Source organism: Gopherus flavomarginatus, chromosome 2 (genome assembly GCF_025201925.1).
Source record: "Gopherus flavomarginatus isolate rGopFla2 chromosome 2, rGopFla2.mat.asm, whole genome shotgun sequence".
Lineage (NCBI taxonomy): Eukaryota > Metazoa > Chordata > Testudines > Testudinidae > Gopherus > Gopherus flavomarginatus.
The window spans coordinates 229599327-229733023 of NC_066618.1; the positions used below are offsets into that span (position 1 = coordinate 229599327).

General features: G+C 41.2%; 1 protein-coding gene across 3 annotated transcripts; it reads right to left on the bottom strand.

The window, feature by feature from the left end:
• Window positions 1-39778: 39778 nt before the first annotated feature.
• ATP6V1H (ATPase H+ transporting V1 subunit H) lies at window positions 39779-119899 on the bottom strand. 3 transcript variants are annotated; one of them, XM_050938895.1, is made up of 15 exons: window positions 119785-119899; window positions 117098-117232; window positions 116319-116441; window positions 105536-105638; window positions 104274-104363; window positions 98485-98598; window positions 97224-97328; window positions 94608-94661; window positions 85058-85155; window positions 83172-83364; window positions 77899-78077; window positions 76458-76583; window positions 73137-73238; window positions 58233-58346; window positions 39779-40159 (listed from the first exon to the last, which is right to left on the bottom strand). In XM_050938895.1, the coding sequence occupies exons 3-15, from the start codon at window positions 116420-116422 to the stop codon at window positions 40099-40101; spliced, it is 1443 nt and encodes a 480-aa protein (XP_050794852.1). In that variant the 5' UTR covers window positions 116423-116441; window positions 117098-117232; window positions 119785-119899; the 3' UTR covers window positions 39779-40098. The 3 variants fall into 3 exon arrangements, with proteins under 3 accessions (XP_050794852.1, XP_050794853.1, XP_050794851.1); XM_050938896.1 differs by lacking the exon at window positions 117098-117232 and having other exon boundaries at window positions 39779-39944; window positions 40062-40159; window positions 119785-119897; XM_050938894.1 differs by lacking the exon at window positions 117098-117232 and having other exon boundaries at window positions 119785-119897.
• Between the last annotated feature and the right edge of the window lie 13798 nt (window positions 119900-133697).

The window sequence follows — 133697 nt, forward strand, 5'->3', positions numbered from 1 at the left end:
AGATCAAGAGCAGGGCAGATCAACAGCCTCTGCTGTTCCTTCCCTACTAAGAACCAAAAGATGATCCGAAGCAGAAGGGAAGGAGGGCCAGTAGTGGAATGGAAACTGGGACCACACATCTCGAAAAACCTTCAGTTCCTGTAAGGTGCGTAACTTTCTCTTTGTCAAGTGCTGGTCCCTATGTGTTTGCCACTGTGGGTGATTGACAAGCAATACTTAAATAGGAAGAGGGTGCAAGGACGCAGATGGCAGAGCCGAACAAAGGTCTGCCATTCCAAAAGATGCATCAGCCAAAGAGTCCTGTACCAAAGCCTAATGTCTCACAAATGACTAGAACTCCAATCGTTGCTTTGCAGATATCAAGTAGAAGCACTTCTTGAAGCGATGCCTTAGACGTTGCTTGCACTCTTCTGAAATGAGCCCTTACCCACAAAGGAGGGAGAAAATTAGACAGCTGATAGATAAGCAAAACACAGCTACAGATCCATTTTGAGAATCATTGAGAGTTTATAGCCTGACCCATGACCCTTTCTGCTATGGAGACAAATAGTCTGGGATACTTCCTGGTTGGCTTTGTTCTCTGCAGGTAAAAGGCTAAAGTTCACTGAACATCCGGGGAATGGAGCGTCCTTTCTTCTGAGATGTATGTGGTTTTGGGAAGAACACAGTTAACTAGGTAGACTGGTTCAGGAGAAAGTCTGAAAGTACTTTGGGGGTGAATTTAGGATGTAAATGTAATGAAACTTTGTCCCTATGGAATAAGGATTGGCCACCAGTGCTCCAAGCTCACCAACACACCTGGCTGAGGTGATGGCTACCAGGAATGCAACTTTCATGGATAGGATAGACATGGAGCAAGAAGCTAGTGGTTTGAAGAGAGGCTTAGTAAGTACAGAGAGAACAAGGTTCAATTCCCATTGAGGAGTCAGCTTTTTTAGGTGGAAAGATTCTGATTAGGCCTTTCCAGAATTTGCTAATCAGCAGGTGCGCAAAAGGTCAAGTAGCCCTAAGAAGGTGGATAGCACGCATTGATTGCTGCCAGGTGAACCCGAAAGGAGCTGATGGACAAACTTGCTGTCATTAAGGAAAGAACATAACCCAGAATGAGAGGAATATTCACAAAATCTGGGGATATACATCTTTGAGTCACCCGGTTAGAAAAAAGTTTCCACTTGGCTAAAAAATATTTTCTATTGGAATCCTTCCTACTATTAGAAAGGATGATCTCTACAGCTTCAGAACATGATCGTTCTAAGGAGATGCCCATGCAAAAACCAAGCCCTGTGATAAAGTGGACAGGGCATGGATGCTTGATCTTGCCATTTCCTGGGGTCAGGCGATCACAAAATGTTGGAATAATGGTGCCCAAGATGACACGCATAGAAGGCTCAGAAACTAAATCTCTCTGGGACAGTTGGGGGAAATGCAGATGACTAGTGCCCTGTCCCACTGAATCTTTCATAAGATTCAAAATTACCGAAGCAGGAGTGATAGTAGAAAGAAGGCATAGTTCAGGTGGTCTGACAGTGGAAAAAGTAGACCATTGCCCCGCAAATTGCAAAACAGTGCACCTTTGAGCAGTATATGCCACACTTCCTGTTCATTTGGGAGGTGGGGGATCTATCATACAGCAGATATACTGTTCACCACAGAGTCGCGTAGCTCTCACTCAGGGTGACAGCAAAATGTCTGTTGAGAGTGTCCGCTAGCACATTCTGGTTCCATTGGCACTGGGTTTTGATTGGGCAGCAGTAGTGCTTCCAATACCTCCCAAACCCAAACCCTGTAATCTGCAAGCACCGAAAGTCCAATTACCAAAAGCATCGGTTACCTGTGGTATGCATTGTGTCTTCCAGAGCTGGGGCATAGACTCTCTCTACTGCAGCTCTTGTGGAGGACATCTTCTGATAGAAGACATCTTTGCTTTCCCAGATCAAGTGTCTCCCATTCCATTGTGTCCCTTCCTCAAGAGTGGTCCTCACCAGGAGAGCCAACTTTTGGAAGGATTCTGTTTCCTATTCCATCTTCAGGTTATGACTTCCCTCCATCTGCACTGTGAGTACCACCGTTGGATCCGGAATTGGCTCTATCTTCCTTGGGAGATTCTGTGCCACTCAATGAACCATTATTTCCTCCTTTAAGATATGCCTTCATGTACAGGAGGCCTGGACCAACCTCCATCTTGTCACTTGCTTCAGACCCACTGGTACCCCATGCTATAGGAACCTCAGCAAACCCCATTTGATCTATCCTATTGGCCATACTGGGGACCATGGGATCTGTTTCTTCCCTCAGATCTAGTCCAGTCTGCTAGGGAGTCATCCCATCCCTCCTCTTCAAGAAGGCAACTGGAGCTTTCTTTTGATCCAGTTGAGGAGGAGGAATATGAGTAGGATCTGGTAGTTCCTCCGTAACCAACGAGATTGTCTTAATCCCAGCTGAGGTGGTAGCTCCAGTGTCTCCAACAACTTTGAATACAAGTCTTTTCCCTCCCACATGAGAGCCTTAACCATAAGGCTACAGGTGAGGTTCTCTCAATCTCTCCTGTTGAAGTTGCTCCACTTTGTATAAAATACTTAAATAGTCATTGTGTCAGACAAAAAGCAAGACTGATGCTATGGCTCAGTAGTTAGGCCATTCACTTTAGACAGAAGACAACCCTGGTCCAGAACCCCTGCTCCAATATATATTTAAGTAGTTATACAAAATGGAACAGCTTCAACAGGACAGATCTAGAAAGACCCTATGCCAGAATGCTTATTGGTTGGTGGTTACCATCATCTTCTCCTCCTCTGGACATTTTGTGAATCTAGCCCTTTAAAATGCTTAAAAACAACTCCAGCTCTAACTGGGAGTCTCGAGTCCTGGGTTCCAGACCAGGCTTTGTCACTGACTTTGATGTGTGATCCTTGCCTCTGTTACCTGTGGTCTGTCTTGTCTACTTAGATCTTTGACACAGGGGCTGTCTCTTACTCTGTGCTTGTAGTGTGTTTGAATGGGGCTTTGATCTCAGTTGTGACTTTGAGGCACCACAAATGAAAGTCACACTATAAGAAGACAACAATAAATGTTTAGACCTCATAGAACATTTTACATTTGCAGAACCTTGTAAAATATGAATTAACCTAATTTTCAATTAAAAATGGTCAGTGTGTGCATACACTTATGTAAATATGTGTAGATAATCAAGAATACTGTTTATAAACTCAGACTCCTGGCTCACTGCCCTTGGATATATTATAAACTGATCCATCAGTCCTTATTTAGGCAAAATGTTACCCAGTGTTCTTGCAACCCAAAGCTCTACGTAACTTTTACTCTGTGCAGGGAGGTGTCAAGAAATAAATCAGGGGAGACACAGCCACCCGACCAATAGATGACTGGCACAAACAGGATAACACGAGAGTGCTTTCACTTAAAGCTAAACCTTTACTTAGTCTCAAGCACTTACACACGTCCACAACAAGATTAGTAAAAGACCCCCAACCCTTGATAATTACCAAAGCTGAGTGTGGCTCTCAAGTGGCACAGTGGCAGCTCATCTGCCGATGAGGAACATCCAGAGGGAGAGACCAGTCCGGAAGAGTCCCCAAACGAGTCCCCCATCTCAAGTTTTTTCCCCTTATTTATACGTTAGTAATAGAAGGATATGTCCCTTAAAGAAACCTTGTTAAGTAAGCATTTCAATAATCAAACAAGAAGTTCCTTCTGATTACTGATTAACCAGGTGTGGGTTTTTCCAGAGTCTGCAGCCTTGAGACCCCAATAGACATTCCTGTGGCATATCAGCAACTTCAACACAATTCTTATCAGGAAGGATGCAGGGTCAAGCTGCCCTTTCTGTGGCACCCCAAAACTCCCTCCCCTCCTGCCTTGGTCAAGCTGAGAGTGCTGAATGGCCAATTTACAGCTTGCTGACTAGGCCGCCTTTAACAATAACCATAGTGGTTTCAAGCACTGGTTTGCCAACTTCTCCCCATACAAAACTCCCACTGACTTCAGAACTAAAGGATCAGGTCTTATAATGATAAATCATCAAGGCTTTGGGTAAAATTTCAAAAGGACTTAAGTCTCATTGACTTTCAAGGTGACTTGGGCTCCTTAATTATTTCTGATACTGGTATTTAGGATCCCAAATCACTTTGATGCTTTTGAAATGCTTACTCTTTATGTCTCTCATTGGATCTTCCATTATAAACTGGACTGTGCTCTGCCCTTTGGTTGCCACGTAGTGGTTTTTAAGGTCACCACAAAGTGGAAAAAATTTAACAGCATGCAAGCATCATTGCTTTTTCAGTTAGCTCATAAAAAAGTATTTATTGTGACAGGAAATGCTGGGAATCTGGTGAATACCCTAATCTTTCTGCCTACTCATTTCTCCCTTTAAAATTCTGACAAAATAATCACACCTGAGTTTGATAAAATAATTTCAATGCTCAGCAAAATCCATTCACTCTGTTTATCCTCTTATACATTTATTCACCAAATCATCATCTCTTCTCTATTGGGCTTGTAAAGCCATGAGACAATGCATACATCTGCTCAGATTCAGGTTTGTTTAAACAAGAGAAGGAGTCCAACTTTTAGATGGGACTCCCATTTTAGATAACTCCACATTTCTCTCTGCCACTGCCATGGTATCTTTGGGAATGATGCCACAGTGCAGCAAGCTGGTGCCCTCAGAATAGGGTCACAATAGATTGGAGTAATGACAGCCAGTTGTGTGATGGAAATAAATGAGATAAGCAGCTACCTAAATGAAATGAAGGTATGTAAAGAACAGAATCGAGACTGCCTATATCAACTGTTTGAAAGTAAAGGTAAGCCTCATCAAAGACATGGGACAGGGAGCACTGGAAATTGAAGTCTTCAGTTTAATTACAGAACACACACAGTAGGTGCTATAAGAGCATAAGCCTTAATAATAATAAATGGAGATATGCCTATCTCATAGAACTGGAAGGGACCCTGAAAGGTCATTGTGTCTAGCCCCCTGCCTTCACTAGCAGGACCAAGTACTGATTTTGCCCCAGATCCCTAAGTGGTCCCCTCAAGGATTGAATTTACAATCCTGGGTTTAGCAGGCCAATGCTCAAACCACTGAGCTATTCCTCCCCCATCTCATTTGTTTTATTCCTAGGGCATGAAGGAGGCCCAAAAATTCCTTGGTCTCTCTGTTGAGACTGACGACAAAGCTGCAAAGTAATTTTCATTATGCTAGGTTGTGCAGTATGGATATATTTCTATTTGGAATTGAATCTAGACCATGAGCTTATCTCAGCAGCTCCAATCAGCCATTCAACAGGAAAATCTTCACATTAAAAGTACTTCCTAGAAGCCCTAGTTTTCTAAAGCTATGGCTACACTAGAGAGCTTACAGTGGCACAGCTGTACCGATGCAGCAGCATTGCTGTAAGACCTCTAGTATAGCCGCCCTAAGCCAATGGGAGAGAGCTCTCCCTTCGACTTAATTTGCCCACCCCCACTGAGAGGCAGCAACAGCTATGGCTGTGGGAGAAGCTCTCTCCCGCTGACAGAGCACTGTCTGCACTGGTGTAGACATAGCCTAAGACATTCTGTGGTTTCTTCTTCAGTCTAAGCCACTCGGCCTTCACAATATTCAACTTTTAAAGATGGCTCAGCTCAGCCAAAGCCACTGCAAAGAGAGAGATCCACCCTCATCACATTCAGCCTTACATTAATGGTCCCATTAAACCACAGTTGCATTACTGCTGTGTGAAAGACAAGTGGGTTTGCCCCGTGCCTTGAAGAAAAAAGTTACAAGCTGATAATATCCAACACATAGCAAATATGAATTTTAAGTGCGCGCTTCATTTGCTCCAAAGGCAGGATAGTTTCTGCTGACTTTTTATCTTCTACTTTTCCCTACCTTTTTCTTTTTTGTCCTTGTGCTTCATTGATGTAAAGTCCTTGCTTGCTCTGCCCGGGGTGTGCCACACCCCTCCTGTTCCTTTGCAGCGGAGGGTCTGCTGCCTAGCAGTGGTGTTTCCAATCTTTTATGAACATCCAGGAGGAAGAGTGGTTACCTGATTCCTGTTGCCCTTTGCAGTGTATAGACATTTACACTAGTGCCAAATTGGTGTAAAATGCTACCGATCGGATTGAGCAGCATTTTTCACCCACTTTGCCCGCTTATTGTTCTCTTATCAATCACTCTCCAAGGTGCAGGACAACAGAGAATCAGGCTTTTTGCATCTGTCCACCAAGGTAACTCTCTGAAGTGGATTGTTCAGAATACAAATGTTGACTCTGTGGATCGAGTGTTGTCATAACCACACTCTGGCTTTGGTTTTTGTGATTTCATGGGAGCAGAGTTCTAACTATCCAGTAAAGCTGGTCAAAAATGGGGATTAATTTTCACACCAAAAAAATCTGAAAATAACTTTTTGTTTCCTTCTAAATATATTGTGGATTTTTCTGATGTTCAATTAAATGATTTGAAATGAAGCGTTTCAAATTATTTTATTGAAAAATAAATCAAAATTAAACAGCTCTACCTTTCAGCCTTCTCTAACTCACTCCATCCCTAAAACATGCACATCCCCCATTTTCTATTTCCTATCTAACCTACTACCTATACAGCTACAAATCTTAGACATTATTTAAGGATTCAAGGAGGCATTTGTATTTGTATAAATTAACATATCATTTCACTATTTCCAGGTAATGTAAACATGTCAATGAATTAACTTCATAACTGTAGAAACTGTTTTTTTCCTCCAATGCCTTTGTGGTCCCCCGTTATCCTAGGGAAAACATAATTATCTTGTTCTTTGAATTATTGAAACTTTCTGCATGTGCAAATGTATACATATTGATGTTCTATTTTCAGTGGGTGCTTACGTCAAAGAACTTCTAATTATAATGTTGGACATTTCCCAGATGATGATCATCTGTCAAGTTCATGAGTTCTAACACAATTATTTCTGGTATACCACAAAGCCCAATTTGATTATTAATTAATTATTATTGAATTTTGATTTAAAGCAGAGGAAAGTTTATAACTTCCTGAAAGAAGCAAAGTTAATATCACTCTGGAAGTGGACTTAACTGAATATATATTTACAATACTCATCCAGGGACCAGTAAGAAAAGGATACCTCTTGTAGTTGGGTTTAAGTCCTAGAAGTTGCAGCCCATGTGCCACTAGTTTTCAGAAACTTGTTACACTGACACCTAATACTTCCCCACTCACCCAGGAGAATTAGCATCAAAATAGTATTCAACTCTGGTGGTTAACCTGCTAAATGCATGGGGAGGGATTCTCCTGCCACCAGTGGTCCCTATATGCTTCTTGAGTGGTGTAGAGAGACCATAGGACTCCCCTGGTGCAGGCACTGCTTAGAGTTTCTGCAGAAAGGCTTATATCGGCGCTCTTGCAAGCTTCAGTGTAGGGGCTGTGCTAGGAATGAGGGGAATCCCTGTAGTGCATACTACTGTGGGCATTTGGAGTATCTGTGGGTTGTGAAGCTGCATCTAAGCTGCCCAAACTGGGCCATTGGAGTTCAGAGCAGCCGCTGTGGCTGCTCTCAATTACACTAGGAGTCATACCAGCCCCCAAACAGTTCAGAATCCAGAATCCTGAAGGTGCAAAGGTGGATTAAACCCCTCCACCTGGCCTGTCCCTGGGTGGGTTGTGCTTCCTAGAGACATAGCATAGTCTCACCCATAGCTTTAGGACATTTCCTTTACCACTTTAGGTTCACCCTCACCTCCATTTCCACCCCCCACTCCCATAACTCTAACAACCAATTCAGTTATATACTCAACAGCAAGTATCAACCCTACTCCTGAAAATGCAAAAATGCTTAATATTAAGCACATCTCATTGGAGGCAACTGGACTACTAATACGGTTCACATTAAGCACGTGTTTGTAGGTTTGGAGCCACATGACTGCATTAACTGTTTCAGCAGAGAATCCATAATAATTTAATCACAGTCTTCAGAGTACATAGCCAACAACTAACACCACCACTGCTATGTTAGCCCAATGATCCCTAATAATTACGAAAGCCCTCAGCATTGAATGAAATCCCATTTTTAAACGAAAACTTGCACCTGTTGTCACTGTCTGGCAGATGGAGTTTGTGAGGGTGAGTGGATGGCTGACCACTAGCATTTGTTATGACAGGGAGAGCAAAGCATTTCTCTGTATGGTGACAGCTGCCAAGCAGACACAAACCAAGGTTCAAGGGGGTTCAAAGTCTGGTGAAGTCCCTTGTTCCACACATTTTGGTGGTTTGTTCTCCCACATGGCCTAATTACAACTGACTACTTTGAGCCAGAAACATATCTAGATATTCTGAGCAGTTCAGAGCTCAGAAAAGGAAGGATCTTGCAGGAGAACGAGCAATGTGAAAGAAGTGATAGGGAGAAGGAAGTCCTCCTTTAATTCTGAAGGCAGACAACAAAATCCAGTGCAGTTAAGGACTGCAAGCCAACTCCCAGTGAGAGTTTGGCTAATAAATTCAATGGAGCATGGTATTTGCCCCACTTAGACCCACTTCCAGAAAAGGAGCAGATAATGAATAGTAAGCAGATAATCCTTGTTGGAGCAAGGAAATACAAACAACAAAAGTCTCCAGTTCAGACCTGGAAAGGCTTTAATTTCCTGAACCTTTCCTGAGCAAGTGCATTTACTTTAAAACAGCTGGTGCTGTTACATATTCTATTGCATATTCTGCTCATTGTACAGCCTTGTTGTGCAAGGTGCTATTGCCCTCAACTCCTGTTCATTTTAATAGGAATTAAGGGTGCTCCTCACCTTTCAGCATCAGGGGCTCTGTCATTAAGATCCTTGATGCTGATGAGAGCAGCACACAGGAAGAATCGAAAATAGCTGGAAGCTCAAGCAGGAATGAGTGGGTAGTGGGAAGGTATCACAGAAAGGCTGTTTTTTTCTAGCCTCACTACCTCCGTGCCCAGGATGAGTGGAAAAGGAAGCCACAGATCCAGCATTTACCCTTTCTGTGTCCCTTCTGCCAAATCTGAATTTCCTGCTCTCAAATTAAGAGAGGGAGACAGTCAGTCCCTAAACCTTCATTGTTCTGATGATCTAATCTGCAAGGCAGCAGGCACCACTTGAAGTGGGAGTGGAGGAGGAAGCGGAACATGCTGGAGGAGATACTCAGCATTTTGCAGGATTAAACCTGACACATGTTTTCCTTTAATCTAGCAGTAGCGATTGACGTAAACTTTGCTGAACATCAGTTGAGCATGTGTTACTGCTTGTTGATTATTAGGGCCCTACCAAATTCACAGCCATGTAAAACATGTCATGGACTGTGAAATTTGGTCTTCCCCAGTGAAATCTGGTCTTTTGTGTGCTTTTACCCTACACTATACAGATTTCATGGGGAAGACCAGCATTTCTCAAATAGGAGGCGCTGACCCGAAAGGGATTTGCATGGGGTTGCTAGATTATTTTAAGCGGGGCCCCCGGTATTGCCACCCTTACTTCTGTGTTGCCTTCAGAGGCATGTGGCAGGAGAGTGGCAGCTGCTGACTTAGGGCCCAGCTCTGCAGGCATCAGTGCAGAAATAAAACTGGCAATACCATACCATACCATGCCATCCTTACTTCTGCACTGCTGCTGTTGATGGCTCTGCCTTCAAAGCTGGGCTCCCAGCCAGCAGCCACCACTCTCCAACTGCCCAGCTCTGAAGGCAGCACTGTCACCAACAGCAGCACAGAAGTACGAGTAACAGTACCAGAAACCCCACTATGGTAACTTTGTGACTCCACCAGAACCCTTTTTGGGTCAGGATCCCTACAATTACAACACTGTGAAATTTCAGATTTAAATAGCTGAAATCATCAAGTTTACGATTGTTAAAATCCTATGACCGTGAAATTGACCAAAATGGACCGTGAATTTGGTAGAGCCCTATTGATGATGATGTTTTTATGAACATAAAGAAAGTAGATGCTTTTCAGATCCTCAGACTATCTGGGGTTCTGCTATTTTTGCATTGTCATGTAGAGCCATGTAAACAACCGCACTCCTTTTCTTGAGTCTGTGTGTAGAAACTCTACTGGCTTTTAACTGTATTGAGAACAGGAAAAATGTAATAAATGCCCTGTATTAAATGCAAGTATAAATCAATCACCATGAAGGAAACAATTTCAGCTTTCTCTTCATCTGATTTATATTGGCAAATGGGAATGGAAGAGGAAAAAAGCAAAGCAATATAATAGACACAGGATGGATGGACTGGTTTTAAAATTAAGGAGCTGAGAGCAAACAATCATTAACTGTAATCACAAATAATCCTCCTCCACTTCTGCTATGAAACCTTGTGTATCAGTCAACTGAAACTTTAAAAGTGTATGCATGAGTTTTCACTCCTAACAGGGCTAAAAGCCCCTGCGGTGCTCTAAGTGAAAGTAACAGGTGACTTAAAATCTGTAATCCCCTTCTGGCCTTTGTATTTTATCGTTTGAGATGACAGTAATGTCAGGAAAATTACATTTTTATTTGACAAATTAATACTAGGTGAATTTTTGGTTTTGGAGTTTAATAGTTCATCCTGTATTTACAAGAGCATATTTCACAAGGAATGTGGACAAGATTCTATCCTCAGTTATATCTTTGGTAATCCACTGACTAAATATTTTATAAATCTCTCTCTCTCTCTCCAGTTACTGTGACATTCTTGAAAACAACTATATTCAAAAGCTAGAAGTGGGGTCCAACTCTCAGACCTAGGGGAATATATTACAAAGAATTATATGTACGTATTAACTCCGGATGACATGACTATAATTGAAGGCAGAAATGGATCCACTATGTTTTATGCAGTACACATTGCATATTTCAAAAACCTACCTGCCTGCCTATCATTTTTATCTTGGTATGTCTGCCAGGAGTATTGCTGTAGTATCTGAAGCACTGTTTCAAAGCCCCCTGGACTCCTTGACTCCACAGTCACCGAATTTGCTGCAATATTCACACCTTACTGCAAAATTGTGCTCTAAAACCTCAGCTCTCTCTCTTTTAAATCCACATTTCTAGCTCTCATAGTTGTGAAGAAATTTGGACCATTTCTGACCTTTTTGTGTGCATGTGTGTGAAATCAGGTTGATTTTTAAGGGTTTTTTTAATTTCAATTTGAGGTGGGTTTTTTATTAATAAGAAACAAAAAAATTCCTCTACTAAAAATATAGATTTGTCTTTTTACATTTCAGCCACAGGATTGTTCGTGGATTCATGCTGAAGAACACCACAATGCCAAACACATGTGCTGTGTGTTTTACTTCAGTGACTATGACCTTTGAAAAAGATACAGGCTGGTTTTCAATTTAATAACATTTCAACAGCAAATATATTTTAATGCACAAAGGACCATTCTCAAAGCTCACAAAATTGTGTTTGGGTAGGTGGAGGAAGGGGCTAATGGTTTATAAAAAAAATAGTTGCATTTTCTTCTCAGAGGCTTCAAATCTTTACTTGAGCTTTCAAGTGTACTCAAAGGCCTGACCCTGAAAAATGCTGAGCATCCTCAGCTCCCATTCGGAACCTCTTAACTACAGCTTGATCCACACCCCACTGAAGTCAATGGGAGTCTCTTCACTAAATTAAACAGGATTTGGATCAGAGCCTTAATGTTCACATATTCAGATAGTTTCCTCTGATAGTATAACTGATTTGAAGTACATCTTTAAAAAGTCATCTCTCCCAGAGTTTTTAGTGTATAAACATATCACCTGTATTACCATCTTGGAATTCTGGAATTATTAATACATGCTAGATTACATCATCGCCAGAGCACAGCAATTTCACTGATGCCACACCATGCCGGAGTCAAGGGATATGTTTTAGTGACTCAATGCCAAAATAACACACAAGAAATGCAAGTTGGACCTATCCCATCAATAGCATAGAAGAGTATCAGCAGTGACTTGTAACTAAAGGTGATCAACACTTTTGGTGTAAATATTTTCTTGTGAACACCAGAAAATCTTTCACAAAACTATCCTAATTGCTGTGAATTTATTTGTTATTCAAAAATTCGCTGAATAGTCTTGAGGGTATGGCTACATTTGGAATTTCAGAGCGCTGCCGCGGCAGCACTTTGAAGTGTGAGTGTAGTCAGAGCGGCAGCGCTGGGAGAGAGCTCTCCCAGCGCTGCATGTAAACCTCATCCCTTACAGGTGTAGCGTGCAGCGCTGGGAGCTGCGCTCCCAGTGCTGCTGCCCTGATTACACTGACACTTTACAGCGCTGTATCTTGCAGCGCTCAGGGGGGTGTTTTTTCACACCCGAGTTGCAGCGCTGTAAAGTGTGAGTGTAGCCAAGCCCCCATGGTTGTTCACAAACTACTTTGTTTATGACCTATTTGTTGTTTATTCACTTATGTTGCATAGTATTATTGCTTCTGCCTCACTGATAACAAAACTTTTAAATAAAATAATGATCAATAAACACTGTAGAATAGACAATGGACAACACACAACCAGTGCACATTTTCAGACAAGCCTTTGGCATTTGTGAAGCTTTCCACTAACATCTGAAGATTATGTAAATATTCATGTATAATTTGATGCCCAATTAAACTTTCTGCTATTCTTTTCCTGTGTCAGTGATTTTCTGGTTTCCCTTAGCATCTGTATATGGGTTTGAAATTCATTACTTAGTGTATCATCTAGTATTACAAAATTCCTACCTCCCTTTTAAACAGATCTATGTGCATCTTTCCTTACTCTCTCATTAGACTTCTTTGAAGGCAAAGCTCCCAATGGATGCCATTAGGGCTCAGCTTCAGAGTAAGGGTCCCTGCTTGCAGTTCTGTTAGTGGGTATGACTCTAAGCCATGAATTCACTTTTCTGGATCCAGCTGCCAGTGGGAATACTCAAGGTCTGTTTTCAGCAATAAACACATCTCCCTGGCAACTCAAGCTAATGTTCATTGCCACAGCTACTTGCTAAGCAATGCATTGTGCAAGAGCACACAACACTGGTGCTTTGGGTTCAGTGTTGGTGGCTGATTGGTGTCCAGGTGATGTTTCAAGCATTGGTTGCAATCTGTGAAAAACTTAAATAACTCAGGACCTTCCCACCCAAGGAACCACATCTCATCTGGCTGCAGTCAGTCTATGGAGGCACATGACATTCCAAACAAGAGTGGGATCTCTTGGGAGGATAGTCTCTATTCCTCAGCTTTGGAATTCACACTTCCCACCATCCCCATTGTCTGAAAGTGGCCCAATATATTATTGAGTTCCCAGGTACATAAGACCCATCTTTTTATTCAGCCTTTTGGGGAGTCCCACTGGGGACTTATATTTACAGATCTGGTGAAGTAGTGTTGATTTGATCTCTCAGGCTGGGCAAGTGCGGTTTCTGTGGAAGTTAATCTTTTTCTGACCGCCTAGTATTTTGCATTATGTCAAAGGCACTCAGGACGGATACTTCTCTCTCTCTCTCATATAGATCGAGAGAGAGAGATTAGGAAAAACTTTCTAACTCTACAGGTAGTTAAGCATCACAGCATGCTTACAAAGGAAGCTGTGGAATCCCTGTCATTAAAGACCCTCCCTCTCCACCACGTCCTTGTGGAAAGCAACTGCAGGGAGGAACCTGCTGGTACAAGTTCACTTCCCTGGGCTATTTATATATATTAAAAGAACAGTAACAAAAATTCTTTCAAATACCACTTGAAAAGAAAAAAAGGTTTTATTGTGATTTCTCCCCATTCACTTCCTTATGAGTGGTTGGCCTTGTCAGTATTCCATACATACAGTCATTTGCGGTTCCTTCATTAGTTCTTTTCCCCAAAATTCAGTTGCTAATGTTAGCTGAGATCTTTCCTCAAGTTAACCTCAGAGAACTTTAAAATGCACTACTCTGTTCCTTTTTTAACTTCCCCAATGCCTCAGCAACACAAAGCATTTTCCAAGTCACAATCCAACATGGTTACCTATCTCATAGAACTGGAAGGGACCCTGAAAGGTCATTGAGTCCAGCCCCCTGCCTTCACTAGCAGGGTCAAGTACTGATTTTACTGCAGATCCCTAAGTGCCCCCCTCAAGGACTGAACTCACAATGCTGGGTTTAGCAGGCCAATGCTCAAACCACTGAGCTAATCCTCCCCACAAAAATGATTGACAAAATGGGCCTGATTCTTATTTATCATAAGACTCCTTTATTATTTTCTGGCAGTGTGAAAGGGCCTTAAAGTGAATGGAATATAAGTCCCTTTTACACAGCCAGAGTGATGTAAAGGGCCTTAATGTAAATAAGAATCAGGCCTACAGTCTCTTTATGAAACCCTGGCTTCATCAATCAGAGTTTTGCCATTGACTTCAATGAAGTCAAGATGTCACCCTCTTTCTCATCTCTTTTGGCTCTCTTATGAGTTACGAGTCAAGGATTTGCCCTTCTGTATTTTCCAGGGCCCAGTACAAGCAGCTGATGTTCCTGCTTTGGGGAATGATATGTTCAAAGCTTTGCACAAAAGCTGCCTCTCAATCAGCAACAAATACAGCTAGGGCTTTCATTTATTCCTAGAATAGGTGTTTCTTGAACAGAAAAATGTATGCATCTTTGTATTTCTCATGACTTAGGGCAGCAATAGCAAGTGCACAGATGCTTTCCAACCAATAACACTGACAGATCAAAAGTAAAACAGAAAAGTCATACATTTGAAAAGCTGGGTCATAAGACCATTGCATGATGCAAAGTGTGGAGTATAACATTTTGTCTCCAGGTCATGTATTTATTTATATTGTAGATATTATCTGCAGGCAGCAGCTCTGGACCTAAAAAATACATCAATCCTACAGAGACTAAAGCAAAACAAACTTCACTGTCAAAATGCTATACTTCCTAGAAGAAAGGTATCACAGCAGACAATAGGCATTTCACCAAGATCTATTACAGATGCATTCAGATTAAAAGAATCATCTATACTAGCACCATCTGCCTTTTGTCAGCTGCTTCTCCAGCCAGTGGGAGTAGTCACATGCCTTTAGGGTCTTTACAACATATACTCTTTAAAATAATGGATCCCCTTCCTCTGTCCACCAGACATGCTCAGGCTGCCACCTTCCACAATAGCATATATAGGACTAGCACACAGGCACCCTTCTCAGTGCACAGGGTATGTGAGGGACATTTGCCCCAGGCTTTCCGTCACTACCTCTCCCCAATGTCAAGGGTGTAGAGACCCACACATTGGCTCTCTGCACCAGGATCAGTTTCACCAAATGTTCTGTCACACACCAGCGTGTAATTTATTTGACAGCCATCTTTTTGATGATGTCACTTCCCTACGGGTATGTTGGGAGATGAGCAACCCTTCTCCTTTCTTGCTCTGCTTCTAACTAAAATACATACAACTTGAATATTTTTCCTGTGCATTAGACACTTTACATATTTGTATGGGAGAAACTGACAGCGATAATGACAAGTACAACCTCTTGATGGCAGTCTGAGTGCTTCAAATAATTATTAGTTATAATTATTCATCTCATTAGCCGTTTAGCAGAGGAATTGCAGTCACTTGGGAGAGCATAAATAGAAGTGAGAGAGGTCTCCAGTACAAGCCTCACAAACACTAAATTATTATCTATACATATAGGGATAATTACCAGATTGATCCTTGTGGAAAAGATCTTGCCACCCACAATTTATTGTCTGCTTAAACACACATGGCTGAAAATATGTTTTTACCCTGTTCAATAAGAAGTTTGTGTTTTCTCTTAAATGATTAAATAGCCACTTATTCTTGTTGTATGGAATGAAAACTAAGTCAAATGTGTATAAACACACTCTCACTCGATCTCACACACACACTTACTCTCTCTCTCCATGTAGTATATTTGGGGTAGTTCCCCAGCTGATTTAAAATGTCATCGCTCACTTGACGTCAATGAAGCTATCACAATTTACACCAGCCGAGGATCTGTCTCTACGTATTTGCAACACACAACTTTGTTACAGTTGCTCAAATACTTCAAATTCTGCTTTACGTTTTAAATCATCCATAATAGTAGTTTATAGTACAAATGCTTCCATATCATGGATCCTTGATGATTTGTGGTGGCCTGTAGCTGTTCCCACTTAAATTTAGACATCATACTAATTTTGGATCATAGCAATATTGGTTGTATAGAAAGAATTATAAGGTAACTTCCTTACTTGTAAATATCTTATTATTTGTATTATCACAGTGCCTTGGAAGCACAGTCATGGACCAAGACTTCATTGCGTTAGACACTATCTTTTTTAACTAGCCCATTTGTTTATTCTGTGATAAAATGGGCTGGAAAATAAAACCCCAACCATAACTATCTGTCCTACTAGTCTGTTACTGAACATAAATTAAGCTGAAATATCTTTGTTGTCATAATTTATCTATTGTTTTAATTCTCACTTTTTATTTATACACCTTGCTAAACAAATGACTATTCAATTCCTGATCATACCTTTCCTAGGAAAAATAAAGTCTTGTTGCATTGAACTTCCCGTCTAACGTACTTGTGATAAACAGGCAGGGAGTTGCTCATAGAATCTCCTTTTTGAAGTGTCAGTGTTCTGCTGTGATAAAAACATGTATTGAATTGACCTTGTTGAACAGATGCTGTAGTTTTCACTTAATCTGCAATTTGCATTTAATTTAATGTCTATGAAAACAAGAAAACTGAAAATGTTAAAATTTCAATACATACAATGCTTACATAGACACACAATCGTTCAGGCAGTTTTTAGTAGGGCAGACCAGAAAACAACAATTCCATCTCACTGAAGTTTCAAAAAATTCCTGTCCAGCTCTAACTTTCAATCCACGTGATGGTATTCCCTTTCAGACCAATTTCAACTAATTTTGATATTAAGATCAAAAGTCACTGTTACTAAATTCTCTCCAAAATCCAAGTGCCATATTTACCACTTCAAATACTCATTTAATCTCTCTCTCTCTTAAAAAAGAAGCCACATCACACACAGAGCAGGCAAAATCTGTTCTTTAAAAACTCCACATTGCATATTCACCATGGTTCCTTTATCCTCCAGATCTATCAGCATATTTCCTCTTAGCATTCCTCTATTACTTTACTCCACCACTTTAGGTCACAAAGTTGACTTTACAAGGAGGTAATTGCCACCATCACTCTTCTTTCTTTCATTTGAAGATCAATTCTACATTAGTTTTCACCAAACTTCTGGTGCCTAGCCAGACTTTTCAAAGACAAATAAATTGTAGTGAAGTTTTCTGATTTCCTCAGTATCCTAAATGCACATAATCCAGACTGGCTCTATTCAAACTACTGTGCCTATTTGTTCTTACAAAGATTAAACCATAGGAAACCCAGATTGATTCAAGAAATATACAAATTGAAGAGTCTATGTGAACCAGTTCTTACAGTAAAATTCATTATACTTTTTGAATGCCAGTTAAACAACTGATCCACTTTCTGCTCTTATTTCAACCGCTCTCCATAACCATATATGTATTTTAATCTTCACAGAACTCACTTTTCTTTTGACAAAGGATATAAGGAAAGCAGATTTGTTGTGGGTTTTGTTTATTTTTTTTTTCAACACAGACACTGCTGGAACAGTAGGAAGCTGCAGTGCAGAATCACCTCCATGGCAAACAAAAGGCTGCGTGTTCTTAGACCTCTGATGATGCAGCCAAGTGGAAGGAGTATTGTTGGAAAGAGCATTTTCCCATATCCGCATGAAAGAGTGTCATGAAATGCCATCTGCTAAGTTGGTATTAAAAATGCAATAGGTAGCAATTAAATATTAAGACAGCATAGAAGATTGAGGGGTGAGGTTTTTTTTTAGTGGCTTAAACTGAGTTTCTATAAGACTCTGCACTTGTGGATTCTTTAAGGTGAAGAAGTGTTTAGTCTCAGTCCATCCTCCCTCAGTTTGCATTGCCTTGTCTTTTTCAAGATTCCCTGCAAAGTTACACAGTCTGGCATAGTAGTTTTCTTATTAAAAACTAAATAAAAATCACATTCAGAATAAGGCCATGATACAGCAATGTCACTCCCTAAGTTATTTTGTAGTTCAGCAGCTACAGATTCCTACATGCTGGAGAATTTGCATCTCCAGTCCTTTCACTGAAGTAACGTGTGAACTATTTTTGAACAACTTCTTCATGAAATTATTGGCAGCCATTCACAAAGAAAAAGGTATACCTGCCAGGTGAATGGCAGAAAACTTTCAAACTTGCACTTGGTTGTCTGATGAAGAGTTCAGTATGTTTATCAATTTTGCTCTTCAGATCAACCTCTCTCTATCTGGTTTTATTTTCAGTTGGATCTTACAATCCTTCACACAGTGATTGCTTGCTCTTTTCAGTGTTATTGAGTGAGTAACGTTTGCCCATCAGGATAAAGTCAGTGCCGATAATATACAGTCTGCCAGTCAGAAAAAAATTAATTACATACTTGATTCCCCAGGTAAGCTTCTCCATGGTGATCTTTGTTCATTATTTTTTGTTGTGATCACTATTTAAAGGAGGCCTGGCAACCGTCTTTAAATATGGACACACAATGTGCTTGGCACTGTGCAAAACATAACAAGAATAATCTATGCTCAAAAAAGGATGAATTCTATTATTTATTTGTATTACTGTCAGGTCTAGGAGTCCTAATCATGGATCACACCTTACTGAGCGAGGCGTTGCGCAAACACTATGATCTTTTAGTGTGATTAATTAAATCAAAGTAGTGTGTTTTTGTGGATAGGTGAATGAATTTCAATCTCATGAATTAAGGCCTAAATTCAACAAGGTACTAAGCACGTGCCTGAATTGGGGCCTAATTTTTCTGGACTGCCATTCCACTTTGCATTGTGCAGTAATATGCAAGGTATATCCTGACTGCCAAGGCATGTATTACTTCCATTAATTATATTATGGAGTTTTAAATTAACATTGTTTTCTTTGCAAAGAAGAGGGTGATATAGCTCTGATAGCATATCCTCAGCATCATGCCTTTTTAGAATATCCTGAATAAACAACATCTTCACCTTTTTGTACACAACTCTGTCTCTTTCTTAAACAAGTAACCTAGAAGTTTGTTTCCTTGAGATAAAAACCCACATCTATACCAAGCTGATGAATTGTACAAGCGGGATGCATCCTGTTCTTTGAGAAGACACTGCTGCTGGTTATTTCTGTTGTGTTTACAGCATACAAACAGAGAGGTTAGAGAAACACTAAATACTCTTTCTGGAAGTTTTCAAGAATAAAGGTTTCTCCTTTATTTCCTTTAATCCAGTACCTTAACACACAAGAATCAAAAACACACAGAGAGAAAGCAGAGTATTCCTCAAGGCAGAGAGGCTCAACTCAATCCACCCGTCTCATTGCAGACTGACTGCATCAGACCCAACTTGTATCCTTACCTACAGAGAACCTAGGGTATGTTTACACAGCCCACAGCAGCGAGCCTCCTAGGCTAGTTGACAGATTCAGGCTAGCGAGGCTCACACTAGCACTCTAAAAACAGCAGTTTAGACAGTGCTTTTAAGTTGCAACCCAGGCTGGAGCTCAAACTCTGAAGCCTAGGGAGGGGTGTGGGCTTCAGAGCCTGAACTTCAACTGACCTGCAACTAGGGTGACCAGATGTCCCAATTTTATAGAGACAGTCCCAATATTTGGGGCTTTGACTTATGTAGGTGCCTATTACCCCCCTACCCCCTGTCCTGATATTTCACACTTGCTGTCTGGTCACCCTACCTGCAACTTGAAAGCAGGATCTCCCACTAGCTGAATCTCTCAAACACCATAACCCAAACTGGCAATATCAGCTACTCATCTTAAACTGGTTGTGATGAAGCAGTAAATAATAATACAAGAGGTAGTGGAAAAAATTAAAACAAATATGTTTGACAAAATCACAGTTTGCAGGCTTTTCATGAGCCAAACTGGACTAACCTGATTCAGTAAATTATTCTCTGCAATTTACTCACTCAACTCCACGTATGTCCAAGCTAACTTGAATTGATGTTGTAAGTAATATTTCAAGAGAAATTATATAAAATGCTTCACTAAAATCAAGATGCATTATATCTTTTGTTCCTTCTCTCTATGTATGTTTGCATCTGCATCCTATTACTTCTGGGGGAATTCTGTGCCACTGTGTAATGCAGAATTTTGCAGAAACAGACTCCAAAGAGAGACTGCTGAACTCGAATTAATATGCAAATTAGATACAATTAACTTAGGTTTAAACAGAGACTGGGAATAATTGGGTCATTACACTAATTGATTCTATTTCTCTATGTTAAGTTCTCCTCACACCTTCTGTGGGTCATCTCAATTATCACTTCAAAGGTTTTTTTTCTCCTCCTGGTGATAGCTCATCTCAATTGATTGGACTCTTCCAGTTGGTATGCATACTTTCATCTTTTCATGTTCTCTGTATGTATAACTATCTCCTGTCTGTGTGTTCCATTCTGTGCATCTGAAGAAGTGAGCTGTAGCCCACGAAAGCTTATGCTGAAATAAATTTGTTAGTCTCTAAGGTGCCATAAGTACTCCTGTTCTTTTTGCGGCTACAGACTAACACGGCTGCTACTCTGAAACCTAGCAGAAATTAATGTTGTGTATGCAGAATTTCCTTTCCCTCACAGAAATAGGTTGTAGTCCTGCTAGCCACCACTAGGGATCACTGGATCTGGCAGAGCCCAGTTAGGACACTGCCAGGGGGAAAAGGAGAGGGAGGAGGAGCTGGAGGGTTCCCGGCGCTGCAGTTCCCCACAAGCCCTGAGGGAAAGAGAGGGTGGCATGCAAGAAACTCCCTGCAAGCCTGAGACCAAGCATCAGGCTGCTTCTCCCTCTGGATCCCTGGACTTTGAGGGGTGGGGAGTGGATGTCTGGGCTGGGGGTGAGCCACGGCTGGGCTCTGGGGGGAGAGGGAGTTCAGGTGTCTGGGCTAAGAAGAGCCTCTGGCTGGGCTATGGGGGGGGGGCCCACACAGCTGGGCTTGAGGGGGGAGGAGTGTGGGTATCTGGGATGGGGGAACATGGCTGGGCTCTGGGGGAGAGGGCTTGTGGGTGTCTGGCCCCCTAGCAGGGCTCTGCAGGAAAGAGGGGGAAGAGAAACAGGAACTGGGTTGTCATAGGGGTTTCTTTAATGCTCTGCTTCTGGGGGGAAAGTGTGTGTGTGTCTGTATTGTTACAGACATACTTGCTGACAAGTATTTTGAAATAAATGACCAAAATAATAGAAACTGGCATGATTATGTAGTGTTATTTTGACAAATAAAATTTGCAGAATTTTGCTATATTTTTAAATACTGCACACAGAATTTTAATTTTTTTAGCACAAAATTCCCCCAGGAGTATTGTATGTAGACATTGGTGGGTTGTCTGTAAAGTGTACAGAAATTTGCCTGTCTGGATTTAGTCTTTATTCTGCTTATCATTCATGGGTCCATTAGCATTTACAAGTAAAATTTTCAAAGGCAAAGTGATTTAGGAACCTAAATCACATTGAAAGTCAATAGGACTTAGGTTCCGAAGTCACTTAGGATCAGATTTTTGAAGGTATTTAGGCATCTAGCTCCTGGAACCTAAATATCTTCTAAAACCTGGCCTCTAGCCTCTAAGCATGTAGATAACATTTTTAAAGCATCTATCAGTATTTGCAACAAAGAGTCCTGTGGCACCTTATAGACTAACAGATGTATTGGAGCATGAGCTTTCGTTGGTGAATACCTACCCAAGCTTTTTCAAGTCATTGGGAGTGAGCTCGAAAGCTGAGTGGCCCTGAGGAAAAGGTCCTTTTACAGCTGCAACTGTAGCAGAACCACATAGAGATCAACTCTCTCCCTAATATAGGCAGGTCCCAAACCACAGAGCCTTAAGGGTCTTTTACGTTGGATAAGAACTTGGACTTTGTAGATGGCAATTGTCACTGAAAGATCAACCCATTTCCAGTCCTCTGATTCATTCCCCATGAATCTTCAAAAATAATCATCAGCTCAGTGGATTATCAGACCAATACGAAATATCTTACCCACTACCTGTGTTTACAGAGTACATAGATAAGAATTCTGAAATAACTTCCTTTCAATATCCATGGGTATGCATCATTAGGCCCTGATGACTTGTATACTGTATGTTGCCGCAAATACTGTGTAGTCACTGTTACCACTTACTTGGTTGACATGAGAGTTCTACAAACATTTCATGGTCTGAGGGTTTTATGGGACAGTTGTACATGCTACCCAAGCAGACAGCAGTCATTTCACACTTTATTCACAGCCAGCTGCCCTAAACCTTACAAATATTTAAAATCATAAAAAAACCTCTTTGGCTGAAGACAGACCTTCAGTCTGGAGTTTACCAGTTGTGTGAGCGCAAATTAAGTCTGCATTGCAAGAAGTTATTTCAGCATCTACATACTCTGCAAACACAGGCAGTGGGTAAGATATTTCTTATTGGCTCAATAACTACGGAATGCATAGAAGCTGGCAAAGCCCATCCTTTCTGCTGGTGAAATTGGCAAAACAAACTATCAATCACTAGATCCAACCTTAAATTCAATATCAGTAATTTTCCCAGAGGCCTTACAGCTTTTCCAGATAAACATTCCAGTCATCTTCATCAATAACACAGCTGGTGTTCACTTGCAGCAGTCTGAAATTAAATTAAGCTGGTTTGTGTTTGGATGTAATGGCCGTTACAAATCAAATGCAGTTAGCACAAGACACAGAATGGTCTGTTAACACTTGATCAATTGAAAACAGAGTATCTGGATCCCAAAAACTGTGGCTTGTAATGGAATTCATGGCTTTAATCCCTGAATTGACATTTCTATCCAAAATGAGAAAATGAAAGGAAAAATGAGACTGACTTCACGGACTGTATAACACTGGTCTACAATTTTTGAGAAGTCGTCTGCTTCAGAGATGTGCTGAATTCAAATATGACAATTAAAACAACTGATTGGCTACTGTTTCTAAGATATTTAAGTTTTTACATTTTATGTCTATGTATATTGTGTAGATAGTAGAGTTTTAATCAAATTGTAAACCTAGGTCTTTTCATGTGTTTATGGTTGCATTACATGATAATATTTCACCTGTCCTATTTATGTAACACTTTAAAAATCAGCAAAAGGGTTATATAAATAAAATTTATTATGAAACAAAAGGCAAAAAACTATTATGTACATAGTTTAGTCCTATTCAGTGTCTACTCGGAGCTTCTTGGCTTGTCTCTTGTATTCATTAAATGGAGCATCTCTTGTCACTGTCCAGCAATAGTCTGCAAGCATTGATGGGCTCCATTTGCCCTGATAGCCTGCCAGGAGATTCCACTGCTGTAGTCTGGAGCCCAACAGCTCTGCCTTACTCTTGGGTAGTTCCAAATCCCTGACAAGGTCATTCAGTTCACCTTATGTTATGAGGTGTGGTTCAGAGGAGGAGGATGGGAGAAAATGTGGGTCCTGTGACATTGATGGTTCAGGACCAGAAGTTTCATCCTCTTCCTCGTCTGACTCAAGTGAGAATGATTCTGGTGCATCAGGAACCGGCAGTCCTTCTCCATGGGGTACTGGGCGTATAGCTGATGGAATGTTTGGATAATGCACCGTCCACTTTTTCTTCTTTGACACACCTTTCTCAACTGGAGGCACCATGCAGAAGTAACAATTGCTGGTATGATCTGTTGGCTCTCTCCAAATCATTGGCACTGCAAAAGGCATAGATTTCCTTTTCCTGTTCCACCACTGGCAAAGATTTGTTGCACAAGTGTTGCAGCTTATGTGTGGGGCTCACCTCTTGTCCTGATCTCCAATTTTGCAGCCAAAAGAAAGGTGATGGGCTTTCTTAACCATAGTGGTTAGACTGCGCTTTTGTGATGCAAAAGTCACTTCACCACAAACATAGCAGAAGTTATCTGCACTCTTCACACAAGTACGAGGCATCTCTGCTCACTTTGGCTAAACAGAAATGTGCCCCTTTGCAAAATCAAACACTGACAAAGAAGAGAGCACGACACTGTATGATTTCTAAAGCTGATATAGGGCAATTTGTTCAGTAGAGTGATGTAAGCTTCGTTATGATTACATAATCCATGACTCCTAGGAATAACATGACGCAATTCATATCATGTATGACGCAATACCAGCTTCAGATTGCATCATTCATTGTTTTGCCTAAAAAGCAAGTACTGTCCAAACCCAGTCATAGATTTATTCATAGATCCAGTCAAAGATGCATTTTAGTCATTTCTGGTTTAAATTGAGATCCCTTCCCTTTATAACTCACTTATCCTCCACCATTCCCAAGTCAAGGGTCGTATATACTGACCCAATAGCATATCTTGAAAACTAGAGCCAATCAACAATTTTAAGCATCATTTTTGTTCTCAGTGACCCAGAATTAGTAAAGTTGGACTACATTTAATTCAGAAGCATTTTGGCTGTAGAGCAGTGTATTAACCAAACAATGTGGCATGGCAATGTCAAACTCTTTCTGAATCAAGGCCACATTATTGCTACAGGGGAAGAATGAGACTTCGATTGACGCATTGAGTTCCAAGTATCCCCTAATATCCTTCTGTTGATACAAGTCAAAATAAATTGCTATAGCACTGCAGGGGGATCATTGGAACTCAGGGTATTGTGCACAATTTGATGTGGCAGGAAAGTATAGCAGTTATTGTGACTCTGGGAAACCAAGTGCCAGCTCTTGCCAAGGTTGCAGGCATTCGCTAAGAACTGAAACTCAGAGCTGGAGAGTTCACCTATATGTTAGGGTTGCTCAAAATAGGTACTTATCTTATAAAAAGGCATTTGGTGTTCAGACTGTACAGAATGTTTATAAGTTGCTGAATGTGTTAATCTTATTTGTTAGATCTGCATTCTATGCTATAAAGGAAATATACACGTTTTGCTTTATAACTTAAAAAAAATATTTGCTCTAAACTTGTGAACTCAGATGGGAAGAACTATCAAAGACACATGAGCTATCAAGCAACATCGCAATACAAAGGACTGGTGAATGGTCGTATTGTATCTTGGAAATGCTACATGCAGGCAAGCTCATCTATGGACTTGGAGGCTGAATGAAGGAAATAAAACAGACACAAGAAATTTTTCCGTCTCTTGGCTGTTTGAACTCTTGCAGGGCTAGAGTCACTAAAATGAAGCCAGAAGTACCCCTGGGTGGGTCACCCTGAAAGACATTTTGAATTGACAGAGCTCTACAACCGTCATTCGTAGGATTTAGATTGCACTGCATTTGTGTGTATATGTTGCTTGCTTTAATCTGTCAATAACTCTAATTTATTCTTCTTCCTGGTTCATAAACCTTTAGTTAGTTTATTACAGGATTGGCTACAGGATCAGAAAGGTCTGGATCATATTCTGGTTCTGAAAGAACTCAAATGTGAAATCGCAGGACTATTAACAATGAATGGTTTGTAACCTATCCTTTAAATCAGTTTCTGTACCCAATGACTGGAAGATAGCTAACGTAACACCAATATTTAAAAAGGTCTCTAGAGGTGATCCCGGCAATTACAGACCAGTAAGTCTAATGTCAGTACCGGGTAAATTAGTTGAAACAATAGTAAAGAATAAAATTGTCAGACACATCATAAAACAAATTGCTGGGCAAAAGTCAGCATGGTTTCTGTAAGGGGAAATCCTGTCTTACTAATCTATAAGTTCTTTGAGGGGGTCAACAAACATATGGACAAGGGGAATCCACTGGACAAAGTGTACTTAGATTTCCAGAAAATCTTTGACAAGGTCTCTCACCAAAGGCTTTTACATAAATTAAGTTATCATGAGATAAGAGGGAAGATCCTTTCAGGGACTGAGAATTGGTTAAAAGACAGGGTAGGAATAAATGGTAAATTCTCAGTCCTAGGACCAATCCTATTCAACTTATTCATAAATGATCTGGAGAAAGGGGTAAAAAGTGAGGTGGTAAAGTTTGCAAATGATACTAAACTGCTCAAGATAGTTAAGACCAAAGCAGATTGAAGAACTTCAAAAAGATCTGACAAAACTAAATGTTTGGGCAACAAAATGGTAAATGAAATTTAGTGTGGATAAACGTAAAGTAATGCACATTGGAAAAAATAACCCCAACTATACATAAAATATGATGGGGGCTAATGTAGCTACAAATAATCAGGAAAGAGATCTTGGGGTCATTGTGGCTAGTTCTCTGAAGACATCCACCCAGTGTGCAGCAGCAGCAGCCAAAAAAGCAAACAAGATGTTAGGAATCATTTAAAAAGTGATAGAGAATAAGATGGAGAATATCTTATTGCCCTTATATAAATCCATGGTATGCCCACATCTTGAATACTGCGTACAGCTGTGGTCTCATCACAAAAAAGATATAATGGCATTAGAAAAGGCTCAGAGAAGGGCAACTAAAATGATTAGCGGTTTGCAACCAGGGGCAGCCCTAGGCTCCAGCAAAGTAAGCACCTGCTTGGGGCAGCCCATTTGCAGGGGCAGCAGAACCAACAGGGGGCTCTGGGAGCTGTAGTTCCTTGGTTAGTTCCCTACCTATAGAGCCAGCCCTGGCGCAGGGAAAGAACTATATTTCCCAGCATTCCCTTGGCCACTAACAACTGGAAAGGAAGGAGGGGGACCTCATGCAGCAGCCTGCTGTGAATGAAAAGTTGCACTGTGGATGGTAGGGATACCATATTTTAACATTCAAAAACCAGGACACTCCACGGGGAGAGAGGGTAGCCCCACCCTGCCACCATCCACTCCCTCTGACTGCTCCCCACAGAAACCCCAACCCATCCAACTCCCCCTGCTCTCTGTCCTTTGATCACCCCCTCCTAGGATCCCTGCCCCTAACTGCCCCCCAGGACCCCACCCCCTATCTACGCACCGCTGCTCCTTGTCCCCTGATTTCCCCCTCCCAGGACCCCTGCCCCTAATTAAACCTCCCTTCTCCTTGTCCCCAACTGCCCCCTCCTAAGACTCCCCCAACTTCCCCCCTAGAACCCCACCCCCTACCTGTCCCCTGACAAACCCCTGGGACTCCCATGCCTATCCAACCGCTGCCTGTCCCCTGACTGCCCACCCAAACCCCTGACCCATCCAACCCCCCCTGCTCCCTGTCCCTTGACTGCCCCCCCAGAACCGCCTACCCTTCTCCAACTCCCAGCCCCCTTACCATGCCACTCATACCTGCGTGTCTGGCTCCACACACACCACCAGCCTTCCAGATTTGAACATCTCAAAATTCAGGAGTGCTCAAGCTCAGTTTGGGCAGCTGTTACTTCATTTCTCCCAAATCAAATATACTGATCCACTGTAACATGCTGTAGAAAAAGTAGGATAAAATTGAGCAAGAAATGCTTCCCAGTGGTTATTAGGACTGGAATTGCTATTTTCAACAGCCATTGCCTTTGTTTGTTTAAAAGGAAGACAGTGATATCGCATTGGCAAATTCTCCATAGAGACAGTCTTATAATATGCATCCAGATATCTAGGCTAGGACTATAACAGGGTTTAAAAGAGAACTAGATAAATTCATGGAAGTTAAGTCCATTAATGGCTATTAGCCAGGATGGGTAAGGAATGGTGCCCCTAGCCTGTTTGTCAGAGGGTGGAGACAGATCACAGGAGAGAGATCACTTGATCACACCCTCTGGGGCACCTAGCATCGGCAGACAGCATACTGGGCTGGATGGATCTTTGGTCTGACCCAGTATGCCATTCTTGTTCTTATGTTATGTTCTTATGGTCAGGGACTAAACCCTATGCTCTCTGTCCCCTAAGTCTGTGACTGCCAGATGCTGGGACTGAATGACAGAGGATGGATCACTTGATAATTGCCCTGATCTGTTCATTCCCTTTGAAACAGTTGGTACAGCCATTGTCAGAAGACAAGAGACTGGGCTAGATGGACCATTGGTCTGACACAGTATGGTCATTCCTGCGTTCAATAAAGAGAGATTCTATCCACACTTAAAATGCTATAGTGGCACAACTGTAGCACTTCAGTGTTGACACTTGCCACAGCAACAGAAATGGGTTCCTCGGTCACTGCAGTTAATCCACCTCCCCGAGAGGCAGATGCTAGATTGACAGAAGAATTCCTCCATCGATCTACACCAGTCATTAGATCAGTTTAACAGTTTGTATTCCAGGGGTGGAATACATAAAACATTCCTTTACTTCTAGCAACACTTCTGAACTTCTATGCACTTCTGTTAATTCAGTTTTTTTGCTCATATTGTACACTGTAAAGAGACCGTTCAATTTCATATTCTGATTCTCCTTTACTAGTCCTATACCAATCAAGCTGGTATTCCTGCAACTGTGCTGGAAAATGCTTAAATTTCATTTTTAAAACTTTCATTGAAAATATGCATGGGGCAGTCAGTGATGTTGTTCCGTACCTTCACATCCTAAAGGGAATTCATCGGATCCTTATCGTATGTCCATTACTAATACAGTGTATCAAGCTATAGCTTCCTCTGGAGATAGTCATCAATATATCAATTTTTTCTATACTTGACTTATTTAATATTTCATTGCAAATGATAGAGAACAATATTGCTTCATACAAACAAGGTTTAAATCCCTCCTGCCCTCACCTTGATTCATCTTGACAAACACAAATTAGTCAGCAAAAATTATGTTGAAATTTTTATTACACATATTAGGCCACAAATTGCATAACTCTGTCCAGTCACATTTCTGAGGGCCAAGAGACCATAAATATTTTAGTGACTGATCAAGCAAAAATATTTTTAGAATCCAGATTGGTTCCAACAAATGCAACAGTTGGACAAGAATCTGCTTCTAGGAAAAGGAGATTGCAGAATCCATTTAAGCAGATTTTTTTCTTAATAGTTTGGTTTTGATAAGGGTTTACATGTATTCCATCTGTGAAACTAAATGTCATAGTTGATTGTTTTCAGGGAGATTCTTTTTCTTTGAGTAATTTTTCTGTCATCTCTCAGTGAACAGAAATATGTATGTAAAGAATTAATCTGTATACATACTGTATTTATATTCCTAGACACACAATTATGCAAAACTAAACTAAAGTTCACAATATTCTGCCAGTGGTTTTTATTTCTAATTGTCTCAAAAACAAGCATCATAAACATTGGAATTAAGATTAGCAATCCAAACCTTTTAGGGTATGTCTACACTCAAATGAAAAACCTTCGGCTGGCCAGTGCTAACTGACTTGGGCTTGGGCTGGAGGTGGGAGGTCCCAGAGCTCAGGCTGCAGCCTCAGCCCAGAAGTCTACACTGCAGTGAAACAGCTCTGCAGCCTGAGTCTCATGAGCACGAGTCAGCTGGCATGGACCAGTTGCGGGTATCTAATTGCAGTGTAGATACCCTATCATATGTTCAAACTTGGAAATAATGGATTCTTGTTTGTGCAAAGTTACTGAAGAAGTTATTGCCAATATTCATAAATAAAGTAAAACCAGTATAGCAATGCAAAATATTATGTTCACTTTTGCACAGGAAAGTAGGCAAAATATTAAAAGTTTTCTTAGCTCTAGTTCAAATACCTGCCCCAACAAAACAAACACACACAAAAAACCTGAACAAGTGACTGGAAGTACAGTGCTCTGTCTATTGTGTTTTGAGCAGATGGAAAATACTTCCTCATTCAGTTCTTTCTGCAGCAGGAGTTGGGTACACATTATTCATGATGGCGGCAAGGCTATAACCTAAAGTTAGTGCACTGGTTTAGCGCACTTGCAATACTGAGCGTTGTAGGCAGACTTGATAAATCGTGACTTGATATCAGCAAAATAGGACAGTCTATAGTAAGGATATTCCTAAATCATAAGGCACAAGAAATAAAACATTTAAAAATCAAGCCATATCTATTGCTGTGTTGAGTAGTGTATATGGAATAGAAATATCTTGTATTCAGTACAGCTGTTGACCCCGTCCCAGTTCTACACTTTCTTGTTGCATCTCCATATACAGATTGTGAGAGCCTAGGGCTAAGGACTGTCATTTATGTTGTGTCTACAGTGTCTGTCATTACAACGCCCTGATCCTGGGTGCTACAAATCAGAACTTGCTTAGGGTGACTTCCAATAAGTGGATTCTAGAAACATTCCCCAGGAAGGATGAATTAAGAATGCCTCAGTTGTAGAGGCACCCATCAATGTTGTAAAGAAACCGTGCCTGTGGCTTCTGTTCTTTATGTCAACAGAAGATAGAGGGCCTCTCCAGCTACCTTTTTGAAAACCTCGGGGGCCCTAGTTGATCTTAGTTTTAAATGGAGTTTTACTGAAATGTTTTTGTGGCAGCTGTCTTGCTATTCTACTGAATGCTACGGTACCACCCTACCTTTTAAATACAAATACTGTTGCCTGAGGTGGTGGAGGGATGACAGTTTGTTCCACTTTGTCCTGCCAAGTCCTAGTTTTTAGGCGAGGGTGGGGGAATTGGATGCCCAGCTTCCCTACTTTATAATGACACCACTTTCCTAGTTTGTTTCCTGCTGGAGTGGTTACTGCTGCTTCATGCGCCTCTCCTTTCCCATTGTTGTGGTTGCAGAAAAAATGTTCTGAGGCATAAATAGCAGCTAAGCCCCAGAGAGCGTGGGCGAGTCTGAATGGAGCTGTGGGGCAAGGCCCGGCCCAGGTAATATTGTATCCTGCTGCCAAGAGATGGACAACCCCTCTCCACCCACCTACTCTGAGAGCTAGAAGTCATTTATTCCCCACACAAGAATTTCTCTTCCCCAAGCCTGTTTCTTCACCTTGATTTTTTTTTTTCATATTTCATGAAATGGTTAGAAATGGCAGGTAAAATCTCCCTCCTAGGTCTGCAAAGGACAATAGAGGAAACAAGAGGTGGACAATACCTCATCCTCCAGGGCCTGGGGAAGAGGATTAAACAAAATTAGATCCAAAACAAAACAGCACTTGTGGGGACTGGATGGCTCAAGGGATGACGACAGATTCTGGGCCTTCTGCCTCTAGGCTCAAGGGTAAGCCAGGTCTGCACGGAAACTGGCGTTATCACGAGTAGAGCCTTTGTGGGTATGTCTACACTGCAATTAAAAAACCACGCTGGCCTGTGCCAGCTGACTCAGGCTTGTGGGGCTTGGACTAAGAGGCTGTTTAATTGCAGTGTAGATGTTCGGGCTGGGGCTGGAGCCTGGGATCTAGGGCCCTGTAAGGTGGGAGGGTCTCAGAGCTCAGATTGTAGCCAAGGCTCAAATGTCTACAAAGCAATTAAACAGACTGAGCCCCATAAGCCTGAGGCAGCTGGCATGGGCCAGCCCTGGGTGTCCGATTGCAGCATAGACATACCCAGTGAAATGAGTCAGTTGTGTTTGGAAGTGGATAGGGGTCCCCATAACTAATACACACCCCTACTGGCATTCTCAGCGGAGAGGTCCATGGCTGAATGGGAATGGGGCGTAAACTGCTTCCTCAGCTCCTGGGCTTGAGGTTGAGTCTCAGTGGCATGGCAGGGAAGTTTATATAGCCACTGCAGCTGCCTGTGCTTTCTGTCTTCTGGTCTCAGTCCATCACGTTTCATAAGCACAAAATTCACATAACACGTAGTACAAAATGGAGTCCTGGTATCACAGCAGCAAGTTCAACCCTAATTAAATTGGCCTTCTGATTTTGTGTGCCTCAAACAATAGACCTGTCTTCATAACCTGCTTTGTTCCTGGAGGAGGAGCTGTTCAAAGCACTCATCAATGGCCGAAAGTCAAAGGTAAGATTCCCTGTGCACTTTGTAATAAAAGAGTTAAGCCAATGCTGAGTGCTTTTGAAAATGCCATTCTAAATCTTTTATCCACACAGCCAGCTGCACCAGCTAATATTCCCTAGATCTGTTCTAGTGCACAGTTTTGCCCATAGCATTCTGAACACAGACAGAGGCTCTTGTCCTTTTATAAGCTTTACCTTTGTCTGTTGACATGAGGAGGTGTGTGTGCATTTAATACGTCTACATAAATGTTAGAGACTTGTTTAACATGGTGCATTAACTTAAATGGCTAAACATTTCTGAAAAAAAAAAACTAAGCCAAACCAAGTATTCATTTTTTTCCCAATGCTTTTTAAAGGGGCAGCATGGAAAATAGTACCTCTGATTATGTTACTGACCAAAGCACAAGAACATAAGAATGGCCATACTGAGTTAGACCAAAGGTCCATCTAGCCCAGTATCCTGTCTTCCGCCAGTGGCCAATGCCAGATACCCCAGAGAGAATGAACAGAACAGGTAATCCATTAAGTGATCCATCCCGTCACCCACTTTGTTTTTTTTACCATAGTTTCAACCAGTTTGCCCGCTCCTGAAGTCAGGGTTACCAGCCTGTAATTGCCGGGATCACTTGTGGAATCCTTTTTTAAAATTAGCATCACATTAGCTATCCTCTAGTCATTTGGTACAGAAGCTGATTTAAATGATAGGTTACAGACTACAGTTAGTAATTTCACATCTGAGTTCCTTCAGAACTCCTAGGTGAATACTATGTGGTCCTGGTGACTTATTACTGTTGAGTTTATCAGTTTGTTCCAAAACCACCTCTAATGACACCTCAATCTGGGACAGTTCCTCAGATTTGTCACCTAAAAAGAATGGCTCAGGTTTGAGAAATTCGCTCAAATCCTCAGCCATGAAGACCGATGCAAAGAATTCATTTAGTTTCTCCGAATGGCCTTATCGTCCTCGAGTGCTCCTGTAGCATCTTGATCATCCAATGGCCCCACTGGTGGTTTAGCAGACTTTCTGCTTCTGATGTACTAAAAAAAAATTTTATCCGTTTTTGAGTCTTTGAATATCGGTTCTTCAAATTCTTTTTTGGCCTTCCTAATTATATTCTCACACTTAATTCAGTTTATGCTCCTTTCTATTTTCTTCACTAGAATTTAACATCCACTTTTTAAAGGATGCCTTTTTGCCTCTCACTGCTTCTTTTACTTTGTTGTTTAGCCACAGTGCCACTTTTTTTGGTTCTTTTACTATGTTTTTTTAATTTGGGGTATACATTTAAGTTGAGCCTCCATTATGGTGTCTTTAAAAGTTTTCCATGCAAAGCGGAAGATAGATAGTGTTTTTTCCTACACCATTAGCAGTAAAAGGAAGAAAAAGTAATGGCTGCAACATTACTAGGAACTGCTATACTTATCCACCTGTAATAACTCTCTCTGGCACTGTGTTTAACTAGATCAGTGGCTGAAAAATAATACTCAATCATCACTGTTACAGCACAGAATGCATAAGTAGTGAGGGAGACTAAACATAACACGTTGTGAAGGCCAAGACTGTAACAGAATTCAAAAAAGAATTCATGGAGGATAGGTTCATCAATGTCTATTAGCCACAGTGGGCAGGGATGGTGCCCCTGGCCTCTGTTTGCCAAAAGCTGGGAATAGACAGCAGGGGATGGATCACTTGATGATTACCTGTTCTGTTCATTTCCTGTGGAGCACCTGGCATTGGCCTCTGTCAGAAGGCAGGATACTGGGTTAGATGGAACTTTGTTCTCACCCAGTTTGGCTATTCTTATATTCTTATGTTTTATGTTATACCCCGTTGCATCATGGAAACAGAGATTTTCACCTTTTTAAAAGAACAATCAGCAATACTCCATCCAGAAAAGAGCAAATTCTGTAGAGCCTGCCAGAGGTACTATGCCCCCTTTTCAGAGGTGCAGGATGAAGAAATGATACTTTTCACTATATAAAAAGGTTTTTCATGAGTTGGGTTCAGTCTTCTAACAGAGTCAATGAGTAGTGCATCAGGTTGCTTGGTAACGCCATATCTGCTAGACCTTTATGTCAGTGTAAGCGGATTGCAGAGAGAAACCATAGTTTAGATTCACTGCAGTAATGGGCTATACGGAACACCTACTACATGAAAGAGAGATGAAATGAAGAACTCATAAGCAACGATCCAGCAACCTGACCTCCATAGGCAGGCTCTTGTGGAGCCCACTGACTTAATGGGGGCTTTGTGTAGGCAGAAGCATTTACCCCTCACCTCGATCAGATTGCTGGTGCAGGGCCTTACTTAGGAATTGTTACAGCCAATGGAGAAAAATTGCATACAGATAGGGATACGTTTGAGGAAGGGATCTAAAACAGAAACACAATAGGAAATTAGGGCCTGATCCTCCTGGGTCGTGAGTAGCTCCTGTGAAGGAAAGACTGAACTTCAGTGGACTTTGGGAATCCAGAGCTCTCAGATCTTTAAAGAAATGTTCAGCATGTTGCAGGGGCATAAATGAAAAGTGGAGCTGAGGTGGTTGTGAATGTTTCCAAGTTCTGGGATAGAGTAATGCTAATGGAGCCCTGGGTCCTTTAAATTGCTGACCAAGCCCCACTGCTAGAGTCCCGGGGTTGTGGTGGCAGCCAGGACCCCCCGGATTCCGCTGCAGTAGTGGTGGTTGAGAGCTCCTGGTCCTTTAAATCACTGCTGGAGCCCCTGGCTGCTGCTGCTACCACGGGGCTCCAGCAGCAGGGCTCAGGCGATTTAAAGGGCCTGGGGCTCTGCTGTGGTAGTGGCAGCTAGAGCACCAGGACCTTTAAATGGCCCCCAAGCCCCAAGGCTCCAAGCTGCCTCTGCGGCTGGTAGCTCTGGCAGTGATTTAAAGGGTCCTGGGCTCCTAGCCGTCACTACTTGCGCTGGAGCCCAGGGCCCTAAGGCCACACCCCTTCCAGCTGAGGCCCCATCCTCTGCTCAGGACTCCAGAGTTCCAGTAAGTCCTTTATGTTACTTTCACCCCTGACTGTAACAGTCTTACCATGGAGTCACAGACAGCCCCCATTTATCTTGCTGTGGAGTCACAGACAGTCTACCATTTATCTTGCCACCTAAGCAAGGTGGACTTAGTGATAAATGGTCACTTACACAAAGAATCACAACATATTCTGGTTGCTTCCAGTCCCAAGAGACCATTTTCTCGACTCCTTTCTGATCCAAACCTATATCACATTCTGTCTTTCATTCCTTTCCTCCACAGTCTGATCCAAAACCCCATGCTGACTGGGTGGCTAATGGCTGTGCCAACCTCAGTCATCACAATTTTTGATTCATTAGAGCCCAGCTACCGGGGCTTGCTTTGTGAGTAAATTTACCTAACACTTCCTGTGCTATTGCACCCACCATATCAACCTCTGTCATAAGCTCTGCAGTTTGTGCCAATGTAGGCAGCGAATATTACACTGAACAGACCAATTGTCAAAACTGCCCAGATAAATCCATGCAATAGTTGTATTGCATTATTCCCCCTCCGTGTTATAATTTAACTAATACCCCTCCCCTTCAGACCATCTTCCCTAAACTTGTAATCGCTAATTCAAACACTCCTTTGGGCTCCTTCTGTAGAGTGATAAGGAAAATCTAGACTCCCTGTGCTGGCTATGTTATTTATGTAACTACAGGTCAACAGGTGGAAGTTTGCATGGGTCCCAATCCTCCCATTTAAGTAAATTGTAAGACTGTCAATTTCCATAAGCCATTTTACAGCCCTCCGTTTGCACCTACTTTAATTCTTGTCTAGCCCAGCTTTCAGCAGGCGGACGGAATGAATGTAGTGAATATTATCAGCGCAGGAAGATCCATGGTTATGTGTCTTTATATTAACATCAGTTTATCACTACCCCCAAATTTTCAACATGCCACACAGTTCTAAATAGACAACACATAACTGCTCTGTAGAAACTGCCAATAGGCAAGCTAGAGGTTTTGCAAGCTGGGCAGAGGTCAGGTACTTGTGTCCCATTATGTAGTCTTTTTCTGATTCCCAACTGAACTGATATATCATCACATTTCTCACAGAGAACGTTGGCCTATCAGTCCTGAACGGCAACGGGCCTGATCCTTCCAAATCACTGACAGTCACCATTTGTTCAACCAGGCATGCAAATTATACTTTTGCAATTTTCATGAGCTGTTAAAAGATCAACACTGCCAGACTCCAACATAGCTAAAATCTTGGCAGTAGTGACATTTCACACATTGTAACAGGGACACAAACTGAAAAAGTTTTACTTTTCATTCCGCTAGATAAACCTCTTACTTTTTTGCATTTGGAACTTAAACATTCAGGTAAAAGAGCTCACTACCTACAGGTCAGCAAGGTATTTTATTCTGAGACTTATGTTGGTTGCATTCATTCCATAATTAAAGGTAGACTTTTAAGGTGCACTGATCACTCTATGAAAAGCCACACAATACACAAATGTTCAAAATAATATGATTCATCCTCACTTGAGCTAGTGCATTTCTGGGTTAGGCCCCAACTTAATTGTTTGAATTAAGGTAGCACTTTGAGTGTCCAGTCATGAATCAGGGCTTCTTTGTGCTATGCAGCAAACAAAGACATTCCTACTCCTGAAGATCTTATAATCCAAGTAGACTTCAATGAGCTAGATGGACCTTTGGTCTGACCCAGGATGGCCATTCTTATGCACTTTGCTAGATCAGAGCTTCAGTTGCTAACATTGCAGTTTTCTTACATTCAAATGTGTCTGTTTTCAGTGTCTTCACTTCCCTTCCTATGCCCTTGAATTCTAGTTTAAACTCTCTTCACACATTCATTGTGAATTCAAAATCTGCTCAGAGGTGTTTCCATTTAATTTTCAGAGACTGGTCATTTAAGAAGCAGTATTATAAAAGCAGAAGTTATCCTCAAATGATGGAACTGTGCAGTGTGCTGATAAAGATTTTAAAAATTCATTATAGGGTAATTAAACCGCATTTTCATTAAATTTGTGTCAAGATAAAACAAAATTGTGTTAAACTACAAAATTTTGCCAACAGGAAATTTCTGTGTTAATATGGATTGAGACAATTATAATTCCCTCCGTCAAACCATGTTTCAGAAGCCAGTTAGACACCCCCAATGTTACTTTTCAGTAATCTTTAAACCCTTACTTATCAGCACCCAAGGAAGCTGCTAGCATATGCTTTCACTCACAGAAATTTCAACTTTTCCCACATCCCTCTGTCACAGTATACTGAAGTGTTCAATCTGCTTGACATTTCATCTGCCTGTTTTCTATTTACTTGATGTAATGAGAATGAAATGTGACTACCTTAGATGAGCTTCAAATACAGCTGGGTATATACTGAAAAAGCAGTAACTCAGGATCATTGTATTCAAGACCTTTTATTTGTTATAGTAATCAGATAGTTGCTTGAGTTATCTTGCCAACAAAAGCTATGTATTTGCAAGATTATTGGCACCAGAAGATGCAACCTGATGCAGACATCTGAACGCCACCTGTGACTTGAAGCTCTCTCTCCTGTTTCTGAAAGTTCCGTTCATCAAATGGGGGAAGCAAAATCAATACTATGCAACTTCAGACAACAGAGCAGACTGAATTAAGAATAGCAGGTCTAGTGGCTTGAGCACTTGAGACTAGAATTTGGCATAACACATTTGAACAAAAATAAATTCATAAAAAAGTGAAGACCGCTCCAAATGCGGAAGGGGGCTAAATTCAAACAAGTTCTGTGCTGCCGACAGGTAAGTCAGTTCTAGTTTAAAATAAACTGCAGTTGTTCCTGCCATAGACAGTCACTGCCCCCCTCGCCCCTTGGCTTTCACAACTAAGTCCCAATTCTGCCTCCTTCCTAACCCATCTCCAGCATATTCATTAGACAGGGAAGTATGAGGAGCCATCACTAACCATCTGTTTATCCCCTCAAGGTTCCATCTACAGTTCCCTCCTCTTTGGAGTGAGTCTGCCAAATAGTTTCTCCCCCTACTGTGCACAGATGTGATCACAGGACCTACCTGTAGATTTTGTGGTATGTCTTAGGATTCTTGGCATCCCACCAGATCTTCAGACCAGCCTCCACTGCTTCAGGAGAAGTAGAGCCCGCAATGAGTCCATCTGGCTGACTCGTGCATCTGCACTAACTCTTCACAGGCCCAAGCATCTGCCCACGTGGAGCCTGTTCAAGTGTTAGGGCCTCAGTCTACATGCTGAGTGTAGCACCAAATTAAAATCCAGATTGAGGAAAGAAAGTTTCTCCATATCCATTTCCATTGAAGGTAAATTATTCTGGGTTAAAATAGCATCTGCCGGATCTTTCAGGGTATGAGCTGATCATTGGCTGGGGCTAGGAATAATTCTGCCACTATATCTCCCATGTTTTAGTATTACATGGTGGCAGGGGGGAGAGGAAACAGGGGAAGAAAACAAGTTGCACCTAGCTCATTAGCATATAATACTGGCAACCCTTAGGCATCTTGATTCCAAGCCCCTTGTGTAGGGACTATGAATATTATTGTCTGTCAATCTTGATATTCATAGCTATCCATATTGGGCTTAAATTTTGAATAGTAATACTTATTAACATGTTAAAATGGAAATAAGGTTTTTATAGCCAAGTAATTTAAACTTTGCAAGCCAAATGCAGTAGGTTACAGAATGGCATCAGAACTCTATTAGTGAGAGTCGACACTCATGTCCGTAATACCAGAGAGCAGATATTTTCGTATTCAGTAACCACGAAAAAAAAAAAAAAAAGACACTGCAATGAAATTCACTCTATGGCACTTATTGTACTTGGTAGGTCAAAATTACTTGGATGCTTTAAACACAAAGCCTATGATGCACTTTTAATGCCTGGCCTTCCTATAATCTGTTAACATTGTAGTGACAGGAGGCGCTCACTGCTTTATGTCTTGCCAGACCAGTCTCCTCCTCTTAAAAAAAAACACAACAAACAAACAGACTAGTTTCTGAATGTTTCATCTTATGAGAGCAAAGCCCTTTACTGAAAAAAAAAAACAAAATCATGTTTACTTTTTATTTATTTATTTATACTATTTATTTATTATTTTATTGACATGTGTTGTCAGATGCTACCAGTGTGGTGCTCTGCTCTTGTTCAATAATGATAAAAGTTGGCTGCATGTGTGCGGGTTCCCTCTGTTTGCTGCCCTGGCTCTGCAGATCGCTGGCACAGCAGACCCCGAGAGAACCCCCAATGACCACACACTCTAATAAGGTACGAAGGAACTCGGGCCAGGTTTATTGTCAAACAAAGCACAGTAAGTTTCCTATAGACTCTACAGGATGTACTACAAATTTGTGCCCCCTGACAATGGACACAGCTCAGTCAGTGCGGGACACTCCACTGCCCCCTAGGCCGGACAAAGACGTCCACTCAGGGATGCATTCTTATACACTTTTGCTAACAGATTACTCATTACTCCTGATGCATTGAGGTACAGCCCCTCTATTAGGGGGTTGCCTTCTCCTGGCACAGGGTGGTTCGAACAAACTATCCATCATGCTATCCATTGTATTGTCCTTTCATATCATATTGTCTCCACCGTATTGTCCTTTCATATTGTCTATCCATCATATTGTTCTTTTATACTGTCTTTAGGCTAGGTCTACCTGTTCCTTATTATCTGTGTGGGATACGTCTGTACCCAGCTGTTCTGGTGCCATCTTGGCACATGTTCATTTTATTAGTGACTTCTAGCAGCCGCCTTCTTGCCAACTTCTGTGAGTGGGACCTGTCTCTGCCTCACAGCCCAGCTTTACTTAACAATGTCTTGACTGTTACTCTAGTTCAGGCATCATACCGGGCCCTGATACCAAGAGTTTGTGTCTCATGGACTCATTTTACTATAATATGGTAATATTGTTTTAAATAAAGACTTTATTGAAACTGATCAGCAGTGTTTTCCAGATTACTGAATTGCATACAGCACAATGTCTTAGAAGAATTTTATGAATTACTTTGTACACAGAAACAGGAATTTATTCTTGTTTTCAGAAATGGACAATAACACTGAAAGAAAATATCAAGGGAGTCAAGATAGTGCACTGGAATGAATATCCTTTAATAAGGTTCTTGTTATGAGACAATAATAAATACATAAAATAAAGGCAATATACATCAGCCATGTTTCTTCAGATACGTTGGTAACATAGCAGGATGTCAACTGGCAGATTCGTCAGAAGTAGTTGAACACACACTAACTTTTACTAGGTGACAGCACCAGAGGAAAACAGGAAAGAAATCAACACATTAGCAGGAAGCTAATATTGCAACCAAGAATGTTTGCTTATTATCAATTTAAGATATATATACTCCAGCTATACCCGGGAAGGAAGAGTTGTAACATACAGTTTGAAATGTTTAGCTTCGTGCCGTGACTGTTGGAGGTTGTTCTGACTGTAACTGCTTCCCAAGATATTCCCTGAAAGACACAACATAAGAAAGGTTGTGAAAAATTCCCCTGCAAAATGTCTCAAGCAGAGTAAAGGGAGGGAAGCAATGCTCTTATATTTAAACCTTTTCATAGAAGAACAGTGACTAGCGATGTTGGGTGCCCAATTTGAGATACATTGAACGGACAGAGCTTCATTTTCAGAGGGTGGTTGTTCAGCAGTTCTTGAAGCTCCGGAGAGAGGTTTCAATTTGAGCATCTCCCCCCACCACATCCCAAAAAAGTAATCTAAAGTCACTAGTCACTTTTGAAAATCTTAACCAGTGTTCTAGCTCATCCATAACTACTGTAACTTTGCTGATGGACAACTGTCACGTGCTGCTGGTAAAATTATTTAAAGGATTATTCATCCTATAATGTACATGTATAACTCCTGATAACGTTAGCATGCATACAGACAGTACAGACTTCTCAGATAGCAAAACCTCATACAAAATTACAGGTGGAAAATACCTATAAGATCCAATCAGGTTCATTTCCTACCTCTCTTGTATTAAGAATGCTTTCTCCAGGCCAGTGCAAAAATGTATTCACTTTTTTTTCCTTTTTAAAAAACACACACCAGTCCTATCTAAACCTCAAACTAAATAAATACCCAGAATCTTGAGTATTCCTAAGATTTTTTAATCTTTGGTAGAGTCCATCCTTCCCACAACTAATGAACTATTTATCTGTTACAAAATTCCTCTGTCAAATTAATCAGATTTCTAAGAAGTTTTCAGGTCATCACTGCAATGCAATGCCATGCCAATAAAAGATGAGTGTAAATTGTACAAAAATGACAACAAGGGCCTAATCCTACAAGGTGCTGCTAAGCGCTTTCATGTCCCATTGGTTTTCATGGGAAGCTGAGGGAGCTCAGTACCTCATAGGATAAGGTCAGAGAGTGTGGGAAGAAAGACTTTTAAAAGCAGCCTGTTGCACGCTATTGAAAATACGCCAGCACAATTCTTTCAATTCATCAGTTGGAGCAGGATGTATCAAAAGTTGTGAAGTAGAGGAGCACCATTTCCCCCGCTTATGGCACACTTACGACAACACTGTTATTTTTGTATTTGCATTTTGGCTACAGGAGCACAATAGTCTACATTAGGTAGACAAAGGCATCTAGCCACAGCAAGCCACCTTGGGAAAAGACACAAAACCAAATTAATGTGACGCATTTCAGATTACAAGTTTACCTGCAGTATTTCAGATCACCATTGGCAGCTCATTTTATTACCGACCTCTCTGGCCTAAATTCACAAGTGCTGAAGAAAAACGTATTTTCAAAATCTTTGAAAACGAAGTTAAAAAGGGAACAAGTGAGAAACTTGCGTTTTTCAATATTACAAGACATCCTGTTAAATGTGAGTATGAAAAACTTACATAACTGTCTTATAGTATGGATCTCCTGTTTAAGTGGCACAAAATCTCCAAAAGGAAGACCAATGACAATCTCCTATACCCCACGTTATGACTAAAATTCCATTTAATTCTAGCATCTTAGAGAGAATGATATTTAGCTTCACATGCCCTCATTTTCTACAGCATAGATAAAGCTCAGCATCAATGCTGCATTCCACTCATAACCAAGTACTTTCCCACACCTAAAGTGTTACAAAATGTAATTTTAAACCTTGCACTCTGCTAGCAGTAAAAATTTAATCTTTAATATAATTTGAATGCTTTAAAAATGTAACACTGTTCCTGCATATTAACTTTCCTATGTAGTTAAATGGTTACATGTATGTGTTTAAAAAACACAGCTAGAGGAACCTAGAACCTGCAGAAACAATTGTAAAATGTTGCCATAGGATCGTAGTACTATAGTGCATACTCTAAACAGATACCAGCCCTGAGACCTGCTAACAATACATAGCTCCTCTCTTCAAGATACTAACTGCACTGGTCCTGGGAATGAAATTAAACAGAGCCTCTGATGGTACAGAGGTGTGTGCCACAAGGTCATGTAGGCTCTACACTACCATGCTTTGAATTAGGAGAAGTCCCTTCTTCTGCAGGGACTTGGAATAAGACAAGCAACTCGCTGGAGTGCAGGAGCATTCATTTTCCTCTAACCTACTCCTTAGGTCTAGTTGGGATGGCACTTACAGGCTCTGGAAGGAGCTGTACCAGGCTACAGGACAGTGAGCTAATGATGCTGATAGGTTAAACTGCATAGAAGTTTATGTGGTTAAGTAAACCTTCTCTCAGCATGCAAGTTTCATGTGAAAACTGTTCACTGCTGCTAAGAGGAGAGAGACCGCATTATCGGGTTATTCTGAGAGGCTTTATATATTTAATCAGTTCTTCTCACCTCCTCCCCACAAGATTATGAAAGCAGCTCTTAATAGACAGAGTACAGTCGGGTACTAATTCTTAATGTACATGTTAAAGGATGATGAGATGAGTAAGTGTTTATATGATGGCACTTCAGCATGTTGGAGATAAATAGCAACTGTGAACAGTTATGACAGTCTTCACAAGCACAGGAAGATATTATTGCTATGCCTTACTAACTTCTGCAAATCAGAGGTTCTTGGGTTAGGCAGCAGACTTTAGTGCGACTCTTTCAAGTCAACATTTTAGACATGCTGCTTGCCCTACGTAATTAATGCTGTGTTGAAAAAGAAAGCTAGCACTCAACACACAGTATTGCTGGAGTTTTGGATGGAGGGAGGGGGCAGGAAGTAAGGCTAGTAAACTGGAGAACCACCAAGCCTTTTTTTGGGAGGGGGGACACCACACAGCTCTCTCAGTAAAGTACATTTATTTTAAGGACAAAAAAAGCAGAGAAAACGTGAAAACCAATAAAAAGTTCCTATAAGCATGCTAGAACCTTGCCAGAGGAGATCACCTAGCAGCATTATGGGGCCCTAGTAAGCCAAAATCTTTCCAACCGTTCCACAAGAGCTGGGACACCCCTTAGATGTTCCTGTTCATTTACTGAATCAAAATGAAGGCTCTGTTAGTTGAAGCTCAGGTTCTTATACCAAAAGCCTCTTCTCTGTTGAGGTCTCTGGAAAACCCCGTTTGGGCCCAGTATATGCAAACATCCTAAGGGATGATGCATCTCCGGAGTTGTTTACGGTCCCCCAGGGTATGTATGTACACACACACACACACACACACACACACACACACACACACACACACACTCTTACACTTTTAGTTCCTGGAGGAGCTGTGGTAACCCTCCACCATGGAAAACACAATCATACATAAACCATTCATAAATTTTAGACAATAATCTCCAAAGATACTGCATGGGATTACAATATCTGTCACACTATTTATGACCATATACAATAATACCAAGTAAATCATGTCAGAGGACTATCGTGATGGAAATATTTTTTCACACAGGAAAAATACAAATAGGTGCCAAGCCAAAGTGTTTAGTCATATTACCTTCAAAAAGGATCCTGCAATGTTTCCTTTCACTATTTAAAGGAGGGTGGGGAGGATGAATTCCTGCAAGCCAGAGCTCTGATATCATGGAATGTGTCTGCATGAAGTGCTTCATTGAGTAACAGAAAATGTAAGGCAGCAAGTTGTGCTAGCAAGCACACATGGTAGACTGAACTCCTGAGAGGCCTACAACCTTCCAAGTATCTGCTTTAACAGTTTCTTAATGTTGCAATTTCAGTGCCTAGCCTATATTGGACTTGTAAAGCTAAGCACTTTATATGGTTAGTAGTCTAACTAGCTCTAAAACATCACTTGTGATAACCCTAGACGTTGACATGAGATTTACAGTACAAAGGCCCAACTAGGGTCAAAGTGTTGTAATTTTAGTTCTTTTGAGATTGGGAAACTGATTTTGGTAGCAAAATCCATCTACCTTTGAGCATAGCGTACCCACCAGCCGTCACATTAGATACTTTAGCAGATGTGTTCGAGCAGACCTGAAGAAGAGCTCTGTTTATGCTCAATGCTTGTGGGCCTCATCAACAGAAGTTGGTCCAATAAAAGATATTACCTCACCCACCTTGTCTGTCTCCTGATTCAGACATCTAATTTTCACATCTGATTTTAATTCAGCTACAAGTAATTAGTGAATTATGCACTAGCAATTTTTTCTTCTTTCAGGCTAAGTCTTATTTCTAGAATAAAAATGTATAGGTTTCTGGGAGATATCCAAAAGCTGACACTTCCTCCAAGAAGTTCAGAAAATTAAATATAGATTTCTAACTGCTGCATCTTCCATACGTTCCTCCTTTCAGTATTGTCCTTTTCATTTAATGTTTTCACTTGAAGGGGCGGGGGCATCAAGCTGAATCCAGAGCTCAGGTAGATTCTTTGTTGTGTTAATGGCAGTAAATGTTTTATGGCCATTTGCGGAAGAATTCATGGCCCTGATCCAATGCTCACTAATTCAATGGGAGTATTTCCACTGAATTCCTTGGGTGCTGTATCAGGAACTATTTACAAACTGACAGTCTGAATTGAAAATTTGAGCTACTGGCCTTTTGCTTGTGAAGTTGAACAGTGTCAGCAGCAAATAACCCAAGACAGACAACAGCCTGGTCAAGGCCAGCTGCAGCATTTTTAGCCTGGTCTGGGCCAGCTGCAGCATTTTTGGCACGGGGGGGGGGGGGGGGGGGAGAGGCTCGATTGGCGGTACTTCAGCGGCGGCTTCATTCTTCATCGGCAATTCGGCGGCAGGTCCTTCCCAAGAGGGACTGAGGGACCCGCTGCCAAATTCCCGGATGTGCCGCCCCTTTCCATTAGCTGCCCCAAGCACCTGCTTGCTGCACTGGTGCCTGGAGCCAGCCCTGAGCCTGCTAACTTTAAAACAAACAACTGAATCCCAACGTCATTGTGTTTAACTCTGAATTAGGAGATGGATTCCAGAGGCTGAGGAGAAAAGATGGCAGAGAGTTTAATAGAGTAGGCTTAGGCGTTTAACCCTAAACACTCAAACCCACTTTAGTCTGTTTTGTTTCTCTACAAGGAATCAGAAAGATAATTTCAGTCCTGATGCTGTTTAAACTTTTGGTTGGTTGGGTTTCTCCCCCCCCCGTATATACTGTGTGTTGACTTTAAAGATTATCTATGTAGAGCTTTTTCAAATAGTATCCAAAAGACACTCACGTATGAAAATTTTTGACACAGACATAATGGGTAATTCCTAACATTTTAGAAGACTGGGGTTTTGTTAGAGTAAAAGGCAGAGCTGTTTCCTTTGACAGAAAGCACTATGAAATGAAGATATATTGATGTTTTTGTACTTGACTGTGTGTCTAATGGGTAAATCCAATCCAAAGTTTGATCTTGCCAGAGAAGTAAGAGTATGAATTTGAAAAGCTGGTTCAAACGCAACTCTTCATGTACTGAACAAATAAAGTCTGATCCCACAAAACAAGTAACTACAAAAGATAAGTAGTAACCACTAGGTGACCTTTAAAAAGGTAAGAAATCAGAAAAGATTAGCAGGAAGCACATTTTGAAGGTTATTACTGGATATACATCAGTTCATATGACTCATCCTACTAATTTAAAAATTTGTTACTAGTTACAATGCAAAATTAATTTTATTAAATGTACTCAAAAATATAACACATAGCTGTGGCTGTATCAGCAGTTTAACTACATCGAACAATCTCTAGACAGCCGATAAGGGCTGCATTGCGAAGAACAATTGTATGACCATAAATGAATCTCTAGAATGTTCTGAGCAGCAGTCATCAACTTCAGCAAAGTAAAGTTAGAAAAACGGAGTTCGGTAAAGTAGGAAAGAAAAAACATGCTCAGATCAATTACAGCTACACTAAATGTCTCAGATGCTTTTCTTAGCCATGGGAACATAATGCTTATGCTACAATATGTGCTTAGAAGCTACCCCATTGAATACACACCATATTGCATACATTGCGATTTACAAAATCAGGCAATATAACACTGCTGTTGTTAAATGGGAATAAACAGAAAAAGGAAGAGACATCTTTGCTTGAGCCCCAGAACTGAAAGGAAGAATGGTCCAGTGGTTAGGACACAAGACTGCCAGTTGAGAGAGCCAGGTTCCATTCCATGCTCTGCCACAGGCCTCCTGTATGACCTTGGGCACGTCACTCAGCATACATCTACACTGCATATATCCACACTGCAATCAGGAGGTGTGATTGCAGCATGAGTAGACATACTCAAGATAGCTTTGATCCAATAGCAATGAAGTTGCAGCAGCACAGGAAGCTGCATGAGCTAGTCCTGCCCACCCAAGACTCTGGGTACATACTCGAGTTACTGCCACTCATGGTGCCACAGCTTCACTGATATTATTACTCAAGCTAGCATTTGCAATCACACCTCCTGACTGCAGTGTAGACTTATCCTATTAGTCTGTGCCTCAATTCCCCATGTCACTTCAGAGTTATTTGCAAGGACAAATACACTGAGGCATTCATATATTACAATAAGGGGGGGCCATTTGAGTACCTAAGATAGATACGACTGACAAACAAAAGTGGCAATGAATCTTTGCAAGAGAAACAAAACTGGAATGCACTTACAATTAGATGATGTATCCTAAAAGATACAAAGCTGCAGATGAACCTGGACTGAGTTATAAAAAATAAACACCAAACAAGACTGAATTGTTAATCGTAACACTACTTATACCATTTTGCACCTTTGAAATAAGTGACAATCAAGAAACAGGACATATATCACCATATTTTATGTACATAAGAAGAAACATAGTAGTGGATGGCTGATTAAATGGGATGCATGTCAGACCAAAGAGGACAAAACTCTAGGTCAAAAGTTATTTGTTCAAATGCACTTTAAGTATTAAATTAACATTTGTCTTTGGCTGCACCCAACAGCATTAAGCAGGCACTCTATAGATTTATAGAATATCAGGGTTGGAAAGGACCTCAGGAGGTCATCTAGTCCAACCCCCTGCTCAACGCAGGACCAATCCCCAGACAGATTTTTGCCCCAGATCCCTAAATGGTCCCCTCAAGGATTGAACTCACAACCCTGGGTTTAGCGGGTCAATGCTCAAACCACTGCTGAATGATTTAAAAAAATCACTGATGGTATGGATTGTGTTATCATTTTGTAACGTGCAAGCTGCATGCTGAATCCAATAATTTGCCTTTTAGAACACTGTAATACAAGCTATAAACTACATGGTGGGAAACCTCACTTTTCACTAATAATTTTCCATCAAGGACACATTGTCTAAGATAGCCTTTTCTTCAACAGATACATTTTATGACACTTTTAAAAATTAGATTTTCCACAAAAACCTCCACAAATTAGGTTTTGATCTAACCACATGCCTGTTTAGTAAGAACAGAGCAATATCAGCACAAATCATTTTTCACTTGTTTCTATATTATTATTATAATAATAATAAAAATAATAATAATAATAATAATAATAATAATAATAGGAGATTACCAATCTCCTAGAACTGGAAGGGACCTTGAAAAGTCATTGAGTCCAGCCCCCTGCCTTCACTAGCAGGACCAAGTACTGATTTTTGCCCCAGATCCCTAAGTGGCCTCCTCAAGGATTGAACTCACAACCCTGAGTTTAGCAGGCCAGTGCTCAAACCACTGAGCTATCCCCCCCCCCCCCCCGTATTGTGTATGACTGCAAAGTTTATAAATACATTAAGGATAAAGTCTCAGAGTTAGTATTCATCTAAACCGATTCATGTCTTCCCAGTAATTTTAAAAATTCAACTTTAAACTTCATTAAAATCAGGCAATTTAGTTTACGTTTGTGCTTTACAGATCAAGAAGCCTTTATTTACCATGCTGAATAGAACAGAAAATACTTCCAACATTTAAAAGCTTTAAGTTTATACAGATGGCAGAATAATTCAGGAAGGTTGAAATAAATTAGGTCTGACTGACAATTTTAATCAGACCTTTTAACATCAAGGAAAGCTTTAATTTAAAGTGCCACTTATCAGAAGTGAAATTCCATCAGAAAAATGCTACTTTGCTGTCAGCCAGCAAATGGCTTTTTGCAATTACTGTGCATGGCGTTTTAAAATGAGACATTATTTTGAAAAATAAAAATGTAAAACTAAGCATGATATGGAACACACACTGCAAATAAGGAATGCAAACTAGACCGCTAGAAACATAAAAAAGTGTTGTACAAGAGGCCTAGCTTTCAAGAAAAAAAATCTGATCATGCACTGTGAAATCCTGGGGAACACATGCAGAATACAAATTCCAGTCACCCAAATATACAAAATGCAGCCTTGTAAAATACACATTTATGTCCAAACAACAAAATGGAGACCTTAAGCATTAGTTAGTGCGGAGCAAGTATCCTGGTAATCAATTATTTCTTTGCTTAATTTGTCACCTATCCAGATGTATGCTCTTTAAACAAATTTTATCAAAGATACCTATTGATCATCTTGAACTTTTCAAATAGAAACACACTGTTAACTACATATTTTGTGTTTTCTATTACTGAGAAATAGGACAGCATTCAAAATGAAAATTGTGTGAAGCTGGCTAAATTAATATAGTTAAATTTTTATTAATATGTATGGTTGCATTATTATTCACTGAAGCAGCATCTACTAGAATTAAGCCTATAGTTTCTGGCAGCTTTAAATGATTAAGCTGTTTACTATCGCAAACAGATGCAAGCCAGCATAAGGGATAATTTCTAGATGGCTGGCTAACAATATAAGATCCTGCAGTTCATATTACAAAGAGCAAGCAAGATACAGAATCTCTCAGGTGGGTGGGATTTGAAGGACAAAGTTCATAATGGGGTCAGTAAGAGTAGTGACTAAAATACTGTATAATGCCATTAACTCTACAAAACAGCAGTTTATTATGTAGCATATTGCAAATTCTAGGAACAGAGTTTCAGGTCTATCAATATTTCTATGAATAGATAGATATTTTAAAAGGTGGCAGGCAAGAAATTTTTACCTGAGTGTTCATGAAGAAAACTAAGGCAGCCATTTCCACTTTCAACAGTGGTGAGGGGGATTTTCCACCTCCACTTATCTCTTTGGGACATATGAAGAAAAAAAGTAAGTGGAGCCAGGAGGCTAACTGAGCTTGCATGATTCAACCACCGTCAGAACTACAGATTAGCTTCCAGGAAAATTCAGAGTTAATGCTACCTCAAGAAACACCAGCTGTTGGGTGCTCTGTGGCTTCTTTCTGCAGAACCAAAGACCATAGCTGGGAACACTGATGCTGGCTGCATAGACGGGAAGTGTTGGGAAGTTCCTTTACAGAACAACTTGACATCTGTGGGATTGGGTGCTGTGATTCCTGAGAATCCCTGGTCTCTGCTGCTTTTTTGAAGCTTAGGGCATCAGCACTTCTGCTGACTCTGAGTGATGGCAGAGAATGTGTCAACTCCACAGTGACAATGAAGTCTCTGATCTGGGTACTATTGGGTGTCTGGGAAGTGGGCGGGCAAAGCCCGCACACTGCTAAAGGATCCCCCCCAACCTAAGGGGAGGATCCACAGGACCACAGAACCCCACTGATTACGGGGGACAACTAATAAAAAAACAGGGACAGGAGTGCGGTCAAAGGGTCATAAGAAGGGAACCTGATGGGGACACCGAGCAGAGAACCCTGGACAGCGCCCACTGCTCCTCGAAGGCATCAAGGGAGCCAGTGGATGCCTTCCTTCTGCACACCTGAGCAGAAGGAAAGCATTTGAGCTGTACTTTAGCTAAGACACTTCATTGTGGGTGACTGATAGGAATATGGAGCATGTATTCCAAGCATAACATTTAGAACAGAGTCTTCATTCCATGCAAGGAACAGAATGATGGTGATAGCTCAGTAAGTTAGTTAATGGGAAGCTACTTTCACAGATTCCAAGACCAGAAGGGACCAGAGTGACCTCCCGTACAACACAGGCCATAGAACAGGCCCAAAATAGTTCCTACAGCACATTTTAGAAAAACTCCCAATCTTTATTTTAAAATTGCAAGTAATGGAGAATCCATCACGAACCTTGGTAAATTGTTCCAATGGTTAATTACCCTCTCAGTTAAAAATTTACACCTTAACTGCAGTCTGAAATTGTCCAGCTTCAACTTCCAGCCATTGGATCACATTATATCTTCCTCTGCTAGACTGAAGAGCCCAAATCAAACATTTGTTCCCCATGTAGCTACTTATATACTAATCAAGTCATCCCTTAACCTTCTCTTTCTTAAGCTAAATAGATTGAGCTCCTTGAGTCTAACACTATATGGCATGTTTTCTAAAACTTTATTTATTCTCATGGCTCTTCTCTTAACCCTCTCCAATTTTTCAACATCTTCCTTGAATTATGGACACCAGAACTGGATACAATATTCCAGCACGTAGTGAGTGTTCTATTCCTGCTCAAGAGATTCCCTTTTTATGCGTCCAAGGACTGCACTAGTCTTTTCAGCCACAGCATTGCACTGAGAGCTCATGTTCAGCTGATTATCCACCACAAGCCCCAATTCTTTTGCAGTCATAGAGCTCCCATCCCCTAAATATGACTTAGATTCTTTATTCCCAGATGTTCACATTTAGCCATATTAAAAACACATTGTTGACTTGTGCTCAGTTTACCAAGCAATCTGGATCGCTCTGAATCAGTGACTTGTATTCTTCACTATTTACCACTCCCCCAATTTTTGGGTAACCTGCAAAACTTTAACAGTGACGATTTTATGTTTTCTTTCATGTCATTGATAAAAATGTTAAATAGCATAGGACCCCAAATAGATCCCTGGGGGACCCCACTATAAATGCTCAATGAAGATTCCCCACTTACAATTACAGTTACATTGAGACCTTTTAGCCAGCCAGTTTTTAGTCCATTTCATGTGTGACGTGTTGATTTTATATCATTCTAGTTTTTTTTAATCAAAATGTCATGGGATACCAACTCAAATTGATAAAGGATAATACCTTTATAATACAGTAGTTGATAATACCATAGTCAAGGTTCTTTTTGTCTCTAATACATTTTTAAAAACTACGTATTGTCCTTAACTCTGATGGCCATATATTTCTCTTTGTGTCCCTTGCTTCCTTTATCAACGTTAGAGAAGTCTATTACCATCAACACTATTGCCTTTATCAGCTGAACTTCTAATCTCATCCAAAAGCATGACAGGATCTATTTTCCATAAACCCTTGTTGATTAAACCCCAGAATTAACAGAGGGTAATATAGTAATGCTAATTAAGTCCCACATCAGCCGCTCCATTATCTTGCCAAGATTGATGTCAGACTGACAGACCTATAATTACCTGGGTCATCCCATTTACCCTTTTAAATATTGGAACATTAGCTTTCTCCCAGTCTTCTGGAACATCCCCAGTGTTCCCAGACCTACTGAAAGTCAGCATTAACACCCCAGCAAGCTCCTCCCTCAGTGAGCTCTTTTAAAGTTATTGGATGCAAATCAGGACCTGTTGATATAAAAATGTCTATCCTCAGCAGCTGATGTTTAATACTCTCCCAAGATACTAGAGGAATAGCAAGTGTTATTATATATGACATGACTACTTCTGTTTTTCTCCCAAATACAGAAGAGAAATATGTATTGAACTGTGATGCAGTAGGGAGCAGGGTGGATTGATTTGGGAATGTCATTTAGTTTTACTGGGGCTGTCTGCATGGGGGATGGGAGAGCAGGGGATGACTTTACGTGAGGGACAGTACCTGAGCCAGGAAGGGGGGTGGGGTGAGTCGACACCTTTGCCTGGGAAACTGGACAAAGGGAGATGGGGAGAGAGAGAGCCTGCTGGAGTGGTTTTTGGTTTTCAGTTTTGGGCTGTCTGGGAAGAGGCAGGGAAGCCCCAAGTCTGGTGTCTAAGAGCCTTGCCCTCTGAGGGACCTGGCTGAGGAGTCCTGGTCGTACGTACAAGCCTTGCTTGGGACTGTGTTCCTGTCATTTAATAAACCTTCTGTTTTACTGGCAGACTGAGAGTCATGGTGAATCGCAGGAAGTGGAGGGTGCAGGGCCCTGACTCCCCCAAACTCTGTGACATGAACACTTCTACCTCTTCTGCATTATTACTGATAATTCTATCATCTCCATACAGTAATGGATAATACCACTGTCAAGGTTCTTTTTATCCCTAATACATTTTTTAAAACTATTTATTGTCCTTAACTCTGATGGCCATATATTTCTTCTTGTGTCCCTTGCTTCCTTTTCAACTTTCTACATTTCCTAGCTTCTGATTACTAACAACTTCCCTTCAAGCCATTTGTTAGGACATTCAAGATAGTTTTCTTCTGGGTATCGTTACTCTTGAACAGGTAATGCCAGTGCCACTCCCACTCAATCCATCCTAATTAGGTTATAAGCAGTGATTTTAACATTCCAGTTATGCCAATCAGGGTTTCAGTATACCAACTAGAGCTAATTTTTGCTCACAAATGAGCAATTTCAATTCCTCTTGTTTGTTACCCAGGCTCCAAGCACTGGCGTATGGGCAATTAAAGAATTTCTCCTCTTCATGTCCTTCGGATTCTCAATTAATTTTGTTCTCAACATTTCAATTTTGTGCTAACAAGTGCTCTTATCTTCCCTCCTTTTACCCTTCCCTTTTTGTTATTAGTTTAATGCTCTCCTGACTACTGGAGCCAGCATGTTCCCAAACACATTAGTTCCCCTTCTACTGAGATGGAGACTATCCAAACTGCACAGCCCCCTTTTCCCAGGGAAAGTGAACCAACGTTCCACAAAACCAAAACTCTGCACCCTATACCAATTTACCTGGTCAGCAGTACACTTCTATGAGTGAAAGAAGGCAGAAGAATCTGGGACAAGGTGGCTCTTCAAGAAGATCCCGTGGACTTTCTTCTTCTTCAGCATGCGTCCAAGTTCCCTGAAGTCATCTATTTTCTGAGATATCCTGTCATGCAGTGTCATTAATGTCGATATAAACCATCACCAATGGATCCTTGTCCATCAACTTCAGAAGCCTATCCAATTTCAGAGCAACTTCTCATGTCAGGGCTCCAGACAAACAGCACACCATCCTGTTGTCCACCTCTCCCTTGCAGAATGTTTTCAACTCTTCTGAATATTGATTCCCTAATAAGGATCGTCTGTCTTCCTTGGACAGTTGGAGAACTCTTTGTGGGCAAGCTTGGTTTTCTTACATGTTGGGTCAAGCTGCCATCCATAGGTGCGTCCCATACATGTGTCTATTCCTTTTGATCTTGACACACATTTTCCACAGTTTCCACATCAAGTACCTGGTATTGATTGGAAACTTCTAGCAATTCTTCCTGATCCTCTTCTCTCTCATGGCCACAGCCTGCCTATCCTCATCTGTCTCCAGCCATGTAGAATGCAGCTGTAACCTCTTGCCTCTGATGGTTACAAACTACCAAGCCTCTTTTCTTACCTCCTCTCTGTCTATCAAACTCCTTGGACCTGCTTGTCTGTAGTCTCCTTATAGTTCACAGATCTTCAAGTATGGTATTATGCCTTGAGCTACAGGAAAGGCATGCTGTTGCATCAAGCAAACAAATGAACATGCTTACTGGTTCTTTCTGAGCTAGTATCTGAAAATTGCTGTAATTTAGGAAGTTAATACTCTGAATTTTTTTAAAATACAAGTCTACATCATAAAAACACCGTTGAAACTGACAGATTCCTGGTGCTAGTCCTTGGCCTCAGTAAATGGACAGAGCATCCTGTCAGAACACAGGCACAGAAATGGGAAAAGAGAGATGGGTCCCTCTCTAGAGCATAGTTAAGGCATAGACTGAAAGGGCAGTATGGAAGAATATGCACTGTCACTTCCCGTGCTACACTTTATTCCCCCCTGAGGACGGCAGACTTCCATCTCCAGTGCTGTGAGCCTGGCACCTTTCACGAACACTAATTCACTTTCAAAAAAAGTTAGCTCATCCTTGCTTTCATCTCTCATTTTACACACATTAAGTGATGCTAAGATTAGAATTCTAAAGAGATAAGTTGGCTGATACATCACTGCACGATTCTTTTATAATGCAAATTCAACTCAAATCTATTTAGCTAACATGAATCGCCTGAAAAATGACAGCAAGTAGCCACTTCTGACCAAGACTAACTTTTGTCTTTCTTTAACTAGAACACGTGTGAGTTCCCATGCTTCCCTTAAAATCCTTTAGTAACCAAAAAATAACCAAGTTGTAAATAAGCTATTCAATTGTTTAGAAATTAAGTGAATTTGAAGAGTGATTATTTAGAAGTTTTATACAGGAAATACAACTTTATTTTAAGCAGGAAGTCAACTGCTACCATACCTCTTCCTCATTAAAATTCCTTCTTCAGTGATAGTAACCTGTCCTACCAGATCACCTAAAATACAGTCGAACCTTGTAACACTCAAGTAGGTAACTCACTTGAGTAATTCCAAAAAGCATTTCACCTACTACTCTGATTTACTAGTCTTCTGCATACTGGACATTTTGTAAGCATTAGCACCAAGCTTCTGCCCAGGGCTGCAAACCTTTTTCCTGTTGTAACATCCCAAGATTTGGAAGGGGACCTGACTGGTGCTGACATGCAGAGATCACAAATCAGATTAAATAAATTTAACTGGAGACTGTGGTCTAAATGAGGAAAGTGCATTTCCCAACAGAAATTACTGGAATTCCATTACATAAGGGAGGGAGGGGAGGCTAAAAACATGACTGGACTCTTCTCAGTTAGAGCAGAACAAGAGACTAGAGAAATGAGGCCTGAAGACGATTGCTCATGTTTACTGGGTTATTTATGTGTTGGCAAAATTGAGCTTGAACATCCAAAACAAACCAACCAACCACCAATCATCAAATTGTACTCAACATTTGTTTTTTAAATTAAAGCTTCCAGGGGAGCACTCAGTCCTTCCTCTCATGTGCCCCTTACAAGATAGGTCAGAAGCAACAGGGATAGAATTGACAATGGTCCAATCTGTGAGAGTCTCTTCTTCATGATTTGACATCAAGAAACTAACTGTAAATCCTACTGTTAATTGAATTGTCTCATTAGACTGACCTCACACTAGTAAGGCAAAGCCCATCTTTTCATGTGCTGTGTATTTATACCTGCTACTGTATTTTTCACTCTATGCATCTGATGAAGTGGGTTCTAGCCCACAAAAGCTTATGCCCAAATAAATTTGTTAGTCTCCAAGGTGCCACAAGGACTCCTCGTTGTTTTTGTAAATCCTGTGCACAAACTATGGGGCAGATCCTCAGCCCTAGCTAAGTCCCCTATGTGCTTCTCCACTTCTATACCATCTCTCTCCTTCCCCCAGTTTATGGGGCAATATTGGTCTAGCAATCTTGCATTTCTATGGCCTATTCCAGCTAGTATAAACTAGAACAGCTTCCTTATTGCAGAAAGGTAATTTAGAGACACATTTAGCACCCCACTGTGCCCAGCATGAGCATGCTAATCCCATTCATTTAAGTGGGAGTTCTGCACACATCTAAAGATAAAAGTAGGCTTTAAGAGTGCAATTTGGCTAAGTGGTAATATGCAATACATTCAATTTGGTTAAGTGGTAACAATTTATACAAAACACTGAGGGGGGTAAACACCAACAACAGAGGGGAAATAGCTAAAGGGGCGTTGCTGACAGAAGTGAGCTGAACTTAAAATGGGAAAAGTTAGGCTATATATCTGGGAAAACTTTTCCTGACAATGAGCGCTATTTGTCTGTGGAACAGTCTACAAAGAACAGTGATGGAAACCCCATTGTTTTGAATATTTGTGATCAGATTTGACAAGGCACCAGCAAATGTACAAAATGAAACTGTCTCCTTTTATCAGAGATGGACTGGATGACCTAATGAGTCTTTCCATCTCTAACTTGTACACAGTGATAGCCTAGTTATGAACCCCAAATAAATTTGCCATGAACCAGAATGGCACATCCCCAATCAGTATGTGAGAAGTACAGACTGACATTTACTACCATTAAACTGTGAAGTGCATAGATAACATAAAAATATACTCATGACCCAAAAAACGTGAGACCACTATTTAGTCTCCACCTACATGTGCTCAGAAATCAATGTTCCTTTACTCAAGTCCTCCTTACACAGTGAATATTCCTTCTGATTTGTACAGTATGTTGCTTACATTTATAATCTCTCTGTAGGAGATAAAGAATTAGTGTGAGATGAAGGGAAGAGGAAGGAAGATTATAATAAAACAATGCTTGAGGGCTAAAAAGGATGAACTAGGGGAAAATTGCTTTGTATGGTTAATTACACATTATTGATTTTTTAATACATGTGTTATTACCCTGTCACTACAGCAATGCACAGTTAACTTGAAAAATCTCTTCCAAGTATCTCTGTATATTGTTACTAACACCCTCCCTCCACCTCCAAACTATTATAACCATCAGTGCTTAACTTTTTAAATTGTATTCCATCTGTCTCAAAACCCCATGCACAATCATAAGCAATTCCAAAGCATGGAGTGCTCAAAATAGGCTGAATTTAAATATGCAGTTTAAAGTCATAATAAAATAGGCATGTGTTTCACAATACTTCTTTTCTATTATACTACTGAGCCATAGCATCCCAGATTCTACTTTTATTGCACTTTATCCAAGCCACTTGTGAGTAATCTACTCTAGTAGTCAACATTTTGGCATGCTGACATGTACTAGACAGTCTGGAATACATTTATTCAGACACTGCTCTCTATCTGCTCTACAATACCATTTTAGATTTGAATTTTCAGGACTGCTAAGACAAAGTGAAAAAATGATGTCTTATGAAAGATCTAATTTCTTCGTCACGAAAACTAGTAGTTATTTCAAACGGGAAGAATTCCATAAGAAAAATGCAGTTATATAGGAATTTAAAGTTTTCCATCCAGTTTAACAAGTTACAGATTGATTATTGTATCTGGCAAGCATAAACTGCATAAGAAAGTGAAAAAATCACATTTTTCTATAAGAACATTTGATTAGAGTTTATAGTGTACGTAGCTGATTTGAATTAACATGAAAAGGCAGCAAATGTTTTTAAAATCTTGCCACTTCTAGAAGTTGACTGAAACAGATTAAATCCTTCATCCATAGGACATACATTGCTTCCCCCGCTACAAAAAGGAAGGAAACTTCTCCCATACTTTTTCTACAGCAGTAGCAGGTTCCCAGTACTTGGGAAGGATTTTCAGGCCTTGTTCACAATCTTCAGCCAGACAGAGCACAGCACTGAATGGTATTCTCTTCAAATGCCATTTCTTAAATATTTCAGGAAAAAAGGCATTAGTGAGTAACTCTGAACATTATTAACACCACAGAACTTTCAGCTCATAATAGTCAGGCCTTGGAACTAAAGCCAAGTCTCTCAAATGGCAGTGCGGAGTAATACTGATTTATGGTTAAAGTTTTAGAATTTAACAACGACCTATGTCCTCTCATCCCCTCGTTTACAACTCCACCTTGGAATCTTGAATCAAAAACTTATTTAAAAAAAAAAATCTTTCATCATTCAGACACACTTCTCAATGTAGGTTTGTTTATCAACATTACACTGCAAACCTTGACTTAGAATGAGAGAGCAATGAAGGAACATCATTCCAGAAGAAAAAAAACAATGCTTTCACTTTGTAAGTCATCTAAACATTAAACAAGTGTTGGGACTATCAATTTCCAGAGGATAGCTAAGTGAAATTGTAAACACCACAATATGAAACTCAATAGAGAACCAGCGAAATCCATTCTGATTTACATAGTTAGAAGACATTTTGCAAACTGTGATTACACTGCATCAGTTATAGAATATGACCATCATGAAACATTTAAATTCTAGTGTTTAAGCATAATTGAGTGATGTGTGTTCCACTGAACTCTTGAAAGTCTGATTACTTAATTCAATTAGCAGAAAAGCAGGATGGAAATAGAAGCCAAAGTGTTAATTTTTCAGGTCAGCACAATTTCTTGTAGAATTTTAAACACTGGGTTCATCAGAATTATTATTTCATCAACACATTATAGGAGATAAATATTTCAGCTAAAGAGGCTCAGTTATTTAAAAAAAAAATCTAATCTGGATTCTGTATAATTTCTCACCGATAATATTAACTAAAGTAAGTTTTCACATACCAGTTGTGAACCATCAGCTTCTGTACAGCCAATAGGGCATTATATCGAACTTGCTGGTCTTCGTGATGCATGTGGTTCATTACTAGCTGTTTACCACCAAGCTGCTCAATCACTCTGAAAAAGACACAAATTTTAGATTATCTTGCAATTACTTCAACCTCTGCCTGCTAATGATCAGATAATCCTAACTGCTTAGTACAAGGGATTCCAACAGAAGGTTTATGAGTCACAAAGTGAATGGTAAATGCCATCAATTTTCTAGGGGATCCATCTTATTTCACATTCACTGCATATGTGATGATTTCCTGTATTTCTAAGCATGCATGTATACCCACTCATTGCTGCTGCTTCTTAAATAAGAAAGTACTACTACTACAAAAATCCCAAACACCAGGGGAAAAAAGCAAAACTAATCCTAAACTGACCTCGAAAGGGATACTGCTGAGTACTAGAACAAAGCTACAAGCTCTCACCACAATCCGAGTCTATAACCATCCATCTTTGCCCTCCCCACTGACTGCTGCTCAGTCCCAGAGACTCAAGCAGCGTGGCCAAGAAGATGAAGTGAGGCAAACGCCTTGCTGACCTTGTGAGGCCTCACTGAAAGTCAATATCGCAATGAAATGCTATGCCAAAAATTCTCCATAAATGAATCTCAAAACCACAAACCCCCACATTTCCACAAATCCAAAACCATTCCCCTCTAATCCCCACAGCAACATGCTTGTCACAAGAGTGGCCCTATCCCTATTAACCTTCCATTTGAAAGCATGCCACTACTTCTAGTCACAAGTGGGCAGGGAAGTCCCATCGTAAAAAAAAGAGGGAGGGGGAAGTCACTGCCTCTCAGACAAAATCCATGGCTGGTAGTTCAGTTTTTCCCCCCATGCCTCCCCAAGAGGCCATTTTACATACTGCAGCAACAGCTTTAAAGATCAAAAATAAAATACACCAGTTTTCAGAGGAGTACAGTTTATTTGATTTTCTATTGATTTAAAACACAAAGGCCTGAGCTACACTAGCGGCGGGGGGGTCGAACTAAGATACGCAACTTCAGCTACGCTATTTGCGTAGCTGAAGTTGAAGTATCTTATTTCAACTTACCTGGCCGCCCTCAGGGCAGCGAATCGACTGCCGCAGCTCCCCCGTCAACTCCGCTTGCTCCTCCTGTCGAGGTGGAGTACAGGCGTCGATTAGCAGATCGATTTATCGCGTCCAGACGAGATGCAATAAATCGATTGCTGATAAGGCGGGTAGCACAGAAGTACCCAAACATACCTATTATGGTGTCAAAATTATGATTACTTTGGTACAATAGCCTGTGCTGTTGTCAGGACAGCCAACATCTGGGAACTGTGCAATAAATACCAATCTAGGTGGCCTCTTACATTGTATGAAGTATTTCTGAACTTACAGTAAATAACTGCAGCATTCCTGGCACTTTCACTGAAAGTAATACTGCTAAAGTCTTTGGCGGTTCTTGAATATAAGAAAAGCTAGGACAGTTTGCCAAGGGGCTGACAGAGCCTTTTACTGCAGGTTCTCTGAATGATGCTAAAAATATTATGGTTTCTCATCTTGCCCTTCTTTGCTCTAGATGATATACACGTAAGGTGATAATGCACAAGGTGGGTGAGGAAATCTCTTTTATTGAACCAACTTCTTTCTGTTGGTGAGTGACAAGCTTTCAAGCTTACACAGAGCTCTTCTTTAGGTCTTGGTTTGAAGAACAGCTCCATGTAAGCTCAAAAACTTGTCTCTCCACCAACAGAAGTTGGTCCAATAAAAGATATTACCTCACCCAATCTCATCTCTAATATTCTGGGACCAACCCACCTACAACACTGCATACAAAAGAGTCCCAGGTATTTGAGAGATCAATAGTGGACTTTGCTAGAAGTCATGGCAGTGCTTTGTGCAGATAAAATATAAGAAAAAATTATGTATCAAATCTGAGGGTTCAGCAATACCAATTTCTGCTGGAATGGATCAACTGTACTGCTTATTTCCATGGATTCACAGATTCAAGGTGCTTAGCCTCCAGACCACTTATTTTTGACAAGTCTTATGGGACAAATTTTGAAAATCTGTTTATCATGAAATCTTATTACTTTTCCTGTATCTCTGAGACACTAAGGGTGTGTGTATTCAACAACAGACAAAATGGAGCAGACGCTTTATGGTATTTGTCCATCTGAAAAATGTAAACAGTGTTCTATTTCTTAATGCTACCAGTTTTCATTTTACCATGATATTTTGCTATAGCATTTTAACTCTGCACTAATCTTTGGAAACAGCAACAAACATTTATTCAAAAATCAGTGATCCTAAATCATCAAAATTTGTCATGTGCCATCATTTTATATGTGGATAATTAAGCTGGTATTGGTCATTGCACAAGACTTCTAGTTGAAAATAATCTCCAAAATGTTACAGCTGTATATTATAGTTTAATATTTCTAATATTTGCGAACAGGGGCTGCGAACAGGGAGTTTCACAAGGGAGTTCTCCAGGTGAAGGAGGAGCAAATACAGCATCTGTGGGGTAAGTGATTGTCTGTAGTGTGTGTTTGTTTGTGTTTGGGGGTTACTTGCTATGTGCTGAGCTTGTGTTTGTCAGTCTGTTTGTTTGGTTGGTTGGTTGAAGGACCGTGCGCTGTGGCTGGCAGTTGGAAGGTGTGAGCTTCAAAGGAAGGTTTGAAAGCTAGAAGCCTCTGGTAATTGGCTGAGCCTTAATCAGTGGACAGGGCATTCACTCAGGCCAGGGCTTTATAAAGCCGCGCACAAGCGACCAGGGAGCTTTGCAAACAGGGAGTTTCCCAAGGGAGTTTGGGAACGGAGCAGGCAGGGAGCGAGGGTCCCTTGTCTGTTCTATCTGTGCCCCTTTAGTCCCCTTAAAACCTATAAACCAAACTACATTCAAACCCTCTTTTTTTAAATCACCCTTTCATCAACTAGGAGACAATGCAGGCAGATGTCCAGCAGCAGAGTGGAGGCAATCCAGTTTATTGCACTGAGTGTAGCATGTATGATTACCTGCCCTGTGGGCGGGTGGCATATGTGTGCAGTTGGTGCAAGGAGCTCCTGGCCCTCAGAGACCACGTACGGACTTTGGAGGCCAGGGTTGCAGAACTGGAGGAGCTAAGAGAGGCAGAGAGGTATGTTGATGAGGCTTTCCGGGACACTATAGAATTGTCCCACCTCCGGTCAGACAGCCCCTGCGCTGCTGAGGAGGAAGAAAGGCCCAGGGAAGCAGAGCAGTCAATGGGAGCAGAGGGAAACCTTCCCATAGTTGGGACCCTCCTTCCAGATGGTGCTGGGGTTGCCTCTCGCACTGAGGTTACCTCTCCGGGGGAGGGAACTCCAGTTTCTAGGAAAAGGCAGGTGTTAGTAATGGGAGATTCGATCATTAGAAACATAGATAGCTGGGTCTGTGATGACCGGGAGAACCGTATGGTGACTTGCCTGCCTGGTGCGAAGGTTGCGGATCTCTTGAGGCATTTAGACAGACTTATGTGTAGTGCTGGGGAGGAGCCGGTGGTCATGGTACCAATGACATAGGGAAGGATAGGAGAGACATCCTGGAAGCCAAATTTAGGCTGCTAGGGAAGGGACTGAAATCCAGGACCTCTATGGTGGCAGTCTCAGAAATGCTCCCAGTTCCACGTGCAGGGCCAGGTAGGCAGGCAGAGCTTCAGAGTCTCAATGAGTGGATGAGACAATGGTGTAGAGAGGAGGGGTTTACGTTCATTAGAAACTGGGGAAATTTTTGGGATGGGGAAGCCTATATAGGAGAGATGGGCTCCACCTAAACCAGAGTGGAAGCAGACTGCTGGCACTAAACATTAAAAAGGTTGTAGAGCAGTTTTTAAACTAGGAGACGGAGGAAAGCCGACTGCTGAGGAGGAGCATGTGGATCGGACACAGACTTCTCTTAGGGGAGAGAGTCTGATGACAGAGAATCTCCAGGTTATAGTCAGGAGCAGAGGATGGAAGAGGATAATGTAAGGGCCAGATCAGATGATAAACAGTCACATAAAAAAGAATCTGGCACATCAGAAAAGGGCAGACAAATAAACAGGGACAAGTTTTTTAAGTGCTTGTACAAAACTGCTAGAAGTCTAAATAATAAGATGGGTGAACTTGAGTGCCTTGTGATAAAGGAGGATATTGATATAATAGGCATCACAGAAACCTGGTGGACTGAGAGCAATCAATGGGACACAATCATTCCGGGGTACAAAATATATCAGAAGGACAGAACAGGTCGTGCAGGGGTGAGAGTGGCACTAAATGTGAAAGAAAATGTAGATTCAAATGAAGTAAAAATCTTAAGCGAATCCTCATGTTCCATAGAATCTCTATGGATAGAAATGTCATGCTATAATAAAAATATAGCATTAGGGATCTATTATCGACCACCTGACCAGGACAGTAATAGTGATGATGAAATGCTAAGGGAAATTAGAGAGGCTATCAAAATTAAGAACCCAATAATAGTGGGGGATTTCAATTATCCCCATATTTGACTGGGAACATTTCACTTCAGGACGAAATGCAGAGACAAAATTTCTCGATACTTTAAGTGACTGCTTCATGGAGCAGCTGGTACGGGAACCCACAAGGGAAGAGGCAACTCTAGATTTAATCCTGAGAAGAGCGCAGGAGCTAGTTCAAGAGGTAACTACAGCAGGACCGCTTGCAAATAGTGATCATAATAAAACAACATTTAACATCCCTGTGGTGGGAAGGACATCTCAATAGGCCAACACTGTGGCATTTAATTTCAAAAGGGAGACCTATACAAAAATGAGGGGGTTAGTTAAACAGAAATTAAAAGGTACAGTGACTAAAGTGAAATCCCTGCAAGCTGCATGGGCGCTTTTTAAAGACACCATAATAGAGGCCCAACTTCAATATATACCCCAAATTAAGAAACACAGTAAAAGAACTAAAAAAGAGCCAGTGTGACTTAACAACCATGTAAAAGAAGCAGTGAGATAAAAGACTTCCTTTAAAAAGTGGTGATTGGGAAGTGGAAGTGATTGGGCAACAAAATGGCAAATGAAATTTAATGTGGATAAATACAAAGTAATGCACATTGGAAAAAATAAACCCAAATATACATACAATATAATGGGGGCTAATTTAGCTACAACGAGTCAGGAAAAAGATCTTGGAGTCATCATGGATAGTTCTCTGAAGATGTCCATGCAGTGTGCAGAGGCAGTCAAAAAAGCAAACAAGATGTTAGGAATCATTAAAAAGGGTATAGAGAATAAGACTGAAAATATATTATTGCCCTTATATAAATCCATGGTACACCCACATCTTGAATACTGTGTACAGATGTGGTCTCCTCACCTCAAAAAAGATATTCTAGCACTAGAAAAGGTTCAGAAAAGGGCAACTAAAATGATTAGGGGTTTGGAGAGGGTCTCATATGAGGAAAGATTAAAGGCCTCTTCAGCTTGGAAAAGAGGAGACTAAGGGGGGATATGATAGAGGTATATAAAATCATGAGTGATGTTGAGAAAGTGGAGAAGGAAAAGTTATTTACTTATTCCCATAATACAAGAACCAGGGGTCACCAAATGAAATTAATAGACAGTAGGTTTAAAACAAATAAAAGGAAGTTCTTCTTCACGCAGCGCACAGTCAAGTTGTGGAACTCCTTACCTGAGGAGGTTGTGAAGGCTAGGACTATAACAGTGTTTAAGAGAGAACTGGATAAATTCATGATGGTTAAGTCCATAAATGGCTATTAGCCAGGATGGGTAAAGAATGGTGTCTCTAGCCTCTGTTTGTCAGAGGGTGGAGATGGATGGCAGGAGAGAGATCATTTGATCATTGCCTGTTAGGTTCACTCCCTCTGGGGCACCTGGCATTGGCCACTGTTGGTAGACAGATACTGGGCTAGATGGACCTTTGGTCTGACCCTGTACGGCCGTTCTTATGTTTAATGTACTTTAAAACTGTGTAACGAACAACAAGTAATCGTATTAGCCACAGATAGTGTACTGTAATTATCTAATGTTTTAAAGTAGTCTGCATTGCTTTAGACCTCTGGCAAGAGGAATCTGACAGGGCATCGTCTTGTCCAATATTTATGGAAGCAAACTGTTTGGAGAAACAGGGTCTCTCGTATGTTGGTGATACCCAACTCACTGTCTCTCTTTCATCATTATTTGTATGACAACAGTAGCACTCTGTGTATGTCCACACTATAATCAAACATCCACAGCTGACCTGGGTCAGCTGACTTGGGCACAGGGGCCATAAAACTGCTGTTTAGAAACTCAGGCTCGAGCTGGAGCCTGAGCTCTGGGCCTATGCCCCCTTGTGGGGTTCGAGAGCCTGGGCTCTAGCCCGAGCCCGAACATCTACACTGCAATTTTATTGGCTCATAGCACAACCCCCATGAGCCAAGTCAGCTGACACGGGTCAGCTGCAGGTATCTGACTGCAGTGTAGACATATGAGGCCCCAATCAGAGCCCCATTGAATCGCATAGTGTACAAACACATAGCAAGAGAGTCTCTTCTCCCCAGCAAATTTAAAAACCATTCAGATTTAGTAACTCTGAATGTGTGACACAGACTGGAACATAAAAAGAAAAACTGGACATGACATTTAACTCAAAGATGATAAAAATATTTCCTAAACTTTAACATCTAGCAAAGGCATGCACCTCACTTGCTCCAAAATGGTTTGTTGCACCTTCCAAGTCCTATTGGATCCATAAACTACGTGCTTGAATACAACAGAAGTAGCGAGTAGAACCCATCATCTGCAGCACGCAGAGACTCATGTCATTCCTCTCTATTACACACCTCACAAATGTCATCCACATCTCTGTCACTTCTATACTAATTTCTGTGCAAACCCTCTAGTTTTATGCCAGTACAGCCTGGTATTTGGAAGTCCTCATGCTATTATATGCAAACACATACAGCTATGTACACTTTTTCCAAACCACATTCCAAAGCCTTGATCCTATAAGCTTCTCTGTGCAGGTAATAATCACTGAAGTCAATGGGATTCCTCACAGGTGTAAGATTTGCCTATGTGGAGCAGCTAGTAGTACTGGGGCGTCAGAAAGCAAATTTCTATAGCTGCTGTATATTCACAGATGTGAATTTAAGGGTGTAAATATATAGAGTCACTTAAGTGTGCATATTTCATGCTCATCTCTCATTCTGTCACTCAACCAATCAGTATTTTCCTCAGCAAATCCAGGAATTCAGTCTAGCTTTCCCGGGCCCAATTTCCTCTCCCAATCCTCTTGTATAATCCCAATATCTCTGCCCTCCACTGAATTCCTGTGCCCCATTTCCCTTCCACACCAGCCCACAAAACCATTTTCCTAACAACTAGATTCATTGGCTTGCAAAATGACAGTAGCTACTCCCAGCTAACCCACACTCCCAACAAGTGTTCCAATCAAACCAACAGGAACCTCTCTCGCTGGCCATTCCAATATCTCAAAATTAAATAATTTATTCCTCTTCTCTCTCCATGCCTCATTCTCTCTGCCAAGCCTCATAAAAACAATGAAGGAAAGAAAATATCTACTCATACTATACACTGGAGAGGTAGAATCTAGACAGTTATTTAAAATTCACCATTGTTGTTTGTCAATTGTTCCTCCTGAAATCTCCTCAGTAGATTAGCATATAATGTGAATAGCCAGTTTATTAATGAGGTACATTTATATTTTTATTGCACATTGCTCTCACATGCCTTAGAAAAGCAATTAAGAGCAATATCCTGTGAAAAGATTAGTGATGCACTCATATCTTTTGCATATTAACTTGCACCATGCTACTGTACCTCTCATGAGTACTATGTATTACTGTGACTACTCTATTTATACTTGAATAACAATAACTGTTGACAGGTTTCAGAGTTGCAGCCGAGTTAGTCTGTATTCGCAAAGAGAACAGGAGTACTTGTGGCACCTCAGAGAGACTAACAAATGTATTTGAGCATAAACTGTAGCCCACAAAAGTTTATGCTCACATAAATTTGTTAGTCTCTAAGGTGCCACAAGTACGACTGTTCTTTTTTTAATAACTGTTGAATAATTTGTAATTGATGAGCAGCACAATTATTTTTAAATTAAGCAACAGCAAAATATGGTATTACTGTGAGACTTCATCACTTCACCCACATCACACTTTCTAACTTGGCCATAAAGTACATGAAACTCCAAGGAACATTATGCAAAATGTTACACAATTTTAAGATACTTTGTACAAAGTAAATGCTTTCCAAGACATACCACTGTTATATGTCAAAGTCCTCAACATGAATACTAAAAATTCTAAATAGCACAGGAGGTTCCTAAAAGCTTTATTCCTGCTTAAGGCCTCCTCCCACCTTCCCAAGAGAAAAAACAATACACAAAACAATGTTGTGAAATACAACCAATAGTTTGTTCACATTCTAGGGCTTTGACTTTTATAATATATTGAATAGCAAAAAAAAAAAAAAGTGGTGAAAAGAGGATGTTAAGCTCAAATGCACCCCTCTCCCAGGTCAAAAAGAAAAATTAAAATTCTCTCATCGCAAATAATGCTGATTATTTCAGGTGACAAACACTGCAGTGCAGCAACACTGGAGCTGAGAATTTGAAGTCAAGAAATCCAGTATTATCGTTCCTAAATCAACTGTTATTTGGCCTACTTGTACATATGCAATTTTTTTTTTATTACTATGCCTGGTGTATGCCTTAATACAGAACTTCAAGCTCTAAAAGCAACAGCTACAGTAGGCAATCCAGCTTCAAACAGTTTCCTTCTCAAATCTATGACCACCTCACATGCTTGCTTTAATCTCCCCTCCTCTTCTTCTGCTTCTTTCTCCCTCAAAGTTGGATAAAGGAAACCAACTAGCTGACAAGTCAAAAGCACCCTGTATGGGCGTGAATGACTTTCACTGTGAAGTAAGGAGCTGAGTAGTAGCGTGAGCAAAGAGAAAGAAGCCTAAATTCATGCAATCCATCGTCGTTGAAAAGCAAGGAGTTGGCATACAAGTTAAGTGGAATTCAGCAGTGGAGCAAGGAAAATTATACCAACAGAAGGCATTAACATGTACCACACTGCATGTACAAGACCAGGCTACAGTCAGAGAGCTGTTCCTCAAGACGTTCCCTAATCTTAGGAGTTAAAGAAGAAGGTGCTCCATGTGTTGTTCCTCCTATAATAACCACGTTGACAGATCTCAACTGAGTCACAAGTGTATACCTTATACGATGACACACAGTGATTTCGTTAAACACTCAAAGGGTTGGGGACCTCTTCCCAGCTGAGATTTGCCTGTTCCTTCTCTTGCCAGAGGAAGATATGCAGGAGAATATGGAGTTCCCTCTGATTTCCCCTGACAGATAGACACTGAGCATGCCTTTGTATTAGACTGACTATAGAGATGCTAATAAGCTGAGTTACATGCAAATACTTATAAATATATCGTCATATCCTTTGGTGGTATAAATCATTGATTTTAATGGAACTACACCAGTTATACCAGCTGAGGAGCTGGTCCATAATTTCTAAATGGTAAATATCTTGAACTTTCCTTAAACTGACATAGTGTTATGAAATAACCTAACCAAAAGAATAAAAACAGGTGTTTGGTCTAATGAACATTGCTCTTAGACAAACAAGAGAACGGATTATCAATAGTTAGGATGGTAATCCTACCACTCTGCCGAATGCAACTAATAACTGAAGAACTTTTAGCTTTTACATATTTAAGCTTTACCATTTTTACAGGCTTCAAGTTCTAAGGACAAAAGTCTTAAACAACTAAAATTTTTGCAATTCTTCTATTTTTCTGAACCAGTGAACGGCCTTCAATGTCACAGGATTCACTGAAAATGAAAATTGCCAATATGATTCCCACATCTAGATGCAAATTTGATAACATCATACTGAAATCCAAGTGTAACATGGAAGGAAATGGACCATTACGTGTAACTGAAACATTGCTTTAAAGTTTGTGAGACTTGGAGCTACTGTACTAAAGTCATATTGAATAAGGATTTCTTTGGTGATCGCATATGTGCCTTACAAAGAACAAGCTGTTATTCCTGTTTTAAAAATCTGAGCAAGGCATGACTTTGTAGTTCGTATTTTGTAAGAGAGTTGGTCTGTTTAGATTTTTGTACTTAGAAGACATAACTGTACTTGTAGTATTCATACGTTAACATGTATGAAAAAATATTCTATTATTAATGTGATTTTTTTTTTAACTAGCTGGAATGACAGAATTATTTTCCTGCACCCTCTCACTTTAAAGTTTGAAGCTCTGCTGAAAAAGTCAAAGGACACAGCTATGGTGAGCAGGGTGTGGTGGTAACAACGTGGAGCGCTCCTGTAATATTTCAGCAGTGGATTTGTGCACACAATTTGGTTTTGGATTATGGAAAAAGTTTAGTAATGTATTTCTGTTTTAAACCCCAGCCTAGGAGTATAACATACTGACCACATCCTCTTGTCTATTTTCAGGCAACATTATGAAATGTCATCTCTTCTTGAACTATCTAAAGAAAGTCTAAATTTCTTTCAGCTCACAGGTAAGCTCATCAACAAACTTCAGTATTGTTCAATACATATGATCTGCTGGCCACGTCTGAACAACATACTTGATTTGTTCTTATACTTTAAGAACATCTGCAGTTCTAGTAGGTAAGGTAAGATTACAGAGGCTGTCAATCTTCCATACTTCATAAGTTCCCTTCCCACAAGTACACAGTGAAATCAGTTACTAAAGTTTTAATGAGGCTTTCTACACTGTCAGTCAGGGACAAGTATCAGAGGGTAGCCGTGTTAGTCTGGATCTGTAAAAGCAGCAAAGAATCCTGTGGCACCTTATAGACTAACAGACGTTTTGGAGCATGAGCTTTCGTGGGTGAATACCCACTTCCTCAGATGCATGTAATGGAAATATCCAGGGGCAGGTATATATATGTGTGCTAGCAAGCAAGCTAGAGATAACGAGGTCAGTTCAATCAGGGAGGATGAGGCCCTGTTCTAGCAGTTGAGGTGTGAAAACCAAGAGAGGAGAAACTGGTTCTGTAATTGGCAAGCCATTCACAGTCTTTGTTCAATCCTGAGCTGATGGTGTCAAATTTGCAGATGAACTGAAGCTCAGCAGTTTCTCTTTGAAGTCTGGTCCTGAAGTTTTTTTGCTGCAGGATGGCCACCTTAAGGTCTGCTATAGTGTGGCCAGGGAGGTTGAAGTGCTCTCCTACAGGTTTTTGTATATTGCCATTCCTAATGTCTGATTTGTGTCCATTTATCCTTTTCCGTAGAGACTGTCCAGTTTGGCCGATGTACATAGCAGAGGGGCATTGCTGGCATATGATGGCGTATATTACATTGGTGGATGTGCAGGTGAATGAACCAGTGATGGTGTGGCTGATCTGGTTAGGTCCTGTGATGGTGTCGCTGGTGTAGATATGTGGGCAGAGTTGGCATCGAGGTTTGTTGCATGGATTGGTTCCTGAGCTAGAGTTATTATGGTGTGGTGTGCAGTCACTGGTGAGAATATGTTTCAGGTTGGCAGGTTGTCTGTGGGCAAGGATTGGCCTGCCACCCAAGGCCTGTGAAAGTGTGGGATCATTGTCCAGAATGGGTTGTAGATCCTTGATGATGCGTTGGAGGGGTTTTAGCTGGGGGCTGTATGTGATGGCCAGTGGAGTCCTGTTGGTTTCTCTCTTGGGTTTGTCTTGCAGTAGGAGGCTTCTGGGTACACGTCTGGCTCTGTTGATCTGTTTCCTTATTTCCTCTTGCGGGTATTGTAGTTTTGAGAATGCTTGGTGGAGATTTTGTAGGTGTTGGTCTCTGTCTGAGGGGTCAGAGCAGATGCGGTTGTACCTCAGTGCTTGGCTGTAGACAATGGATCGTGTGATGTGCCCGGGATGGAAGCTGGAGGCATGAAGGTAGGCATAGCGGTCGGTGGGTTTTCGATATAGGGTGGTGTTAATGTGACCATCACTTATTTGCACCGTGGTGTCAAGAAAGTGGACCTCCCGTGTAGATTGGTCCAGGCTGAGGTTGATGGTGGGGTGGAAGCTGTTGAAATCATGGTGGAATTTTTCCAGAGTCTCCTTCCCATGGGTCCAGATGATGAAGATGTCATCAATGTAGCGTAGATAGAGAAGGGGTGTGAGTGGACGAGAGCTGAGGAAGCGTTGTTCCAGGTCGGCCATGAAGATATTGGCATATTGTGGGGCCATGCGGGTGCCCATAGCAGTGCCACTGATCTGGAGATATATATTGTCATCAAATTTGAAATAGTTGTGTGTAAGTATAAAGGCACAGAGTTCAGCAGCCAGTTGTGCTGTGGCATCATCAGGGATAGTGTTCCTGACAGCTTGTATTCCATCTGTGTGTGGGATGTTTGTGTAGAGAGCCTCTACATCCATGGTGGCTAGGATGGTGTTTTCTGGGAGGTCACCAATGCATTGTAGTTTCCTCAGGAAATCAGTGGTGTCGCGGAGATAGCTGGGAGTGCTGGTGGCATAGGGTCTGAGTAGAGAGTCCATATATCCAGACAGTCCTTCGGTGAGAGTGCCAATGCCCGAGATGATGGGGCGTCCAGGATTTCCGGGTTTGTGGATCTTGGGTAGTAGATAGAATAACCCTGGTCGGGGCTCTAGGGGTATGTTGATTTCTTCTGGTGTTAGTGTAGGGAGTGTCCTGAGTAGATGCTGTAGTTTCTTAGTGTATTCCTCAGTGGGATCTGAGGGAAGTGGCCTGTAGAATTTGGTATTGGAGAGTTGTCTGGCTGCCTCCTTTTGATAGTCAGACCTGTTCATGATGACAACGGCACCTCCTTTATCAGCCTCTTTGATGATAATGTCAGGGTGGTTTCTGAGGCTGTGGATGGCATTGCGTTCTGCACGACTTAGGTTGTGAGGCAAGCGATGTTGTTGTTCCACGATTTCTGCCTGTGCACGCCGGCGGAAGCATTCAATGTATAGGTCCAGGCTGTCATTTCGACCCTCAGGAGGAGTCCATGTGGAGTTCTTTTTCTTGTGCTGTTGGTGGGAGGGCACCCGTGTATCAGTGCACTGTTCAGTGTTGTCCTGGGACACTGCACCAATCTAACTGCGCCAGTAGTCTGTCCCAAGAATCATCTCTTACAAGACTAGAAAAATTTCCATTTTTCTCATTTAAGCCCCGTCAGGAAACCAGTAACAGCTCATCATTTCTTCACAGGGGAAATTTTTTTTAAAAAAATGACTTGCATAGCTAAGTATGACTGGAAGAGGTGAGAGCTGCAAAAACCCATCAAGGTCTCTGAGACAGAGGCCACAAGAGCCTCAGATCAGGATAAGCAGAAGTGACTAAATGGTGACTAAACCAATATTACATGAACAGAGCTATAATATGGTGTGACAGGATGGACAAGGCCCAGAGACCTTGCTGGAGGCCTCAGGGTCCTGCCACACCCCATCCAAGAGAGAAGCGAAGAGAAGTCCTCCAAGGAGCCTAGAGAGGCTGTGAGGAAGCAGCCAATGAGAGAGGCTACAGGAAGCAGCCAATCAGGGTCATATAAAAGAAGCCGCAGAACACAGCAGTAGTCAGTTGCTGCCTAGAGCTAGAAGAGAGAAGACAGTTACTGGCTGGCTGCAAGAACAGCAGAACCAAGGAGAGCTCAGTGTGGGCAGGGACTAGGAGAGCAAAGAAGGAGCTCCTGGTTGGCTGCTGGGACTGATCCTAAGACAGCTGCTGGCAGGGACTGGGGGAAACAAAGAAGGAGCTCCTGGCTGGCGTCTGGGACTAAGTAAGGACTGAGCCCAAGGAGGGCCACAAGATGACAATGTCTCCAGAGAAGAAGCCCTGGGGATATGGCCCACACTAGGGCCGGAACAAGTTAAAATCTGCATACCCAGGAAGGGGTTTGTTCCCTTTCACATATAGACACTGTGTGAGACTTAGCCAGAAGGCTGAGTTACTGAAAAACTGCCTGAGAAGCCACTGAAAGGGGTCACGATAAACTGAAAGATTGCAGACACACCTGACCAGAAAGCAGACCAGAAGGGTGTGCTTGCAAAAGGTGGGTGCCATGACCTCTTACATATGATCTTTTTAAAAAAGCCTCTCTGACAGTACATACCTTGTAACCCTTGGGATATCTAAATCTCACCTACCAAGAGGTTGCAATATTCTGAACCCAACCCTGCAGAAATGTCTCACTTTTCAAGTGACAGGGTTGTAGCTTTCATAGAATTCGTTGCTGACAGACCATTGTAATATTTTTATTTGTTTGCCTAATATACAGAACAACAGTTTGTCTGCCTTCATACTACGTCAAGGATATTATGTGTTTCAAGTAAGTTATCTAGTATTTCTGCATATTTAAATTTCTACGTATTTTCTATTGGTACTTTTTACATGAAGTATGGTATCAGAACACAGTAGTTTCATTTATCACAGAAAATCACCAGCAATATTTTATGAGAAACAAATCTTAGCTCAAAAGGAACAAAATGGTTTTATCACAAGACACTGCAGGATTTTTTACTAAAGATTCTCCATGACTACTGCAAGACCAATACTCTGGTGTTTATAACGAAATTCTGATAAACACTTTAAATATACAGCAAGTCTAGGACTGAAGTGATTATAATAGCTACTAAATGCCTAAACAATTTTCAAGAGCCCTTCAGATATATTTTCTTCACTAATTAAAAGCCCCAGAAAGCGAATTAGTTTATTGCTGACAGGATCAAACAGCTATTTAATATTCCTAATAACCTATTTCATAATTATGTTGGGGCAAGTCGCAGCACTTGTTGTACAATTATAGTGTTTATCAGGTTAAGTGGATACTCCACCACCTTGCTAGTACGTATTACGAGAGACAAAGGCAAAGAAAGCTTTTTGCTTACCGCTTCCCTCGAGGATAGTGTCGTACATATTCTCCCACATCATGAGCAGCTACAGCTAAGACTTGCGGGTCATCAGAAACCTCCAGAAGCTTTGTCAGGATTCTACAATAGTATTTAAAACAAAATCAGATGCTAATTACTCTACAGTGTGCTAATTTAAAGTAACTCAATTGCAGAGACCATAAATACATCATGCATCAACTGTACTGTAAAACTGGGATTAAAAACACAAAACAAAAAATACCTCCCAAGCAACAAACTGGAATTAAATAGTCAAGACCCTATCTACTCTAGGCAAAAGGACATTGCAACCAGTGCCCTGAGCTTGCAGCATCTGTACACAACAGCTGTCTCAAGCATTTTATACAAAATGTTGCTTGCATCACTAGACTGTAGCACCTGCAGCGAGAACTTGAGCTCAAGTCCAGCTGTACCAATCATGCTTATGAAATTCAACAGTGTGAAGAAGAAACCACAGAAGCTGCAGGTCCAAAAGCGCTGCTGCTGCTGCTAACTCCATTCCATGATGAAGTGTCTTCCGTAGGCAAGCTACCCCAAGAAACAGTTTTTGGTATTACAGGACACATGATTAAGAAGTCCCAGAATACATTATGGCTATTCTGCTTGCTGTTTGTAACATGCCAAAATAGTTCTATCAGAACTGTTGTGTGGTTGCACTTAACTGCTGTCAACCAACTTTCACGCTCTATCCCCTACAAGGGTTTCCTTGTTCACTAGAGAATACCCCAGTGAAAAAACACAGGCAGAATTTTAAAACAGAACAGGATGACAATCATTACCCATTATTGCAAAGAGTTGAAGTGCATTCCAAGAGTGGAGAATTAGACGTGCTATTGAAGATAGAGAGTTATAGCATATTTTAAAAACTTTCCAATTGTGATTTTCTAGTTTCAAAGACACCATTAATAGCAAAGAAATGTGCATCCTTTCCCATACTTATGTACTGTACTTCAGCAAGTAACTCTGGTTCTCTTCAAAAACCAAGATTATGAATGAGATACCACATCAGAATCTATTAGGATGCTTGTAACTTATTTCCTTAACATGACAAGAGAGACAATTCTGGTATGTTTCATAAAGAAGGAGGAGTTACTCAAACTTCAACTCAGTATGCAAAATGAAGATAAGTAATTTGAAGCCAATTCTACAAGAAAATTGTTTACAAACCAATAATAAAAATAGAATTTGACACACACAATGATATGGAGATCTATGATTCAAAGGTACATATAGAAAATTTCAGATTGACCCAAGATCAATTGTTTAAATTCCTAACCCTTCAGCTTCAATCTATCCTCTCTTCCTTCCCTCTCCCACCTCCCAAAAAAATAAAAATAAAGAAGTCTGGGAAACAGACAGACTTCGCAGTATACATTCAATGTTAGCAGACTTGGTCTCTGTTGAACCAAAGGGTGTGGCAAAAATCCAGAACCAAGGATCCACACTGAGAATTCCCTGCCCTCATGTCCCAGCACATATAAAGTCAGTAAAGACAGACAAAATGGATTTGTCAAGAATAAATCATGCCAAACCAACCTAATTTCCCTCTTTGAAAGGATTACTGATAAACTAGCGGATGGGTGGGAAGCATATATCTTGATTTTAGTAAAGCCTTTGATAGTATCCCCAGATGACATTCTCATAAGCAACCAATGGAAATGTCGTCCAGATCAGGCCTGCACAACATACGGCCCGCGGAGGCTCACTGTGCAGCCCGCGACGGGGAATCAAAGGGCTCTGGGCTGCCGGCTGCGGTGGGGAGCCCAGAGCTCTTTAAATCCCAGCCGCAGCCGGGATTCAAAAGGCTCTGAGCTGCCCACAGCGGCAGGGAGCCCAGAGCCCTTTAAATCCCAGCTGCGGCCGGGAATCAAAGGGCTCTGGGCTGCCCACAGAGATTTCCGCCACGGCTGAGATTTAAAGGGCTCAGGCTCCCCGGTGGCTGCAGGCAGCCCAGAGCCCTTTGAATCCCGGCCGCGGCTCCAGCGGATGGGCTGGGGTTGGGATTTAAAGGGCTCGGGCTCCCCTCAGCGGTAGGAGCTCTGGGCCCTTTAAATCCCTGCCCCAGCCCCACAAAGCTCCGGTTTCTCCCAGCGGCTGGAGCCCCAGGCCCTTTAATTTGCCTCTGACAGCTCCCAGTCACCTCTTCAGCTGGGAGCCCCTGACTGATTTAAAATCAAGTATCACCTCTCCATCTCTAACCTTCCTTTTTGGCCCACAGCTGTTTTGGTGGGGCGGCCACTGGGGAAGGAGAGATTGTTTCTGCAGGGCTGGGCGCTGCTGGGGTGGGGTGTGTTTCCGCGGGGCTGGGAGGTTTCGGTCCTCAGCTGTTTTCTTTTGAGTAATGTGGCCCTCACCGCTTTACGAGTCGTGCAGGCCTGGTCAAGATGAAAATTACTGTAAGGTGTGTGCATCCCTGATTGAAAAACAATACTCAAAAGGAGTAGTTATCAATGGTTCGGTGTCAAACTGGGAGGGCATCTAATGGAATCCTGCAAGGGTTTGTTCTGGGTCTCTCGTTATTCAATGTTTTCAATAATGACTTGGATAATAGAGTCAAGTATCAGAGGGGTAGCCGTGTTAGTCTGGATCTGTAAAAGCAGTCTGTGGCACCTTATAGACTAACAGACGTTTTAGAGCATGAGCCAATAAAATGATAGACCCTTAGCTCCAACCTCAAAGTAGTGCAAGTTCTTGTCACATACAGACAAGGACAAGTAGCTGCACTATTCAATCTCACCTCAGAAACTAGATCAAGAGTGTGGAGTGTAACATATTGAGCCAGAGGTCACATAGAATAATCCCACAGCTGTAATGATATCCTCAACCTCATCACAAAATAAAGGCATTTAGAAGAAGAGTGATGGAATGTCTGACAAAATTTTAACTAAGGTAAGGTGAAGTCAGACTTTTGGACTGTATTAGCTGAGATTTCTTTAAGTGTATTTAACTGAAATAGTTTAAAAGCCACATTTGTGACACTGCAACTGAGTTAAAGTGGGTTTTGAATACTTTCTCTATTACATAATCAACATAAGTACCTGGCTCAGTTAATGAAATACAAGCAATTCAACTTCTGAGCAAATGATTCCCACTGCCAAAAAGCCACACACTTTAAACAGTAATATGTTCTGACCTTCTCTTCTCCCTAGGTAACGTTTCTACAAAATTAAATTACAGTACTTAATGCTCATGTTGAAATAAATACCATAGTACACTTGGTTTAGATTTGAACACTGAAAATATACTTTAAAGAACAGTATGAAGAGAGAATTAGAAGTTTATGAAAATCGAAGAACTTACTTCAATAGCTCGTAATTCTTTTCATTTAATCTCACAGCATTCTCTCGCCAAAATTTCTCAGATTTGTGTACAGGACTCCATTCTAATCTTCCTGACTTGAGCTCGGAACTGTACTCATCAAATGAACTAGAGTACAAAAAACACAGGGTGAAATACTAGTTTCCCATGAATGGGCCTTTAACAGTACATCAGAAGCTCTATTCCTTGAGAGAGAGTAGGATTTGTAAAGAATCACAAAAAGAACAGGAGTACTTGTGGTACCTTAGAGACTAATAAATTTATTTCAGCATGAGCTTTCGTTCTTTACAAATCTGTATCACAAATCACAGTTCTTTACAAATCTGTATCAAAATTCTGATTTGGATAAATTGTTTAAAAATATTGGTGGAACATCCTTAAGAAACATGAAAGTGAGCACAGGTTGAGGGGCGGGGAAGAATCTCTTTGTTTGAGGTCCTCTCACTTGGCCCACTTCAGAAACTTAAGGTTTAGGCCTGATCTACACTAGAAAATTAGGCAGGCACAACTCTGGGGTGTAAAAAAAATCCATACCCAAGTAGCTTAGTTAAACTGACTTAAATCCTTGTGTAGGCAGCACTAGTCGACAAAAGAATTCTTCCATTGACCTAGCTACTGCCTCTTGGGGAGGTGGGTTACCGTTGCAGATTGAAGAACCCCTCCCATCAATGCAGGTAGTGTTCACACTGAAGCGCCACAGCAGTGCACAGTGCTATTGTAATGTTTTAAGTGTTCACAAGCACTTAGTTGCAGGATTAAATAAAAGGCACTCTCCCCATACCTCTACTTCACTTTTACACAGAACATAATAATCTTAAAATTTACTGATCTGAAATATAAAATGTTTTTAAAAAACTCTCTAGCAATCTCATTTTATTCGTAAGTGAACTATTCTCCTAAATATGGGATTCCAGATCCTAAGAAAAAAATCTGTTAACAGTACACGCTTAGAGAAAGCTAAACTGCTTTGTATATTTGTTAGTGGTTACTAAAATCTAAAAAGGAATTCCTCTGACCAGGGATCATGGACCCAATTTAGAGATACAAGTTATAGTCTAAATTATATGTCCAGCATAAATTGGGATAAATGACTCACTAGTGTATTCGTGTTCATTTGGCATTCTATGGGTCTACACTAAGTTTCATGTTCCAGTGCAAGCAGATGCAACTCTTGTTGAAAATCCTGCCTATTAAACTGTCAGTTAAGAAGCACATGTGCATAAGCATAGTAGATTTTTCAAGTCAAATATATGACAGACATGCAATAAGAAACTGGATCTTTTATATACTGTTGGGAAGATATGGTATACCAGAACGCCACCAGCGTATCTACTATTTTCTGTTTTTAAAATATAATTAAAATCAATAAGTTTGCCAGTATTTCAAGTGCCACAGGTTTAAAAACTCATACTATAAAATATACCTAAGATCCTGGACACTCTCACCAAGTTTTTCCAGTAGAAACTTAATATCCTCACTTATGTCTTCATCATCATATTTCTGCTGATCCAAGTTCTCTAGTTGCTTCAGAATTTTGCATTGGATCATAGCGAGAGCATACTCCTGGCGAGTTTCTCTTTCAATAGATTTTTCTAAAAGATTCTGGCAAAAAAAAAAAAAAAAAAAAAAAAAAAAGTAAAAGTTGAATATAAATCGTTTACAGTTTAATAAATACTAGTATTTACCACAAATTTATCTTTCTGCAAATATCCTCTAAGACTAATCTGAATTATGCAAGAAGGTCTGTAGTTTCATCAACAGTATTAATCATTTATTAAAAGGCTTGCTTGAGAGGGCAATATTATGAGCTGACAAGGATTCCAACATATTTTGGCCCTAATTTTCAGTTAGGTTAGTACAATTACATGCTCAAGAGTGCCTTTCCAACAGCATGAAAGTGACCAGTTTATATTAGTTCCTATATAAAACTTTCTATATAAAGAGTAATGTAACTGGGAAACACAGTACAGGGAGGAGAAAGAAGAGGTTCTGGACTATTTAGAAAAGCTAGATGAGTACAAGTCTATGCACTGGCCAAATGCACTGCATCCGAGGGTCCTAAAGAAGTTGGTGGATGTGATTGCAGAGCCACTGGCCGTTATCTTTGAAAACTCACGGCGATCGGTGGAGGTCCCAGATGACTGGAAAAAGGCTAATGTAGTGCCCATCTTTTCAAACGGGAAGGAGGAGGATCCAGGCAACTACAGACCAGTCAGCCTCACCTCTGTCCATGGAAAAATCATGGAAAAAACATTGATTCCATCAAGGAATCAATTCTGAAGTACTTCGAGAAGAGGAAAGTGATCAGGAACAGTCAGCATGGTTTCACGATGGACAAAGTCAGGCCTAACCTAATTGCCTTCTACGACAAGATAACTGGCTCTGTGTATGAGGGAAAGCAGAGAATGTGTTATTCCTTGACTTTAGCAAAGCTTTTGATGTGGTCTCCCACAGTATTCTTGCCAGTAAGTTAAAGAAGTATGGTCTGGATGAATGGACTATAAGGTGAATAGAAAGCTGGCTAGATCATCGGGCTCAATGGGTAGTGATCAATGAATGGCTGCATGTCTAGTTGGCAGCCAGCAGAAAGCAGAGTGCCCCAAGGGTAGTTCCTGGGGCCAGTTTTGTTCAATATTTCATTAAAGATCTGGAGGATGGCATGGATTGCACCCTCAGCAAGTTTGCAGATGACACTAAACTCGGAGGAGTGGTAGATACGCTGGAGGATAGGGATAGGATACAGAGGGACCTAGACAAATTAGAGGATTGGGACAAAAGAAATATGAGGAGGTTCAACAAGGACAAGTGCAGAGTCCTGCAGTTAAGATGGAAGAATCCCATGCACTGCTACAGACTAGGGCCCAAGTGGCTAGGCAGCCGTTCTGCAGAAAAGGAGCTAGGGGTTATAGTGGACAAGAAGCTGGATATGAGTCGACAGTGTGCCCTTGTTGCCAAGAAGGCTAACGGCATTTGGGGCTGTATAAGTAGGAGCATTGCCAGCAGATCGAGGGATGTGATCATTCCCCTCTATTCAGCATGGGTGAGGCCTCATCTGGAGTACTGTGTCCAGTTTTGGGCCCCACGCTACAAGAAGGATGTGGAAAAATTGGAAAGAGTCCAGCAGAGGGAAACAAAAATGATTAGGGGGCTGGAGCACATGACTTATGAGGAGAGGCTGAGGGAACTGGGATTGTTTAGTATGCAGAAGAGAAGAATGAGGGGGGATTTGATAGCTGCTTTCAACTGCCTGAAAGGGGGTTCCAAAGAGGATGGATCTAGACTGTTCTCACTGGTACCGGATGACAGAACAAGGAGTAATGGTCTCAAGTTGCAGTGGGGGAGGTTTAGGTTGGATATTAGGAAAAAGTTTTTCACTGTAAGGATGGAGAAGCACTGGAATGGGTTACCTAGGGAGGTGGTGGAATCTCCTTCCTTAGAAGATTTTTAAGGTCAGGCTTGACAGAGCCCTGGCTGGGATGATTTAGTCGAGAATTGGTCCTGCTTTGAGCAGGGGGTTGGACTGGATGACCTTCTGAGGTCCCTTCCAACCCTGATATTCTATGATTCTATGATAACATTTTAGAAAAGTAAAGACAGGCCTTGCAATGCATAATTCACATCTGAATGTAGAGATCAACTTCCTCAAAGTCTGGGCATATTCTGATCAGGGATTTTAGTTCAAGCCCATCTCTATTAGTAAGAAGAGTGCTGGCATAAGCACACAGTGCAGCAACCAGTAATTTCACTGACTCCCACTATCAGTTCATTATCTTTCACTCAATTTAATCATGTTCAAATTATGCTATTCAATCAAAGCAAGTCCCTTTTTACTATGATAATGCACATTATCAATATAAAAAAGCCTCAGTGAGCAAAAGCCATGTTCATATGAATAGGTCATATCTTTCAGGAACAAGGGAAGTAATTACCTGGAGAGAGAGAGAGAGAGGGACAGAGAGGGAGAGAGAGAGAGAGAGAGAGAGAGAGAGAGAGAGAACGAGAACTAACTGGACCACTAATTTAATGTATGCAGTGTGTTAGGTGTGCAGATCCCAGGGCATTAGAGAGACAAGGTGGAGGAGGTAATATCTTTTATTGGACCTGAAGAAAAGCTCTGTGTAAACTCAAAAACTTCTCTCTCACTAACAGATGTCAGTCCAGTAATTTAGTGACATTTCTACTACAATGTTTCTCAATACACTGCTTAAAGACAACCACGTCAGATTTATATTTCAGGTTCTTCAAACTTCCTAGACACGTAGTACAGTAAAACATGATCAATGAGTAATATTCCCTTTAAATACAAACATCGAATTTTTTTTAATTACTCTCAGGTTCTATTGCTGCCTTCAACAGCCAAGCACAACTGAACTGGCTGAAATGGGGGAGAAGGTACTCCCACACTCTCCAATTTCACAATCTGACATTCTTTACATACAGACAGCTGAAGGAATGTCCAGGCACAGGTGGACAATGCAATTCAATATGAATTTATTTCTGATACTTTCTTCCCCAACTTCTACAAACGCCAGGCTTCAGGTTATGTGTGATACTTCACTGCTCTCCAAGTTGGAAAAGCTCAATTTTGCAATCAGAAATACCTAAACTGCTGAAGACATGCAATGAATTATGGACAAGAGGTTGTATTTAATTTATGCAGCCCTAGAATTGTCAGCAGGGTCCAGGTTTGCAAGAAGATATTGTCTGTATCTCCTGAGAAGACAGTGTTTGATATATGAGGACTGGGTGACTGTATATTTCAATTATTAAAAGAGAAGATTAGATTTAAACACATTTAAAAAAGTAAAATTTTGTACCTTTTTGCTTGAGACTGAGAAAGCATTATAGCAACTAAAGAAGAGTTTATTTCTGCAGGTCCATAGCATGGATTAGTCTAAGAAAGTCAGAAACAAGAGCTCCTTTTCTGGTATATTAACCGTTCAAGGGTAAAGAAACTCGGTGGGTCAGTGGGCTGCACTGCTTCTGGAGTACCTCTTCCCCAGCCAGCACATTATTCTAAAAAAGGTGGGAGTAAATCTCACCAAAAACGTGGGGAAGATATTTTATAGTAGCAAAAATCTAGCAAATAACCACAATAAAAACAGGTTGCTATGGAACTGGTGACGCAGAAGTTTTTATGTGCATAGTGGTCATCTGACGTTACCACAGGAATCTTAATGTACTTTTTTGTACTTTATATCCTAGAGCTCTTTAAGGAAGAAAGATTCACAAAAACTCCAAAAATGCACTTCCTGGGGACAAAAGGTATGTTATTGGACAATCCTAAAAACAAAAAGGTATGTTACCAGACAGCTAGCATAGACTGAACATCCTTCTCCCATCCAGACCTAGAGACTGAGGTGGAGAGAATCTGAGGTGAACCCTCTCTGCAACAACAACAAAAATGGAGGATTCTGGAAATACCTAGCTGCTACAAAGCAAACTATGATCAGAAAGCAGATTCCCACATTTTGAGTTTCTCTGCTCAGTGGCCCCAGGGCATTCTGGGGTTCAAGGTCCAACAAGTTTCAATGTGGGTGTGCAACCTGGAGACCAGACATTCACACACCATTTCGATAGGGAGAAAATAATTTGGTGGGTGGGTGGGTTTTCTAGGATGGTTACGAAGACCAGAAGGTTGCCTTTAAAAAGTACAAAAGTGCAATAAATATCACTGCTGAAGTGCACAGTTTGCAATTTAAGTTCCATACTCCACAAGTTTTAAATTCTTATAACTTTGTTGAACCAAAAATAAATTTAAAAAAAAAAACACCACACACATTAGGAATGCTGAAACTCATAACGAAGATTACAATCTTGTCAGGTTTCAAGTTTCCAAATACAGTAATTACATTGGAGCCCAGCCAAAACATATACAACTGTACTTCTTTCCATAAAAAGGAAGTTTCCCATGTCCCCACCATCCTCTATCAACTAGCCATTTTAATTCCCTATACTATACACATGATCACATTTGAAAGGTGTGCACATAAAACATCCAACGCGTGGGTGCAAGAAGGGATGACACATACAAACCAGAGTATGTTTGCATATGTGTGCACGAACACACAAAGATTCAGGAGGCTACAATGCTTTGGTATTATAAAACATCTTGATAGGATCAGCCATTTTCAGATTTACTGATATAATATTGCAGCAGAAGTCAACTACTCAGTGCTCTTATGTGGGTATCTCATCCCACCATACATTACACTATCCATGCTTATGCCAATCTTGCAAAGTTTCTCCTCAAAAAGCTTTGTTTTGGACACATACATAAAATCATTTTCTGTCAATCACAATAAAAGGTTGGTGAGTAGATTTTCTGCCTGAGCTGGTACATTATCAGCAAGGCCAGTTTACCTATTTACTAAGTGTTAAAAGAGTGTAATTCTTGTGTTCTAACACCAATTTCTGTCTCAGCATTTTTTAAATACATTCTGTAAATAGGATTTTAACAGAATATAGAGGAACAACAAACATTCATATTGGGATCTGCCAGTTCAAGAAGGCACAGAAAGCTGCATTCCTTTTACCCTACAAAGAATCCACATATTAACTCTGGCTCTGAAAGGAAAGTCAGAGTTAATGTGGACTACACATCCAACCCAGCACGCCAGGAAATAACCTATGGAAACACTTTGGTAAGAGACAAAACCATGTAAATCCACTACAATTACAGTCAACTTCACTTACCCGAAATGCTGCAAGGATAATTCTTGTTACTTTCTCTTTGACAGATTCTTGGAGAATGTCAGACAGAACTGGAACAATATTATATCGACGCAGATATTCACACATTTGAGGACTGAATGCCAAGAGCCATATGGAGAAAATCATCTGATATTGGAGCTGGAAGCCACATTTGTTACTCAGGACTCCCATGATACTGAAAGACATAATTAACATAGGTAGTAGTGCAAATGTTTCACAATGGGCAAGGGGACTGTGTATATGACCCTCACCATGTAAGATTTTCTTTAAATTAACGTTAGCAAGAGAGCTCATTGGCAAAAGCTAAGAGTTTTAGGTACAAAACTAAGGATTGGATGAAACCAGTAGTTCATGATCCCCAGCGCTTGCACTTATGTGATCAGCCTAATCACTTTATTCAGTGAAGTTTTCATTTTTTAACAGGTTATATTTCGAAGCCTTATGGTTGCAAAAAATGTTTTCCAAATATGACCTAATGCAGTACTGTTTGTTTTTAGATTAACAGCCAATATATGATTACAGTAATCTAGTGAATGTTAATGTAATTAACATATTTCATTGTTATTTTAGGAGAAACTTGCATCTACTCTGCGATTGCATTATGGAGCTGGAGAGTGGGCAGAGAGCACAAGCAAAGACAGACCATTTTCTTCCAATGTCCCCAGTCTCATCTTGGAATGTAATAATTTAAATACAATGTATGCAAAACGCAAACTAATGAACACCCCATTCATGATGAGTCTTCTAACCCCAGCCTGTAATCAGAGTCATGCCAGGTCATGAAAGTCACAAATACATATCACCAAGCATTAGACGGGACTATGACAACAGTAACATATCTGCTGAACAGAGCTTTCGTGTGTGTGTAAAACAACAGATAGAGCTGGTCAAAAGTTTTTAGATAATAGAGTTTTTTTGATGGAAAACGTTAATTTGATTAAAACAATTTGTTGTGTTGGAATATTTTGATTTTGTCAAAATTTTACAAAAAATTATCGAAGTGCTTCATTTCAGCAAAGTCAAAGCACTTTGTTTCAACTTTATTATTTTGGATTTGAAATATTATAGTTTACTATTATATACTATTTGAAAGACACATGTCCTTTTAATAAGGTAATTGTGCAGCATGTTGATATTTCCAAAACAAGGTTTTTCAGAATTTTTCATTTCACTGGAAATTTTGACTTTTTGATCCCCTTCAAGGCAAAAGGAAATTTTGAAGTGTCAGAATTTCCAACAGAATGAAAATTTTGAGTTTCAATCAGCTCTAATAACAAGTCACTTACAATACAGAGATTTACATAGTGATCTTTTCCAAGTAAGGCCAGTGATAAATTTCTGAACTCATGCACCATTTATTTCTCTTTGAAAGAAATTGACAGGTTTTGGGTAGAAAGTGATCTACTAAAAACATTACATAATAAAATGGAGTTATAATTCCAGAAAGTATAATTCTTCACCAATACTTGCAGTAATCTTTAATGTAAGTTTCTACTGGACCTTTAATTTTTATTTAATCTGTTTTCAATAACCTGCAGTATCTCAGTCTCATATATAACAAACCCCCAGCATGGTGCTCTAACCTTTAAGACAAATAGCTATGATCACCTCTAAGTTAATAGAACAATACTTTATGAAGACCTAAAAATAGTTATGTGGCCTCAATGAGTACCCACATTTTTCAGCTCATTTGTCTGCATGCAAGCGTTACTATATGAGCACAAATAAGAATTTTATGGCTACAAGAAAGAAAGTTTTTTGAAAATTAAGCCTAAAGAGTTCAATTGCAAGGAAGGTCATTTGGGGACTAGCCTATTGTGCATGTTTGAAATGTAACTATTCCTGCATAGGGTAAGAAAGATACTCACCAGTTCACACCATCTGCTTCTACCCATGCAAAACGATATTCATTGACCCTGAGCATCAGCTGCAGGCATCCAGCAACACACTGCACATATTGGGAACTCTAAAGAGAAAACAAGACCACCATCTTTATTTTTATGATTAAGGAACTAAATAGTTTTGAAATTTTGTAAAAATTTCAGTAGGCCAGAGATTTTCCTATTCTGGACACTAGCTTTCATAATAGCTATAAAGGCTCTGGTTTAGTCTCCATACATCAATGTTTCCTGAACCCTTCAACACAATCTTTATAAGGGAGTATAGAAAAAAAATTACTGCAAATGTGAATTCTTGGAAGAAAGCGTCAAATTGAAAGCCATTTTTCTAAAAAATTGATATAACGTATGTCCTGCAATGGTGTGTCCATAATTCAGTCTAAACTAGTGCAGGAGATGAATCTGTGCAACTGGCTGCTAGTAGAAGCTCTAGCAAAATATTATTAAATCTGTACTTGTGACTGTGACCGGATTTGCTTTATGGAAGTGTTCAAGTACCATTAAAAAAGGAAGGCAAGTACTCAGGCATGCAGGAACATGCTTCACTGTTTCATATACCTCCAAATTCTTCTGCTAAGAAAATGCTTGGAAACCTGTGCAAGTCCTTTGAAAGGTTATTGAATTTCTGACTTTATGAATTGCAGCTTGAGAATGTTACCTTCACCACCAGCTTCTTTCACAATGAAGTGAGATGGCTCTCAGGAGGTGAAGTGCTACCTAGCTTCTTCATATTAAGAAATTAAGATTTTTGTGACCAATCATTAATACCTCTTGGGTAGTACATTAATACTATGTCTCTATCCCGATATAATACAGTCCTCGGGACAAAAAAAATCTCACCGCACTATAGGTGAGACCGTGTTATATCAAACTTGCTTTGGTTCCCCCGTTCCTTGTTCCCTGACCACTCTCTCCAGAGACCCCTGTCCCTAATCACCCCCAGGAACCCACCTCTTACCCAACCCCCCTGCTCCCTGTCCCCGGACTGCTACAACTCCTATCCATCACCCCGTCCCCAACCTCTGACAGGCCCTCACTGGCAGCGGCGGGATGCGGAGCCCCAGACTGCTCCACTCCACCACCTCCCAGGCGCGGCGCTCCACTTCCAACCACTGGTGAGTGCGGGGAGGTTGGGGAAGGGATGCCCCCCGTACTCACCTGTGGCGGGAAGCGGAGCAATGTGACCCCAGCTCACTCTGCTTTCGTTGCCCCAGCCATGTCTTTGGGGGGGTGAGGGTGTTGGGGAAAGGTCCCGCAATGACCTGTGGCGGGAAGCGGAGCGCAGTGGCTGGGAGCTGGCAGAGTGGAGCGGCCTGGGGACGGACTGCTCCACTTCCGCCACTGCCGGTGAGTGTGGAGGGATCCCTTGCACAGCTGGGGCTGGGGCAAGGGAAGCAGCAGGATGCCAGGAGCAGCCTGCTCTATTCCCCCGGACCACTCTGGGACTACGGGGCCCCCAAAATTGCCCTGCCCCCCCAGCTCCTGCCTCCTAGACCCTGGGGGAAAGGGGAGCCCCTGACTGCCCCCAAGACCTTCTGCCCCTTATCCAACCCCTCGGCCCCGGCCCAGCCCAGGACCCTTAACACGCTGCTCAGAACAGCATGTCAGAGCTTTACCGCATTGTATGTGTACCCGTGTTATATCAGGTCGCATTATATCAGGGTAGAGGTGTACTTTGCTGGTATTTAGAAAAGGTTGACACTTGATTCCATGGTGGAAAATTAATATTCTTTCAATGCAGAAAAGGTAGAAACATTCATTGGAAAGCTTGAAAATTGGTCTTCCAGAGTACAGAGAGGAAATATGGAGTTCCCTTTTTCACCTCAGTATGATGGGAATTGCGGTGTCAGCCAGGAACAATTCAGCATTTGAGCAACTTCAGATTTAGCTGCAGAACTATTAATCAACACTTGCATAAAAAAAGGAGGTGGATCACTAAACACCTTCCATTCAACAGACCCCTGAGTCTGCAGCACCAGCAAGGCCATTGAGAGACAAAAGTCTGGAAGTTGCTCTCTAGCAAGGATCTGAGAAAACGGTCTAAAGGAATATCACCTTGCCTTTATTGAAGTTCTCATCTTCTTACCTTTGTGATTTACAAGTGTTATTAGAAGTTCCTTCATTTGATGGAGACCTAGAACATAAATCCTTATACTTCAGAAAATCTAAGCAGTAATCAAACTAAGATGGTGGAATATGGAATATTGCCACAGATTCGGCAGCTAACAGGATTTCTTACAAGAGGCAGCTTTCCTGAAAAAAATCAAGAACTCTAACTGTAATCTTAGCTCTGTCACAGAACACCTCTATGGCATTGGATATAAATTCAGAACCCCCAGGGCAGAGATTAGAGTGAGAAAAGAATGCAAGGTGATGGTCAGTCATGCATCTTGAGCAGATAGAAGAAGGATTAGGGGAGAGCAAGAGTTACACTGTACAGGGCTTTGAAGCCGGCAACAATATTTGCCCACTGGAGGCAATTGTTGCAAAAATTAAATAAATGCATGTTAAATAAGTATTAGTGTCTACAGGCTTCAAAAAAAGAATAGGATATACAAAAAGAACACCGCATATGGTAAGACAGTCCCAGTCCCCAAAACCCAACAATTTATACAGAGAAGGGAAGAGCCGTGGAAAGAATTTATGCACACATCATGTTTCACTGCTGCTGCTATGGCCATTTTATAACACACATCTGAATATGCCTCTTCTGTGCACGTGAAACCAAAGTCCTTTGCTTATATAAGTATAGAGCAGTTCCTCGCACTACATTATGGTAATTCTTCGCCTTGTTTAGCAGTACGTAAAAGGCCTCACTGTCTAAAGTATCTCAGATAGATTTATGCATAAAAATATCACCAGAAAAAATATGTATTGTTCCCCAAAATTCACCTCCACATTTTAAAAGGTGTATTTTTAAAATTTCTAAACATTTCGTTTGATTGTGTTCACAAAAGAGCATGTAAGCTATATACCAGGAAGAGTTCCCCAGAAGTGAAGTCTGCTATAGTGTGGAATAATCTCCTAAAAAGAGGTGGAAAGCCCAATCATTTGCTATGTTGCATATTGGTGTATGTTTTAATGAACATACACCAATACTCTTATATGAGCAGTCAATGAGTTTAATGGATTAAAAGTTTTCCCTCCCATATCTCAATCTCAACAGCTCCATGACTGCAAGTTACATACATAGAGTTGACTGACGTTTAAAGTGTGATTTGGTCTGCATATTGTACTTCTCATAGCAGCAGCAACAAAGTTCTCAAAATGTGATGAGATCTGATTACTCTGATTTCTCTCAGATTCTCAAACATCTTGACTAATTTATCAGAACATACTTAGACATGTTTTCCTACAAGCCTGTATTTTCTCCAAGTGCCACTAAAACAGGGGTCGGCAACCTTTGGCACGCGACCTATCATGGTAAAGCCTCTGGCATGCTGCCTGTCAGGGTAAAGCCACTGGTAGGCTGGGCTGGTTTGTCTAGCAAAGGCTGCTGACCCCTTCTCTAAAACATCATGATATATCAGCAACATTGTAGAAGGTCAAGAATTTCAAAACACTTAAAGGAGGAAAGAAATTTCAAGCAAGTCCTGGATTAAATGAAAAGGTAAGAGACATAAGAGATGCTTATGCTGTTCCACAAGAACTGCAAATGAATTCGTTCCCCCCTCCGGCCTCCACTTCTACCTTTATATAACCAGAAGCTGAAGAAGACCACACACTGATAATTAACAAGGACATTTATTTCAATCGATGGTATTGGCTTTCATAAATCTTGCAAGTAAAAGGTAACATAGATTCATAGAAATCACAGAATATCAGGTTTGGAAGGGACCTCAGGTCGTCATCTACCCCCTGCTCAAAGCAGGATTAATCCCCAACTAAATCATCCCAGCCAGGGCTTTGTCAAGCCTGATCTTAACATGGATGGAAGCATCTGCTGTACAAACCAAAACTACTAGCTCTTGAAACAAATTAACTGTATAAATCTCAAAAAATTTAGTTATTTATCTGCAACATAGGAAGTATCTCTATTACTGAAACTAAGAATTGCCAGATCTTTAAGACACAATCATAAAAATTACCTCCCAATATTGCTTTCAATGAAAATAAAAAAACCCTCATTTTTCATTAGGATGAGCCATAATTTCCTCATGTCTGCATAAGATGCTGTCATTGCATCCTAAACTCAACCTCAGTTTACATACTGAAGGATATGTGGAAGTAAGATTACTCACTGTTCTAAGGCCCTATGACAAGGGCCAACTGCATAATGGAGACTTGAAACAGTAATATTGCAAAGGAGCGTCTGAGAATGTTTCAATCTCCATTTTTAGGCCTTGTCTTCTCTAGGAAAAAATAAAGGGGGCATTTTTAACCCACTTTAATCTAACCTGCGTTAAAACCTTAGTGAAGAAAAGGTAAATTGCAGTTCTAATCCACATTAGCAGGTAACAGTGACCAGTTAACATGGGTTAAAATGACAACATACTTTGTTTTCACGAACCCAAATTAACACCCTAGTGAATGCAAGTTAAAAATACATTTTTTTCCTTAGTGAAGATACTGTTTTACATTTAAAAGAGATGCAGCAACTCCAGGTGTATACTTATAAATCTCCTAAAAAGTCATTCATGCCTTTAATTTTAACACATTCTTTGGACCCTAAAAATCACCAAGTGTCAAACTGTTTATCCTGCCACCGCTTTTGCAAGAGTAGTGGAGTGAAATTTCTTCACTATGCCACAACAATATAGAAAATGGAAGTTATGAGGTTCACTTTCACCTGCTACGTTGCCAAACTGCATTCTGAATTGTACTGCCTATATCACACAGAGGAACCGAGTCTAACCTTCCCTTATAAGCCAGTACACACTGCTGTTTCCCAGTGTCCAAGGCTGAGGAGACAAGGTGTGGAATTCCGCTCTCCTCCTCAGAACTCAGTTTACTCAAGTAAGAAGGCTTGATAACGCCTAAGAAAGCACTAAACTTTCAAGGTACGTTTTTGTAGCTGCATATTGTAGAGGTTTATCTGGGGTGATTTTATATGTAATATTTTCTGCAGTATTTACAGTAGGATACCTTAAGGAGACAGAAGCAACTTACCCTCTGAATTTCCTTTGCTGCCAGTCAGAGTTTGATACTGAACAGCTGGTGTTCAGTTTTCAGTATTTAATTGTCCCTTCCTTTCCCCATCTCATAACTGGAATGATGCTACCATTGCCAGCTCAATGCAGATGTAATTGTAATATCCTGACTCAATGTGAATTGATAAGCAGAAGCACTAGTGTCCCACACATTTCATTATCAAATACCATTACGCAGCACACGTTTTAGATCAGGGGTCGGCAACCTTTCAGAAGCGGTGTGCCGACACTTCATTTATTCACTCTAATTTAAAGGTTTTGCATGCCAATAATACATTTTAACATTTTTAGAAAGTCTCTTTCTATAAGTCTATACTATATAACTAAACTATTGTTGTATGTAAAGTAAATAAGGTTTTAAAAATGTTTCGGAAGCTTCATTTAACACTAAATTAAAATGCAAAGCCCCCCGGACCAGTGGCCAGGACCCGGGCAGTGTGAGTGCCACTGAAAATCACCTCGCGTGCCACGTTCGGCACCTGTGAGATAGGTTGCCCTCCCGTTTTAGATAAATACTTTTGTTTCTTGGTGCCATCAAGTGGCAAAATTGTGTAGTACAGCTTGAAATCAAACTGCTTTCTATAATTGCCACGACAAAGACTCTGCAGTCAGAACATCTTAACTGTTCATCCATATGAAATTAAACAGTTAAACTATCTACTGCCCAAGTTTAGTTGCATTTTGTTAAAAGAAAAAGTAACAGATTTTAAAGTATTTAATATATCCTTAAGTTCACACAAGCAAATTTGTTTTCTGCAGAACTATATTTTTATAATTCAAGAATTTTGATTCAACAGGTACAACATTTTGAACACAGAACAACAAACAAAAAGCTAAACTATTTCACTGTATTCTAGAAGGTCTAGAAGACATGACATGTTTCAAGCCAACACAATTTCGAAGAGTGGCTAATAAGCCCTTCAAAAAAGTGAAAAGTTGAGAATTGAAATGTTGACTGTTCTTAATCAGATCACCAAAAAAAAAAAAAAAAAAAAAAAAAAAAAAAAAAAAAAAACACTAACAAAGCAAAACTGGATTATTTTGCATTCAGATGTCCCTATTTGTTTTATCTAGACTTATGCTTCACTCATTAAGATTTCTGTTTTCATAGAATATCAGGGTTGGAAGGGACCTCAGGTGGTCATGTAGTCCAACCCCCTGCTCAAAGCAGGATCAATACCCAACTAAATCATCCCAGCCAGGGCTTTGTCAAGCCTGACCTTAAAAACCTCCAAGGAAGGAGAGTCCACCATTTCCCAGGCAACCCATTTGTAGTGCTTCACCACTTTCTGAGTGAAAAAGTTTTTCCTAATATCCAACCTAAACCTCCCCCACTGCAACTTGAGAACATTACTCCTTCTTCTGTCATCTGGTACCACTGTGAACAGTCTAGATTCATCCTCTTTGGAACCCCCTTTCAGGTAGTTGAGAGCAGCTATTAAATCCCACCTCATTCTTCTCTTCTGCAGACTAAATAATCCCAGTTCCCTCAGCCTTTCCTCATAAATCATGAGCTCCAACCCCTTAATCATTTTTGTTGCCCTCCGCTGGACTCTTTCCAATTTTTCCACATCCTTCTTGAAGCGTGGGGCCCAAAACTGGACACAGTACTCCAGATGAGGCCTCATCAACGTTGAATAGAGCGGAACGATCACGTCCCTCGATCTGCTGGTAACGCCCCTACTTATACAGGCCAAAATGCCGATAGCCTTCTTGGCAACAAGGGCACACTGTCGACTCATATCCAGCTTCTCGTCCACTGTAATCCCTAGGTCCTTTTCTGCAGAATGGCTGCCTAGCCACTCAGTCCCTAGTCTGTAGCAGTGCATGGGATTCTTCCATCCTAACTGCAGGACTCTGCACTTGTCCTTGTTGAACCTCAACAGATCTCTTTTGGCCTAATCCTCCAATTTGTCTAGGTCCCTATCCCTACCCTCCAGTGTATCTACCATTCCTCCCAGTTTAGTGTCATCTGCACATTTGCTGAGGGTGCAGTCCATGCCATCCTCCAGATCATTAATGAAGATATTGAACAAAATGAGCCCCAGAACCGACCCTTGGGGCACTCCACTTGATACTGGCTGCCAACTAGACATGGAGCCATTGATCACTACCTGTTGAGCCTGACCATCTAGCCAGCTTTCTATCCACCTTTTAGTCCATTCATCTAGCCCATACTACTTTAACTTACTGGCAAGAATACTGTGGGAGACCTAATCAAAAGCTTTGCTAAAGTCAAGGAATAACATGTCCACTGCTTTCCCATCATACACAGAGCCAGTTATCTCATCAAAGAGGGCAATTAGGTAAGTCAGGCATGACTTGCCCTTGCTGAATCCATGCTGACTGTTCCTGATAAAGGAGAGGAAAGTTAAGTGTTTCTGAATTGACTCCTTGTGGACCTGCTCCATGATTTTTCCTGGGACTGAGGTGAGGCTGACTGGCCTATAGTTCCCCAAATCCTCCTTCCCTCTTTTAAAGCTGGGCACTACATTAGCGTTTTTCCAGTCATCTGGGACCTCCCCCAATCGCCATGAGTTTTCAAAAAGATAATGGTCAACGGCTCTGCAATCACATCTGCCAACTCCTTTAGCACCCTCAGATACAGCTCCAGCCCGATGGACTTGTGCTTGTTCAGCTTTTCTAAATAGTGCTGAACCACTTCTTTCTCCCCAGAGGGCTGGTCACCTCCTGCCCATGCTGTGCTGCCCAGTGCAGCTGACCTTGTTCGTGAAGACAGAGGCAAAAAAAGCATTGAGTACATTAGCTTTTTCCACATCCTCTGCCTTCCCTCATTCAGTAAGGGGCACACATTTTCCTTGATTTTTTTGTTGTTGCTAACATACCTTAAGAAACCTTTCTTGCTACTCTTAACATCCCTTGCTAGCTACAACTCCAAGTGTAATTTGGCCTTCCTAACTTCACTCCTGCATGCCTGAGCAATATTTTTATACACCTCCCTGGTCATTTGTCCAGTCTTCCACTTCTTGTAAGCTTCTTTTTTGTGTTTAAGATCAGAAAGGATTTCACTGTTAAGCCAAGTTGGTTGCCTGCCATATTTACTATTTTTACTACACATCGGGATGGTTTGTCCCTGCAACTTCAAAAGGGTTCTTTAAAATACAGCCAGCTCTCCTGGACTCCTTTCCCCCTCATGTTATTCTCCCAGGGGATCCTGCCCATCAGTTCCCTGAGGGAGTCCAAGTCTGCTTTTCAGAAGTCCAGGGTCCATATTCTGCTGCTCTCCTTTCTTCCTTGTGTTAGGATCCTGAACTCGGCCATCTCATGGTCACTGCCTCCCAGGTTCTCATCCACTTTTGCTTCCCTTACTAATTCTTCTCGGTTTGTAAGCAGCAGGCCAAGAAGAGCTCTGCTCCTAGTTGGTTCCTCCAGCACTTGCACCAGGAAATTGTCCCCTACACTTTCCAAAAACTTCCTGGATTGTCTGTGTACCACTGTATTGCTCTCCCAGCAGATATCAGGGTGACTGAAGTCTCCCATGAGAACCAAGGCCTGTGATCTAGTAACTTCTGTCAGTTGCTGGAATAAAACCTCGTCCACCTCATTTGCAGTTTCATACCGGAGCTCTGAGCAGTCATACTGCTCTCTTACATACAATGCAACTCCCCCACCTTTTCTGCCCTGCCTGGCCTTCTTGAACAGTTTATATCCATCCCAGGCTTCTTGCATTTGTGCATAGGCTCTTAAGATAACTCGCTGATCGTCCCGCTTTCTCAGTATGAGACAGGATCAGAAGATCTAATAATCCAGTTTCCTAGTCAACTAGAGAAATAAATTATGTTTACACCTATATTTAACAGGTATATACACATTTTTAAAAGCCATCACCACTAAGACTATCAATAATGGGGAAGTTGGTTGTAATTCTGCTCTCCGAAGTCAGTAGTATTCCAACAGAGTCCTTGCTCTTAGCTTCCTAGCACAAGACTGGTGGAGGTTCCACAGCTCTTAGATTTGACTCCCAGGAGTCATTAGAACCTGGCAGATTCCAAGTCAGGCCACTCATCACAGATTCTGAATATCCCACTCTGCATGTCCCCACTCATTCCCTTGAGTGCACATGAGGCAGAGGTCTCGAAGTAAACCCAAACAAGAAGAAAACAGTATAAAAATAAGCCCCAAGGGGGGAGAAAAATAAATGTAAAGGTGTAAACATAGGAACACCTTTAAAATGAATTTCCCCTTGTTCCAACTTCTCCCTTTCCCCCACCCCATGTAGCTTTTAGGATTGGTTATAGTCTAAGCCTGTTTTTAAATTGATTACAGTCAGGGTTAAAATTTGGTGAATAATAGAGGCTGTTTAATTTTTAGGAGGCCACTACATTAACAAGTTACAAAGAGATACTCACATCACTGGTTGAGACTGTTCCTGTTTCAATAGCACCCATGGTACCACGAAGTTTCTAGAGCAAAAACAAAAATTGTTAGCTTTTCTTGTTAAGTCAAGTATATTGCTATTACAGTAAATTTATGAAAATCAGGATTGTCCCTTAGCCCTACAGTACAATTTCCACTATTTTGTCCAGGCTAGTTGAGTGTCCCAAATGTCACTGTCCTCCACTACTTTCATTCAGAGACTATTCTACAGCTGACCAGATCTGTTGGAAAGTCCTTTCACATATGACAAAACTGTATCTAGCTAAGTTAATTTCTAATGAGGAAAAAAAAAAATCACACTGATTCTACTCTCACAAATCAAGACTACAATAACGGGCAAATAGTGAAGCATCCTCTCACAATCCAATGTTTTGGATTATCCCTGTTTACACAAAGGTGGCAACAACAACAACGGAACAACAATACACAAGTGGTCCAGGACAGTGTAATGAGATACACTGAAGCACATTTTCTCCTTTAAGTTCTTGTACATAACACCTATTAGAGTTAGCCTCAGAATGGTGTAAGAAGAAAGACTATAACCCTGCCTTGGATAATACCAATAAATGACAGTGAAACTGCTTGAAACTTCAGGAAGCAAACGCAAAACCAAGTGTAATCTACACACCTTCTGGGTGTGGTGTTCTGTCCCAGCTAGTGGCACCAAAACCACTTGGAGATAGTTAAATGAGTCTGTTCTCCAGCCTTAGCTAAGAACCAGTTGGCTTTTAGCTCATGTGATACAGGCTCATGCACTAAGCTCCAGAGGTCCCAAGCTCAATCCCGCCTCAACTGGGAAGTTTCTGAAACTCAGGATGCGCTTCCTCAGCTAGGGGAAGTATGTAACCCAGACACCTCCTGGGTGTGGTGTTCTGTCCCATCGGGGAGGGGAACAAGGGGGAGAGAGAGAGAGAGAGATTAATAAATTTGCTCTACAGCCTTAGCTAACAGCCAGTTAGCTTTTGGCTCACACACTAAGCACCAGAGGTCCCACGTTCGATCCCACCTGCCAACGACCGGGGTCTGTTGGCATTATATAAGCAGTCCAAAAGAATCCAATGTGAAGCTATATATTGGCCAATGGCACTGAAGTACAATTTTGGACATAATTCAAAGTAATTTCCCTGCCTAGAAGAGAGTCAGGATTACTTCCAGACATCGCAAAATACATTTCAAAATTTTAAAAGGTGTATTTATAACAATGTCCTTTGTATTTCAAACTCAACTGCAAGTGATCTAAAAACACTTGAATCAATTTGAAGATATCAAGGCACAGCTCTGAGTTTTTAAAAATAAAGTCACACTTCTAAGATTCTTGCTTTTATAGAAACCATATGGTCATCTTCTTCTGAAGGTCCTTAGTTTCCAAAAATATTTCTGAGTAAAGTTCGGTCAGAAAGCCTACTGAACTGAATGACACAATTTATTAGAATTCAGTTTCACTCCAACACACCCTTATTAGAGAATGACAAACTGTTTGTTTTTGTAAACAACCTTACACAAAATTAACACCACCCATATGAAACAGCAAAGAAACATGGTTTTGCTTCTAAAGAACAAGTCATTCTTACTATACTGGAGCTATTGGCACATGCCAATATTGCTCAAACATTTATGCATTTTTAGGTGGCTTCACAGTTTCAGATGTTTCAGTCTAAGTGGGGAACAGTTCAGAGAGGAAAAAAATTTTTTTTTTAATGGACTCTTCAATCTAGCAGAGAAGGGTATAGCACACTCCAATGGCTGGAACTTGAAGTCACATTAAGTCCAACTGGAAATAAGGCATAAATTTTCAACGGAGAAGGTAATTAACCATTGGAACAATTTACCAACGGTTGCGGTGGGTTTTCTATCACTGGCATTTTGTAACCAAGATGGGCTATTTTTCTAAAAGATCTGCTCTAGAGATTATTTTTGGGAAGTTCCATGGCCTGTGTTGTACAGGAGATCAGATTAAATGTTCACGATGATCCCTTCTGGCCTTGGAATCTGCCTTAGAGTGCAGTTACACTCCAGAATGCAACAAGAAAAGGAGTTCTGTATTCATTTGCTATAGATGATTTCCAAAACTGTTCAGCATACAAGTCAAGACATGATTTTTTCGCCAAGTGCAAGCCCTCCAAAACAAAAAATATGGGATCTGAAATAAAAGGATTATGTTCTCTCATACTCAGTCACCAGGAGTCAGCATCTTTGTTATTAAACATAAAAAGCAAAATGGAATGCAGTTTGCTGTCTCATAGCTGTGCAGACTCTGTGGAGATGGCACTTTTCAATCAATCACGAAAACAGATATGCTGAATGAGAATGTGCTTGTTTCCCCTCCCCCCCAAAAATCCTCCTTTTCTTACTCTAGCTGGAATTGAATATACTTTCGAATACTGTATATGTGAAGTTATAATATCTCTTACTTTAAAAAGCAAGTCTAAGGATTTGAGAGTTAATTGTAACCAGTAATTACTGAAGTCTAAACAACACATTTTGTTAATACAGTTGCACATTTACACTTTATATACCTTTGTAGGGAGGTTTAAAAATGTAAGCCTTTTAAGAATGCACTCTAATTTTTTGTTTAGTTTTTTTTTTACCTGTGAACTAAGTTGAGTTTTAATCCAGTTGAAGTAATAATTCAGATCACTGCCTTCCATCAGCTCTTTTCCCCAGGCAGCCAATTTGGCAATAATTCTTGCTGCCTGAAAAAGAATTTGGTAAATAGAACTTCAGTTGCAAATGATCAAAGATTGAATGGAGGAAAAAAATACTGCTGTATGCATTGGAAACCAATTTTGGGAAAAATATTGCTACTTACACAAATACTGCTGCTTTATTCATTTTTCAAAGCAAAGCCTTATAGTCTGATTTATTTATATCTAATATTTGTCCTTCAGCTTTTTCTATTGGCTCGGCCCCTCATTAGCATGCAGAAGCAGTGTACACAGATCAGAGGTTATAAAATAAATGAAAAATCTAAGACAGCATTGTTGCCATCTAGGGCTTGGTCCTGCAACTGGCTCCTTTCGGAGGCAGGTGTCCGCCAACACAAAGCCAGTTGCAGGATCTGGTCCTATTTGGGTAATTAACATTCATTAATGTAAATTTGCTTAATTTTAAATATTTAATGCTCACAAATATCAATACACAAAGAAACTTTAAATAAGTACATGAATCTTCTGAGGAGGAAATGGTACAACACAGAAACCAGGTTTTCATAAGTAGTTCTTCACAATGCCTATGACATGTGAGAAACATATAAACTGGATCAGTTTTCTATGCCTACAGTCTTCCCAAGACAATTTATATGCATTCAAGGAATTTTTTGAGGAAAACTGTCAAATTATGCAGCAGGACTTGTACATTCTGCAGTACTCCAATGCAGCAGACAAAATAACCTATAACCACCTCAACTTTTACAAATATATGAAAGTGAATTAAAAAAATTACTTCGCTTAAGGTTTGAAAAGGCGCTACAAAATTTTATACTAAAACACATAATTACAGAGGGATCATTGGTTGGCGGCTATTTTCTAGTAACTAAATAGATTTCTTTAAAGAAAACTGTTTTTACCACAGATAATTTCCTGATCAATGAGACGGGAATGCTAATTCAGAACAAAGAACTATAGTTCCACATAACACTACTTTGATTCCCAGGAGAAGCAGCATGTATTTTGTAACAAATGGTCACGCAAAATTTGTTGTGTGATAAAACTGGTTTGCCTGACTTGTAAAAGAAAAGCCTTTTACCACAAAAGGAATTATTTAAGTTTTATGAATCTGCGAAGTCCAAAAAGAAAATAGGTTTCTATTTTCACCACAGCATCTTAGAAGATAGATGCATTTAAAGCTTACCATGTGCACAGTGAAGAGATCTTGGCGGTTCAACATAGGCAGAAAGTAGGACCATGCAGTGCTCTTACCACGTTTTGCATAGTCAAAGAAAATACTAACACGCTGATGCTTTTCCTGCAAAGGGAGGGGGAGACAAGGAGAAGCTCGTCAGTATTTCAGTCACAGTTTTATGTTATTTTTTCATTACATTGTCTTGCATCTCTCATAATTTACCGCATGAGAATATATTTCCTGTGTCAATCCCTCTCATTTTAACTACTACCACATACCATTGTTGGATAGCCAAAGTGTTGAAACTCAGACTTTAACGGCTATTTCATGCTGGTTCCCCATCAACCCCTACGAGACTGATTCCTCTCTCAGGCCTTGTCTGCACTACGAGTTTATATCGAATTTAGCAGCGTTAAATCGCATTAACCCTGCACCCGTCCACACAACGAAGACCTTTACATCAATAGAAAGGGCTCGAAATATCGATATCTGTACTCCTCCCCGACGAGGGGAGTAGCGCTGAAATCGGTATTGTCATTTCGGATTAGGGTTAGTGTGGCCGCAATTCGACGGTATTGGTCTCCGGGCGCTATCTCACAGTGCACCATTGTGACCACTCTGGCTCAGACACACTGGCCAGGTAGACAAGAAAAGCCCCGCAAACTTTTGAATGTCATTTCCTGTTTGCCCAGCGTGGAGCGCCGATCAGCACATGTGAGCATGCAGTCCCAGAATCAAAAAAGAGCTCCAGCATGGACCGTACAGAAGATATTGAAGCTGATCTCTGTATGAGGAGATGAATCTGTTCTATCAGAACTCCATTCCAAAAGACAAAATGCCAAAGCATTTGAAAAAATCTCCAAGGCAATGACAGACAGAGGCCACAACAAGGACTCAACACAGTGCTGTGTGAAACTTAAGGAGCTGAGACAAGCGTAACGAAAAGCCAAAGAATCAAATGGATGCTCACGGAGGGAGGGAGGGGGGACTGAGGACTCTAGCTATGCCACAGTTCCCGCACTCTCAGAAAATTATTTGCATTCTTGGCTGGGCTCCCAATGCCTGAAGGGTCAAAAACATTGTCGCGGGTGGTTCAGGTTATATGTCATTAGCCCCCCCCAATGAAAGAAAAGGGAAATCATTTCTCGCCTTTTTTCAATGTCACCATGTCTACTGGATGCTGCTGGCAGACGCGGTGCTGCAGTGCTACACAGCAGCATCCCACTGTCTTCCCTTCCCGATGGCAGATGGTACGATATAACTGGTATCCGTCATCATCATCCCGTGAGTGCTCCTAGCTGGCCTCAGTGAGGTCGGCCGGGGGCGCCTAGGCAAAAACGGGAATGACTCCCGGTCATTCCCTTCTTTAAGCTTTGTGTCCTGGAGATTCAGTCCTGCCTGGAATATCATAGCAGCTGGAGGCTGCGCTCCCCCCCAGTTTTATCTCAATAAAGTCAGTGTTGTTTCTTATCCATGCATTCTTTATTACTTCATCACACAAATGGGGGGACACTGCCACGGTAGCCCAGGAGGGGTGGGGGAGGAGGGAAGCCATGGGTGCGGTTGTTGCAGGGGCACCCCCTAGAATGGCATGCAGCTCATCATTTCTGCGGGATGTCTGGGGCTCTGACCTGGGGCGGCTGTTTGTCTCTCTGGTTCTTTAGTAGACGTGCCTGATATTCTAGGCAGGACTGACTCTACCTTTAGACAAAACTTAAAGAAGGGAATGACCAGGAGTCATTTCCATTTTTGTCTATATGCCCCCAGCCAACCTCACTGAGGCCAGCCAGGAGCACCCATGAAAGCATCAGATGGGGTACAATATGAGTGGTAACAGTCTCTGCTAACTTGCAACGGCAAGAGGATACTGCTGTGTAGCACTGCAGTACCGGGTCTGTCAGTAACATCCAACAGACATACGGTGACAGTGAAAAAAGGCTGAATGGGCTCCATGGTTGCCGTGCTATGGTGTCCGCCAGGGCAATCCAGGGAAAAGGGCACAAAATGATTGTCTGCTGTTGCTTTCATGGAGAGAGGATTGACTGACGATATTTACCCAGAATCACCCGCGACACTGTTTTTGTCCCATCATGCATTGTGATCTCAACCCAGAATTCCAATGGGCGGGGGAGACTGCAGGAACTATGGGATAGCTATGGGATAGCTACCCACAGTGCAACGCTCCAGAAATCGACCCTAGCCTCGGTACATGGATGTACACCGCCGAATTAATGTGCTTAGTGTGACCGCGTGCACTCGACCTTATACAATCTGTTTCCAAATACCAGTTTCTGTAAAATCAGAATAATCCCGTAGTGTAGATATACCCTCACAGTCCCAGTTATACTGCAGTTTATGCAGTGTCTGCTGAAAGGAAAAACATGCTTCTTTCTGGCTCAGACATTCAGACTGAAAGATTACATAGCTACTGTGAAGGGCCACATTTTCAGAGGGTTGCAACTCTACCTCCATTTCAGCTTAATAAACTCTGGGCATTAACTTTTTTCCACATTATTTCTTTCACACACAAATTGTCATTTGTGTGCGCATATTTGCACACTGTTTTGCACTTTCAAGTGTCTGTGCATGCACAGGAATGTTCCACTTGGCCTTGAAAGTCTATCCTGAAAACTACAGTTGGTGCTTATCTCCAAATGCAAGCTCCCATAAGAGGAATTGGAGTTATACAACACCACTAACCAAGTTTTGTTTTTTATGCTATTTTCAAACTGAGGATACCAGCATGATTAATAGGGAACTAAAGTTTATGAGAACTGTACACCATAGTCCCAAAATAATCTCAACATTGTCATCTAGCTTTCTTAAATCATATCATTCAGATTGGGATACATAATGTACAGTATAAATACAATATAGTATATAATGTCATGGAATTTCTACTTTCACTTCCTACCAATGTGTAGCTTAGGAACACAAAAACATTAGCTGTTACTGCTTCTCAAGATAGCTTTCTATGAAAGAAGCTCCCTAGTTTAAAGAGATCATGAGAAGTTGTGCATTTTGTTTTCCTCCACTCAAATGAGTTAGCATCCAAAGAAATATCCTTGACAGATGCAAAGATTTCAACACCATTGTGTGAACGCTGTGCTGCCATCTTTAACAGCTAACATGAGCCTGCAATGCTCACTAATGTTTGTCTTATTCCCCTTCTCCCTCAGCCTAGACCCACTCCAGAGAGTTGTTAACCAAGTCTTTTTGCATTTCTTTTCAAGTCTTCAGACCGATAGGGCCAGCACAGCTGAATCGGGTGATCAGCATTTCTTCCCTTGGCATCAATATCATGTTCTACTTCAAGAACTAGATTTCAAAGACTTGTGTTTAACACCAGTTATTGACAGCAGAGGTGTAAAACAGTGATCGCAAATTGTTCCCAGCTCTCTACAATAGAGCACCAATGAGGATGCAACAGTGCTCCTTCAGGATGCAGGTAGCAAAAGAACAAAGAAAAAAAGAATCCAAAGTATATCTTACAGTCAAGGAATTAAAGGAATAAAATTGGAACCGCTGATGGGCTGAAGAGACAAGATGAGGTATATGAAAGCTAAAATATCAGAAGAGCAGTAGAAAACCTCTCTATTTTAGAATCACAAGCCCACCAGGAAAGAGAATCACTGTTAGCACCTACAAAATGAATACTGTAAGTTATAGAATCAGACTATCATACTCCCAGAGACTATACCAAAGTTAAAAATCCTGCTCTGATGTTCTGGTAGCTCTGCACTCCCTCCAGAAATCTCTGGCCCTCCAAGTGTTCTTGCACTCTAGACCAGTAGAAGTTAACAGACAGAACTGTTTGGCCTAAAAAAAAATTTTTTTACCTATACTCAGTAAAGAACTTGTCAGAAGCCAGATAGAGAAACAGGATCACTCAACTGTCAGGGAAAAAGGGAATATGATTTGTCACAAGTTTCTTAACAGATGTTAATCCTACCACTTCAGGAAAGAGCAGAAATTTTAGTAAACTACAGCAGCGCACTTAAGCTGGAGATGGAAGCCTCAGTTTGATATCCATCAAAACGAAGAATATCATGTTGTGATCAAACATTTGGAGATTCAAAATAAAGACAGGCATTGACAAGCTTCAAAAATATTAAAAAGGAGAAAAAACAGGACTAAACACGTTTGAAATTCCATTGCACTTTTCATAAATTGTCATACTTGGGTATTTAATTTGATTTAACACACAAACCCGTAGCTAAGATATTTTAACACACTTTATTTCTTAACATCAACATGATGGCTCAATAATAGAACCAATTAGAAAACTGGTTTCCCTCCCAACCCAGAAAATGTTAACCCCCCCACCCCAAAAAAATATCAGTTTTCAAAGTTTTCAATGGAAATTTTCTATTTTTATCAAAAAGCAAAATTTTAGATGAAAAAACTGAGTTTTTGATGAAAAGCCAAAATGTTCTGCGAAAAGCAAACTTCACAAAATTCTTTATTTCATCACAAACCCAATTTTACATCAAAAAGTAATTCCAACAGAAACTTTTTGACCCACCCCACTCAACTATACAGCTTCTTAATTCTCTTAAACAATTCAAAGGAACACACAGTAAAAGGGATCATTCCCAGACTGTTAAACATATTAAGGCTACAGAACACGTTTTAATGCAGAGTTACTCTACAGTATAGCTCAGAGGCCATTTAATGTGTCGGAATAGTAAGTATATTGTTTTGCTTTCCTACAATGAGTTTGCCTAAAAAATGCTTTGCTTTAAAAAAGAATGGATACTTTCATTCATAATGACTATGTGGAAAGCACTCAGATACTATAGCGATAGGGTTTCAGATTGGCATCTGAAATAAATACTGCGATTAATATATTAGAGGTAGATGCTTATAAATAAGTTAGGTGCTTGAAAAGTAATACCAGATGGCTCCCCAAGTCAGAAATACTGTACATCATTTTCTGTGGTTCCTACCTAAACCCTATCTACTGATGGACAGGCAATATCTTAGTGTTCATATGCTTGGAATATTTCTACTGCTCTGGTTAACATTCATGCTGTTATGAAGGCATTGTGGATTGCGTCTGAATTTACTTCCAGCTTATTCATACATTTTGATCCTGGCTAGCTGTATAGACTGAGTCCTACTGACGTTTAACTCAGAATTAACAAAACTTTTTTTTTTAAGCTACTATACCACATTGCCAAGACAACAAACTGTATTTTAATGACACACACTTTCATTATGCATATTGTCCTGTACGTCACTTGATATGAATTTTACTGTTCCAAAATGAAAAGTGAATAAAATTCTAAAGACCACGATATGCAGTGTTTCAATGCTTATACTGTCAGCCTGACTAAGATGGATCCTGCACCTGCTTGCAAAATTTGGCTAAACTTAGGCCTTGTCTAAAAACAAAACTGCACAAATTTAAACTAAATTCATTAGGGGTTTGCAGGGATGGTGTACGGTAAATAAGGTTGGAGCCACTAATTGAATGAGGAGGATAAAGATATTCAACAGCTGCCTCATTCCCGGAGCAGCATCCATTCTGTATACCAAGTGTAGCCGGGTCTAATATGCTCATGTACTTAAAGACTCAAAGTATCATAATGCATCAACACGAAGGGGCCAAGCTAAGATTGCCTGTGAAATCTTAATTCTGGCATTTCCCAACTTTTGAGTGCTTGACTTTGCAACCTAAATATACATTCTTTGAATACAGTATTACATACATACACAAAGAGATCAAAATTAGATCAAGGGACAACCAAGCATCAAAGAGGAAGACTTAAATATGAAATAGGTTATTGACCTACTTGCAGCATATCATCAATCATAGTTAGGATGTACTGAACTGTCTGCTCCTTGGAGATATGAGTCATCAAGTTTATGAATGTTTTAGCACACTACAAAATAAGATACATTAAAATTAATATTGCAATTGTTTTATAATATGCAGTAGAATCTCAATAATTCACATTTTGGTTTTATGTAAATTTTAAGCATCCTAATGGCTTATTCATCTACAATATAATATGAATACATTTGACATTACAATGAAATTTTTTTCCATGCTGTTCATTACCTTTTACAAATTGTTCTATGGCATTCAATGGAAACAGTGAGAAGTAACTAGTGGGAGTTAGCACAGTTCCTCAAGGTGATTTGTCAAAAGATTAATAAGTCAGAATTAGAATCTCTCCTTCAACGTTTCTTTTAAGAAAAAAAATTTACAAGACATGGGCAAATTTAGTGACAGATGCTGAAGGGATTGCAAGTTTCTCTCTATCAGTGGTGCAGGACCAGCACTTGGAAAGCTTGTCTGGCCTGCCCATATGTTTCTGACTGGAAGATAGATACAAGTTGGACCTTTAAAGTTATTCCAACTGCTTTCCTCCTCCTGGCACAATTTAATCATGATATGTTTTCAGCAGCAGATTTCACGAACTGCTAGAGTTAGAGATTCATGCTTTATCTTCCTTGAAAAGAAAATGAGAGCAAGCATCTGGAGGGTACAGGGAAAGGTGCTGAGGAGAAGCTAGAAAGAGTTGCAAAAATTTACCACTACTCTTTACGTTCTATGCAACTTTTACATTAAACTGATGACACAGCATAGTCTGAAATAAAGTAATGTACCACCTTGGATAGCTATACTGTCACTATACAAACAATGCATATTATATGTAGCTATTTAAATAGTGTATGCATTAGTTACATCTTAAAATGCAAATTCTATTTGAGTTTAAGAAGCTGTACCAAAATGCACCCAACCATATCAGGAAAAAAAATACCTAAAAAGTGTTATCCAAGAGCACAATAAATGTGTGTGAAGCTTCCCAGCTTCTTTTGATCTCATCCCAGCTGAACACATTTAAAAATTAAGAGGTCTGTTAAAATAATGGCCAAGTTCCTCCTCACAAAAATTCATTTACAATATAACTGTCTGAAGCCCTGCTAAAACTTGCTAAATAGCATAACAGCAAAACACATACTTCCAACATTTAATTAGAGTTAGTATGGCAAGAGCAACCCCTCCCCCCTCCAAAAAAAAAAAATTTTAAAAAGGAAGCTGGGTTACCTGACTGCCTTCTGCTTGCAGCAATTCTTGTTTTCCTTCTGGGCTCCTCTTCTGCTCAAATCTTTGAATAAATTCACAGTCTTCACCTGAAATCATCTGTCCTCTGAAAAACAAAATACAAAGCCATAGGAACTTTTTGTGTGTGTGTTATTTCAGTCCTTATTTCTTTCAAAGATGCTATTTGACATGAGAGGCACTCTTCCTTTAATAAAGTTATAATAAACATGGTCCTATCATGAGTGCATGAGGCACTCCTATTCTGCCGAGAGCCTCATGTGCAAAGGAATGAATAATTTAATAGGGAATAATTTAAAGATGCAATTCTGTGTGTCTACTACTCAACAGCATCACCTCAGTCATTCTTAGATTGCCTCCAACCCTTGGAAGCACATAAGGAATCATTAGAGAGATGTAGTACTGACTATATATACATACCTCGAGTTCATGCTGAAAACAAGATCTGCAACACAACTACAATCCAGTTGAAAAAACTTGTGCAAATACAAAACTTTTTAGTCTTATTTCATGAAATAAGAAGTTTTAGTGCCAAAAATGAAGTGTGAGGGAATAGGAAATTTTTTGGAAATAAAGTCCTAGTTTCTGGGTTAGATTTTTACTTTTTCAAAATTGTTGACACACATTTGTGGTTTTAATCAGTTGATCCGTGGTATTTAGAAGATGGTGACTATACCAATCTGACTCGACTCCTAACTAGGTTTGTGGGGTTGAGAAGGAATTTCCCTCCAGAGCAGATTGGCAGTTTTTCACCTTCTTCTACAGCCTGTGGATGCAGGTCACTTGCCAGGATTAGCTAAGTAGATCTTACTAATCATTTCCCTGCCATTTCAGGGACCTTGGGCACTGGTGCATCTTGTTTCCTCGTAATCTCTGCCAATGGCACACAGTAGTTAGTGTCCTGGGAGCTATAATACTTTGTCTCCTATCAGCTGGTTAACACGTGGGTGTTGGGCCACCACAGAAGGTCAGAACAGATGATATAGTGGTCCCTTCTAGCCTTAAACTATGACCCAACAGACAGGTAAAGGATGGAAGTTGGGGAAGGACTTGAGCTACTGTGTTCCACAGCTACTTCCTTTATCCATCCAAATCTGTAGTTGAAAGTCTGTTGTAGCTAAACATTAGCAACGGTAAAGAACATTAAGATAATTAAAGAGTCACCATTAGTGATATTTCCATTTATCAAACTGAGCTACAGGACTGGCAGAATCTTCTACTCATTACAATGCAAAAGTTATTCCCACACCTGATAATGAGCAGGACAAGGCAGCAGAAACAACACATTGTCTAGGTAGAGTAAGGAAAATTATGTAATCAAAGGAAGATGAAAATCCACAGGATTAATACTTGTCAAATATCACAGGTTAACACACAAAGGGACCAAGTTACAGAGGCTGAAGCTCTTCAGAGAAGTGGAGAATTGAGCATAAAGCCATGCAACACCAAAATTACACAGGCTGGAAGAATAACATATTACTATTCAATGTTTCAGTTTTTCCAGCATTTTTAACTCTTCTTACATTTCCACTGAGTCAAAGGTCTTTTCCACCTACCAAAGCCACACCGAACAAGTTCTTCTAGTCAGCCTTTTCCACAATCTGAGTCACTGTCTGCAGGTGGTCCATGATTAAAAATTGAGTAAAAACTCTGTCAGCTCTCAGGGCAGATTACAGTTCAGTAACCCCTGTAGCATGTTCATCAGGATTAGTGAAGTACAGAAAATGGAAGGAAATCTGTAATACAACGTATTTATGCTTTTCCCTCTTCTGAATTAAATACCACTGTTACTTGGCCCATTCCAAGGTATCTCTGTCACAGGGGTGATTGGCCCCTTTAAGGGGAGATGGGGCCAGCCACACCTGTGCCATAATTGGATAGCTGCTTCCTGGTGAGAGAGGGTGGGACTAAGGAGGGCCATGTGACAGCTTAATGGGCACCTGGGGCCTTATAAAATGATAGAGTGAGATCAGTCTGCAGTAGCACCACAGGGAATGGAGCAGGCTGCAGCGGAAGGCCCTGGTGCAAGGGTCTGTAGAACACTGGGCTGATTAGCCTGAAATGCCCAAGGGTCCAGTGCTTTATACCACAGCAGGGAAGGAGTCAAGCAGCAAAGCTCAGAAGGCACTGAGAACAATACAGGAGGGGAACAGCCTGGGAGATGAGTGCTCTATCCCAGAGCTAAAAAGACTCTCACAGATAGTGAGGAAGGGGCTGGGAACAGGGACAGAGGGTGGGGCTGAAGTTAATTCACCAAAAGGCAGAACCACCTTTTTATCTGCTGGGGCTACAGTTGGACTTTTGCTACCCCAGAAGAGGTTGCATTTGTGACTTGGGCAGTGGGTTAAGCCACATCATGACAGACTGGCAAGGGGAGAGCCGAGGAGACCCACCTCAGGACAGGAAACTCAGGAAGGGTGTGCCAGCAGCTCCACACTTGACCAGCAGAGGATGCTACAGGGCAGCCAGACCCCACAACCACCTCCCCGGTTACCACACTTATGTGAAGTTGCTACACTATATGCGGGGCACTACCAAATTCACAGTCAAAGGATTTTAAAAATCATAAATTTCATGATTTCAGCTATTTAAATCTGAAATTCCATGGTGTTGTAACTGTAGGAGTTCTGACCCAAAAGTGGGTAGCGAGGGTGTCACAAGATTATTGAAGGAGTGTCGTGGTACTGCCACCCTTACTTCTGTGCTGCTGTTGGCACCGGTGCTGCCTTCAGAGCTGGGCAGCTGGAGAGTGGCAGCTGTTGGCCAGGAACCCAGCTCTGAAGGCAGCACCACCGCTAGCAGCACTGCAGAAGGGTGGCATGATATGTTATTGCCACCCTTACTTCTGTGCTGTTCCCTTCAGAACTGGGCCCTCAGCTAGCAGCCCCCACTCAACGGTCACCCAGCTCTGAAGGCAGTGCACAAGGGTGGCAATACCACAACCCCCACTACAATAACTTTGCAACCTCCTTTTGGGTCAGGACCCCCAGGTCTCCCCTGTGAAATCTGGTCTTTTGTGTACTTTTACCCTATAGTATACAGACTTCACAGTCTGTGATGCGTTTTTCACGGTTGTGAATTTGGTAGGGCCCCAGCTATATGATAGTACAGGCCTGCACAACATGCGGCCCGCAGAGGCTCACTGTGCGGCCCACAGAGGGATTCAAAATCTCGCGCACACAGCACTCAGCCCAGAGCCCTCTGAATCTCGGCCACAGCTGAGATTTAAAGGGCTCTGGGCTGCCGGCAGTGGCAGGGAGCTCTGAGCCCTTTGAATCCCGGCCGCAGCTCCAGCAGATGGGCTGGGGCTGGGATTTAAAGGGCTCAGGTCTCCCCGCAGCTGCGGGCAGCCTAGAGCCCTTTGAATCCCGGTCGCAGCTCCAGGTGAGGGGCTGGGGCTAGGATTTAAAGGGCTCGGGCTCCCCTCAGCGGCAGGAGCTCTGGGCCCTTCAAATCCCTGCCCCAACCCCGCAAAGTTCCAGGTTCCCCCAGCTGCCGGAGCCCCGAGCCCTTCAAATCCTTGCCCCTGCCCTGCAAAGTTCTGGGTTGCCCCAGCCGCCGGAGCCCTGGGCCCTTTAATTTGCCCCTGAGGGTTCCCAGCCACCTCTTCAGCTGAGAGCCCCTGGTTGATTTAAAATCAAGTATCACCTCCCCACCTCCAACCTTCCTTTTTGGCCCACAGCTGTTTTGGTGGGGAAGCGCTGGGAAGGAGGGTTTGTTTCTGCAGGGCTGAGCGGTGCTGGGGAGGGGTATTTCCGCCAGGCCGAGAGGTCCTGGGGAGGTGATGTGTTTCCGTGGGGCCGGGGGTTTTCGGCCATCAGCTGTTTTCTTTGGAGTAATGTGGCCCTCGCCGCTTTACGAGTTGTGCAGGCCTATGATAGTACTTAACTGTCAAAATATTACCTCAAGGACCATATCAAATCATATTTTTGACAATCTAGCCAGGCTTCCCTAATTTTAGAAAGATTTCTAAGAACTCACTAGTTGAGGAGTCTTAAGGTTTATATTCAAATTAGGTTGCTAGAGGTCTGCAATGAAATACAGCTACTATATTCTTAAAAAGGACACTGATCAACCAGTCATGGCTTAAAAAATAATGTTCTAAAAATATGGAGCTGCATTCCAAAGGGTCCAATACAGCTTAGTAGTGTATGATTTTTGTCCTTCCCTCCCTCTTTAACTACTAAAGTCGGATACAGAAGACCCAAACAGTGTTTGTATTTAGTACTAAGCATCAATGTAAACCTGTGTATATGCATGCCAAAATGGATTAAGGGGGAAAATGAAGGAGACTAAATTACCACTTCTCCCCCACAATAGGAGGAACATCACAATGATGTTCTCCTGATGATCTCTTCTCTCTTCTAATCTGCGGGTGGGGAGCATTCCCCTGCACATAAGTGTACTGCTGACATCAAGAATGGAAAAAACGCCAAGATTTCAAGAGATAATTTTGGATTTTTAATATAACCAGATTTTCCAGGAACAGAAATACAGAATGAAGTCCTTTTTGTATTTTGTATTCTATTTTTGTATGCTTTGACATGTGAAGATTGTTGTTTGACATTTTGTTCTTAACACTGCCTCATAACAAGCCATTTCTCAGCATGCGTAGGGGCCAACTCACCGTTACCAAAAAGATTTATAAAGCCAAGTCTCATTGGTCCCTTAAGTCAGTGGCTTCTGGCAAGATGGAGATAATTTTTTTATAACACAGCCCATGGAGACTGTGAAGCTCCCAGAGATTAACAAACCTGTACAGTTTTAGTCAACCAAGAAATTGGCATGAGAGAACAATAATCCATCAGCTTTGGTCAAACTAGAAAATTCTATAAAATGTAAAAAGTAATCAGAAAATATCCACTTCATTGTTTTTAAAACACTTCACACTAACATAGCACTTGTCATCTTCAAAGAACATTACAAATGTTAAATAAGATTTAAGAAGAGCCCTTGATTACAACTTTAAAGTTTGAGAAAGCAGTGCAAAAATAAGGCATGCGAGTTTATTTAAAAAAAATCAGTAGAAGTTTATCAACTGTCAAACAAAAAGCTTTCAAACAAATAAAGCTCTCTACTTTGATCTAACATTAAAGCTCAAGGAAATCAAAGGCGGAGGAAGACACTCCCTGGAACAAAGGAAGAACTGAGATTTAATATTTGTTTATTTATAAGTGCCAGTCCGAGCAGACATTTGCAGCACAGGGTTGTATAAAAGAAGTTTGACAGTTCTGTAAACAATTCATTAATATTTCATCAGGGACTTCAGGAATTTGAATAATGCCTTACCAATGTTAAAAATGCCACTTGCCAATCACTTCATTTTAAAATTAAAGTGACTAGTTATCTAATAACCCCAAGGAATCTCATGAATACCAATGTAAAAGCCATACAATCATGGCAGAAAAACCCAATCCTCCCCTTTGGTGCCAGCAGTCATGATTTTTCCCCATTACTAATATGCTGAGGTTTACCAATTCTTTACAGTTTAAGGTAACCACAGGCTCCCCATTTCATTTCAAAACACTCCTTTTTCCTCCCCACAGAATTATTCAATTGTACTGTTACTAAGACAGTCAATAAAGCATTGACCTGCAACCAAGAATGCAGGACAATGAGCTAGAGCAAATTTTGTTCAAGAAGTGCCAGATTTCACATATGCTAAGTCACCATGTACCTTTTCTAGCAATAGTCAGCATGTCAAATTCTTCACATTCGAAAAAGGAAATAGTTTCACCAGATAGATTCCAGATAATTCATAGATTCTCAATTCTAAGGCCAAAAGACCATTGTGATTATCTGATGCACTTGTAAAGCTTTACGCTGGTAAATCATTCGATTGTTAAATAGTTTTCCCATGTGATGTTACAGACTAATGTTATGTTCCCTTTAAGTATGAGCCACTCACTCTGCCACTTATCCCATGGAACAAATTTATTTTTAGAAGTCTCAAAACAAAGTCAATGCTTCATTTGCACCCTGGATACGAGGTAGGCATTAGTAACTGCTATTATAGGACTGAAGAAGGCAGATGATGTTGGTTATTGTTCTATATAATTCTTAATCAACAAGTGCTTGTAAGAGATCATTTATAAAAAGTTCTTGGTCAGTGTAGTTGATACATACACTTGTGATTAGTTTGGTTTTTCCATCATGCATTCCTCATGACAACTGTAGTTCCTGTTTTGTTCACATGACACAGCAAAGTGAATCCTAACTTTCTGTTTTAAAGACATCTGCCAGGTTTCACAGCTAAATATTAGACAATTCTATTAATTACTATTGGTACCACCCCATACTTACTTTATCAGCATGTCAAAATGCAGAGTTTTACCCAAGTGCCCTTGGCATGTGATGCTTTATGACAGTATTAGGGGACACTCATATGATCTGATTATTAAACCAGTCAAGCAATCATATTCAGGTTTATATAGAGGGAATGGCTTCTGTGCAATTGTACCAGCACAAACTGCACCAAGCAGAAAAATGTCTCTAAAAATGATTTAAAGGCAAGAAATTATAAAAACATTGACATACTATCTGATTTTAGTCTAGTTCAAAAAATTGAAGTTTACAGTATCTCTTTACAAATAAAATCCACAACCACCAAGAATGTAAATACCTCTTTTTAACACACTTGGCGATCCTCAGAAGGCAAAGCGTGAACTATTATGCATCACACAACTCACTCAAACATCAAGTGTTCTTATATGTTTGCATCCTACAGTACAGTACTGTAGTTTTCTAAATGCAAGAACATGGATTCTGAGAAGGGTATCTACTGTTCCAGTGGAGCAGCAGTTCTCAAACTGTGGGTGGAGACCCCAAATTGGGTAACGACTCCATTTTAGTGGGGTCACCAGGGTTGGCTTAAACTTGCTGGGTCCTGGGGCTGAAGCCCGAGCCCCACTGCCTGGAGCTGAAGACAAAGCCTGAAGGCTTCAGCCCTGGATAGCGGGGCTCAGGTTACAGATCCCCTGCCTTTGGCTGAAGCCGTTGGGCTACAGTTTCCCCCACACCCACAGTGGTAGAGCATGGGCATTGGCCCTCTCACCCAGGGCAGTGAGGCTCAGGCAGGCTCAAGCTTCAGTCTCCCATTCTGGGGTCATATTGTAATTTTTGTTGTCAGAAGGGGTCATGGTGCAATGAAGTTTGAGAACCCCTGCAGAAGAAGACTATTTTACTGTTTTTGAAAGTCCCGTTCAGGAAAGGGAAACCTGGCTTCCCTCAAGTGAAATATTCTGATTTTACAGTGCAGCAGCACAAAGACAATATTTTCTACAGTCTATACACAAAACTAAGTGCAAATTACTACACAAAGGCTGTTAGGTTTTTTGTTTTGTTAAGACTACTGACCCTAGTTAGAATTACACCCAAAACTATGTAAACAGAATTTTCGGTATTAAAATAATGAATTCTCAATTCAATTAGTTTGCAAAAAACTGACAATATAGCCAATGACAAACGCAGAAAATATTTTCAGTTATAATGATACTACCTAAATATTTAAGTTCTTGCAGACATGCTACACACTCTGAAATCAAACACTGCCAGTAAACACTGCAATATGTTTTGTGTAATCTGACTTTTTGTTTACAATGCATAACATTCAGAGGCAGGATAAACAATACACTAGTTAGACTTAGACTAAACTGACCCTGTACTAGAGAACTCAGGACCTAGATGCTGGCATATACTAGAATCTGAGCAACTGTGAGCAAGCAATTTTACTCCAGCACTGCAGTGCAGAACGGGCAGAGGTGAATTTTGGAAGACACCTCTCCTGTGTGCTTTAAAACCAGTGTTTTAATGTAATTTTAAAACAGCTCATAAAATATAACTATCAGTTTATATACTACTTATAAAATCACAAAAAAATAAGGAGGCACCTTGAAAAAACTGAATATAAAGTCTTATCCCAATCTAGGGCAAAAAAACAGAAGACCTGATTTGAGACAGGCCTCCATTTTTGAGGGCAAATTAAATGTGTTAACAGTTTTCTGTGGACTGTCAGCACAGCATCTCAGATAATCTTAACTCTTAGCCCTCGTCCAGACTAACCCGCGGCATCGGCGGGTTAAAATCGATTGCTCGGGGATCGATATATCGCGTCTAGTCTGGACGCGGTGTATCGATCCCCGAGCGCGCTTACATCGATTCCGGAACTCCATCAATCCGAACGGAGTTCCGGAATCGACACGGAGAGCCGCGGACATCGATGCAGCGCCGTCCAGACTGGTGAGTACCTCGATTTTAGAAATTCGACTTCAGCTACGTTATTCACGTAGCTGAAGTTGCGTATCTAAAATCGATTTTAATTTCTAGTCTGGACGTGGCCTTAGAGTGGAGCATGAAAGAGGTGCTCTCTAAAATAATCAGAACCAACCCACATAGGTCAAACACCACTTTGAACTGCATCAAAAAATAAATCAAATGCAAATGTTACTGTATTACCATAGCACACAGGATCCCCTGTCATGAACCAGGACCCCGCTGCGCAAAGTGCAGTATAGTCCCCAACACATGCTGTTGACACAGCACTAGTGCACTATGCTTCACTCTAGAAACATCACTAAGTAAAAGGGCAGTTGCATTCTGTGCTAGCAAACATTCCCAAATGGTCCGAAAGTATAGCTCCATCTTGACTGAACATGATGCAGTAATCTAATACGGAAATAGTGAAGGCATGGCAAGGGCCATCCACATCAGGAAAAGTCACAAATTTTCATTCCTCCAGGAGCTGCCAAAGATAACAAAAAAGGCAGGCATACTCTCAATAAAGGGACTATATCACCTTTCTGCCAGCTTCTCATGATGGTCTCCCATCATTCTAGCATCATAAAAACTTGAGAGATGGAAGGGACCTCATGGTCATAGTCCCATCTCCCTAATGCTGACACAGTATCAACAATACCTAGCCCTTTGCTGGCAGGCGCTTGTCTAACCTGTTCTTAAAAACCTCCAATGACAGGGATTCCACCACCTTCCTTTTAAGCCTATTCCAGAGTTTAATAGCCTTATAGTTAGAAAGATTTTCCTAACATCTAACCTAAATCTGTCTTGTACAGATTAAGTTGATTACTTCTTGTCCTAGCTTCAATGGACATGGAGAATAATTCATCACTGCCCTCACTATACCAGCCCTTTTGAAGATTATTAGGTCCACCCTCAGTCCTCTTTTCTCAAGACTAAGCATGCCTAGTTTGTTCAACTTTTCCTCGTATCAAAGGTTTAGAAACTTTGACCTCTTTTTTGCTGGTCTACTCTAGGTTCTCCTCAGTTTGTCCACGTCTTTCCTAAAGTGTGGTGCTCACCCTGGACTCCAGTGGGGGCCTCACCAGTGCCAAGCAGAGTGGAACAATTACCTCCTGTATCTAACAAACAACACTCAACTTAATAAACCCTAGACCCTTTTCTGCTGTACTACCACCTAGCCAATTAGTTCCCATTTTGTAATTGTGCATTTGACCTTTTCCTTCCTAACTGCAATATTTTGCACTTGTCTTTACTGAATTTCTCCAACTTGTAAGGTCCTTCTGATTTCTAATCATGTCCTCCAAAGTGCTTGCAAGCATTCCCACCTAAGAGTCACCTGCAAATTTTATAAGCATACTCTCCCCTCCATTATTAAAGTCTTTCCAAAGTGGGGGGGCGGGGGGAAAGGAGTGTGAGTGTGAGTGTGAGTGAGAAAGACGCACTCCATGCATGTGAATGAGTGACATACACACACACCTCATGTGTGAGTGAGAGAGAAATGCACATTGCCCCTTTAAGTACGCTGACCTCACTGTAAGTACACTGCCTTTTTAAGTAGGTCAGCAAGTTGAAACAGCAGTTGCTGCCAGCAAGCTCCCTCCAGCTCCCTCAGTCCTGAGCTCTGTTGTGTGCATCCCCCAGCTCTGTACAGATGGGGTACAGGAGCAGTGGAAAGGGGACACCCTGACATCAGCACCCCTCTTCCCTCCCTCCCCCTGTGCAGCAAGCAGAAGGCTCCTGGGAGCAGCTCCAAGGCAGAGGGCAGGAGCAGCATATGACAGTGGGGGGAGGGACACCTGAACTACCTGACAACTGATAGCCTGCTGGGCAGCTGCCGGTCCTCCCTGGTTGCAAGCCCCTACCAGCTAGCACCAACAGGCTGCTCTTCCTGCAAGCAGTGAACAAAGCAGGCAACTGCCGAACAACGTTATAAGGGAGCACTGTGCAACTTTAAGCGAGCATGTTCTCTAATAGATCAGGGATGTAACAATGAAACAAGGTTAATTGGGACATTGAGTGAGGAGCTACTGTACAGGCAAAACTCCGCTATTGCTAGTATACCTACTTTGTTCAGGAGGGTTCAGAGGTTGGAATAATCCATGCCAACAAAATGCAGTTTTGTCAGTATAAGCTGCATACACAATCGGAGTGATTTGCAAGTACAGTACACCTATATTGGCAAAGCACTCCTAATGTAAACCTGGCTTCAGTCCTGTGCTTTTCCTATTCGGCCATGCTTTCTGGGAGGAGACACTGTTCTAATGGTAAGCGGAATGTAATCAATTTTAGTAAACTTGTCTGAGGACCACTGTACTGAATTCAAAAAACAAAGTTCCTTTCCTTGAAATAAGTCCATAGGAAATTATTTCCATTCACTGAAAATTTTTTCCACTTTCATAGAGTCATGATAGAATGACATTTCTCACGTTACACATCATAATGGATATTCACAAGAATCCACAAGCTAGTAGAAAATGCAGCTGTCAACGATTCACGGTGAGTTTATACTTACTGGAGATATGACTGCCAGTTTACTTTGTTTGCCCGAACTTCAGCAGCTTTGGCAGCAATTATGTTTGTTGGGACAGCAGCATCCACAGCACCTCTGATATCCATTTTAATCTTGATTTAATATCTGTTCAGAAATATATTGTGAGTCAGATCTGAGACAAGTACAATAAAATTAGGAACATAAACAGACTATGTGCCCAAGATTTCCAGCAGTTTTTAAATGATTGTAGGTGTCTAATCTGGGACACCTTAAAGGAGCTAGTTTTCATAGTGTGGGCACCAAGTATTTTCTAAAAATAAGACCTCTTTATAGCATCTCAAGTCTGTCATCACTCCCCCACCCCAAAAAAAACCAGGAAACCACAGGTTGCTTTTGAAAACTTGGGCCTGTACTTTTAAATCAAACATCTTCTTCTTCCATTAATTTTAAGTCATAATGAAAAAACATTGTGCTCATGCAATGATGTGAAAATATTTCATGGGATAAGGTATATACTAAAACTAATTTAAATATTAATTGATTGTCTGCTGTTTATGTTGCACAGAAATTTTCTCCAAAACCCATTCACAATGGAGGATAATTATGTGAGAGGCTAAAACATTTGTTGCTACCTCTTAAGTAGTTCTCTAGCTAAATAAAAATATAACCTCTTCATGGGTGTAAGTTATAGTTGTTGATAAAGGGGTGACATTCAGAGATGTGTAGACCTCAATTCTGAGAGTCACATCAAAGACAGCATTTGAAAGACTTACAAAAGCATGAACAGTAGGAAAACAAACCTATATATGAGTCACTTTCAACCAAATTGTACTGACAAGTCTTCAACTCTTCCTTTAAAAAGCTGAAAATTCCTTCACATCAAGCCTCAGCGTTTTTTCTTTGAGGTCTGCAGGGCTTGAAAAATATCCACTTGCCTGTGGCAAAAAGGACATTTATGAACAATTTAAGATTTCCTTTTCTACATTTAAAAAAAAAAAGTTTCTGGTCTTATGGTTAGGACGACCTTCCCTATGTGAACATAGTGTTCACTCATGCAGTGAGTGTATACAGGCATCTTCAGTGCTAGCTGCTCCATTTTCCAATCTGTAGCAGAGTGAAAACTACTGATGCTGAAGAGTGTACATAAGCAGAAGTTAAACTGACAAGAACCAAAAAGTCAGGTCAATCTTATTTTGCTGTTGGTTAGTCAAGGTCAATACTTGAGTTATTCACTGGGGGAGGACGATGTCAGAGTGTAGCAGACACTTCCCACTGCCTCCACAGCAGCCAGAAAACTGAGGGAAATTAGAGCAGTAGAGATTTCGATCAGCCTTCACAGCAGTTTAGAGACTGTGGTTGGGATGTATATACAGAGACTATCTAAGGAAGAAAGTTTAAAAAAGCCACAATGCAAGGAGATAAAAGGAACAGAAGTGCTCAGAGAAAGGAAGATGGAGAGGAAACAGACATTAATGGCAACACAAGTAAAACAGAAACATGACGGTCTATTTTAGGGCAAAAACAAAAACGGAGTGAAACCAGAAAACAAAAGAAGGCAAAACGGAGTATGTTAATTAAAAAGATCGTAACAGAATTTAAATGCTGTACAAAACTGTTGTAATCCTTTACATTGCAGGAAGAGTGGCCTTAGAGGCAAGGCAGCACAGGTATTTTTCACTTATGTGAGTACACAAAGTCATTGGGTTAGGAAATGTTCAGTATGCTTTTCAAGGTGGGTAACACCAACAGGTCAGAAAAGTCAGTCAGGAACAGTAAACAATTAACCATAGGGTATGCAATATCAAGACAAGCATAGGCATGGAAAAATCATAGCAAAATAAACTAAGCAGCATTTGCAATAAGAAAGAGACCAGAAGAGCCAAGCTCCTGCATTTATTCCACAACAGAAAATGGGAAGAGTTTGTGAAGAGATACAAAGTTTCTCAATGTTTCATTTAGACACAATGAAAGCGATGCATGAAACATTTCTCTAAGAGGAAAGAAAAGGAAAATTGAACTGAACTTATCCCATCCCACTGTTATGTATTCCTTTGTGTTCTGCTCTCCGTATCAGAGTCTGGCTACATCAATAATGAAGTTGCTCCAGCTTTAAAGAAATGTTTCCCAAACAGATCTGAGATGTTTTAAAACAAGCTTCACTTAGACAATCAAGAAAGTTATTTGACTAAAGACTGTTTCAAAGAATTGCATTTTTGCAACTCCAGAAGTAGCCCTAAAAGTAACTTGAAAGCACTGTGACTTGCACCCAGCAGCTCTCAATTAGAAAAAGCATGGGTGTCCTATATTCAGCATGTATCATATAATTTAGGCCTAATTTAATTTAATCATTTTTACAGCTAGTCATTCCCCTAGTGACATCAATTCTTGCTTCACTGGCATATCATGCTATATAAACATTTACCCTTTGACAACAACAGTAACAGTAGGTCTCAATATCACAGACAGCGACCTTCAGCACTTCTGCTTTCTCTTTCCTTTATGGCCTAATCTCCATCTGATGCTGATTCCAAAACAAGGAGTGTGTTTGCAGCAGGTTGAAAGCTGGCAGGAGCAGGAACTCCACACAGTCTAAACTAGAACTACCTCACCCAACCCGCCTGGAGCTCTTTCACCACCACCACCACCACAAAGAAGCAGAATCTCTCTTCTCCATTCTCTACTCCCCAATACAATCCCTCGCTTCTATTATTGAATAAAAAAAGCAACTTTACTTCCCGTTATTATTTTATGGGAGAAGAGAAAATAAATACACCCTTCAACATTGCACTTTTGGGAGCTTTATTGTGAATACACAAGCATATTAGTTGTGTCCGTTAAAGGGTTCTATAACCTAGTTCTTAAGAGGAAGTAGCTGGGGCCATTTTAAATGCTCATCTGGTTACTGGGGCCTGGAGAAGAGGATTTAGGGAGCTCAAGAATGGGGAAGTTAGAGGCAAGTAGGAGCAGGCCAAGAGAGAACTGAATGGATGCAGCACGTTGCTGTACACAAGCAGCCTGCTGAGGCCCTGCTGAGCTCAGCAGGCTGCGCTGGGGCTACAGACGGGTGCAACAGTCACACTGCAGGATCCCAGCACTGATGTGCCCAGGCTATCCACAAAACCTCAGGAGGGGTCCCGCCGCTGCACGCACTGCTAAGGGGTGTCCAAGTAAAGCAGCTTCAGAGACGGCCTCGGCGAGAGCCCGAGCCCATTACCCTCCTCCCGCGAGCCCACCGAGCAGCTGCGCAGCACACAGCCCTTCCAGCAAGGCAGCGACCTCGACCCGCGGCAGGGAGGTGCTTGCGGGGGGCGCCAGCCCGAGCTCAGCCCCAGCCTGCTCCGGGCTCCCAGCACCTCGGCTGTCCGGGGGCGCTGAGGCAGCGGCCGAGCCCGCCCCGCTGTTCTCCCCGCTCGCACCCAGAGAGAGGGAGCAAAGCCCCGGGGGGCTCCCCGCCCGCTGCCACCTCCAGGCGGGAAGCCGCTCTTACCCTCTCAGTCTGGGGCCGGGCCCGCTGAGCGTCTCCGGCAGCGGCGCTGAGCTCCAGGGCAGCTGGGGCACTCGGCTGAGACAGCGGGGACGGTCATGTGACAGCACCCACCTGACTGCATAGCCCGACGGCAGCCGGGAAGGCCCAGTTCGCGCAGTAACAGCGCGGGCGCTGAGGACGGGGGCGGGGCTGCCCCCGGTTGCTGGGTTACTGCTCGAGCTGGCCGGGTCCTTCTTTGAAGCACGTTGCACCGCTCTGGCTGTGGCTGGCAGAGCCAAGTGTGCTCGGGATAGAGCCAGAAGCCGCCAGGCTACCCACTGCCTGCTCAAGGGAGCTTCCCTGGGTCTTGGCCTCCAGCCAGCACCTGGCCACCTGCATCCCTCTTCCTCAAGGCTGGGGGTTACAGCCCCCCTGCAATTCACTATGATCATCCCAGTCCCTCTGCCCTTATTAGTGCCGCACCTGCTCCTCACTCTGCGTCAGGAATAATGACGCCGCCCAGTACAGTTAGTTTAGGGCAAAAGCATTACAGAGAAAACGTCTACATGCAAACTGAGCTTGCCAGCTGCCACCCATCTTCCACATGGAGACCCCAGCAGGTTTCCAGTCGTTCAAACCCTTCCAGCAGGATTTTGATTTCTCTCAGTTACAGTTTCATGTTAGTTTAGGGTCAAAATGAGGACCTCTGAGTAGTTCAGCCTGAGACTTTGTACTAAGCTTTTTCGTGGTTGGCTGGGCATCCTGAACCTCATCTGAAGCAGTATCTATAGTTCTTATCATTCCCAGGATTTGCAGTAATTACTCCTCGCTGATTTCAATTCCTGGATGAAGTTCAGCAACCCTCCACTAGGGTGACCAGACAGCAAATGTGAAAGATCGGGACAGGGTGGGAGGTAATAGGAGCTTATACAAGAAAAAGACCCAACAATCAGGACATCTGGTCACCCTACCCTCCACCATGGAACCAGAATACAATCCCTGGCTCACACAGATACATATAATGTTTAAATATACACACGTTTTTTAATAATCTCTGTGTCCATAGCATCTGACGCACCTCAGTATAACAGTCTTTTGAAGATTTGACACTTCCAAGGTCTCACATCTGTCACCATAGCCATGTGGGTTTCAAGTGACTTAACTGAAAGCTAACTTCCCTTTTTTAGAAAAAAAATGATTTTTAATGAGAAATGGAATATTTAAAACTAAGGAAATTCCAAAAGTTAAGGTTTCATCTGCAAAATTAGTTAAGTTGTATTTTCTCTGTTTTCCTTGTGTCATTGAAACTGGAGAACTGGATCCTGGGTTGCTCACCTCTCAGCTGAGTGTTCTAACCACTAGGCAATACAGTCAGCCACCTGTGCTTTCTCTCTCCTTCTGTCTCCAGCTGAATGACTACCTCAGTGTTAATACTAGAGCTCTCAGTTAATTGCAGTTAACTGAAGCAACTAATGCAAAACAAATTAACTAGATTAAATAAAATAGTCATGATTAATCACAGTTTTAATCGCACTGTTAAACAATAATGGTTTTTATAAATAAAGTTTTTAGAAATATTTTTAAATATTTTCCATGTTGTCAAACAATTATTTCAATTACAACACAGATTACAATGTGTACTGTGCTCACTTTACATTATTATTTTTTATTACAAATGTGTGCACTGTAAAAAAGATAAAATAAATAGTATTTTTCAATTCACCTTATACAAGTACTGTAGTGCAATCTCTTTATGGAGAAAGTGCAACTTACAAATGTAGAATTTATTATTATTTATTTTACATAACTGCACTCAAAAACAAAACAATGTAAAACATTACAGCCTACAAGTCCACTCAGTCCTTCTTCTTGTTCAGCCAATCACTAAGACAAACAAGAGATAATGCTGCCCACTTCTTATTCACAATGTCTCCTGAAAGTGAAAAAAGGCATTCACGTGGCACTGTTGTAGCTGGCGTTGCAAGGTATTTAAGTGCCAGATATGCTAAACATTTCTATGCCCCTTCATGCTTTGACCGCCATTCTAAAGGACATGCTTCCATGCTGATGACTGGTTCTGCTCGATAACAATCCAAAGCAATGCGGATCGATGCACATTCATTTTCATCATCTGAGTCAGATGCCACCAAAAGAAGGTTGATTTTCTTTTTTGGTGGTTCAGGTTCTGTAATCTCTGCATCAGAATGTTGCTTTTTTAAGACTTCTGGAAGCATGCTCCATATCTTGTCCCTCTCAGATTTTGGAAGACACTTCAGATTCTTAAACCTTTGGTTGAGTGCTGTAACTATCTTTAGACATCTCATATTGGTACCATCTTTGTGTTTTGTCAAATCTGCAGTGAAAATGTTCTTAAATTGAACAACATGTGCTGGGTCATCATCCAAGACTGCCATAACACGAAATATATGGCAGAATGCAAGTAAAACCACAGAGCAGGAGACATACAATTTTCCCCTAAGGAGTTCAGTCACAAATTTAATTAACACTTTTTTTTAATGAGGGTCATCAGCATGGAAGCATGGCTCTCCCTTCTTGTCTCATCGCAGTTCATTCTCCCTCTCTTTCATACATACCTTTTGTTTTAGGTGGGGGCTTATGCTTACACTTATGCTAATGGAAAGGTGAGTTCATACCTATCAATCTGAACTGGGTTTTAATTCAATCTATAATGAGGTTTCACCTAGCTCATAACAATGCCTTTGTGGATATGTCTACATTGCGATTAAAGACCCATAGCACAGCCACAGCTGGCCTGGGTCAGCTGACTCAGGCTCACACGCATGCTCACAAGGCTATAAAATTGCAGTATTCAGGCTCAGGCTGGAACCTGGACTCTGAAACCCTATCCCCTTGCACAGTCTCAGAGCCTAGGCTCCAGTCCAGACCAAGCCTGAACATCTACACTGCAATTTTTAGCCCTGAAGACTGAGCCCCATGAGCCCGAATCAGGTGAGCCCTCTCTGAGACTTAGTGCCATGAGATTTTCATCACACTGTGGGCAGCATGCTTATTTCTATGTGAACAAAGATATCATTAACAGATTCAATCATCTGATGCTGTGCATTAATCAACACATTTCAAGATTTAACTAACACATCTGTGTGCTCTTGCAAATTGCTACATATATTAACGTTTCCGCCATATAAAAGTTTCAAGGCCCTTTTCACAGTGTTTGTGTTGAGCAACTATGTCTAGTTAGTTTACACAGTTGCTGTTCTGGTTGCTAATGGAAAAGACTCCGCTCATTCTGAATAGAAATCTGTTGCTAGGAAAACATACTTGCAGGTACGTTTTGGTTTCTGGCACTGAGACTTTGGTTTCTGTCCACTTAGATCTAGTCTCATGCTTTTGTAAGTATTTGTATCTACTTCCTCATGAAATTTATGGTAATCCCTGCTTCAGCTCAGGTCTTTAGCACAGTACTTCACTGCTTCCGCGAGGGCTCCTGGCTACAGTCATCTGTAATAAAAGATACTTGCTTTGTCTCCCCTAAGTCTCAAGTCACTTTAGAAAGGATAAGTATCACTAGCCCCATTTTACAAATGGGAAAACTGAGGCATGAAGGAGTTCTGTGATTTTACCAAAGCACACAGCAAGCAAGTGGCAGAGCCAGAAGTAGGATCTATTTCCTCATGCCAAGGCTTCTGCCCTAGCTTCTGGCGCACTCACTCACTAGGAGCTGAAAACCATCTTTGTTTTGATTTGGATTTAAGGCATAGCACTTAGGTGCTGTAAAATATACCAGCTGTCAGAACCACAGCTTTTAGGAATTCTGACAGCATTTACTCAAATATAATTGTAACCCACTGGCTTGCATGTATTGTGTCCCCATCTGTGTCCAGTTCACAGACAAGGTGAGTCTGTAGCCACTGCAGAGCCTGTCTGTTTAATTCAAGCTGCAGAGACAAGTGTCTAGTTTTTGATGACCCTGGGTTCTAGCCCCAGAGGTGGCTGTCATGTAATATTAAGAAAAATGAATAGAAAGACACAAAACGCAAGTCATTTCTGGTGAAAAAAATATTCAATCTTTACAACCCAAAAGGTTAAAATGGATTATTTTCACAAACTGCTCTTCCCCAACTGTCTGGTGTCACTCCCTCCACACCAGTCTGTGGAGCCAATCAGCATGGGACTAGTGTGCATCCCACAAAGGATGTTGTGTATGAGACACATTCTTCCTGTTCCAGGGAATTCAATCAAGGAGACTCCAAACTGCCCCTTAATCTGGGATGTGTCATGATCTAGCCTGTGTTGGATTCTGTCCATGTTTCTAATCCTTCTAGGATGCTTAGTGTCATATGTTGCCAATTCCCTGTTCTATTATATGTCTATGAACAACACCTAGCAAAATGGGGCACCCATCTCCATCGCAGTCTCTAGTTGCCTCTTGAGTATACGTTATAACTGTGCTGTGGTAAAGTAATTTAAAAATCATCCCACCAAGTTTCAGTTATATGCTATTGTTCACCATAATTTAATAATAGTTGTGATTTTTTATTGTCTCTCATCTGCCCTACATGTATACTCACTCTATTCTCTCCCAACCCAATAGCTGATGTTGCTGACAAACTCATATAGTGCAAGAGAAAAATGAACAATGACACAGCCACAGGATGCTACTTCAACTACTCTATGAGCAGTGCAGCCTCACCCATTTTTATAGTTTCTTATTCACAAACACACCCAGTCTGTTTCTTCTCACCACATGTACCTTTAATCTTCACTTTCCAAACATGGCAGGACGTAGGACAGGGAACACAGCAGCTGGAGCCTTTCATACAGCTTTCTTTCCTCCATCCTGTTCACCCTCCAAGCTCCCGCCTCGGTGTGTCTTTCATTCTGGGCCTTGCCCACAGCTAGCGCCTCCTGGGAGCAGACTGTGCCTCTGCCCTCCCCCTTTGCTAGGTGATTCTGATCTATCACTCCTGGATCCACACTCCCTTCTTGAGTACTTCTCTCCCTCTTCCACCCCCCGCCCAAGCCCTCCAGTGTATCAATTCTCTGACCTTGTTGTGATATCATTAAACAGTGCATCTGGAGGGTTACCTGGAGGGTCTACCATCAATATTTCTTTGCACAGACCCCACAGTTGAGGTCTCCCTCTCTGTCCTCAGTTCTTTGTACATAAGGGAAACTGAGTTCAGTCAGTTCCTATCATCACTGCACAGGGCAACAACTTTACCACACCCACAGTCTGACACACATTTTCCTTACCTCCAGTGGAATGACTGCTATGGGGTAAGTATACTTTTCCTCCATGTATACCATGAACTAGCACCCTCTCCCCCTTCTATCGTCATTGCAGTCTAACCAAGGTGCTCCATACAAGGGAACACACAACTGCCAAAACCACCACACCCCTTCTGGTTCTCCAGTCTACTTTGATGGGAATCATCTTTATTCTAGATCTGCCTTTTACGCTTGCTGTCATAAACAGATAGCTAAGGGTTAATGTTCTTTTACTTGTAAAGGGTTAACACAGGGAACCAAACACCTGACCAGAGGACCAATCAGGAAACAAGACTTTTTCAAATCTGGGGGGAGGGAAGTTTTGGGGTGTGAGTTTCTTTGTTTTTTATCTTGGGTCTGACCCTCTCGGCTCTGAGAGTGATTTTTCTATCTCCTGGCTTTCTAATCTTCTGTTTCCAAGCTGTAAGTACAAGGATAGTAAGACAATAGCTTTATATTGTTTTCTTTTGTATTTACATGTGTGTAGTTGCTGGAGTGTTTAGAATTGTATTCTTTTTGAATAAGGCTGTTTATTCATTTTTTTTCCTTTAAGCAATTGACCCTGTAGTTTGTCACCTTATACAGAGACTATATTTTATGTCCTTTTTCATTCTTTTTATATAAAGCTTTCTTTTTAAGACCTGTTGGAGTTTTTCTTTAGTGGGGACTCCAGGGAATTGAGTCTGCAGCTCACCAGGGAATTGGTGGGAGGAAGAAGTCAGGGGGAAAATCTCTTTGTGTTAGATTTACTAAGCCTGACTTTGCATACCCTCTGGGTGAGGGGGAGAAATTAGATCTCTCGGTACTTGTGTTTCCAGGACTGGAAGCAGGGAATCTCCTAGGGTCGTCCAGGGAGGGGAGCCTGGGAGGAAGTAACAAGGAAACAAGGGAAGGGGGTTATTTCCCTTTGTTGTAAGACTCAAGGCATCTGAGTCTGGGGGTCCCCCAGGGAAGGTTTTGGGGAGACCACAGTGAGCTAGGCACTGTATAATTCTTAGCTGGTGGCAGCAATACCAGGTCCAAGCTGGTAACTAAGCTTGGAGGTTTTCATGCTAACACCCATATTTTGGACGCTAAGGTCCAGATCTGGGAAAAAATGTTATGACACTTGCTCATCCACAGAACTCTGCCAACCCACAGTCTTCACAATATTGGAGCCTCTTTAGCACCCTGGTCACTACAGATGCACTCTGTCACAGACACCAGCCACAGGAAAGAGTCACAGTCAAGGTGTATGCTTCCTAAAGAGATCACTATTACTCTTAGTACCTAGCGTATAATGTTCCTTTAATAAAAAAATGGGGGAAGGGGGAATAATCCCCTCTGTTAAAGACTCTACCAGCTCAAACCCCGTGAATATGGAAATCTGGGGAGCCATACCCTTAAAGATATAAAAGGAAGAGTTGGTGCTGCTATCAGCTCCTGAATCTCATTACATTGTATATTTTCTGGAGAGTCATCATAGAATGCTTATGGCAGAATCCAGACCTTAATCTTTGTGTTTTTGTTACGAGGCAAAAACTATAGTGATTCACTCTGTTGATATAATTAGATTAGAACAAGTGCTGATAAATAAAATAATAAAGAGAAAGAAAAAAACAGAAAGTACACTGAAATGCAGAATCAAAGTCACTGGTTTTGTATGAGTTTCGAAAGTCAGAAGGTCAACAACTTTTTCCCTTACTAGACTAAATATAAGCCAAAATTCAGCAAATATGCATCAAAATTCAATTACAACAATGGATGTCAATACTAAACATCTATTTGCTGGGTAAGGCACCACATTTCATGATCTGGGTACAGTAAAGTGCTACCAGTTGTATTTACATAGATGAGAGACAGTCACGTTGTAGCCTAAGAACACTAAAAAGTTCCCTTTTGTGTCAAAAAACTAGTTGAAGGCATTACAAAAAGCTTAGCTCCTGATCCTATAAAAGCACTTACACACATGCATAACTATCTTCCCACATTTGGCTGATGAGACTTGCCTCTTGTTTTCTTGTACTTGGAGCACTATTGTAACTACAGTTACCCACGTGATAGGTTTCTGTAATTTCTCAATAATGTGTTGCTGTCTGAGACCCCAGTCCTGCAAAGCAGTTAAGCACATGCATAAATATGTTTCCCATGAGACTCCTGCAAAGCACTCACTCAACTCAAAGTTATGTACGTGCTTTAACACTTTGCAAGGTTGGAGATTAAGGGCTTGTCTACACTACCAAATTAAGTCGACCTAAGTTAGGTTGACTTACACTCACCACAGTAATTACTACTGTGGTTCATGTCCACAATATGCCCCCTCTGTCAGCCATGTACATCCTCAGTAGGAGCACTTCCACCAACTTAACTGCGTGAGGCATTGTGGGGCACTGGCAACCAGAGCTTCCCCCCTCCTCTAGCTCTGTGTCTCACAGCTGGAGCCCAGGTGCCACAGGGCTGACAGCCCAAGGCAAGGTGATGTAAGTAACACAGCGTCTACGCAGACACTGCGTCACCCCAACTACATCAACCTGAGTGCTATGCCTCTTGAGGAGATGGAGTTATTAGGTCAGTGTAGTGGACAACTTACATCAGCAGGAGCAATGTTGTAGTGTAGACACTTACAGAGATAGGTCAATGTAAGCTGTCTTATGTCAACCTAACTCTATAGTAAAGACTAAGCCTGAGGCCTGGTCTACACTGGGAATGGAGGGGAATCGATCTAAGTTACGCAACTTCAGCTCCTTGAATAATGTAGCTGAAGTTGACGTACTTAGACTTACTCACCACAGTGTTTTCAAAGCGGTGAGTCGACTGCTGCCACTCCCCCGTTGACTCTGCCTGCGCCTCTCACTGCGGTGGAGTACTGGAGTCGACAGGAGAGTGCTCAGGGATCGATTTATCGTATCTAGACTAGACACAATCGTATCTAGACTAGACCCCTGCTGGATCAATCACTGCCCGCCGATCTGACGGGTAATGTAGACATAGTCTGAGAAAACAAGACTGTATTGAGCAATTACAGGATTTTATCCCGCGTGTAACTACAGCCATAGTAGCCCTCAAAGCACAAGATGACAAAAGGCAATTCTTTTCAGCCAAAATATGGAAAATAAACAAAGCTATCATATTTCACCATCTTTGGAGGCTGTGACAGTGCTTTCATTGTGCTACATAACTCTCAAAAGAGTACCTTGACAAAGCTTACCATCAGAAGGATTAGATACTGACTTCAGATATATCACTGCATTTTCCACTCAGGTTACCATTCAAATAATCAAGGTCAGATCATTGTTTGCCTCGTAACCCCTGACAGTACAGCCTGTGTGGAGTCACAATGTATAGATGACTTTGCTGCCATGAGAGAAACAAAGAAAAAGATGAAGCACTATCAGAGCTCAAGAATAAAAGTTGCAAACTACTTGATCGTAAAGAGTAAAATGTAAGCTAGTTTAAGCATAAGCCTAGATTAAATGAAGGTGGATGATTCATCAACTTTAATAAGAGTCTTGGCAGTCAGATCACAAGGCTTTTTTCTTTTCTCCTCCCTTTCTTATAATAAAAACGATGTATCCCTGTTCTCTATATATATTTGGTGAATTGCAAAAGCATACTGTACTTGTGCCATTTGACCTTTTCAGAATTTTATAACTTGCCTAGCTTTCCACTACCTGTCTGCAGTGGTTTTTAGCCTGTGTAGAAGAAATAATTTGGAAGGCCTATCAAAATAAAGTAGACTTAAAAGGTCAAGGTAATAGGGCACACTTCTACAGTTCACAAAGTGTACTTGACATTAAAATAAGAAACCAAAAATGGCAAAGCTCTAATCCATTTGTCCACTAGGAGGAATTGAGGAGCAGCGCAAAACAAACCTGCTTCCCTCCTAATGAAATCTTATCCTAACCCATCTGGGAGGTTGGATAGAACATTTTTCTTATTTCCTAGAGGAAACCATTTCCCAATATTAAAAAGGATTACACTTTTAAAGTGGTGCCTGTGCACTGGAAAAGCACACAGAGCATAATTTCCTTCAGGCTCTGCTGCATCTAAAACCTGTATCAAAATGTCACTGCTGACCTAGGGTGATTCATTAAGGGCCTGATAATTCCCATCGACTTAAATAGCCTTTGGATCAGGCACTAAAAGAGGAGTGCTTTATTAGCATTAATGAACATACCATCAAAATATGATTTCCCCACTGCGGAGGGTGGGGGGATAAAGGCACAGAGAGATGAAGTCACTCATGGCCACCCAAGAAGCCTGCGGCAAATTGAAATTAAAATATACATCTTGGAGTTCTGGGCATCACATACAAGATCATTCTTTTCCAGAAGCACCTTCTGAAAAAGAAAAAAACTCTGTAACAATCTGTCTCTAAAAGAAAACTCATGAAAATGTGCCTATCACAGATGTTTAAAGGCCTGAACCTGAAAAGTTTCCACTCATAAGTGCACTCAGCACATTAGGATTGTCCCTCTAAAGACAAAATGAATGGAATTAGCTTTAAGAAAACACACACATACACATATTTCAGCTACAGATGAGCAAATGACCGGTTTATTTGCTTAAAGTATTTTTAGAGATTTTTGCTAAATAATCTAACATCTGAGAGTCCTTTCTGGGCTTTGTGTGTGTGTGCGTGTGTGCGTGTGTGTGTGTGTGTGTGTGTGTGTGTGTGTCAGTGTTATGCAATAATTTATGCAATGAGGGAGCAAGAAGGCTTTTGAAAATCCCACCAGGTGCCTATCTGCATCTTTAGGTGCCTAAATGCCTTTAAAGTCAGATCCAAGCTGACTACCCAAGAATTCAAGGAAACTCCACCAAAACTCCTCCACACATTAGATTTGACCCATTGAACCATGACCAAAATTTCTCATCTAGAGGTGGAGCTGCGGTGCCACATTGAGTAGTTGGGGATGCTTGAGCACCGAGCTCATCCCACTGTTCTCAATTAGTCCCTATTTTCTGCCTCTGATTGTCCCATTTAATCTAAATGTTTGTCTTGATTTCATATTTGCCCCATTGCAGGATCTTAACATCCTAGGCAGCAAGAGCTATTCTCGTTTTCCCAGGAGAGGCAGGCTGTTCATGTGGGAAGACAAGGGATGAGGTGCAGCAGTTGGCAGCTTTGTAATCCCCCATTCCCCCCACCTAGGGCTCAGCAAAGGGATCTCTTCTCAGAGACACACAATAACTTTCATTGTGACCATATGTGGGAGGCTTCAGGGGATGCTGTCATTGCTCAGACAAAACAAGAACTGGTTCATAGTGAGCAGGTTTCTTACTGCTTGAACCACCACAGTCTATTGCACTACTTATTTTGCTTTCACCTCAATGTTTATGTAGCTCTGGGAGGTCATCATTCTGTGATCATTTTTTAACCAACAGAATAAATCCTGCCCTACTCTACATCATGCAGAAGGCCCTGGCTACAGTGAAACCACTCCAGTTCCTGTGCGCAAAGGGAAAAGACACAAGGGCTTTGTGGTGGGAACCTATAACCCCTCTGCATAATGGAATTGGGCTCCACGATGGCTCGCTGCATCTCACTGTGTAGGGTGGTTTAGGTTTTGTGGGTGAAGAGGACCAATGGGCCAGGGAAGGTAAATCTATGACCATTCCCTCTATAGCAGGGGTTCTGAAACTGGAGGTCAGGACCCCTTAGGGGGTCATGAGGTTACTATGCGGGGGGTCGCAAGCTGTCAGTCTCCACCCCAAACCCCGCTTTTATAATGGTGTTAAATATATTTTAAAAGTGTTTTAAATTTATAAGAGGGGGGTCACCCTGAGAAGCTTGCTATGTGAAAGGGTCACCAGCACAAAAGTTTGAGAATCACTGCTCAATACCGTTCACTGGGGTATCAGGGTGTATGGCAAACTAATGGCTACAGCAGCAACCATAGAGTGTCTCCACTGTTGCTCTTCTGCCTGAGAGAGAGGATTCCTTGCTCACCACCCACACAGACTCCTCAGATACTAGGACTTATCATTTGCCTCATTAACTCCTAAATAAATCAGTTCCTGGCCTGAAAAGATCTGATAAAGCCAATTTAATATATTTTGTGAATTTCATGCAAGAAAAATCTACTCATTACTCTAACTTCTTTGTAACTGAATTCTGGATTATCATTTAATGAGACCAACATAAATTACTCTGGATAAAAGAAAGATGTATTGATTACAGAAAAATAAATGTGCTTTTGATTAGAATAAATCAATCTCCCATTTTCTCCCCAGATATTCAGCAGGATCAAATCAACTTGTCTGTAAAGTACTATACAGAAAGAAAAGGGCTATATAGAAATGAGAGCTGGAGAGAGAGATTGTGAAATTGCAGAAGCAGAACAAAATTAATAATTCTTAAAACCTTGAAAAATAAGTGGAGTTGGGGGCTAAAATAACGGGGAGTAGTGGTCTCTCTCCTCCACTGAAAGCGGGGGGAGAGGGGAGGGGTCATGCTCTCCACCTGCTCTCCCTGTCTTAGCCCACGTCCAGACTAACCTGCGGCATTGGCGGGTTAAAATCGATTGCTCGGGGATCGATATATCACGTCTACTCTGGACGCGATATATCGATCCCCGAGCGCGCTTACATCGATTCCGGAACTCCATCAACCCGAATGGAGTTCCGGAATCGACACGGAGAGCCGCGGATATCGATGCCACGCCGTCTGGACAGGTGAGTATCTCGATTTTAGAAATTCGACTTCAGCTACGTTATTCACGTAGCTGAAGTTGCGTATCTAAAATCGATTTTAATACCCTAGTCTGAACGTGGCCTTAGAGAAGCCCTGTTCCTCTTCCTTCTGCTTCTTCACTGGCTTGTGAAGTAAGATTTCACCAGACAGGGGAATCTGAAGTGGAAGCAGTAGGAGGAGCTGGTTCTTAACTGGGGATCACTGCTTTGCTGCCAGTAGGTGGAGCAGCTGCAGCACCTGGTGGGAGAAAAAAAGACCTTCCATCTGGAAGTCCTCTATCCTGATCCTCTCTTCTGTATGAAGGAGGTGTCCAGAGCACTAGCTTCCCCTGCTGGGGGGAAAGGGAAAAACTGCACTATCTAGCCTCAGACACAATATGCTGAGCCCAGAGGATGCAATACAAACCTATTGGTTAAGCCTCACCAGCAGCTCGCCATCTTAGTAAATAGTTTAATATACTGGGCTACAGCATGTGGTAATGATTTCCAGTGCAATTGATCTCACTCAGGCAGACTCAAACGACTGAGAAAGGCTTTTCTCTTAGCAGTCCCTGGGTGTCTCCTAACAAAGGTGAAAAGGCAAACCAAAGAGCAGTTATTTCTCACCAATAACAAACTAAGAGTATTACTAACAGACTGAAGTTTAAGTCACATTTACACAATTTGAATGGAATGTTAGCAACATTGTAATATCCCTTCCTCCCTTCTCCACTCTGCTCCCACCTTTATTTCAGAAATCTTGTTTTGGAACAAATAAATAAATCTTATACTCTGAATGCCAGTTCCTAAGCTAATGAATGACTGTGTTTTGCTCATCTGCATACACCCTGGTCTCACTGTATAAAGACAAGATCTGGCTCTATTAATAATCAGCCTGAAGTTTCAGTCTTTAAATTTAGTTTAAGTCTCTATTTGCAAACATAGCTTCTGCTAATATGGTATTTTCATTGAGACTGGAAGGATTAACACTAGACCATCTGTTCAGTAAATTGGGCGCCATGTGATTGATAAATATCATTGACCTAAATTGAACTCTCCCATTTAATGGGGCATGCAAAGCAGAACTGTGTCACTCCATATCTAATTCCTTCTTTCTTCACGAAAGCAAACCTATTACTTGTATAATGCAGTTGTATTCCAGGTTTATGAAGAAGGCCTGCATCTCCTGAAAGGTACTCTGTATGCACTTCTTCCTTTTGAATCCTGCCTCAACATACCAAGACATACATAATAAGTCTAATCTCTAAGATAGAAGGAACCATGAGTTAATGCTCTGTGGATAAGGCACTGGATCTTAGAGAGCAGATTAGCATGTATGTCTGCACAACCGCCAATGCTGCAGTAAGGACCCAGCAAACTGCAAGAGGTGCAGACATTTGCCCATGTCTGTAAGGGAAGAAGTTATCTCTTCCGATGCTGTTGCCATTCAGCCCATGTTTGGGATTTAGTTTTGTTTCCTAGTTAAAGGATAGTGCTTTTCAAAGAGCACTCGTTGTGGAATCAGATCCAGGGACAGCCCCTTATACTGTCAATGTGGAGGCAATATTTGCTCCCCTTTCAGGCACACAGCAATAATGCAGACAGTTCCCAGGCAAAGGAAACCCAACAGAATGAAAATGAAGAAGACTCCAAGGAAGCTCAGCAGTTTTTTAAGGTAAGAACAAGCCCAAAGTTATCCAAATGTCTTGGTGGAGTAGGAAAAGGGGGTGTCTGAAAAGAATAAGAAAGCACTGATATATTCACACCAATAATTGGACTTGTCACTTAGAATTCTCTAATGTTCTATTCATTTAGCGTTCCCTTATTACTGAGTCCAGTCAGCTGCAAGCTCATCTCCAGCATATGTTGTGATTGCAATGAAAATGGAACTGACGAGCTTTCCCCAAACTTTCCGGGGTTGCTTTCAAACAAATTAAACAAAACGGTTTAATTCAGAAAAAGGGATTATGCTTTCAGGAGCTAATTTATAGTTATCAATTCAAGGGAATAAGGTGGTTGCATGGGGGTCT

Bases quoted from the DNA above. Each gene is read 5' to 3' on its own strand.
- ATP6V1H (XM_050938895.1), bottom strand. From the start codon at position 116,422: ATGGATATCAGAGGTGCTGTGGATGCTGCTGTCCCAACAAACATAATT. The intron at 78,078-83,171 runs GTAAGTGAAGTT...TTTTTTTGCCAG, and splicing joins TTATCCTTGCAGCATTTCGG to AATCTTTTAGAAAAATCTAT. The intron at 40,160-58,232 runs GTATGTGAAAAC...TGTGTCTTTCAG, and splicing joins AAGCTGATGGTTCACAACTG to GGAATATCTTGGGAAGCAGT.